Here is a 139,259-nt window from a genome sequence, read left to right on the forward strand (position 1 = left end):
GATGGTTATACAACAGTGTGAATGTACTTAATGCCACTTAACCGTACACTTTAAAATGGTTAAGATGGTTGCAGGGGACACGGGTTCGTGCCCCGGTCCGGGAAGATCCCACATGCCAACGGAGCGGCTAGGCCCATGAGCCATGGCCGCTGAGCCTATGCGTCTGGAGGCTGTGCTCCGCAACGGGAGAGGCCACAACAGTGACAGGCCCGCGTACCACACACACACACACAAATGGTTAAGAAGGTAAACTTTATATGTATTTACCACAATTTAAAAAAAAGAAATAGAAAACTGAATAGCCTTATATATATTAAATAAATAAATTAACTTTATACTTAAAACCCTTCCTGGGACTTGCCTGGTGGCACAGTGGTTAAGAATCTGCCTGCCAATGCAGGGGATATGGGTTTGAACCCTGGCCCAGGAAGATCCCACATTGCTGTGGAGTAACTAAGCCCGTGTGCCACAACTACTGAGTCTGTACTCTAGAGTCCATGAGCCACAACTACTGAAGCCTGCGTGCCTAGAGCCTGTGTTCTGCAACAACAGGAGCCACCGCAGTGAGAAGCTTGCGCACCGCAATGAAGAGTAGCCCCCGCTGGCCGCAACTAGAGAAAGCCCATGCAGCAACAAAGACCCAACACAGCCAAAAAATAAATAAATTTATAAAAAACAAAACAAAACAACAACAACAAAAAACTAAAAACCCTTCCTACAAAGAAGACTCCAGGCCCAAATGGTATCACTGGTGAATTCTTTTTTTTTAATTAAAAAAATTTTTCACTGGTGAATTCTATCATGCATTTAAGGAAGAAATAATATCAACTCTACATAAATTCTTGCAAAAATTTGAATATTTCCCAGCCCATTCTATGGGAGCAGCATTACTCTGATACCAAAACCAGATAGACATTACAAAAAAAGAAAACTAATATCCCTTATGAATACAGGTACAAAAATTCTAAACATAATTTTAGCAAATTGATTCCAACAATATATTATAAGGATAATACATCATGACCATGTGGAGTTTATCCCTAGAATGCAGGGTTGCTTTAACATTCAAAAAATCAATCAATGGGGCTTCCCTGGTGGCGCAGTGGTTGAGCATCTGCCTGCCGATGCAGGAGACACGGGTTTGTGCCCCGGTCCGGGAAGATCCCACATGCCGCAGAGCGGCTAGGCCTGTGAGCAGTGGCTGCTGAGCCTGCGCGTCTGGAGCCTGTGCTCCGCAACGGGAGAGGCCACAACAGTGAGAGGCCCGCATACCGCAAAAAAATAAAATAAGAACTGCTTTTTGAAAACAGTTTATTAATAGGATATGGCAAAGACAAAAGGGGTGGTATATCTCTAATTTTCATAAAGATTCTTAAAGCGCTTTTTAAAAAGAATCAGCTTTATTTTTTTAGAGCAGTTTTAGATTCATAGCAAAACTGAGTAGAAAATACACCCCTGCCCCTACCTCCATGCACATCTTCCCCCACTATTGACATCTCGCAGCACGGTGCTACATTTATTACAATCAGTGAACCTACATTTATTGACAATAGTACATCATTGTCACCAAAAGTCCCTAGTTTACATTAGGGTTCACACTTTGTGTTGCACATTCTGTGGGTTTTCACAAATGTATGACACATATCGACCATTAGAGTAGCATACAAAGTAGTTTCATTGCTGTAAAATCCTCTGTGCTCTGCCTGTTCATCCCTCCCTTACTCTCTAACTCCTGGCAACCACTTTTTACTGTCTCCATAGTATTGACCTTTCCAGAATGTCATATTGTTGGAAACATTCAGTATGTAGCATTTTCAGATTGATTTCTTTCACTTAGTAATATGCATTTAAGTTTCCTTTCATGGCTATATAGCTCATTTCTTTTTAGCACTGAATGATATTCTATTGTCCGGATGTACCACAGTTCATTTATCCATTCACCTACTGAAGGACGATCGTGGTTACTTCCAAGTTTTGGCACTTATGAATAAAGCTGCTATAAGTATCCATGTGCACGTTTTTGTGTGGATATGTTTTCAGCTCCTTTGGGTAAATATCAAGGAGTGTGATTGCTGGATCATATGGTAAGAGTATGTTTAGTTTTTTTAAGAAATGGCCAGACAGTCTTGCAGAGTGGCTGTACCATTTTGCATTCCTACCAGTAATGAATGAAAATTCCTGTTATTCCACATCCTCACCAGTATTTGGTATTGTCAGTGTGTTGGATGTTTGCCATTCTCATAGGCGTGTAGTGGTAGCTCATTGTTGGTTTTTTTTTTTTTTCATTGTTGTTTTTAATTTGCAATTCCCCAAGGACTTAAAGCACTTTTGAAGACAAGGATGGGATGAGGTTATAAGGAAAATCAGTACTACCTAAAGATTAGTGAGCAATGTTGTGGCATTTAGTCCTCTTTTGAGATGCTGTGGAGAAACAGGATACATTTAGTGCCTCTCCTCTTTAGCTGGTGGTGTCTGTTTTCAGACAATAACTCTTCCAGAGAAGCGGTTAAAGATGGGGGTTGGGTGGGGTGTGGAAGTCAGGTGCTGAGGATTCCTCCGAGGCCTGGGAAGGAAGTTGCTTCCCAAGTTTGAGGCAATGCCTCAAAGTACCCCACTGGCACTGACAGAGAAGTAAGCCTTCCAGGAACTTCCAGCAGCCCCACTGGGCAGCCAGTGGGAGAGTCAGTTCCCGACAGTGGAAATCAGCCAGGCTGACCAAAGCACTTGACGGGCAGCTGTATTTAATGTGGCTGTAGGGGTGGGGGTGGCATCAACAGGCAGTCTCTGGCAGTGGCTGCATGGAGACTTATGATTGTCACCTCAGTGAGAACATTGCATGTGGCCCTCAAAGCGCCATAGTACCTCTCGGACCTGACCTCCTACGTCCCCTCTCCCTCATTTACTCCCCTGCAGCCACACTGGCCTCACTACTCCTCAAACACACCAGCAATGGTGCCACCACAGGGCCTTTGCACTTTCTGTTTCCTGACTCAGACCACTCTCCAGATAGCTGCATGAGTCTCCCTCACTTCTTCATATATTTGCTCAAATGTCACCTTTGTAGTTAAGCCTTCCCTGGCCATCCTATGAATACTGCCCACTCTGGATCCCCTTTACCCTGCTGTACTTTCTCCCTGCTCCCCCCCACCCCGCCCCGTGGCTGTTAGCATCTTCTAACATACTGGATAATTTACTTCTTATGCTTATTGCCTCAGCCCCACTGGAATGTCAGCTCCACAAGGGCAACGATCTTTGTTTTGTTCATGGTGTTTTTTAAATCTTCAGTAGCTAGAATCATGTCTGGTGTAGAATGGAGACTCAATACTTGTTGAATGAATGATTTACCCTTTACTGTATCCCTAGCATGCAGAATAGTATCTGGCATACAGTAGGGGTTCAACAGATGCCTGATGAATGAATTGGAGAAATAGGGGTAACCTGGTGAGGACGCAGCTTTCCAAGTTGTTGGATACTTTCTCTCTCTGCTTGATGCTACAAACATGGAGATTAAGAGGCCCCAGTGCGGGAGTGGAGGGGAGCATCCCCGGGCTGAGGAAGCAACGTCAGAAACGAAGGGCCTACCTGTATATTTCTGCCACCAAGCTCAGCCCCACGCAGTAGTCCCAATCACCCAAATAATTCACTTCTCTCTCAAAAGGCAGAGAAGCTGCTTCTTGAGTCTGCTGCCACACATTCCTGGTTCAGTGTCTGGACAGTCTTTTTAACAGAGGTTGCACCCTGCCAGGGAAACTTCTGGAGACTTGGCAGAAGAGGCAGATGCTTTTTCACCCACATCTTGCTCAGACCCTGTGATGTGGAAGAAGCCAGTCTGGACAAATTGTACGGGTCACGGTCCCCAGCTTGTGAGTGGTCTGTGGAGAGTTCATGGGCTCACAGAAGCTGTCGTTGCAGTAACCACTGCCTAAGGGGCAACACTGGCAGCAAGCACAGCAGCCGAGAAAACCGCACAGACTCAAAGGGTATTTGTACACAATGAACAAGGGGCAGATTGGGAAAGCTTCCTGATATTGTCTACGCTTCCCAGAATGTAAGCAGCCCTGTCCTCAAACTGAGGGATCAGGAGGGATCCTCTCAGGGGAAGCATGTAAAGCCCCGATGATCTGCCCCGGGGGGGACCAGGCGCTCTGCCGAGGGCTAGGCTTTCTGGACACAGGGCCGTATTCAAGAACTTCAGGCCCCATTTCCAAAGGCAGGCTCGGGAGAAACATTAACTCCAGGAAATCAGATCTGATGAAAGATCTGTTTTAAGTGTCATGGCGCACAGAGGAGATGGAGGGATTTGTCTGAAACTGCCAGGTTATGCCACGTTGCAGGGCAGACACATGGGACCAGGGCCATTCCCCGAGGAGCTTTCTGTCCTTCTCAAGGGCATTACCAAGATGGATTTATTATGATTTGGAGAAAGGAGGCGGCCTTCTCGACTGGGTGAAGCACATAACAGCACAGGAAACTGATTTCTGGGCGTGCCAAATTGCGAACCTCTAGAACTCCCAAACCTTCCCAAGAATTTTTAAAAATATTTATTTATTTATTTTTGGCTCGCGCCAGGTCTTTAGTTGCAGCACGTGGGATCTTTTTAAATAAAGTTATTTATTTATTTTAATTTTTGGCCACGTTCTTTGTTGCTGCGTGCGGGCTTTTCTCCAGTTGCAGCGAGCGGGGGCTACTCTTCGTTGCAGTGTGTGGGCTTCTCATTGGGTGGCTTCTCTTGTTGCAGACCACGGGCTCTAGGCGCGCAGGCTTCAGTAGTTGTGGCACGCGGGCTTCAGTAGTTGTGGCTCACGGGCTCTAGAGCGCGGGCTCAGTAGTTGTGGTGCACGGGCTTAGTTGCTCCGCAGCATGTGGGATCTTCCCGGAGCAGGGCTTGAACCCGTGTCCCCTGCATTGGCAAGCGGATTCTTAACCACTACACTACCAGGGAAGCCCCACGTGGGATCTTTTAGTTGTGGCATGCGGGCTTCTTAGTTGCGGCACTCACGTGGGATCTAGTTCCCCGACCAGGGATCCAACGCGGGCCCCCTACACTGGGAGCGTGGAGTCCTACCCACTGGACCACCAGGGAAGTCCCCTAACCCTTCCCAATATTAAAAATACAACTCAGCCTGGAATTCCAGGGCAGCGTGTGCAATCACGATGACGACTCAAGAACGAGCAACTGGGGGTGGGGGTTTGTTCTCTGGTATCTGCCTTAACAACCCTGTCTGGCTAATCTTGAAAACAGAGTTCTGGAATTAAGCAGGGACGATTAAAAAAAAAAGTAAATCGGTCTAAGTGTCCCTCATATTGGGGTTACTATACTGGAAGGTTTTCTAATCATCCCTTGCCTTACTGGGCACACTGATCTGGCCAACTCACTGTCTTTCTATACCTGCTCATTTTGGCTCAAAAGGGTAGTCTGCCTCTACTTGGCAAGGACAGAAGCTCACCTTTATGATCGTGCTTGAGGGGGAAGTGTTTAAGTTCTCCACAGCTGTGCCGTGTTCTGAAACATCCGGAGTTTATACCAGAAGCCTAGATCTAACTCAAATACCATTAGTTACATCAATGACTTAGTGACTGGGGATGATTTAGAAAGACTTGTGCCTGAAGTTCTGACTTCCCCTGATTTTTTTTTTCTTCCCTTGTTGATTTTGTATCTTAGGCCATTAAACAGGAAAAAGGATTCTCTGGAACCCTTTAATGGAAAAAGGATAACCTTTCTGAGAACCCAGTTATGTGGAGCAACCAGAGAAATTCTACTCGAGATAGACAAAACTTTTTCACCTTCAAAGTTTTGGGACTAAAACGTGGGCCCCGAGATTAACTGGCTCCTGTGGAAAGTAGTGCTAACACGTCCCATTGGTGGGGAGAAGCCTCCCTTCCACTTGACTCCTGTCACAGGCTCAAGATATCCTCTGGGCATCTACTCTGGACCAAAAGTAAAAGCAGAGCCTGCTAGATTCTTGCTCAGAAAGTTGTCCAGAGATGTGGTGTTCCAGAATCCCTAGTCTCTGCTCGGGGACAGTGTTCATAGCTTCTGGACTCCGATAGTGAGCTCGGGAGCGGATGGATCCTTCCACTTGGTGAGCAGCCCAAGCTGGGCAGTGGGGCTGAAAAAAGGACTGGTTCCCACCTCAATCAGTGCAGCTCCCATCTCCACTCACAGCTCAGCACACCATTTTTTAAAATTATTATTAGTTTCTGCTTTATAACAAAGTGAATCAGTCATACATATACATCTGTTCCCACATCCCTTCCCTCTTGCGTCTCCCTCCCTCCCACCCTCCCTATCCCACCCCTCCAGGCGGTCACAAAGCACCGAGCTGATCTCCCTGTGCTATGTGGCTGCTTCCCACTATCTATCTACCTTACGTTTGGTACTGTATATGTGTCCATGCCTCTCTCTCGCTTTGTCACAGCTTACCCTTCCCCCTCCCCATATCCTCAAGTCCATTCTCAAGTAGGTCTGTGTCTTTATTCCTGTTTTACCCCTAGGTTCTTCATGGCATTTTTTTTCTTAAATTCCATATATATGTGTTAGCATACGGTATTTGTCTTTCTCTTTCTGACTTACTTCACTCTGTATGACAGACTCTAGGTCTATCCACCTTATTACAAATAGTTTCGTTTCTTTTTATGGCTGAGTAATATTCCATTGTATATATGTGCTACATCTTCTTTATCCATTCATCCGATGATGGACACTTAGGTTGTTTCCATCTCCGGGCTATTGTGAATAGAGCTGCTATGAACATTTTGGTACATGACTCTTTTTTTTTTTTTTTTTTTTTTTTTTTGCGGTATGTGGGCCTCTCACTGTTGTGGCCTCTCCCGTTGCGGAGCACAGGCTCCGGACACGCAGGCTCAATGGCCATGGCTCATGGGCCAAGCCGCTCCGCGGCATGTGGGATCCTCCCAGACCGGGGCACGAACCCGTGTCCCCTGCATCGGCAGGCGGACTCTCAACCACTGCGCCACCAGGGAAGCCCCCCATGACTCTTTTTGAATTATGGTTTTCTCAGGGTATATGCCTAGTAGTGGGATTGCTGGGTCATATGGTAGTTCTATTTGTAGTTTTTTAAGGAACCTCCATACTGTTCTCCATAGTGGCTGTACCAATTCACATTCCCACCAGCAGCGCAAGAGTGTTCCCTTTTCTCCACACCCTCTCCAGCATTTATTGTTTCTAGATTTTTTGATGATGGCCATTCTGACTGGTGTCAGCACACCATTTATGATCTCTTCGTGTTACAAAGCATTTGAACTGGTTTTTATTATATACTAAGTTCTGGTAAATACTGGGTTTGTTTCTAGCCTCCCTTCTGGTCCATCCTGTCCCAGGGCTGCACTGCAAGTGGAGGGCGGAACCATGAGCCCCCCACCTTCGTGAAGGCAGGCTTTTCACACTGTATGGGATTGGTAACAACCTGGGGGATGGGAGTGTGTCCACAGGTCAGTCCTCCGAGTCGCTGGGGCCCACGTACTGGCAGATGGCATCATAGTGAAGCTCCACCACCTGATTCTCTCTCTGCAGCTGCACAAGAGCCCGGCTCTGCTCTCTGTCCCGGTCCAGCAGACGGCCCACCTAGAGTAGGGACGGGTGGAGTCAGCAAGGCCAACCCAGACTCAGGGACATTCCCTGAGTGCTCCCGCGCCCATTCCCAGGTCTTGGACTCACCGTTCCAGCCCATGGCCCCAGCACCACCATCACCCGGTTGCCCTGGACCTTGGGGACCAGGGTCTCCAGCATGTCTTCCCTCAGGCCTGTGGACAAGGAGAGGGGAGTGAGGCCCGCAGCAAGGGTCAGCCCAGTCAGGGTCCTGTCAGAAGGGCCTTTCCTGTATTCCCTGGTGCCACTCTGTGCCTGTTGACAGATGCGAGGCCCCCACATCCATTTCACAGGGAGGAAACCTAAGGAGCGGTTCCTGGCAATAGTTGTAATAAAGGGAGCATTTATGTATGATGATGATGGGTGGGGGTGATAACAGACACCATTTACTGTGGGCACGTTGTATGCCCTGCCCTGCACGGGGAGCTTACACACATCCCTACAAGGCACCAGTTATAAGAGGGAGAAATCGGTTATCTCCATGCTAATTTTGCAGAAGAGGAAAGTGGGGCTCAGATATTCACCATCATGGAAGCGTCTAATGATCTGTTAGAGGATGCTGGGCCTTGCAAAAAACCTAACTCTGTCCAACCTCCCGCCTTTGCCTGGGCCAGGCTCTTGGCCCAAGACAGCCCTCTCAATCAGCCTCCAGGATGATAACGACCCAATGGCCATCCCTCAGACTCACCTTCCAGGACCTGGCCTTCATCTGTCCGACACACACAGGTATCTGGGCTCAGGACATCTTCGATTGTCATCTGGGGAAAGGGCCAGGGGATATGAGAACGTTAGAGAGCTAAGAGGGCCCAGTCCCTGGGGAGAAAGCGGACCCAGGTGCGGGGCTCCCACCTTGTTGTTGTAGTACTGGCCACCCTTGTGCAGCTTGTCCACAAACCGCACACGCAGGTCCCTGTGCAGCCAGTGCTGACTCCTGGGAGCTGCTTTCTCACTCTTGGCAGCAGGCTCATCCTGTCTGTGGAGCGGGGCCAACACCAGGCTTAGTTCTTTATCAGGGGCACATTCTGGTCATCCCACCTTTGCCGATGTCTTAAAACCCACTCATAATGCCATTCCTAGTTCCTTCTAGGCACATGCCTTGCCCTAGAAGCCTTCTCTGACTGCTGGAGCCTCCCCACAGCCCTGTCCCCTACCTCCATCTGAGATGCTCAGGGTCCCACTGGTCTGGATGGTGTTTCCGCTTCCTCGCTGAGTCCTCCTGCCGGACGTGGAGGTCCTGATCCTGAAGGGCCTTCCATGACGAGGTTGTTCCATTCTGTTGCCTTGGGGAAGTTTTGCTCACCTGGCCTGTTCAAGGGGGTGTGGGGAGAACCAGGAAACAACCTCAATGTCTCCCTCTCTTCCCTTCCAGGCCACACCTCAGCCTCAGGCCACCTCCCATCTGCCAAAGTGCCCGTCTCACCATCAAGCCTCTGTCTGGGCTATTAGAATGCTCTCCCCTTCCTTTCAACTGCCTCGGCCTCCTTCAGGAAGCCTTGCTCAACCACCTTAGCCCGTCCTGTCAGTGCTTACTTGAGTCAGCGGCCTAGGGCGGGCTAGGGACTCCTGGAGGGCTGTCGGCTTCCACCGCCTACGTGCCAAATGGATCCATCCTCTGACATGCCTAGAATGCCTTTCTCCCCATCATGCCCTAGTCCTAGCTACTGTCAGTCCCTAGCAAAAGAGAGGTTCACCACCCCAAAGAGACAAAGACATCCCAAGGGTAGGAACTGGTTTCCACACTCGTTCCTTCTTCCTCAGAAAGAGGCTAAAGACCCAAGGGTACTAGATCAACCTCTCTTCAATCAAACTGAATAAACCACTATGTTCATTCTCACCTCTTAACTCTGACCAGAAGTCACTCTTGCCAGGCAGACCACTGTCCTGCCCTTCTGCAGATTTAACCTCCCGCACCAGGAATACTTCCCCAACTCCCCCAGCTAGGTTAAGAGGCTCACTCACTCAGATCCAAGGAGTTCTTGTCAAACTGCTGCTGGGAGACAGGCCGCAGGCAGTACTCACTAACAGTCACCATGCGGCTCCCCACAGCCAGACGGACCATGGCCCGAGCATTGTCAGGGTCGAGGCCTTCCACCTAAAGTGTTGGGGGGAAGAAGTGAGTGGACCTGACCCACGTTCCTAGGACCACGCTGTCCACCCTTACCTCTAACAGGCCCGACCCCTGTGCCTCTCCCAGCAGACTGTGGGGCTTGGATACACTTTAAGTATGTAATCCTCAGGGACTTGTGCCATATGGCATTCTCTCCCTTTTAGTTGAAAACTGAGGCTCAGAAAGGCCCAGCAAGTAGTCCTGAGTTATTGAATGAGGCAGCAGGCCAGGCAGTCCTGAAAGACAAGGACTTCCAGCCTTTATACCCCAAACCCAATTCTGCCTCCCTCTGACCCTCATGTCAGTTTTCCCTGCTGCCTGTCTTGGGCTCCAGGCACATCTTGGTTCCTTACCTTCCCATAGAGGCCTCGGTGAGGGCCAGAAAGAACCACCACAGCTCCTCCAGGCACCAGTCCTTGAGGCTGGTCTTCCTTATCCTTCTCTTGCTCCTCATCTGGCCTCAGCAGGTGGTGGGGGCCGTTGGGGGCCAGGGCCTGGACCTCAGTCAGGTTGGCGCCCAGCCCTAACCCCCTGGGCCTCAGTGAGTTGACACGGGGCTTCACCACTCTGCAGGGAACACAGAATATGGGCTTGTTCGGGGGATGCATTGGTCTTCAGTGCTCCGTTCCCCACCCCTACCCCCAACCACCACCCAAATCCCAACCTATCAATATGTTTGAGAGTATCCTTCCCAATCTCATATTAGGGACTATTTCTGACCTGCAGAAATGGCAATTTTATTTGGTTCAACCTAATAACCTACGGTGTATAACATCTATGACACAGTATTTACAGTGGGATATGAGGCAGATCCCAATAACCAAATATACTAATTTTTCTACAGGGGAAACCATGACTATTCACACCAAGCAAGAGAAACAGATTGTAAAAAGCTCAATGTCAATTCAGTTCACATTTGGCTGCCAAATAGTTTATGAAAAAAAAAAATGTTTGGTTTTCAGAATTCTTTACGAGCTTGGAACTGTGGAGAACGGATTGTAATCTGTATGATCATGATAATAGCAAGTGTTTAGCCTATGCTTATCTGGGGCCAGGGCCTACTGTAAGTGCTTTATGTGTATCATTTCACTTAACTCTCACAACAGCCCTGGGAAGTCAGTACTGTTATTATCCCCATTTTTCAGATGAGGAAGCTGATGCCCAGAGAGGCAATCTTTACATAACAGGATCTCTTAATGGAGTTTCAAAGGGCAAATAGGAGGCTTGAAGAGTAGTGGAAGGGGCTACTGAAATACATAGGGTGGTAATGTACCCTTCTCCCTGCCTGGATGGTTCTAGGTGGGCGGTAACCATGGGGGTCTGTTCCCTGGCCCGTCTGCTGTCCCCCACCCCTACCCTAGAAACTCACTGATTGAAGGTACGGCCGATGCCCTCGCCAGGTTTCCAGCCCATGCCCCGCAGCATGGCCAGCCCATAGGCCTCTACAGGGACTGCCTCATAATCAGCCTCCTCCGGCACCTATGGGTTTAGGCAGAAGAAGGATGGTCAGGCTTGGCTTACAGTGGGCCCTCTGAAGTGTACTTGCTATCACCCACTGGGTGACCCTCGAGACTTCTTTTCCAGTCAGCTCAAGGGTGAATTTTTATTTCCTCTTGCCATCCCTCACTTTCTTCCTCCATGTTCAGTCCTTGGACAAATCTTTATAAAGCACCTATTCTGTGCCAGCTATTGTTCTAGGTGCTGGGGATAAAACAGTGAACAAAATAGACAAAAACTCCTGCCCTTTGGGTGGCTTACATTCTAGTTGTGGAGACAGAATAAATAAAATTCATAAAACATGATAGGCCAGGTAGTGATAAGTCATATGAAGAAAAATAAGGCAGGTTAAGGGGATGCACAGGGCTGAAGAAAGGAGTGTCAGTGAGTTGATATTTGAGCAGAGACCAGGAGAGACAGAGGGAACCCTGAAGATAAGAGTCCTCCAGAGAGAAAAGTAAGAGCAAAGGCCCTGAGGCAGGACAAGATCTGCTATGTGTGGAGAGCACTGTGAAAGTCAATCTGACTGAAACAGATGTGGAGGCAAAGAGGGGTGGTAAGGGATTAATCAGGAGAGCTGGGCAGGAGCCACGATAGGGTGGCAGCCACAAGGGGACCAGTGAGGAAGTTACTGCAATAGTCCAGATGAGAAATGCTGGTGGCTCAGACCAGAGAAGTGGTAGTGGTGATGGTGAGAAGTGGTCAGATTCTGGATGTATTTTGAAGAGGAAGGATGGATGGAACTGTGATCAACTGAGATGCGGAAGGCTCTGAGAGGAGGGAAAATTAGAGAAAGGAGGCCAAAGCTGAAACAGGATGGAGAGTGAAGTGAAGGTCTTTTTAAGATGAAAGATACCAGAGGATGTCTGAAGGCTGATGAGAACAGTTCAGTCGAAAGAGTCTCTCTGCTTTGGGGCTATAGGAGAACTAGGACCCAAACAAGCATTGCCAAAAAATTGTGAATGAAGAGGTGAAAAGTAGGGTCCATGGGTATGAAAGACAGACTTGGTTACTTCTGTGGACACACCCCTCACCTCTCCTGTTATCACCTCCCATCATCACTCCCTCAATTCTTTATATTCGCTCTAGACACACCACAGATTGTCACGGATGGACACACACCACACCGATTTTCTGCCACCATGCCATTGTCTGGGTGGTTGCTGCCATCAGGAGCACTCACCCTCCTCTTCCCTCTCACTAAACCCTACTTGTCTTCCCGGCCTCACTCCTACCACTCTGATCTGAGTCACCATCACCTCTAGCCTGGACTGCTGCTCTCCTTGCCTCCAGCTCTGCTTACTAGTCTGTTCTGCTCGTAGCAGCCAGAGAGAGCCTGTCAAATCATAAGCCTTGTCCCTTCTCTGCTCAGAGCCCTCCCATGGCTCTCATCCCACTCAGAGTAAAAGCCAAAGTCCTCACCACGGCCCACTCCTGACCTCACCTACTACCCTTCCCTGTCACTCATTCCACTCCAGCTACGTTGGTCTCCTTGATGTTCCTCAAACACTCCAGGCAGAGTCTACCCTCAGGATCTTTACAGTTCCTGTTCCCTTTGCTCATCTCCTTCAGATAATCCCAGAATCCAAGTATCTTTTCACACTTCAATATCTGGATTCATTTGTTAATGCTTCCAAAAAGGATGGAAGGAGGCAGGGCGAGGCAGCAGGCCTTTAGTACACACACAGATTTTGCCTGCTTTGTGCAGGGACGCAAGTCCTGGCAGACAGGGCAGTGAGAGACTGGGGAAGGAGGGAGGCCAGGGGCCAGCTCACTGTCTCAGCCCGGGGTTCGCTGTCTGCCCCTTCCCCGTTGGGGGTGCATCCTTTCTGGATCATGGGGATAGCGAGCGTGGGGTCGACACCCGCATTCTCTCTCTCCTCCAGAGACTTCGTGGATTCTAAAGAAGAATGGGAGGGAGCAATGAGGTTCCACCCTATCCTTCCATTTTGCTCCCCTTCTTCCTTCACTAGGACAAGGCAAAGGAGGGATCACTCACCCTCAATGAGCTCCTTCACAGCCTGGGACAGCATCCCATCCACCAAGACCTCAGTATGTGTGGATGGCCCAGGGGCCTGGGTCGGTGGCTGCCTGAGAGGGCCGCTCTGGATCAAAGGGATGACAAGTTCCTTGGGGGCTTCTGAGGGCTGCACACTGATGTGGACACACAGGAGTGAAGTTGGGAGAGTAGCACAATCAGTGAGTTCTGAGCCACAACCCTTCATTCAGAAGGAACACAAGAGCCAAACACACCCCCAGCCCCATTGACTACACCCTCCCTTCTCCTGTCTGGCTCTCCTGTTATATCTCTGGTGGTGCTTTCTTTGGATTCTCTCCCCCACCCCCAACTCTTAAATGTCAGTGCCTTCAAGGAATCAGTCCTCAGTTCTGGACCCTCTGTTCATCCCAAGACCCACTTCCGTGGTTTCCACTATGACAGAAAAATCACCATCTTCAGCCCAGACTCTCTCCCCAGCTCCAGGCTCCACACCAGCCTCCTGGATTGTTGATTCTCTTCTGGAAGTCCCTCCCTCAGACTGTCCTTTCCGAATTAAGCTGACGATCACCTCCCCCAACCTGAATCTGCCACTCCATCCTGCTCCCCGTATGGGAGAAGCCCCAACGCTTCACCTGGGACACTAGGAGTCCTGTCATTCTCCCCTCCTTTCCTTCTTTCAGAACGCACGCTCCTCAGGGTCCCCAAGTCCTAAAGACACTCCCTCTCAGGAATACATCCTCTCCTCTCAATCCCCTCGGCCAACAGGTCCAATTTCCCCACCTCCCCTACTAACTCCCGCCTTCTGACCTCCACAGATTTTCTCCGGCTGGGCTTCACACTTCCCAGGCCACTGTCACCAAGAAAATCAACTCAAGATTCCACCCTCCCGCGGGCACCCACCGCACCGCTTTCCAAGGGATGAAACGCCCAGCGCTTTACCTCTGCAGCTCCCTCCGTTTCTCGGTCTTCAAGAAATCCTTCTCCGGAGCCGCGTCTCCCGTCAGCCATCTCCGGGCGGACGTGCGACTGAAGCTGAATGAAATTGGGGCACTGGAGGCTCCCGCAGGCCTCAAAACACCATCTTTGGCGTCCGCCATCTTCCCCTCTTCCCAGGCCGGCGCGCTGCTTGCTGGGAAGTTTAGTTTGCGCTTGCTTTGCTGGGGCTTGACCGCCAGCGCTACAACTACCTTTCCCAGGAAACACTGCGGCACCGCCAGGCGAAGGCGGATAGGGGCAGTAGGAAGTAACTGCCGCTCTTTTTACTTCACAAGAGCGCGTGGCGCCAAGCGTACAGGGAAATGTAGTTCTTGGGGAAGGTAGGCGTGGTAGAAGGTGGCTTCCTTCTTGCTAAGTCGTCACTTCTTCGTGTAGGCGTTTATTGGTCGCCTACTGTGTGCACGTTACTGTGCCCTACTGGTGTGGGAAATGTAGGTAAAATAAATCATTAAGAAAAAAACCTGGGCTTCCCTGGTGGCACAGTGGTTAAGAATCCGCCTGCTAACGCAAGAGACACGGGTTCGAGCCCTGGTCTGGGAAGATTCCACATGCTGCGGAGCAACTAAGCCTGTGCGCCACAGCTACTGAGCCTGCGCTCCTGTGCTCTAGAGCCTGCGAGACACAACTACTGAGCCCGCTCACCTAGAGCCCATGCTCCCAACAAGAGAAGCCACCGTAATGAGAAGCACGCACACTGCAACGAAGAGTAGCCCCCACTGGCCGCAACTAGAGAAAGCCCGTGCACAGCAACGAAGATCCAACACAGCCAAAAAAGTTATATAGAGATTTTAGACTGTGCTGGGTCGGTGCCCCTAATGCCTACATTGTTCAAGGGTCAACTGTATTAATAAAATAGTCTGGCCTCCTCTCTAGAGGCTCCAAGTCTAGTGGGGAACAATGACACTCAAAACGGATTTTTTAAAAAATAGTTCCTACCAACTTTAAATATGTTGTGAGAGCCAGGTCCTAAGCCCTCAGAAGATTAATGAGACACACGCCTCTGAGTAGGATACCTTAAGAGTTTGTGAAGTAGAAGAGTGATACTTAAACAAATAGTCACAAGAAAGAATACTACAAATCTGCTAAAAATTCAACCCAAGGAAATCATCCAAGATGTGCAAAAGTATTTTTATATGAGATTCATCAGAGTATTATTTATTGTAACAAAAGCTTGAAGACCACTTAAATGAACAACAAAAGGGGATGGGCTAAATGAATTATAGCACATGGTTTGGGTGATATGAATATACTAGAGCCTTTAAATGTGAAGCTATACATATAATTAAATGAAATTCAATTATATATATATATATATATATATATACACACATATAATTAAATGAAATAGGGACATAGTCACAATGTTTGGAAAGTAGAATAGTATGGTGGGTCAGAGGTTGCTCTTGAAAACAGGAAGCCCAATATTCAATCAATTTCGTGGCCATGTTTTGAGGCTTACAAGCCGTGGGCACCTTGGGATGGGCCCTGGTATCTCAAGGGAGAAGCCATTTTGGTTTTCAAAATATACAACAACAAAAAAAAACTTTAAATTTTTATTTTGAAATACTTTTAGACTAAAAGAAATGTTGAAAAAATAGTACAGAGAGTCCCTGTATATCTAGATCCCCCCTAAACATTTTATATAACAATAGTATAATTATCATAATCAGGAAATTATCATTGATGCAATACAATTAACTAAATGATAATTTTCTGTTCCAGGATTCAATCTGGGATCATACTTTGCATATAATGGTAATGCCTTTTTTAAAAAAAATTATTTTATTTTATTTTATTTATTTTTGGCTGCGTTGGGTCTTTGTTGCTACGCATGGGCTTTTCTCTGGTTGTGGGGAGTGGGGGCTACTCTTCATTGAGGTGTGCAGGCTTCTCTTGTTGTGGAGCACGGGCTCTTGGCGTGTGGGCTTCAGTAGTTGTGGCACGCGGGCTCAGTAGTTGTGGCTCGCGGGCTCTGGAACGCAGGCTCAGTAGTTGTGGCACACGGGCTTAGTTGCTCCATGGCATGTGGGATCTTCCCGGGCCAGGGATCAAACTCGTGTCCCCTGCATTGGCAGGAGGACTCTTAACCACTGCACCACCAGGGAAGCCCTGGTAATGCCTTTTTAAGTCTCCTCCAATCTGTGAAAATTCCTGTTCTTTCCTTGTCTTTCAAGACCTTAACATTTTTGAAAAGTACAGTTCAGTTATTTTGTAGAATGTCCCTCAGTTTGGGCTTCTCTGATGAGTTCTCACAATTAGGCTGAGGTTATGGGTTCCTGGCAAGAATGACACAAAGGTGATGTGCCCTTCTCATTACATCATATCAGAGGGTTCACAATATTATATCTTATTACTAATGATGTGAACATTGCCTGGGAGGTGAACTGTCCATGGCTGAAGTGATACCCATTTCCTGAAGCAGCCATCTGAGATAGTGTGCACAATACAGGCTTACACAGGCTAGGGCCAGAGGTCCCTGAGGGTCTTGCCTTCTGGGTTGGTTCACACCTGGTCTCTGACTCACCCCTGACATGTGCCACAGAGCTCATGCCAAGTCCTGATGCAAAACTTCGTGGTGAAAATGTAATGGGAGAAAAGACACTTTTTTCCTATCTTTCCTTTATTCTGAAAACAAAATCAGGAATTTTTTTCTATACAAGCATTGAGAAAAGTATTTGCTTGCCATGCAATGAAGGAAGAATATGAAAGTTTTGCAAATTCAACCATTTATTCTTTTGTTCATTGAATAAACATTAATTGAGCACCTACTCTGTTACATGCCCTTCCTTCAAGGTACTCATATGGGATTATGGGAAAAACCCATGGTTACAAGTGTGGTTATGGCTGCAGACAAACAGGGCTGTGGGAAGGGGTGGCTGAGAAGACAGAAGGGGATTAGTTGTACATGATACCACTTCTAAGAGGGGCTGGAGATTTAAAAAGCTTTCTAAAAGATGGCAGGAAGTGAAGCTGGAGTGATGTGCAGTGGCGTGGTCATGGGTAGCAAGGAATTCGAGGCTTAGGACTTACTGCTGCATGTGATGAGAGAGTCATGAGAAGGTTATGTGACATGACAAAATTTGTGTTTTAAAAAAGGAATGTAGGTGGACTTTCCTGGTGGCACAGTGGTTAAGAATCCGCCTGCCAGTGCAGGGGACACGGGTTCGAGCCCTGGTTTGGGAAGATCCCACATGCCGCGGAGCAACTAAGCCCGTGCACCACAACTACTGATCCTGTGCTCTAGAGCACGCGAGACACAACTACTGAGCCCATGTGCCACAACTACTGAAGCCCGCGTGCCTAGAGCCCGTGCTCCACAACAAGAGAAGCCACTGCAGTGAGAAGCTCACGCACCGCAATGAAGAGTAGGCCCCACTCGCCACAACTAGAGAAAGCCCACGTGCAGCAATGAAGACCCAATACAGCTAAAATAAAATTTTAAAAAAAAGTAATATAGGGACTTCCCTGGTAGTCCAGTGGTTAAGACTCTGGCTTCCACAGCAGGGGGTGTGGGTTCGATCCTTGGTCGGGGAGATCCTGCATGCCATGCAGTGTGGCCAAAAATTTAAATAAATAAATAAAAATAAAAAAGTAATGTATATCAAAGGTATAGGGACAATGTACTCAATACACAAAGAACTCCTGTAGTTCAATAACTATAAAAGACAAGCAACCCCCAACTGAAAAATGGGCAGTGGACATAATTAGGTGGTTCATGAAATGGGAAATACAAATAGCCATGAAGCACATGTAAAGATTCCCAACCTCACTAATACTCAAAGCAATGCAAATAAATAAATAATAAAATGTTGTTCTTCATTTAACTCATTGGTAAAGACCAAAAGTAAAAATGACAAATACTTCTGTGGTAAGTTCTCTATGCCAACTGCCCAACTAAGCACTCATTTAGTCCTCCAAAGGATTCTGTGAGGTAGGAACTATTTTAAAAATCCATTTTACATATAAGAGAACTGCAGCACAGAGAGGGTAACTGAGTTGGCCAAGATCACAAAATAGTAAGTACTATGGATGATGCCCAGAGTTACTAAAGATGGAAGAAAATGGGCACGTTCATACACTGCTGATAGGGGCACAAATTGATTCAACATTTATCAGGGGCAGTATAATAATATATATGCCTTCCCTGACCCAGTGACTCCATTTCTAAGACTAGATCTGAAGGAAAGAATGGAAAATTGGGGCAGGATGTTCTGTATGCGAATGAGTGAATGTATGTCATACTTTTACTAAAAAGGTTTAAAAATTCTTCATGGCTTGACAAGGAACAATAGCTACAATATTTCGTTAAATGGAAAAAGCAATTTGAGGAATATGTAGGGGATTTCTGGGAAATTAATAACATTCTCTTATTTAACCTGGTGAGAGTCACACAGGTACTGTACTGATTTTACAATTTGTCAAACTGTTCATGTATGTTGTATGCATGTTCTTCTCTATTAGGTATATTTCACTTTTTTAAAAAAATAGAGAAGCACTTCCAGAATAGTAGCACTAGGAGCTTGGTAGACCTTATCCTCAACAAAGCAACCCTAACTACTGAAAATTATTTTTTAAAACAACACTTTAAAGTCTCTTGGAATTGCGTAAGGGCATACAGGAATGGAGAAGCATTTGTTAAAGAAACTCCAATAAATCACTGTAAGAACACCAAGAGTCTGGCACTTGGGTCATGACTTGCTCCCTCCCTGCACCCCAGCTCAGTGTGACAAAAAGAAGCTCTACTCCAGGACAGTGTGGCCAAGAACATGGGGCTCTCTCTCCCTCCAGCTCCCAGTCTAGGGCAGTGGTTTCTCCTCATGAGGGGTAGGCTACCAGCATGTCTCATCTCCTCCAGCCCCATGTTACAGAAGCTCTATTCTGGGAACACATGACTAAGAGGTCTGGGGCTCTCTTCTACCACCCAGGCCCCATTCTTAGGGTGGAAGCTTTACCCCAGTGTGGCAGACCAAGCATACTGGGCCCCAATTGCCCACTCCACAGCTTACTGTTAGAGTGGAGGTTCCACACTGGGAAAGACAAGCAGATAATACCTCCCCAGCACCCTGCTCATAGAAGAGGAGTGTCAGTCACTCCAAGAGAAGTGGGCTTCTGATCCACCCCCAGCTCTTGAGGGGGAGTACAAAGAACAGAGTGTTTGATAGCTCTCCTTAAGGGGACTGATTTACTTGGACAGAAAGTCAAGAAGTTAAAGAATAAGGGCTTTTTGAGCAGTTAAGTGGCGGCTGGTATCTCCAAGATAGCAACAAGCAAAACAGAGAGAAACAGCTAAGAAGAATCCTTCTAGGGTCAGAGCAAGCCACAGAGACTGCTCTCAAAGACTACACCATACTTATACCTGAAACACTGTAAATCAACTATTCTTCAATTTAAAAAAAAGATTAAAAAAAAGACTACCCCATATTTTAATTGAATAAGGGTCCTGACTTTAATTGAATAAGACTTTAATTGGTTAACTGGAAAAAATTATGCACCAGGGTACTGTAAAAAATTAGTACCGGTTAAGCTAGGTGTGGTATCAATACAGGCAGACCAGCCAGAAATTAAACTAGGAGATCAGGGAAAGAAACAAAGAGAGCCTGGATAAAAGCAAGGTCATTCCAGGGTGAGTGTGCTCATGCCCAAGCCTGAACCCTTTGAAGAAGGACATCAGGTGGAAATAGATTTGACTAAATTAGTCCAATCAAGTCACTAAATAAATAAACAAGCAAATGAAAACAAAAATGGGCAGATCAGTATCCAGAGTTGCTATAATATATTATCTAAAATGTTCAGTGAAATATGCAAAAAAACAAGAAAATGTGACCCATACATGGCAGGAGCAGGCGGAACAGGAAACAGAAACTGTTAGAGGGCCCAAATGTAGGACCTAACAGATAAAGACTTCAAAGTGAAACAGGAAGGAAGGGGGCAGGGTAAAATCTTTAAAAGAATGACATACCAGTTGAAGATAAGATATACACTGGTTAGAACCAACTAGGTCCAAGATGGCAGAAGATTCAACTTCCAAGAGACCTTGAGCCTCATTATATGCTCATTTTAATATATTAGCATAAGCTAAATGACACACCCATAGGCACCATGACAGTTCCGAGGCTAAACATAGAAGGCCAAAAAGTAGGTGGTAGCCAAATCCTGGAAATCCTTGCCCCTTCTCCAAAATAGTTGGAATAATCCTCCCACTCATTAGTGTACAAAATTACCCAGCCCATAAAAACTAAACACCCTATATTTCAGGGCCTCTCGCCTTCTGAGCTGGTCCACACTCTGTCTGTGGAGTGTATTTCTCCCAGGGCCACTATCATCTTTTGAGAAAGACTGCATTCTGTCTATGGAATGTGTATCTCTCTAAATAAATCCACTTTTTACCTATCCCTTTGTCTCTCACTGAATTCTTTCTGCGATGAGACATAAAGAACCGGAGCTTCATTAAGTCCTGAGACCAGGTGTGTGATTTCAATTAAAAGACAGTGGGTTTAAGTCCCAATCTGGGTTTCAGCTGGACTTGAGTTCCAGTCTGAGGTGTATGGTTTCAAAAACAGCTATTATATTTGTTCAAAGAAGTAAGAAGTCATGTATAAAGACGTAAGAGAGGAAAAAGTGATGTGATGACAGGAGCAAAGAGAAGAGATTGGAAGATGCTATGCTTCTGGCTTTAAAGATAGAAGAAGGGGCCACAAGCCAAGGCATATAAGTGGCCACTAGAAACCAGAAAAAGCAAGGAAACTGATTCTCCCCTAGAGCCTCCAGGAGGAATGTAGCCCTAACAACACCTCGAATTTAGGAACTCTGACCTCCAGAACTGAATCAAGATGGCAGAGTAGAAGGACGTGCTCTCACTCCCTCTGGCGAGAACACCAGAATCACAACTAGCTGCTGGACAGTCATCGACAGGAAGACACTGGAACTCACCAGAAAAGACACCCCACATCCAAAGACAAAGGAGAAGTCACAATGAGACGGTAGGAGGGGCACAATCACAGTAAAATCAAATCCCATAACTGCTGGGTGGGTGACTCACAGACTGGAGAACACTTATACCACAGAAGTCCACCCACTGGAGTGAAGGTTCTGAGCCCCACATCAGGTTCCCAACCTGGGGGTCTGGCAATGGGAGGAGGAATTCCTAGAGAATCAGACATTGAAGCCTAGTGGGAATTGACTGCAGGACTTCGACAGGACTGGGGGAAACAGAGACTCCACTCTTGGAGGGCACACACTAAGTAGTGTGCACATCGGGACCCAGGGGAAGGAGCAGTGACCCCAGGGGAGACTGAACCAGACCTACCTGCTAGTGTTGGAGGGTCTCCTGCAGAGGCTGGCAGTGGCTGTGGCTCACTGTGGGGACGGGGACACTGACAGCAGAAGTTCTGGGAAGTGCTCCTTGGGGTGAGCCCTCCCAGAGTCTGCCATTGGCCCCACCAAGGAGCCCAGGTGGGCTTCAGTGTTGGGTTGCCTCACGCCAAACAACCAACAGGGAGGGAACTCAGCCCCACCCATCAGAAGTCAGTGGATTAAAGTTTTACTGAGCTCTGCCCACCAAAGCAACAGTCAGCTCTACCCATTACCAGTCCCTCCCATCAGGAAACTTGCACAAGCCTCTTAGATAGCCTCATTCACCAGAGGGCAGACAGCAGAAGCAAGAAGAGTACAATCCTACAGCCTGTGGAACAAAAACCACATTCACAGAAAGACAGACAACATGAAAAGGCAGAGGGCTATGTACCAGATGAAGGAACAAGATAAAACCCCAGAAAAACAACTAAATGAAGTGGAGATAGGCAAACTTCCAGAAAAAGAATTCAGAATAATGATAGTGAAGATGATACAGGACCTTGGAAAAAGAATGGAGGCAAAGATGGAGAAAAGGCAAGAAATGATTAACAAAGACCTAGACGAATTAAAGAACAAACAAACAGAGATGAACAATACAATAACTGAAATGAAAACTACACTAGAAGGAATCAATAGCAGAATAACTGAGGCAGAAGAACGGGTAAGTGACCTGGAAAACAGAATACTGGAATTCACTGCTGTGGAACAGAATAAAGAAACAAGAATGAAAAGAAATGAAGACGGCCTAGGACTGTCTTCCTTCCCAAGTCCAGGAAGCGCAGAGAGTCCCATACAGGATAAACCCAAAGACAAACACACTGAGACACATAGTAATCAAACTGGCAAAAATTAAAGACAAGGAAAAATTATTGAAAGCAGCAAGGGAAAAATGACAAATAATATACAAGGGAACTCCCATAAGGTTAACAGCTGATTTCTCAGCAGAAACTCTACAAGCCAGAAGGGAGTGGCAGGATATACTTAAAGTGATGAAAGGGAAGAACCTAAAACCAAGATTACTCTACCAGGCAAGGATCTCATTCAGATTCGATGGAGAAATCAATAGCTTAACAGACAAGCAAAAGCTAACAATTCAGCACCAGCAAACCGGCCCTACAACAAATGCTAAAGGAACTTCTCTAAGGGGGAAACACAAAAGAAGAAAAGGACGTACAAAAACAAACCCATAACAATTAAGAAAATGGTAATAGGAACATACATATCGATAATTACCTTAAACGTGAATGGATTAAAGGCTCCAAGCAAAAGACACAGGCTTGCTGAATGGATACAAAAACAAGACCCATCTATGTGCTGTCTATAAGAGACCCACTTCAGACCTAGGGACACATAGAGACTGAAAGTGAGGGGATGGAAAAAGATATTCCATGCAAATGGAAATCAAAAGAAAGCTGGAGTAGCAATGCTCATATCAGATTAAATAGACTTTAAAATAAAGAATGTTAAAAGAGACAAGGAAGGACGCTACATAATGACCAAGGGATCAATCCAAGAAGAAGATATAAAAATTATAAATATATATGCACCCAACATAGGAGCACCTCAATACATAAGGCAACTGCTAACAGCTATAAAAGAGGAAATCGACAGTAACACAATAATAGTGGGGGACTTTAACACCTCACTTACACCAATAGACAGATCATCCAAAATGAAAACAAATAAGGAAACAGAAGCTTTAAATGACACAATAGACCAGATACATTTAATTGACATTTTTAGGACATTCCATCTAAAAACAGCAGATTACAATTTCTTCTCAAGTGCACACGGAACATTCTCCAGGATAGATTACAACTTGGGTCACAAATAAAGCTGCAGTAAATTTAAGAAAATTGAAATCATATCAAGCATCTTTTCTGACCACAACGTTATGAGATTAGAAATGAATTACGGGGAAAAAAACGTAAAAAACACAAACACATGGAGGCTATACAATATGTTACTAAATAACCAAGAGATCACTGAAGAAATCAAAGAGGAAATCAAAAAATACCTAGAGACAAATGACAATGAAAACACGACGATCCAAAACCTATGGGATGCAGCAAAAGCAGTTCTAAGAGGGAAGTTTATAGCTATACTAAGCCTACCTCAAGAAACAAGAAAAATCTCAAAAAAACAATCTAACCTTACACCTAAAGGAACTGGAGAAAGAAGAACAAACAAAACCCAAAGTTAGCAGAAGGAAAGAAATCATAAAGATCAGAGCAGAAATAAATGAAATAGAACCAAAGAAAACAATAGCAAAGATCAATAAAACTAAAAGCTGGTTCTCTGAGAAGGTAAACTAAACTGATAAACCATTAGCCAGACTCATCAAGAAAAAGAGGGAGAGGACTCAAATCAATAAAATTAGAAATGAAAAAGGAGAAGTTACAACAGACACCGCAGAAATACAAAGCATCCTAAGAGACTACTACAAGCAACTCTACGCCAATAAAATGAACAACCTGGAAGAAATGGACAAATTCTTAGAAAGGTATAACCTTCCAAGTCTGAACCAGGAAGAAACAGAAAATATGAACAGACCAATCACAAGTAATGAAATTGAAACTGTGATTAAAAATCTTCCAACAAACAAAAGCCCAGGACCAGATGGCTTCACAGGTGAATTCTATCAAATATTTAGAGAAGAGCTAACACCCATCCTTCTCAAACTCTTCCAAAAAATTGCAGAGGAAGGAACACTCCCAAACTTATTCTACGACGCCACCATCACCCTGATACCAAAACCAGACAAAGATACTACAAGAAAAGAAAATTACAGACCAATATCACTGATGAATATAGATGCAAAAGTCCTCAACAAAATACTAGCAAACAGAATCCAACAACACATTAAAAGAATCATACACCATGATCCAGTGGGGTTTATCCCAGGGATGCAAGGATTCTTCAATATACGCAAATCAATCAACGTGATACACCGTATTAACAAACTGAAGAATAAAAACCATATGATCATCTCCATAGATGCAGAAAAAGCTTTTGACAAAATCCAACACCCATTTATGAGAAAAACTCTCCAGAAACTGGGCATAGAGGGAACCTACTTCAACATAATAAAGGCCATATACGACAAACTCACAGCAAACATCATTCTCAATGGTGAAAAACTGAAAGCATTTCCTCTAAGATCAGGAACAAGACAAGGATGTCCACTCTCACCAGTATTATTCAACATAGTTTTGGAAGTCCTAGCCATGGCAATCAGAGAAGAAAAAGAAATAAAAGGCATACAAATTGGAAAAGAAGAAGTAAAACTGTCACTGTTTGCAGATGACATGATACTATACATAGAGAATCCTAAAAATGCCATGAGAAAACTACTAGAGCTAATCAATGAATTTGGTAAAGTTGCAGGATACAAAATTAATGCACAGAAATCTCTTGCATTCCTATACACTAATGGTGAAAAATCTGAAAGAGAAATTAAGGAAATTCTCACATTTACCATTGCAACAAAAAGAATAAATTACCTAGGAATAAACCTACCTAGGGAGGCAAAAGACCTGCATGCAGAAAACTACAAGACACTGATGAAAGAAATTAAAGATGATACCAACAGATGGAGAGATATACCATGTTCTTGGATTGGAAGAATCAATATTGTGAAAATGACTCTACTACCCAAAGCAATCTACAGATTCAGTGCAATCCCTATGAAACTACCAATGGCGTCTTTTATGGAACTAGAACAAAAAATCTTAAAATTTGTATGGAGACACAAAAGACCCTGAATACCCAAAGCAGTCTTGAGCGAAAAAAACGGAGCTGGAGGAATCAGACTCCCTGACTTCAGACTATACTACAAAGCTACAGTAATCAAGACAATATGGTACTGGCACAAAAACAGAAACATAGATCAAGGGAGGAAGATAGAAAACCCAGAGGTAAACCCACGCACCTATGCTCAAGTAATCTATGACAAAGGAGGCAAGGATATACAATGGAAAAAAGACAGTCTCTTCAATAAGTGGGGCTGGGAAAACTGGACAGCTACATGTAAAAGAATGAAATTAGAACACTCCCTAACACCATACACAAAAATAAACTCAAAATGGATTAAAGACCTAAATGTAAGACAGGACACTATACAACTCTTAGAGGAAAACTTAGGAAGAACAGTCTTTGACATAAATCACAGCAAGATCTTTTTTGATCCACCTCCTAGAGTAATGGAAATAAAAACAAAAATAAACAAATGGGACCTAATGAAACTTAAAAGCTTTTGCACAGCAAAGGAAATCATAAACAAGAGGAAAAGACAACCCTCAGAATGGGAGAAAATATTTGCAAACGAATCAAGGGACAAAGGATTAATCTCCAAAATATATAAACAGCTCATGCAGCTCAATATTAAAGAATCAAACAACCCAGTCCAAAAATGGGCAGAAGACCTAAATAGACATTTCTCCAAATAAGACATATGGATGGCCAAGAAGCATATGGAAAGCTGCTCAACATCACTAATTATTAGAGAAATGCAAATCGAAACTACAATGAGGTATCACCTCACACCAGTTAGAATGGGCATCATCAGAAAATCTACAAACAACAAATGCTGGAGAGGGTGTGGAGAAAAGGGAACCCTCTTGCACTGTTGGTGGGAATGTAAACTGATACAGCCACTATGGAGAACAGTATGGAGGTTCCTTAAAAAACTAAAAATAGAATTACCATATGACCCAGCAATCCCACTATTGGGCATATACCCAGAGAAAACCATAATTCAAAAAGACACATGCACCCCAATGTTCATTGCAGCACTATTTACAGTAGCCAGGTCATGGAAGCAACCTAAATGCCCATCGACAAATGAATGATAAAGAAGATGTGGTACGTATATACAATGGTATATTACTCAGCCATAAAAAGGAACGAAATTGGGTCATTTGTTGAGACGTGGATGGATCTAGAGACTGTCATACAGAGTGAAGTAAGCCAGAAAGAGAAAAACAAATATCGTATATGAATGCATATATGTGGAACCTAGAAAAATGGTACAGATGAACTGGTTTGCAGGGCAGAAATAGAGACACAGATGTAGAGAACAAATGTCTGGACACCAAGGGGGGAAATTGCTGGGGTGGTGGTGGTGGTGTGATGATTTGGGTGATTGGGATTGACATGTATATACTGATGTGTATAAAATTGATGACTAATAAAGACCTCCTGTATAAAAAAATAAATAATATAAAGTTCAAAAAAGAATAGACGAAAGGAAAGTATGCTAAGAGTATCTCAAAAATAGAGGACATCCATAAAGAAGTAAAGTTACAAAACAACCAATTGGAAATCCAGGAGCTGAAGATAAATAAAATTCATATTTCATGGCAAGACAAGAAAAATTTAAACATAAATATTCTTCTCTGTCCTTTGGCCTCCTCTCTCCCTGCACTGTGCATTGTGTATGTGCGTTATACATTGACCAAACCTCCCCCAGCAGCAGGAATACCTGCTCAGCCATAAAGAGCAGCATTCTCCTAGCATTGAAACAGGAGGGAAGGGGGCAGGGCACAAACTTTAAAACGACAACAGGGACTTCCCTGGTGGCGCAGTTGTTGGGAATTCCCCTGTCAATGCTGGGGACACTGGTTCAATCCCTGGTCCGGGAAGATCCCACATGCCACGGAGCAACTTAGGCCTGGGTTCCTCAGCTGCTGAGGCTGCACTCTAGAGCCTGCGAGCCACAACTACTGAGCCTGCGTGCTGAGACTACTGTGGCCCACGTGCCTAGAGCCCGTGCTCCGCAACAAGAGAAACCACCACAATGAGAAGCCCGCATGCACCGCAATGAAGAGTAGCCCCCACTCAACTCAAGCAGAGAAAGCCCGCACGCAGCAACAAAGACCCAACACAACCAAAAAAAAAAAAAAAGAATGATATAGCCATTGTGGATAGGACAAAAAGTAGTTAGAACCAAGTAGGCCCAAGATGGCAGAAGATTTGACTTCCAGTAGACCTTGAGCCTCATTATATGCTCATTGTAATATATTAGCATGCTAAATGACACACCCACAGGCACCATGAGAGTTCTGAGGCTGACTATAAAAGGGCAAAAAGTGAGCGGTGGCCCAATTCCTGGAAAAGTCCACTCCTTCCCCAAAGAGTTGGAATAATCCTCCCACTTGTTAGCCTATGAAATTACCAAGCCCATTAAAACTAACCACCCCATGTTTTGGGACCACACTCTCTTTATGGAGTGTGTATCTATCTCCCTAAATAAAACTAATTTCCTTCTTGGGGCAGAGCCCTCTCGCCTGCACACTTGTATCCCTCACAAGAGTCCTATATTAATAAGTCTATTTCTTGCCTATTGCTTTGACTCTTGCTGAATTCCTTCTGTGCTGAGACATAAAGAACCTGAGCTTCAGTAAGTCTTGACACGAGGTGAGTGACTTTAATTAAAAGACAGTGGGTTTGAGTCCCAACCCATGGGTTCAAGTCTGAATCTGAGTTTTGGCTGGGTTTGAATCCCATCTGAGGTGCGATTGTGTTCTAATCTAATCAGACCAGGTGTGCAGGTTTCAGCATCAACAAGACAACTCCTTAAAAGATAATATTCCTTCTTGATCTTGTAACATGACCTACCATGATGATGCTTAGATATGGATTATGTAAACCGTCAATAATACACCATTTGATGTACAGCCCTCTTTCTCAAAAAACATATAACTGTGCCTTGACTTCTAAGGGGTGGAACAGTTCTCAGAGCTTTCTGAGATGCTCTTCCTGGGTTATAATCCTCAAATTTGGCTTGAATAAAAATTTCCATTTCTTTCTTAGATTGATTGATTAGTTTTTCATCCACAGTACAATAACCAAAAAGAAAAATTAACCAGAGGGGCTAAAAGTAGATATGGGCTAGCAGAAGAAAGAAGCAGTGAACTAGGAGAGAGGGCAATACAGATTATGCAAGTTGCAGAACAGACAGTAAAAGGAATCAAGAAAAAATGAACAGAGCATCAGACAAATATGGGACACCATTAGGTGCACCAACATATGTGTAATGGGGGTAGCAGAAGAAGTAGAGACAGAGAGAGGAGCAGAGAAAAAATCCAAGGAAGTAACAGCTAAAAACATTCTAAATTTCATGAAAAAACTTTAATCTACATGTCCAAGAAGCTTAACCGACTCCAAGCAGGATAAAATACAAAGAGATAGATACCTAGGCACATCATAGTCAAAAATGTTAAAACCCCAAGATAAAACTTGAAAGAACAAAGAGAAAAATGACTGATCATCTATTCTACAAGGTAACCCCAATAAGATTACAAGCAGGCTTCTTATCAGAAACAGTGGGTCCAGAAAACAGCTAAGATCCTATTTAATAGTGACAGTCTGTATACTCTGCACCCACGATCTGGAGAAAAACAATGTCTGCTCTTGCTACTTCTATTCATTATTGTACTTGAAGATCTAGCCAGGAAAAGTAGGCAAGAAAAAGAAATAAAAGGCGTCCAGATTGGAAAGTGTTAAGAAAGGACAAGGACGTTAAAAGAGTGAATTATTTCTGGCAAGGTCACCCTCACTTAGGGGGAAGACAGGGGAGGGTGTTTTAGGCAGATTACCTCACTAGTACAGACCAGGAAAAAAATCACAGACTGATTGGATTAAAATTCAAATGTAGGATAGCCTGAAACTACAGTTAGGTTAGTTATTAAGTATCAGTGGGGCTTAGCACAAGTCACTCCATTTTGGGCTGGTTGTTTTGTTTTGTTTTTGGTTTTTTTTGCGGTACGCGGGCCTCTCACTGCTGTGGCCTCTCCCGTTGCGGAGCACAGGCTCCGGACGCGCAGGCCCAGCGGCCATGGCTCACGGGCCCAGCCGCTCCGCGGCATGTGGGATATTCCCGGACCCAAGCACGAACCGGCGTCCCCTGCATCGGCAGGCGGACTCTCAACCACTGTGCCACCAGGGAAGCCCTGGTTGTTTCTTTTTAACGAAAGGAAGATGTAAAACCATCTCTATTTGCAAATTAATCCTAAGGAATCCACTAAAAAAACAATTAGAACTAATAAACAAGTTTGGCAAGGTTACAGGATATAAGATCAATATAAAAAAATAAATTGTATTTCTATAGACAAAAATGAAATTAAGGGGTTTCCCTGGTGGCGCAGTGGTTGAGAGTACGCCTGCCGATGCAAGGGACAGGGGTTCGTTCCCCGGTCCGGGAGGATCCCACATGCTGCGGAGCGGCTGGGCCCGTGAGCCATGGCCGCTGAGCCTGCGCGTCCGGAGCCTGTGCTCCGCAACGGGAGAGGCCACAACAGTGAGAGGCCCGAACACCGCAAAAAAAAAAAAAAAAGAAATTAAGAAAGTAATTCCATTTACAACAGCCTCGAAACAATAAAATACTTTGGAACAAATTTAACAAAAGAAGCGTAAAAACTGTACTCTGGAAACTACAAAACAATGTTGAAAGAAATTAAAGACGACCTAAATAAATGGAGAGACATACAATATTGACTCAAGGCTTGTGCTGGATTCTCAGCTGGCCGTGTCCATTGCTCTCCTGCAGCACCCATCCTTCTCTGCCACCCTCTCTCCCCATCCAGGAGCCCAAAATTCATTAAGGAAGTCTTGGAAGGATGGACTGTTCAACCTTCCCAAAAGTACACAAGGTTTTAAAACCTGACTTCATTTGCCATGCTAGGAACCCTGGCTGGGAGGCAAGGGGATGTTGGGACAAGTGACTATCCATGATGTTATTGTCCTTACATTCCAACACTGAAGGGCTGAAGGATGAAAGAGGCTAAGAAAACCGTTAATGACCCTCCAATGAAACAGCATAGGCCTATACCCCCTATATAAACATTCTAGCCTCATCTCCTTGAACTCATCCGGGCCTCGCTCCCCATTTACTACTTAGGCAGTGACCCTCAAGTAATCATTCAGGCTCCGGCCACCCGAATGACCATCGTGATCCCGCCTTCTTAGCTAATAACCCTGGGACCAGCTCTTTGAATAATCCTAAAGATCTTCCTACCTCCCTCTAATAACACGCAGATCCCGCCCCTCATATTAAACCCTTAGGCTCACCCTGCAGGGTGCTACTCCAGGAATCCGCTGCTGAAGATTCCAGGCCCCGTCCTCCAACCAGCCTATAAACTTCAATCTTTTCCCGACCTTTCGAGCCGCTACCCCAGTGCGCTTATAGACTCCACCTCCTTGACTAACATTCCAGGCCCGCCCCTTAGCCAAATGCCCGCCCCCAACCCTCTCCAGGCCCCGCCTCCTCAGAAATGCCACTCGAAACCCCGCTGACAAAACTAAAGATCAAGCTCCGCACCCACAACTAACCTTGCAACGTTCACCTACTGCAGTAACCCTCGCTGTGTCACCTCCTAGAGGAATAGTCTAGGCTAACCCCAGCACCCTCGAATCACCACCGAGGCCCGTCCTCCCAACTCACACCCACTGGCCCCACCCAGGGGAGTAACTAACACTCCTGGGCCCGCCCCCCACAGAACCCCGCTCCACTCCGACCGCGCCCCCTGGAGGCCCCGCCCCCATCACGCACCCTCCTTGGGGCGCAGGCGCAATGTGGCGCCGGCCCGGCGTACCAGCGCCGCCACGTCGGCCGCAGCTCGGGCCGCCAGGGGGCGTGCGTCCAGCCGCGCCAGGAACTGCCGGGCTCTGGGGCCCGCGGGCGGGGGAAGGCCACGGCCTGCGCGAGTGAAAAAAACAGATCAGGGCCCACCCTGAGTCTCAGCGACCCCCTACACCCCCCCCACGACCGAAGACCTAGAATGCCCCTCAAGATCCCGAGACCACTCCCACGATACTTCTGAAAGTCACCGACTGCCCCTCTCATCTCCCGCGACCCCCGACCATCGCGGGTATGCCCGTGGACCCCCAACTGCACCCACGATATCCCTGGACAGCTATTTAACCCCAATATTCCTGGACACCTCCGAACACCCTGTGAATAACTCTGGAGGTCTCTCACTGCCCCCCATAACTCCAGATTCCAGACTCTTTCCCCGAACATCGAGAAGGATCCCGATTCCCCCACATGTCCCAACAGAACACGGTCTGCCCCCTGTGGCCCAGGCACCCCCGATTCCCCTCCAGTCATCCTAGGCAGCCCTGCCGGCCCACATATCCCCAGAGCCCCCAGCCTAACCCCCCACAATTCACCAAAGACCCCGAGTGCCCAGGTGTCCCCAGTGACCCCGGGCAGAGCCCCTCCGGCACACCTCCCCGGAGACTCCGGAGAGACCCCCGGGCCTGGTGCGCCGCCCCGCAGCGCGGGTGTGTGTAGGGCGCCTCGAGCCCAGCCCGGGTCGCTGGGCCCCAGCCCTCCACCGCCGCCGCCCGCAGCCGCTAGGGCGCCAGGGCTGCTTTGTTTACCACCTGTCAGAAGGAAAAGGTGAGGAGAAGACAGGCGGGGCGAGGGCTGGCAAGGACGCGCCAACTACCCTCCCACCCCGCGCCCCGTACCTCCTCTGCTTCCCTTAGGGTCCGTGGCGCCCCCCGCGCGCGGCTCCATGACCCGTACTTGGCCTGGTGGACGCACTGCCGCCAGCGACGCGTTTGGAGCGCCCGGGAGCGCTCACCTGGCGGCCCGCCCGGGCTTGGACGCGGCTGAGGCCGGCCGGTCCCGTGCTTGGCGCCCCAACCAGCGCGGTGACCTACCTGGCGGCCGCCAAGGAGGCCTGGCCCTGGGAGCCAGCGCGAGCTCTTGGCCTCGCTCTGCCTCAGGCGCTGACTCTCTTTCCCAGCATCATGGGAAAACTCTTTCCGCCCTGGGGATGTTGTTATTCCACCTGTGAGAGGGGGAAGTCGAGGCCCAGAGAAGTTAAGGGCCCCACCCGAGCTCTGACGACTAAAAACGGGGTGCAGAACCGGAACCCAAGTTTACCAGGGTATTCTGCAGCCTCCACCAGAGCTCTTCACCTCGTAGGCACTCAGTAAATTTGCAGTGAATGTTTCCCTACTGGGGGACTGGAAGAGTACGGTGGGCTGGGGAGGAGGGTGCCCTTGGAGCCTTTGGGAGCTCCGGGAGGCTTCAGGGGCCTGAGGATGATCGGGTTGGGGGACTCAAAAAGTAGGGAAGGGCAGGTCTCCTGGAGAGTGGAGAGGCAGTAGGAGCCTGGACTTGAGGAGCCTTTGAAGGCACATGGTGGGGGAAGGGACACTAGCCAATGAGAGGGGAGAAATGAGGCCCTTCCTAGGTTTGAAAAGGGGTGGGGCGTGTCTGGAGACAAAGCCCCCAAGGGTGGAGCACTTGGGCAGAGGGCTACTGAAGTGGAAGGAGGAATGGGGAGCTGTGAGAGAAGGCCTGTGGCCACCACTTTGTGGAGAAAGAAACAGGCAAAAGATCTGAACACAAACTTTACCAAGGAACATATACACATGGCAAATAAGCGTGTAAACAATGCTTAATATTATTAGTCTTTTGGGTAATGCAAGTTAAAATCATGATGAAATACCACTACACACATTAGAATGGCTAAAGTTAATTAAAAATCTGACCATACCAACTGTTTGTGAACGTGTGGAGGAAATGGAACTCTCATATACTGTTTAGTTTTTTCTTTGGTCGTGCCGTGGGACTTGTGGGATCTTATTTCCCCAACGAGTGATTGAACCCAGGCCCCAGACAGTGAAAGCACCGAGTCCCTAACCAATGGACCCCCGGGGGAATTCCCTCATATACTGTGGATGGAAATGGAAAATGGTATATAGCATTTTAAAAAACAGTTTGGCAGTATCGGTTTTTTGTTTTTTGTTTTTTTTGGCTGCACCTCGCAGCATGCGGGATCTTAGTTACCAAACCAGGGATCAAACCCACATCTCCAGCATTGGAAGCACTGAGTCTTAACCGCTGGACCACCAGGGAAGTCCAGCAGTATCTTTGAAAAGTTAAACTTACATGTATGATCCAGCCATTCCACTCCTAGGTATTTACCTAAAAGAAATGAAAGCATATGTCTACACAAATATTTGTTAAATGAATGTTCATAGAAGCTTTATTTGTTGTCTTAGTCATCTCAGGCTGCCATAACAAAATACCATGTGACTTAACAGAAATTTATCTCTCACGGTTCTGGAGGCTGGAACATCAAAGACCAAGGTGCTAGCCAGTTTGGTTCCTGGTAAGGCTCTCTTCCCAGCTTGCAAATGGCCATCTTCACTCTGTATCCCCACATGGAAGAGAGAGAGAGAGAGAGAGATCTTCCTCTTCTTATCAGGCCACATCCTAACAGATTAGGACCCCACTCTTATGACATTTTTTAAAATTTTGGCCACGTCCTGTGGCTTGCAGTGTCTCAGTTCCTTGACCAGAAGTTGAACTCGGGCCACAGCAGTGAAAGCGCCAAATCCTAACCACTAGACCACCAGGGAACTTCTGTCTTATGACATCATTTAACCTTATTTTCCTCCTAAAGACTCTATCTCCAGATACAATCACATTGGGGGTTAGAGATTTAATACATGAATTTGGGGGAGACACAAGTCCATAGCATATGTTAATAGCCCCAAAATGAAAACAACCCAAATGTCCATCAACAGGTGAATGGATCAACAAACTGGAATTTTCATGCAATGGAATACTACACTGCAATAAAAATGGATGTAAAATTTGGATGGATCTCAAAATAATTATGTTAAGTGAAAGAAGCAAGACCTACCTCCCCACGCAAAGGGTACATTCTGTATGATTCTGTTTATATAAAAATCTAGTAAAATGCAAACTAATGTACAGTGAAAGAAAGTAGATTGGTGACGGCGGGGGGTGGGGGCAGCAGGCAGGAAAGAGGAATCACACAGGGGCAGGAGAAAACTTTTGGCAGTGAGGATTGTGTTCCCTATCTTGATTGTAGTGATAGTCTCACAGTTGTAAACAGTTTGAAACCATGCCCCACAGGGTTAGTGTTTCTGTTCAGGTGCCTGACACAAATTCTTGAGCTTGTCTTACAGAACAGCAGGTAAGGGAACAGCTTGTTAAAAACCCCTCTGCTTGTAACCTGCCTTCACTGACCAAACTCGCCTTAATTATTCTTGACTCCTTTACCACCCCCTACAGATAACACCTCTGACATATGGGTTGCTATAGTAATGGGGCTTACCACTGTTTTCCAGGAACTTGGAGTCATCTCTTGTCCCATTCGAGCCAGCTAAGACTGGTTGGGACCACCGAACCCAAAACTGGGCCTGCACAGGTGTTTGATGAATGACCTTTTGACATCAGAGGGCCGAAAACTCCACCCTCCGATCATGCTAAGCACCTCCATTTTTGAACATGCATTCCATGAAGAAGCATGTAACTCATATACACCTGTGCAGAACATCGATTGCCTCACTTTTTCCCTGCCTCCAAACACTTTACCCTGGGCCTAAGACCACCCTGCTTCTTTATCCCATAAGTATCTCAAGTCCTGTGCCTCTGGGGAGGTGGTGAATAAACCCTTTCTCTGCTGCAGACCTTGCTGTCTCAGCGTTTGGCTTGCTGAGTGTTGAACAAATGAATCTCGTTCAGTAACAAGTTCAAAACCTATCAAATTTTATGTCAATTAAACTCAATCCCTTTAAAAAGGATCTATTTCTTAAAAAGAAGAAATATTTGATTAAATTAATAAGAACTGGTGGGGTTGTGAGAGGGACTGACTTAAATCCATGAATTAGGTGACGCTAAAAGGGGCAAAAGGCTTATTTTCATGAATGGATAAGGCTAAGAATGCATTGGTTTAAACCCACAATGGTGCATGACTAAGAGGGGGTTTGGCCTGTCCAGCCTGATTGTAATCAATATTGATTAAAGATAAGCACCAGAGCTGCTACCACAGGTTGGCTGGGCACAAGGCAGGTGGTATGGAAGGTTTATTCCTAATCCTTTGGCAATTTTACCATGCACACTTCATTACCACCACTTCCCAGAGGGGTACACTGAGGGTCCAGACAAAGCAGTAGCTAGGGTTCCACATTCTGTAGCTAGGGTTTGCCTTTTGTCTGCCCCCCCAACCCTGCCAGCTGCCTTGGTGACCTGAGCATGGCTCCCTCAACCCCAATCCTTGCCCCTATCCCCAGATTTGTGGCCCTGCTGGTATCAGCTCTCAGAAAACTCTCACCCAGGGTCCCGTCCCTACCATTCATCCCTGAGGCCATCCTTGGACACCCCATTCCTTTTCAAACTCCCCTAAGATTGAGCATCTCCCAGTCTCAAACAATCCCCCATCTCCAAACCTTCGAGACCCCATCCAGTTGGTAAGCTCCTTGCCCCATTTCTGAAACATCCAGGCTGCCGGATACTTGGAAAACTCCCTTCACCATCCACCATCCTGAACTTTCGACAATGCTCCTCTGCAAGGCCCTCCCATCAAGCAATCTATAGAAGCTCAGGCACCCATTCCTCAATCTTTAAGCACCCCTCTATCACAATCACTGGTTCCCCAAGCCTCAAACCCCAGATTGGAAGCTGCCATCTCCATCTTCAGTGCTTGAAGTCTCAGTAAGAACAGGGCCAGACGACAGTAAGTTGCTTTCACTCTCTGGGCCTCCTTCTCCTAATTTATAAAACTGGGGTAATAATTGTGCCTTGTGTTGCCTTATTTCTCATTCCACAAGCCATACGTAAGAGGTTTACACAGCATTATACAAAGAAAGCATCTTGTCTTCTCTGAAGAGAAGGTGGGCAGATGTAGCCATCTTATGCTGGGGACTGCTGGGGACCCCTGGGAGTGCACACATCAGCTGGACTCCCGGGGGTGGCCAAGAGGGACAAAGCGGATCCCCATTCAGGCAGGCAGATGCCCAGAGAGGCCAGTGATCCTGGTGACCAGCACTGCCCTGCAGGATTGGGGAGGTCCCTGGGGGAGGGAAAGGGGACTGGGCCCTGGAGGAGAGAGTGGCAAGGCTTCCCAGTGGAGGAGAGGATATGGATGCCTAGGGCTCAGCCTTGGTTTTTCTCCTCAACCCAGTTGTCTTGGGAAGACTCAGGAAAAGAAAGCAGCTTGGACTCATCCCCACAGACAGAAGCACTTTGGTTTACAATTCTGCAGGGATAACCATCCATCGTCTGCATATAAATATGTGTTCTTTCTTTTCAGAAATGGAAGAATGCAGGGTTGAAGACTTTGAATTGGGCCTTGATAACATGAAGTCCCCTTCCAGGTGGACAAAAGGCTGGGAAAGGCCTCCTAGAGGGAATAGCATAGGCAAAAGCAGGGAGATGGGAATAACAGTGGGCATATTTAGGGAGCTGTGAAAGCCCCATTCGGTCATAACAAGAACAGGGCAGAGCAGTGAAGGAGGTCCAGTGTGTTCCACCACAGACAAGGTCAGGTCAGAGATGGGAGGGGCATGGGACTACAGGAGGAAGGAAAGCAGGGACCATTCAGCCCTTTCAACTACAACAAAACCAGGACCCTGAAAGGTGGATGAAAGAGGTTGCACAGCCTGGCAGAATGGACATCAGGAAACAGTGTGTTCACATCCCATAATGAAACAGTCATGGACCAGATGACTGCTGGGGGTAAGCTGCCTGAGACCCCAGCTGTTGTTGGCTGACTGTGCGACCCTGGGGCCCTCCCATCCTCAGTTTCTTCTTACACAAAGTGGTGGCCACAGGCCTTCTCTCACAGCTCCCCATTCCTCCTTCCACTTCAGTAGCCCTCTGCCCAAGTGCTCCACCCTTGGGGGCTTTGTCTCCAGACACGCCCCACCCCTTTTCAAACCTAGGAAGGGCCTCATTTCTCCCCTCTCATTGGCTAGTGTCCCTTCCCCCACCATGTGCCTTCAAAGGCTCCTCAAGTCCAGGCTCCTACTGCCTCTCCACTCTCCAGGAGACCTGCCCTTCCCTACTTTTTGAGTCCCCCAACCCGATCATCCTCAGGCCCCTGAAGCCTCCCGGAGCTCCCAAAGGCTCCAAGGGCACCCTCCTCCCCAGCCCACCGTACTCTTCCAGTCCCCCAGTAGGGAAACATTCACTGCAAATTTACTGAGTGCCTACGAGGTGAAGAGCTCTGGTGGAGGCTGCAGAATACCCTGGTAAACTTGGGTTCCGGTTCTGCACCCCGTTTTTAGTCGTCAGAGCTCGGGTGGGGCCCTTAACTTCTCTGGGCCTCGACTTCCCCCTCTCACAGGTGGAATAACAACATCCCCAGGGCGGAAAGAGTTTTCCCATGATGCTGGGAAAGAGAGTCAGCGCCTGAGGCAGAGCGAGGCCAAGAGCTCGCGCTGGCTCCCAGGGCCAGGCCTCCTTGGCGGCCGCCAGGTAGGTCACCGCGCTGGTTGGGGCGCCAAGCACGGGACCGGCCGGCCTCAGCCGCGTCCAAGCCCGGGCGGGCCGCCAGGTGAGCGCTCCCGGGCGCTCCAAACGCGTCGCTGGCGGCAGTGCGTCCACCAGGCCAAGTACGGGTCATGGAGCCGCGCGCGGGGGGCGCCACGGACCCTAAGGGAAGCAGAGGAGGTACGGGGCGCGGGGTGGGAGGGTAGTTGGCGCGTCCTTGCCAGCCCTCGCCCCGCCTGTCTTCTCCTCACCTTTTCCTTCTGACAGGTGGTAAACAAAGCAGCCCTGGCGCCCTAGCGGCTGCGGGCGGCGGCGGTGGAGGGCTGGGGCCCAGCGACCCGGGCTGGGCTCGAGGCGCCCTACACACACCCGCGCTGCGGGGCGGCGCACCAGGCCCGGGGGTCTCTCCGGAGTCTCCGGGGAGGTGTGCCGGAGGGGCTCTGCCCGGGGTCACTGGGGACACCTGGGCACTCGGGGTCTTTGGTGAATTGTGGGGGGTTAGGCTGGGGGCTCTGGGGATATGTGGGCCGGCAGGGCTGCCTAGGATGACTGGAGGGGAATCGGGGGTGCCTGGGCCACAGGGGGCAGACCGTGTTCTGTTGGGACATGTGGGGGAATCGGGATCCTTCTCGATGTTCGGGGAAAGAGTCTGGAATCTGGAGTTATGGGGGGCAGTGAGAGACCTCCAGAGTTATTCACAGGGTGTTCGGAGGTGTCCAGGAATATTGGGGTTAAATAGCTGTCCAGGGATATCGTGGGTGCAGTTGGGGGTCCACGGGCATACCCGCGATGGTCGGGGGTCGCGGGAGATGAGAGGGGCAGTCGGTGACTTTCAGAAGTATCGTGGGAGTGGTCTCGGGATCTTGAGGGGCATTCTAGGTCTTCGGTCGTGGGGGGGGTGTAGGGGGTCGCTGAGACTCAGGGTGGGCCCTGATCTGTTTTTTTCACTCGCGCAGGCCGTGGCCTTCCCCCGCCCGCGGGCCCCAGAGCCCGGCAGTTCCTGGCGCGGCTGGACGCACGCCCCCTGGCGGCCCGAGCTGCGGCCGACGTGGCGGCGCTGGTACGCCGGGCCGGCGCCACATTGCGCCTGCGCCCCAAGGAGGGTGCGTGATGGGGGCGGGGCCTCCAGGGGGCGCGGTCGGAGTGGAGCGGGGTTCTGTGGGGGGCGGGCCCAGGAGTGTTAGTTACTCCCCTGGGTGGGGCCAGTGGGTGTGAGTTGGGAGGACGGGCCTCGGTGGTGATTCGAGGGTGCTGGGGTTAGCCTAGACTATTCCTCTAGGAGGTGACACAGAGAGGGTTACTGCAGTAGGTGAACGTTGCAAGGTTAGCTGTGGGTGCGGAGCTTGATCTTTAGTTTTGTCAGCGGGGTTTCGAGTGGCATTTCTGAGGAGGCGGGGCCTGGAGAGGGTTGGGGGCGGGCATTTGGCTAAGGGGCGGGCCTGGAATGTTAGTCAAGGAGGTGGAGTCTATAAGCGCACTGGGGTAGCGGCTCGAAAGGTCGGGAAAAGATTGAAGTTTATAGGCTGGTTGGAGGACGGGGCCTGGAATCTTCAGCAGCGGATTCCTGGAGTAGCACCCTGCAGGGTGAGCCTAAGGGTTTAATATGAGGGGCGGGATCTGCGTGTTATTAGAGGGAGGTAGGAAGATCTTTAGGATTATTCAAAGAGCTGGTCCCAGGGTTATTAGCTAAGAAGGCGGGATCAGGATATTTATTTTGTGGGAGGAGCCTAGTTAAATGGATGAGCATGTCTGTCTCTGCATCCCAGAGGCAAGGGAATGAGATGAGGCTAGAAATATTAACTCAGTAGGCTGGTCCTAGATAGTTTCTTTATAGTACCCTTTCGTCTGCCTTTTTCATCCCCCAGCCATTAGCGTGCTGGATTCTGCGGACATAGAGGTCACAGACAGTCGCCTTCCTCATGCCGCTTTCGTGGAACACCGGCCCCAGGTACCACCTTGTCCTCCTTCGAGGCCACCTGCCTCGAGACCGGCAGTGTATGTATACTTGTGTCCTTACTCCAGCATCGTCGGTCAGAGACCTTGGTTACACGTACCGCGCCGCCCCAAGTGACCGAGGGTAAGGCACGTCGTGCTTCGAAGCCGCCCCAGGCCTCTGATCAGTTCTGTGTGGAACTCGTTCGCAGTTCCGTGGGCTTTGGCTTCACATTAAGTGGAGGCCGAGATGCAGGCGGGGACGCTCCGCTGGCAGTGCGCGGGCTGCTGAAGGACGGGCCGGCACAGCGCTGCGGTCGCTTGCAGGTGAAGCATAAGGCACCCTCCATTCGACGGTGCCAGCCCTGTCCTATCCTGTTGTCGATGTGCTCTCCATTTTGACCTTTCTACAACACCCCTTGCCTTGCACTCTTGCAGCCTGGCGACCTCGTGCTCCACATCAATGGAGAGTCAACTCAGGGCCTCACCCATGCCGAGGTCATGGATCGGATTCGCGCAGGCGGTCCCCGGCTCTGCCTTGTGCTAAGCAGGCCTCCTCCTGAGACCCACCCCGGCAAGCCTGAGGGGGTGGGAGGGCCCTGGAAAGAAGATGGTGGGTTTCTCAGAGGATTGGGGTCAGGGATCTGTGAGAGGAAGAGGGTCACAGAGTGGAGAGGCTGGGGACCTGGGTGAGAAGGGTTTGGTGGTCTCAATGGGGAGGATCAGGGCTTGGTGCTTGTGAGGGTCATGATATTTTCAAAAGTGGGGATGGGAAGACCGGGGTCCCAGGATAGGAATAAGGGTGGATTTCAGAGGGGAGGCTTTTGAGGTACTGGGAGGGAAGAGAAAAGAGGGGGTTGGGGCAAAAGTGGTTGTTCAGAAAGAAGGGTCGTGGTCCTCAGATGGGAAAGCAGAGTGGGTCTCAGTGGAGAGGGGATGGGATGGGGATCCAGAGGGTAGGGGGTCTGGTCCCAAAAGACGAGGGATCCATTAGGGAAAGGGTTGGGAGTTGAGGAAGGTGGGATGAGCAAGGGAGAGAGTCTGGGATCCTGTATCGGAGGGGTTTGACTTCCTTTGGGAGTTGTGGGAATTGATTCCTGAGGGAAGTGTTCTGCATCCAGGGAGGGAGGGGACTCGGGAAAGGAGGTGTCAGGTCTTGAGGAGTGGCTCCGGTTCCTGAAGGGCGTGTCCATTCATTGAGGGAGGTTTCTCTAAGTACTGGGGTCTCTGTCTCCCGCAGCCCTTCGAGTCTGCCGGCCACCCTCAGCCAAGGGGCCCCATCTCCGTTCCCCACCCTATCGCCCAATCTAATCTGCAGTCTTGCCATCCCCAGATCGCAGTGCAGATCCTGGGGGACCAGAGGTGACGAGGTCTCGCAGCTCCAGCACTTCCGCACTTCAGCACCCTCGACCCCGTACGACGCCCCAAACCCGGGGCAGCCCGGAGTCTAGCCCAGGAGTGGCGGACGACCCCGCGGTTCCTCCTCCTGAGGGCCGCACAGAGGACCCCAACGACCACATCCCGGATTCCCCTGGACCCTGGCTGGTGCCGAGCGAGGAACGGCTCTCGCGAGCCCTAGGGGTCCCGGGGGGTGCGCAGTTAGCCCTGGAGATGGCAGCCGGAAGGCGGAGGCACTGAGCCTGTAGCAGACGGGTCACTTGGTACTGCCCAACCTGGATCTGGCGTGCTCCGCCCGCCGCTCACTAGCATCATGGGGAGAGCTTCCTTGGTCTTCTCCCCCCTCCTGCTTCGCAGTCGACCAGCCCTCGCTCCCCTCGAGGCGTCAGTGGTACGGCCCTCCCGGACTGGCCAGCCCTGCGCTTCTTGCTTCGGGCGGGGGGAGGTAATAAAATGGTTCAATCCAGTCTTAACTTGCCAGGTGCTCTAGGCCGGGTGGGGCGCCAGAGACCAACCCGTAAAGCAGCGGGTGGGTCGACCTGGTTGCGAGGAGGGCCTCTTCTAGCAACCACTGGCGAGCTTACTTCCTGCTGTTTGTTTCATGCCTCTAGAGAGGTCTTCGCTTCTGCCGGCATAGCCCCACGCCGTTCCCCTTCGCCAACTCCTGCTTCTCTCCCCATTCATTTCACTTTTTTGGACGTGTGAAGGGCTCAAAGTTAATTATTGCGCGTGGCGTGGGGAATGGAGAGGTGGGCCTGTTGTGGCGGGGAGTGCACCAGTGTACCCACAACCCCGGCCAGGAATCGTCCAGACCCTCAGCTGGGCTGGATAGCAAGGCTAGAACCGGGGCGGCTTCCTTCGCCAAGAACCTGCGGTCTCTCACTTCCAGCCTGGTCTGCCAGCTTTGGCTGGCTGTAGACTGCCACCCTCACGGCACTAGCTGGGGCCCCGTAGCCCCCTTCGGGGCGGAGCCAGGAAGGTGTGAGTCAGCGGACCGCGCTAAAAAAGGCTTTTAGAACCCTGGGCCGCGCCCCCCTCTTCCATAGATGGTGACGAACTGCAGCTGTGCTTGTGTGCACACGCTACACGCTGGGCGTTCCCGGTCCTGGGAGAGGCCCGAGTTTCCTCCGTCCCGGGAACAGAGCCCCAAAGCCAGGGCTTATATGGCCAGCCGGATTCCGGTGTAGCCCCAGTGCGGGCGCTGACCGGGGCCAGAAATGTCCAGTCACCTCCGCTGTCACCACATCCTGAACACTTCGTCCCATCCCCCCAACGAAGGAAGCTGTGATCTGGAGGGAATGGGCAATTCTACTCCCTACGGGGAGGGGCTGGAGAGGTGAGGGAGGGAAAGGGCTCGAGTGTGAGTGTCCAAGGTGGCGCTGGGGAGGAGAGAGGGACTGTAAAGCTAGGCTGGGAGTTGGGGTATAAAGAGGTGAAGAGGTGAACCCTTGAATGATTAGCGCTGTAGGCATTGTGGGGGAGTGCACTGGGGCTTCTAGTTGACCCTAACTCAGAGCCTGGTAGAAGTGTGGCTCTAGGGAAGTCAGGAAAGGGCTCCAGAGCCCCAGTCCTATAAAAACAGTCACACCCAGGAGACTAATAATATCGATAGTACTGCCAGCCACCATTTACTTGGTCTTATCCTGGCTACCGGCTTTACTGGCACTATCTATTTCCATCTAGTTACACATCGACTCAACAATCCCGATGTGACCATTTCACAGAGGAGAGAAATGAGGCCCGGTGAGTATAAATAGCTTGAGGAAGTTGGGGATGGAGGCAATATTTAATATTGCCCGATTCGCAAGCCTGTCCTCTTAATCTCACCTGCATTTGACAAGTATTAATTAAGCCCCAACTGTTTACCTTGCACTGTGATAGACACTGGTGAGATGCTGGAGGAATGAAATATAAGGATTTCTAACCTTGTGTAGCTGAGGTAGTGGGGGCGGTGTAGACAGATGTCAGAAAAGACACAAGAAGATGAATAAATAAAAGATAATTTCAGAGAGAAGTGAGAGTTAGGAAGATAGCAAAAGGTTATGGTGGGGGAGGTAATGATGGTGGGCTGCTGGCCTCTTTGAAGACATAATATTTGATCTGGGACCTGAGTGACCAGAAGCTAGATATTTGTAGAACTGGGGGAAGGGCATTGACAGCAGTGAGAACAGCAAGTTCAAAGGCCCTGATACAGAGCAGAGTTTGTTCTGTTCTAGAAACTCTGGCATGGCCTCACAGAGTTGGAAAGCAAACACTCAGCCTTGGGAAAGGTATGCTTCATGCCTTCCACTATCCAATCCCTCTTTCAGCAACCTGGGCTGAAAGAGGGGAGCCCCTTACTTATTTTGTGGGACCCTAGGTTCAGGGGTGGGGGGGAAGCAGGCAGGCCCTTGGGTTGAACCATCCTGGCCTTCCAGCCATGGCTCTCCTCTCCTCAGATGAGATGAGAATGAAACCAACACTCACTCTGGAGAGAGTGTGCCCCTCAGCACATCTTGGGGGAGATCCTGATTCCGTGACCAGGTGCATGTCTCAGACGCAGAAATTGAGGCTGAGTCAGGAGAAATGACTCGCTCAGGATAACACACTCTTCAAATGTCATCAGCCTTTTCACCCAGTCTGGCACCCAGCAGCCTTCCTCTCATCTTGCCAAGCTCACGGCAATAAATAAAGCTGTGCTCCTTCCCCATTCTTCATCTAAGACTGGGCTGACAGCCCCTCTACTTAGAACCAGGAAATGGAAGCCCAACACTTGGGGCCAGGACCTCCCTAGAATTGCAGAACAGAGAAACAGACCCTGAGCTCTGACACTATTAATAACGTCCGGGGCTTCCCTGGTGGCGCAGTGGTTGAGAGTCCACCTGCCGATGCAGGGGACATGGGTTCGTGCCCCGGTCCGGGAGGATCCGCCATGGCCGCTGGACCTGCGCGTCCGGAGCCTGTGCTCCGCAACGGGAGAGGCCACAACAACAGTGAGAGGCCTGCATACCGCAAAAAAATAAAAAAATTAAAAAAAATAACGTCCACCCTTCATTTACCAAGCAGTTTGATGCTCAACAGCCTTTGTTTTCTCTCAGCCTGTGCACTGGCGACATCTCATTCCATCACTGCTAAGAGGTTTATTCCACGGCCCACGATATTTTATCCACAATTCCGAAATCCAAAAAGCTTTGGAAACCAACAGTTTTCCCACAAGTTGGTTACAAAACTTGACCTGACTTAACCAGGAAAAATTTTTGGGCCTGGCCTATCCCACTTACTGTGAATGTCCACACCATTCCTTGAGGAAATATTAACGTGTTTTTGTTTGTTTGTTTGTTTTTTTAACGGGGCAGTCTCAGACCCTGCCGAGAGTGTTAAATAATATACCTTATATGTATTGAGAAAACTTTCTAAAATCCAAGATATTCCGAATTCTGGAAACATACCTGAGTTTAACCCTGGCCTCGGCCGTTTTTACAGCTAAGGAAACTGAGGCATTCCCTTCCAAAGCCAAATCCCCATGGTTCTGAGTTGGGGCGGCCCTAGGCTGCTAAAAGCGTGAAGGGTCTCTCCACTGCAACACATGGTTCACAGAACTGCCAAGCCTCAGAGGCTGGCGCCCCCGTAGATGGGACGCCCTGGGGGCTGTGCGCCGGGCGGGGAGAATCCTTGGCGGGAGGGGCAAGGGGGCTTCCGGGGCGGCGGCCACCTGGCCCGGCCCGCTCCGGCCCCGCCCGCTTCTGCTCCGCGCGGTGATTCACTCCCTCCTTCTCCCCGGGGCCCCCTTCCCGGCCAGACGGCGGGCAAGACGGCTGGGTGTGCACCGTCCTCGAACCCACGAGCAAGCGAGCAGATCCTCCGCGCCTCTCGGGACTCCGGTCCACGCCATGGCGGATTCCGAGCGCCTCTCGGCCCCCGGTTGCTGGGCCGCCTGCACCAACTTCTCACGCACCCGAAAGGGAATTCTCCTGTTTGCTGAGATTGTGAGCGTCCCGGAACTGGCGGGTGGGCAAAGGCGGGGTGGGGTGGCTCGACTACGCGGAGCGGGGCAGCTCCGGGGGAGACAGGCGCGTGGCCCGGGCCTCTTGGCAGTGGAGCGAGGGGTGCGTGGGTTGGTGGCGCAGGCCCGAAACCAGGGGCGCACGCAGGACGAGTCAGTGAAGTTTGGAGAAGGTGGTCGGGAGCTGCTGGCTCACGGGGTCAGGCAAGAGGCCCATAGGGGCATATGGGGGGCCCCATGGAGAGAGACCCCATAGACTTATCGGTGGACTCATCGAACGGGTCCCCAGGGGCTGGGTGTTGGGGTGCATCCCGTGGCAGGGCGTGGCGCGGCCTGGGCACTGGCGGAAGGGTTGGCAGAGCGCGCAGGGGCGGGACCTGTTGGGGTGGGGCCCCCGCGCACTAGTCCCGCGGGGTAGGGTGACCAGCCCTCCCCCAGTTCTTCCTCGCCTCTCTGTGGTGGGGTGGGAGGTCCTCAGCTATTTGGGAGCCTCGGTTTCCCGTCCCTCTCAAAGTGGGCGCCTCCTCTGAGTCACTTGTAAAAGGGGTGCGGCGCCTTTAATGGAGCCCTGCCCCTCTGGTATCGCTCTCACCGTTTCCCAAAGAGGTTGCTGGGAGAACCGCATGTCCCGCCCTGTCAAAGCCCTGAAGCTGGCGCCGCGAGTGCTCACAAAAAAACACCTGGAGGCACCACTCCCGGCAGGCCATCCTAGAAGGGAAAAGAGGGGAAACTGAGGCACCTAAATCTACTCCTTACTAGCTGGGTGATCCTGGATAAGTCACTTCATGTCTCTGTGCCTCACTTTTCTCATCTATAAAATAAAGATACTAATGATAGTACCCGGCTCATTAGGGTGATGTGACGATTGAGTGAATTAATACTTGTACAGCTCTTAGAACAACATTTGCAACACAGTGTGCACACAGTAAGTGTTTAGCTATTATTATTTGTCATTTTCCCAGTCCTGGTACGCATCTGAGTTTGAGACCCCCAATTTAAACCAGTTCCCTCGGCCCTGGGAGTTGATCGAGGCCCCCTTTCACATATCCTTCCAGATATTGTGCCTGGTGATTCTGATCTGCTTCGGTGCCTCGACATCAGGATACTCCTTCTTGTCAGTGATAGAGATGGTCTTTGCTGCTATCTTCTTTGTCGTCTACATGTGTGACCTGCACACCAAGATACAGATCATCAACTGGCCTTGGAGTGTGAGAAAGGGGCCACAATGGCAAGGCTAGGGAGGGGCTCGGGAAGTTGGGATTGTGGGGGGAATTCTGGACACTGACTTCCCTCTTCTCCCTACACCTCACAGGATTTCTTCCGAACCCTTGTAGCGGTCATCCTCTACCTGATCACCTCCATTGTTGTGCTTGTTGAGAGAGGAAACCACTCCAAAATCGTTGCAGGGGTAAAGGCTATGGAGTCAGCTCCAAAGCACAGAGAGAGGGGTTTGAGGATCCTGGGGTCATTTCTGCCTCTGCTTCTGCCAGAAAGTGTGTCACCCACAGTAGGTCACACTTGTCCTCAGGGCCTGTAGGAAAGTCTGACCCAGGCCCTGGTTTTACTCCCCAAATCATTTGCTGTAAAGGGCCATCCCTTGTCTGACACAGGGACTTTTGTGGGAAGCACAGAGAGGTGGCCCCTTTGTCGATACACTAGACTATACCATCTGCTAGAGCTTTGTCTCAATGTACAGTATGAATGGCGTCCCCTATATGTGGGGCCACTGTGTGGCTGCACTGTGTAGAAAGGTACTAGGAAGAGGGAGGGTGGGTTAGAGTCCAGTCTCTGGCCTTTCCCTGGGGCTCTCTGGCTTGCCAACCTGGGGCTTTAGCTACCAATCATAGGGTAGTCACTGGAGGTGGTGGATACAAGGAGGTAGGAGGCCGAGTAGGCTGACCAGCCTAATCCACTCCCACCTCACTCCCATTCCCATCCCCAGGTGCTGGGCCTAATCGCTGCATGCCTCTTTGGCTATGATGCCTACATTACCTTCCCCTTGCGGCAGCAAAGACATACAGCAGCCCCTACTGGTAAGTGTGTGGGTGTGTTGGGGGGGTGTTGCTAAGGGGGTGAAAAGAAAATGGGTCTCCCAAGGGGCATGAATGCCAACTCTCTTATTGATACTTAAGGCTTTAGTGCCAATAAGTACCATAAACTTCAGTATTCTTCTTTTTTTTTTTTTTTCTGTACGCGGGCCTCCCACTGCTGTGGCCTCTCCCGTTGCGGAGCACAGGCTCCAGACGTGCAGGCCCAGCGGCCATGGCTCACGGGCCCAGCCGTTCCGCGGCATGTGGGATCCTCCCAGACTGGGGCACAAACCCACGTCCCCTGCATCGGCAGGCGGACTCTCAACCACTGCGCCACCAGGGAAGCCCAAGCTTCAGTATTCTTATCTGCAAAATGGACATATGGATCCAGCCAATGTGTTCTCTCTTTTCCTCTTGCAGACCCTGCAGATGGCCCGGTGTAGGTGAACTCCCTTCATCTCTCTCAGCAACCTGCAAATAACACCTCCATCGAAATAACTCCTCCCCGCCCCTACTACAACACTCCCAGTCAACTCCCAGCCCCCTACTGAGGTAAAAGTGCCTTTATCGCGAGAATTTGTCTTCCAGGCTGCCAATCAACTCCTCTGGGTATGGCCACCTTTATGGGTGTGCCTAGGTTCCCCTTCCTTCTGCAGTATCCAAACGGAGACACCAGTTCTGCCTGGACAGTGCCCCCACCTAAGCCACAAAATGACGGAAGAGGGTGCCTCAGATTTCAGACTCCAGGCCCCAGGTTGTAACCCACTCCTAATAACCTTCTCAGTGTGCATGTGTGTGTGGGAGGAGAGGGGTTCTGTGGAGGAATAAATAAATAATAAGCAGATTATTAGAACATATGATAGTGAGTAAATTAATCCTTTGATCAAATTTAGCTAAATCTCAAGCATCAGGAGGGGGAAAACTGGGGGGAGCTGGAGCAGCTGGAGCAAGGAGGTAAAGAAGCCAGGCCTGTTTTAAAACAAATATTAAATTACTTCAGGAATACAAACAGACGAAGGAGGGAGGAAGGCAGGGGATTTATGACTTAAGTTGCGGGGCTGGGTCATCATCTACACTGACTTGAGAATGCAGCCCTCCAGAACTGTCACTCCTTCAAGCCACGATGCAGTTCTTGTCTCTGGCCTGGCGAGGCATCCCTGGGCGAGAGTTCCCGGGGAGCTGTGGAGATGGGGAATTGAGGGTCTCAGTTGCAGTGCCCTGAGCAGGCATTGGCCTGCACAGGTGCGGGGGCAGTGGGATGCGTTCCCCTAGGAAGAAGCCGTCGTCCTCTGAGGATTCGGAACTGGGACTGGAAGGCGAGCTGGAGCAAGATCCCGAGTCCGACCCTGATCCCAAGTCACATTGATGGTGGCGACGTCTGCCAGAGCGGCGGCGGTGATGGTGGCGGTGGTGGTGGTGGTGATGGTGGCAGCGATGTGTGGGGCCCCTGGGCGGGGGGCTGCGTGGCCTGCGGCGCTGGGCTGGGGGCACACTCAGGGACCGCCGCGGGCCTCCCTCAGACACCAAAGGGTCGCGGAAGCTGACGCGTGGGGTGCTCTGGCGACCAAAGGCACCATCTTCTGGGCGCGGGTCCGGCTGGCCGGGAGGCCCTGAGGGTGGTTCGGGGACACTGCGGAGCCCCAGCTCGGGCATGGAGTGGCGGTGAGGGGCCCCTCTCAGAAAGCGGGCAGGCTCCTCGGGGCCTGCAGCTGGAAAGACAGAGATGGAGCGACTCCCTGTATCTCTCGCCCCACCCCTACCCCAGCCCAGGGGAGGCCTTTGGAAAGGGCCTTCTCTCTCCCCCATCAGGACTGGAAAAGTGGAGGCAGGCATGGGGCGGCGCAGCGAGGTGGGAAGTCCGGGAAATGTGAGGCCTGGGGCAGGTTCTGGGTGGAGGGAAGGTTGAAAGCAGGAGGAACAGGACCAGATGGATTGGTGTATGGGGTGTGGCCGGGGTGGGGGCGTGGCTCCTGGTGAAAGGGGAGTGGCATAGGCTGGAGCAGACAGGGTCTGGGATAGGATGGGGGCGGGGCCTGGGGGCGGAGGGTGAGGGGTAGAGGGTTTGGAGGAAAGGAGGAACTTGGGCTCAAGCTGGGACAAGTTGAGGTAGGGGAAGGGCCCTGTACAGAAGTGGGGTGGAACCAGGGTTCACGTTGGGGTGTAGTTGGGGATGGAGACTAGGCCTGGAATAGTTTGGGGACGGAGCCAGGGCTGTGATGGGGGCAGGGCCAGGGATGCCACAGGTGAAGGGCACAGGGATGGCACAGGGATGCCACAGGTGAAGGGCGAATCAAGGGGCGGGGACAGGGTTGAGGCGGGGGCACCGGAGTGGCTGGGAGTGGCTGGGTGTGGCTGGAAGGTTGGCTCACCAGGCGCTGGCTCGGTGCTGGTGCCTTTGGTGGAGGTCTCAGACGCCCCCTCCACAGCAGAGAAAGAGGCTGTAGAGGCTGTGAGAGGTGTGGAGACCGTGCCTGCGCTCCAGCTGCGGCGGCCGGGCCCCGGAGCCGTGAGCTCGGACCCCAGGCTGCAGGCTCGGGAGCAGAAGATGAGGCCACGGCGTGGCAGGAAGGGGCGGCCCAAGAGCGCTCGCCCACAGCGACTACAACAGAAGCAGCGGTCTGAGGCGTGCCAGTGCTGGCCCTCATAAGCCATCTGGCCCTGGTCCAGGCCTGCGGGGATGGACACGAGGAGGAAAACTGAGGCAGAGCCCCCAGGCATATTCCCAACCCTCCTGAATAGGGGCCCTTCTTGGGAAGAGGTAGGGAATCTGAGGCAGGGTACCCGGAGATGCCCTCTCCCCCCACCTCTCCAGAATGGGGCCCTTCCTCATCCTTCTCTCCTGGAAACTGGCTGATAAATGTCTCCTCTGCCTCCCTTTCTTTCCCAGGGTGGGGGTAGACATTGGACTCCAAGATGTGGATCAGGCTTAGACATTAAGAGGTGGCTTCAGGTGGAAGGAGAGTGAAGGTGGACCTGAAGAAGAGGCCTGGGTGGTGGCGGCAGGACATAGAAGGTAGGGCATGGCCTTGGTGGGAAGGGAGTGGGTCTTAGAGAGTAGGGTCTGGCTTAGAAGGTAGGGTTTACCTAGGCTGATGGAGGAGAGTCTTAGAGAATAGGGCATAGCTTGGAGTAGGGGCCAGGCTGAGAGGGTAGGAGGGTAGCTCTGGTGGGGGGCAGGGCTAGGAATTAGAGGGCACTCTGGAGGTGGACCTAAATGTGTAGTGGTGCCTAGTGTAGGTCGGGTTTAGAAAGTATGGCGTGATGGGGGGCATTGGTAATGGAATTGCAGGGAAGGGTATAGGGCTACAGTGCTGGAGCTAGACTTAAAGTATGGTGTATAACGGAAGATGGGGCCTGAAAGATGCCCCCAGGAGGAATCCTGGGGGTGGGGCTGTGACCCAGCTGTCCATCCATCCCCCATCCAGTCCCATGTTCACCCACCAATGTGCTCCCCACAGCCATCACAATACTCCGCGTGGCGGGCCTCGTAGCAGGCGCAGCAGTGGGGGCGGCTCTGACGCATGACATAGCGCTGCCCTCCCAGTGATGCTTCACACTCAAAGCAGCAGAAGTGACCCATGTGCCAGTGCCGGCCCTCGGCCTCTGTGCACTCAGGGGAGAAGATGATCTGGGGGGCAAAGGCCATCCATGGCCATCAGAAGGGCCTGCCCCTGCCCACCCCTCCGTTCACACCCCTGGGCAGAGAGACACGAACCTCGTCACAGGCTTGGCAGCGCGGGCGCAGGCGTTCAGCATGGTGGCGACCACAGTAGACCTTGCCAGCATGGTAGAAGTAGATGAGGTCCACCAGCAGCTCCCGGCACGTGGAGCACACAAAGCACTGTGGGTGCCAGCAGGCACCCAGGCCTGCACGGCTGGCAAACACGGCGATGTCCCCACCTCCAATCTGCTTCCCGCACTGCCAAATGACAGGTGGACGCCGTCACCATCATCAAGATGGTAGGATGGATGGTAGGCGTGTCACACGTGGGCCTTCCCCGTGGCCTTTGTGACCGGCCCCATCCAGGGGGTAACTTTGAGATAGGCCCTGGACGCTGCTCCTGGGGGAGACCACAGAGACAGGCTCTATTTCTCGTGGGTGGCCTTAAAGGCAAGTCTCCCCTTCAGGGAGTTGGGGAAACCATAGAGACAGGCCAGGCCCAGTTGGGGGATCTTAGCAACAGACCTCACCTAACAGTAAGATCTAAGGTTAGGCTCCACCCACCAGGGGGCGCTTAGAGACAAATCCCACCCATCACCCAGCTCTAGAGACAGGCCCTGCCACTGTGGGTTGGTTCTTAAAGACAAGTCTCAATCATAAGAGGACCAAAGAGATAGCCCACGCCCCATGTACACTGACTTCATGGAGGGGAGAAAACTCTTTCCAGAGCCTGGCAGATGGGCCCTGTACCCCAGGGCTTGGAGCAAAGGCACCATTACTCACTGGGGCCCTCCATGGCTCACCTCCTCACAGATGGCCCCAGTGATGGTCACAGGGAAGATGCGCACGGTGCCACGCCCCAGATTCTCCCGCTTCCGCTGCTGGCTGAAGGCTCTGAGCTCTTTCTTCTCTTCCTCTTCCAGTGCTGTGCAGTACTGTGCCTGGAGTAGTGGGGATCTTCCAGGCTCCTCCCCTGATGCCTGCCCCCAGCCTTCTTCCAAATTTCATCCATGCTCAAAAAATTTACTTCTAGGCCTTTATATAGATGGTGCTTCCTGCCTGAAATACCCACCCCTTACCTCTTCTCCCAAGGCACAGCTGTGGTTTTGCCTGTCCAGACCTGTCACCTCAGATCAGCTCACCTTTCCTCCTCTGACCCTGCCCACTTCTTTCCAGCTGCCTAGCATTTGTCCAGGCTGTGTCCCCTACCTGGCATGCCCTTCCTGTCTTCTGTCTCCTCACCTCACTGTCATGTGGGGGCAGCTGGTGCAGCAGCTGCTTGATCCTGTATTTCTCCCCGGGACTGTTGACGTAGGGGACCTTGTCCTCTGGAAGGCAGCTGAAAAATTGGTATACCTGGGAGGACATGGGGGATGGGAGAAAACAATTGAGACTAGGGGTGATGCAGTGGGATGGTGGGTCCCTACTTTTCTGAGAAAATTAAAGTCATCATGAGGGAACTTCTATTGACCCCCTCCTCCCTACAGGCCAGATCATTTCTGCCACTTCCTAAGCATACTGAGAGTTCCCTCATGTCTTGACCCCACTTTTCCCTCCATCTGCTGCTCCACTTTTCTCTCCCCTTTATAGCAAAATTACTTGAAGGAGTTGTGTGCATTTGCTGTCTCCACTTCCTCTCCTCCCATTCTCTCTAGACCCCAGCCCAGTCAGGCTTCCCCACCCCCTCTGTCCCTGCCTCTCCTCCAAAGCTATTCCTGTCATAGTCATTGATGATATCCACATCGCTGAACTCATTGTTCAGGTCTCAGTCTTCATCCAACTTGACCCATCAGTAGCACTGGACACAGCTGATCACTCCCTCTTCCTGGAAACACTCTGTTCCCTTAGCTTCCAGAACACCACACAGCCCTGGGTTTGTTTCCTCCTACCTTATTGGCTGCTCCTTCTCTGTCCCTGTTTTGGTTCCTCCTCAACTGGCCAACCCCTAAATGTGGGAGGGTCCTCAGGCTCAGTCCTTGGTCCTCTTGCCTCTGTCTACCTTCAGTCCCTTGGGAATCGAATCCACCCTCATGGCTATAAATACCATCTCATGGCTAATGCCTCACAAATGCATACCTCCAGCCCTGTGACCTCTCACTTGAGTTCCAGACAACGTGACCACTCAGATGTCCAACAGGCATCTCATACTCCAGATAGCCAAAACCAAACTTATGCCCTTAGCCCTCAAACTTGCTCCTGCCTTGGCCTGCCCCATATCAGTCAATCCATCCATCCTTGGGGTCATCTTTGACTCCTCTGTCACACCCACAAGCAAATCCTCTCAGCTCTACTTTCAAAATATAACTAGAATCTGGCCACCACTCACTACTTCCACTGCCAGCGCCATCATCAGTCACTTGGACCATTGCAGTAGCCTCCCCTTCACTGATCCCTCTGCTTCCATCCTCACTCTTACTGTCCATTCTACACTCAGCAGCCAGCGGGATTCTGTTAAGTCCTAAGACAAATCACATCCCTTCTCTGCTCACAAGCCTCTTGTGTCCTCTCCCTCATTCAGAGTGGAAGTCAGAGTTCTGTCCATGGCCTCCGCCATCTCTGACCTCACCTCCAACCACTCGCCCCATTGCTCACTGTGCTCCAGATACACTGGTCTCCTCGCTGTTTCTCATACACGCCAAGCACACTCCTGCCTCAAGGCCTTTGCATTAGCTGTTTCCCTTGCCTGGATTGCTCTAACCTCAGATATCTGCATGGCTCGTATCCTCACCTCCTTCAAGAAGCTCAAACATCATACTCTCACAGAGGTTGACCTGGGCACCCTACTTACAATTCTAACATCTCTCTCTCTCTCTCTCCCCCCCTCCCTCTCTTCCACTTCCCTGCTCTATTTGTTCCATAGCCCTTACACCACCTGACATATATTTACAGGTTTGCTTATTGGCTCTTGCTCCCTTTGGGAATACAGCCTCCATGTGGGCAGATGTATTTTTTTGTGTTTTGTTCATTGCTGTGTTCTCAGTGCCTAGAACATTGTCTGACATGCAGTAAGTGCTCAGTGACTGTTTGTTGAATGAATCAGTCAATGGAAATGTAGTGAATGAAGTGCTGGGATAAGACCTGAGGTAAGGGGAGGACAGGAGAGGGGTGAACAGGTCCTGAGGAACTGGCCCAGTGATCAATCAGGGTTCCCTGCTAGACCACAGGGGGGTCAGAAGGACATGCACAGTCTGACCACGCACCCTAGAGTTTCCCTGGAAATGGGTTCCCACTTGAGTGTGCATGTGTGTGTGCCCACTGGTGAGCAAGAGTGGGTGGTGGCGTTTGGTCACCTGCTCGGGCTTGAGACCAGGGGGCACCCAGGCATACTCCTCCGAGGCACAGCCGGAGTCATCGTCAGAGATGGAGTGGCGCTGGAAGTCTGAGATTAGCCGACACATGATGCGTTCCAGGTCCACAGGCACTGCGTGCACGGCGTGCTCCTCCCGTGGGCACTTGCAGTGCTGGCAGATCTTTCTGAGGGGACCAGGATGGGGGGTCAGTTCCTAAGGGATGGCCCACTTGGACCCCTTGGCAGCCCAAGGAAGTCCAACTGAGGGCCAGAGACATTCAGATTATCACCAGCAAAAGACTCCGAGCCAGACAGGGGCCTGGGGGCAGTGCTGAGCGGAGGTGGGGCTGTGAGCCAGACTACTGTGGGGAGTTGGCGGGGGCTGTGAGGGGCAGAGCGGCCAGCTGGGGGCAGGGCTGTGAGCTGGGAGTGGGGCTGTGGGGCCTGGGCCGAGGATGTGAAGTGGTGGTGGGGCTGTGGGAGGTCTCAAGGCCATCCCCTGACTTTCAGCACTGGGACTTGGGTCACACTCTCCCGGCAACGAGCCTGAGCAGGGGTGGGGCTCTGAGTCTGAGATTGGAGTTATAAATCTAGGGGTTTCCTCTCATGACTTTGGACGTGGTGGGGGAACTTTCCCTAGGGGCGGGCTCTAGCTTGTGCTGAGGCTCTGAGCCTGGGTGAGTAGGGCTCTGTCTGTGGTATTTTATGGGACGTTTTGGGTACAGGGCTCCACTAGGAGGATAGGACCTGGGTCTGGGAGAGGAGTTCTGAGCCCCAGAAGGGGGCTGGAGGTCAGTGGGCGGTGCTTAGAGCCTGGGACGGAGGATCTCCCTAGAGATGGGACTCAGAAACTTGGAGCACACTTCTTGGGGCGGGGCTGTGTAGTAGGCGGAGCTCTCCTGGGAACTGGACAATTGGGAATGAGTCAGGGGAGGGGCTCTGGACTTGAGCTTTCTCTAAGACCTGGCTCAAGCCTAGGGGCGTGGCCTAAGTCGGGGCGGGGTGGGGGGGCTTCCCCTAAGGGCAGGTTCCCATAAGGGCAGGACCCTGACGAAGACAAGGTCCTGGGATGGTCACCTACCTCCAGCCATGCAGCAGGAAGCCGGGGCACTGCTCCCTGCAGGAGTTGCAGGGCTGGCCGCGGTCTGGGTCCTCTGCCTCTTGAGGCTGTAGTGGGAGGGGGCAGACGCGGGACCCGGCGAGGTGCGCGCGGGCGGGGAGGGAGAGAGAAGTCAACGCCCGCCTCTCCACTCTGAGGCCGGCAACCACACGCCGGGGCCTGTCCCACCAGGGCAACGCCGGGCAGGCTGGGACAGAGCCCAGAGCGCGGGGGAGGGGGACACAACCGAGGGAGAGGCGGGGGAGCTGAGGCCACCTCCCTATCTGCCGCCCCTTTCAGGGAATTCCCCTCCCCGGGCCAGCATCGGACTCCCCTCACCCAGCCCCGACACCTCCCACCAGCCTCTGACTCCTCCAGGCCTCAAAACCCCTCCCCCTGAACTCAGAGTACTCTCCCCACCAGAGCAGAGCCCCTACTCTGGGTGTCTCCTCTCAGGGCTCATCTCGGCCCCTTCTCCACTCAGGAAGCCAGCAGCACTCCAGTTCCACAGGGTAGGAATCTGAGACCCCATCCTTACTTGGGATCCCCACGTGAGCCCTGCTCCTCTCTTCAGAAGCTCAAGAGCCCATCCCCCAAACCCTGGCTTCACCTTTTCACACCCAAGGAACTGAGACCCTCCTCCAGGATCGCAGGAGCCATTGAGCCTTGAGCCATTCAGAAACCCACACCCCAAGAAGCCTTGGCCCTTACCCCTCATATCCTAGGGCTATTCACTCTTCGGGACCACCAAACGCAGACCCCACCCAGACAGCCCCTCCAAAGGAAGAGAGGGACCCTCCCATCTAGGAAGTCAAAAGCTTCCTGGCTCAAGTGGAAGCCTGGAAGCCCTCTCCTCACAAATCCCAACCACTCGACTCTCAGTATTAGGGCACCCCAGGAGTGTAGGGCCTCACTCCTCAGTTCACCTTCCGCCAAGGTACAGGGGGAGGTCCCTTTTCTCATAAGCTCAGGAGGCCCCTGCTCAATCTAAGACTCCAGGACCCAATCTTTTGGCTCTCAGAATCCCCTCCCATAACTCACCCGAGAGGGGAGTGCACCAGGTCCCCGGGGTGCTGATAAAGGTGTGCGGAAAGGTGATTAGGGAGCAAGGGCCACCAGATCTCCACGTTCCTTCCTCCACATACTTCCAACAGCCCCAGGCCCTCCGGTTTGGGAACCCTGAGGATGGGGATTCCCAGATCCTCGGGGAGCGCCTCCTCGCTATCCCTATCCCCTGCTCCCTCTCCCGGGCCTCAGTTTACCCCGACCCCCACCGCTGCCCTGAGTCTCGCTCACCGCGCGCCCGGAGCGGCGCCTCCGGGACCCACGCGCGAACATGGCGCGCCCGGGCAGGGTCAAGCCGGGCCGGGTCAGGCGAATGGAATCCTTGTGGCCGTCTGGCCACCGCGCGTCCGGCAGGGGAGCTCTCGGTTCCGTAAACCTGACACCGGCGTAGGAGGAGCGCGCCCAGCGGGATCCGCCCCTGGGCCTGTTGTCTCTCCCGGGCCAAGGCGCCCCCTGCCTAGAGGTGAGGGGCGCGCAGCCCAGGAACGCCGTGCGCGAAAGCTTCCTTGCACTCCTGCCTGGGCGGGAGCTGGGCCTCAGAAAACACGGCCCCCAGAGCCCCCAGGGTTCCACGTGGTCTCTCACAGGACATTCTAGGGCTTGAGGGCTCTGTAGTGGAGGAGTGGGAACTTGGAAGTGGCGACCTGACTGCAAGGAGTGTGCGCTACAGTACTTGTATCGACGCTTCACGTGATTTATCTTGGATGTTTATTTGGGGGATGGGTTAAAGCCACCTCTTGGCCCCCTCCCCACTGGTGATGTTCTGAGCGTCTCTTTCCCCCGGATGAATGCTGCAAGAACGGTCCCCAGCCCCATCGCAGCCCCAGCTGGTGCTCCCTCACCCCATCACAGAGCTCGATCTTACGCCCCCGCCCCACGTCCCCGCTCTCATCCGTTTTCAGAGCCGGGGGCGGGGGGTGGTTAAAGTTACTGGCCAGGTTCCGAGGCCCCCTTCCTTGTTCGCTCCCCATCTTTACAGGCCCAGCTGCGATGTCCCCTAAGTCCTGAGAAATAGATTTTCAAGCCTTCCCTCCCCTGCTCCCACTTTTCTCTCTCCAGTGATTCTTTCCCTGAGCTCATTCCCTGAGCTAGGAGTCTCTCCGCGCTCTCAGGCTTCACTATGCCTCGGGGCTGGGAGGAGGGAGTCCCCGGCACACAGCCAGAACTCCGGTGCCCGGCCAGGGTCTCTAATTAGGCACCGCTGTGGCGGCGGTCAGCCAGGCCCTTCATTGTGGGCGCTGGGGACCTCACCTCCCATCCCCACCGCGCCCCATTACGCACATCCTGGTCACTTCCCGCCCCTCCCTGCCCCAGGGAGGAGCCTGAGACAGGTTATAGGGAGTGAATGAAAGAACTAACGAGTCACCTTGGCGCCCCGCCTCCCGGCCTTGCAGCCTAGTCGGTTTCCCGGTTCTCCAGCTGGAGCAGAGACAAGGAAATAGAGAGACATCGGGGTCTAAAGAATGCGAGGCGGACGGCTAGAGGGAATTCTCCCTTTGAACCGTTTGGGGATTCAAGGACAGGGCTCCACAGGGGCTGGGAAGGGGCATGGCTAAGGGACCAGAATTAGAACCGAACCCTAGAAAGACTGGGCATTCGGTGGCCAGTAGTGGGGCAGTTGGCAGGGCTACTCAGAGAGTGACTTAGAATGATCGGCAGGCGAGGCTTCACAGAGGATAGGGCTCGGCAAAACACTGTTGCAGGGGCCGAAAATGGTGGGGTGACTCGAACGGTGTCCAGCAGGTCGGAGGCGGAGCTTCCTCTCGCCTCCTCTTCCCCATCTTTCTCTCCCCCTTCCAAAAAGACACACTCAGAAGTAAGAGCCGTGTGAACTAGGTGGTTGAGGAGTTTATTTAGGGGAGAAGAATTCATCATATTTTTTCTTCCTCGGGGATGGAGTCTTCAAACAATACCGAAGGGCACGGGAAAGGGTGGGGGTCTGGAGGGGAGGGGGAGGGTCCACAGCCAGACAAAATGGCAACACACAAGCACAGGCACTACCGACGTCACAGACACAGCAGAGGGTGCAGGATAGGGGCTCCAGACCGGGCCTCCAACCACTCCGGGACGGGTGGGGGTGTGGAGGGAGGGAGGAGGCCGGGGGGGGGGCGGGGAGAAGGGTAGGTCGGCCCCACAGACCCTTTGGCTCTGTCCTCTGATTGCCTAGCTGTCCCATCTCGGGGTAGGCAAGGGTGTGGGGTTGCCTCTCTCTGGATCCCACCCCTTACCCTCCAATTCTTATCTCTCAGCTCTTCCCAGGCCACCTCAGTCCCCAGCCTTGGCCAAGGATATTCCCCGCTACCCCTAACAAAACCCATCCCTCAGCTCCTAACCAAGCCTCTCACCTCGCCCTCCCCACTGCCAAGCCCACCCACTTTAAAACATATTTTCTTCACTGTTCCTTTGCGGGGGCGGGGTTGCTCCTTCAGAAACCACCATGCACGCCCCACTCTAAGCCCCGAACTGTCTGGAACACGGACCACGACCTCACTCCAAGTTTGGCCCATTCCTGAACTCCACTTCTTGCCTTGCCCAAGGTCGGCCCCCTTTAGAATCAAACTCAGTCTCTCGGAGTGTTCAAAGCCACACCCCTTCCATAGACTCTGGTCCCAATCCAAGGCCCGCCCACTCTGGGGCCTCACCCACCGCCTGCTTCAAGCCGCACCCCTCTAGAACCACGCCTTTAGCGTTTTTCCAAACCCAGTGTCCAGGTCCCAAGTCACACTCCTTCCGTGGAACCCTGTCCTACTCCAACCCCTGCCCACTGTGGGCCCACCCGCTGCCTCACTCAAAGCTCCACCCCTTCAAGGACCACACCATCAGCTTCCTTCTAAGCCCCATTTTAGAATGCTGTAGGGCACCCTTCTTCCTCAGACTCCAGATCCAGTATGTCTGGAACCCAACCCCTCTGCCTACTAGCCCCGTGCACTCCAGAGGTCCTCTCCAAGACCACCTTGTGTCCCAAGCTCCCCCAGTCTCTGCCTTTCTCCTCTCTTCAGAGTTGAATTTTCCCTAATGGCCCCTGTTCAGGCATTGCTAGAGGAATCAAGGCCCGAGTTGGGAGGAGGGGAGGGAGAGAGGGGAGAGTCTGAACTCACACCCACCCTCCCCACCCAGCCTTCTGTCTCCTCCCTGTCCCCCTTACAGAGCCCCCCAACCTCAGGGCACAGGGCCAGGGAACAGAGAGGGGCCAAAGGATGAAGGGGAAGGGGTGGGGGTAAGAGAGGGGCCCATGCAAGATCGGGTCCCTAATGCATAAGGGGGGGTGGAGTGGGGGCAGGGCTCAGACAGATAAATAGATATTTATATATAATATATATATATATAAACAGCAAAGACAGTTAAGTGTCTCCTGGTTTGAGGGGTGGAGACCTGGGGTGTAGGGATGGGAACGGGGGGCAGTCCTTCTCCTGAGCTCTTGCCTACCAACGGGGTCCTCCCGGGCTGCACTGACCTGTGGAGACAAAAGATACAAAAGGTGAGGGGGTCCAGACACAGGTGGCGCCTTTAGGGAAGGGCTGGGCTGCTATGCCTCTGCCCTGGCTTCACCCTCTATCTGCCATGACCTTTCTTCCTTCCTTCTTCCTTCACTTATAGTCTTGGGGTCAGCTGCATCCCAGCTGCCCCTGCTGGGAAGATATACCTTGCCTTCACTAGATTAGGTACCAAAGAAATGACGGTTTCCCCTTCCCCCCAACCCAAAAAAGTCTGTTAACAGGTACTGTTCTCCTCATTGGTGGTAAACTATATTGAGCGGAGCAAAGATCCTTATCTTTGTGGAGCTTACACTGTAGCAGGGGAGAAAGACTTAAACATTTACCATGATGTATAAATAAGTTATCTAGTATGACATAAGGTGATAATAAGTGAAATGGAAAAACAAAAAGTAGACTGGGGTGAGGGGGATTACGAGTGACAGTAGGGGAAGAAAGGTTGCTGTAGTACTTAGGTAGTCAGAGAAGACCTCATTGAAGAAGTGACATTGGAATAAAGACTTAAGGAGGTGAGGGAATGAGCCAATGCAGATAACTGGAAAGAAGAGCATTCTGGGTAGGGAGCACAGCCAGTGCAAAGGCCCTGGGGTGGGACCACATCTAGTGTGTTTGAGGAACAGCAAGGAGATCAGTGGGGCTTCAGTGGAGTGAGCAAGTGAGAGTGGTAGGAGGTGATGTCTGAGAGGTAGGTAATGGGGTCACATAGGAGCTTGTAGACAAGGTTGGGAGGCCTTCAGCTTTGACTCTGGATAAGGTATAAATCAAGTGGAGATTTTAAGCAGAGAAGAAGAGTAAAATGATAGTAAAATGTCTCATGCTATGTTGTTTCTTTTATTTCCTCAATAAATGTTTCTTACCATTAGTAGTGCTCTAGGTGATGTGTCTATAGCATGAATTAGTCATGGTCACATCCACTAGTCTAGTAGAAGAGACAGTCAATAAACATATAAACTAATAATTACAGACTGTGATAAAGAAAAGCACAGGGAGAGGTAAGAAAAGGGACTTGTAAGGAGTTGGCCAGGTAAGGTTATCAGTGTGTGTGGGTGTGAAACTCCAGGGGGAAAGCAAGTACCAAGACTGTGAAGTTGGACTGTGCCTGGTACATCGAGGTGGCCAGTGTGGCTGGAACAGAGTGCGGGGGAGTGGTTGGAGGTGACAGGTCAGAGAAGTGAGGGGTGGGGCTAGATTGTGTTGGCCCTCGTGGGCCATAGCTTTGGCTTTGGCTTTTAACCTGAGTGAGATGGGAGCCCCGGCAGAGCTCTGAGCTCTGAGCACAGGAGGGTCGTGGCGTGATTTAGGATTTAACAGGATCGTTCCCCACGCCATGAGCAGAATGTAATGGGAATGGGGGTGGAAACCAGTGAAGAGGTCCAGGGGGACAGTGGGAGGATTATGGATATATTTTGAAGGTAGAGCCAACAGGAATTTTTAATGAATTAGATATGGGATGCCTGATAAACTCCTCCCTGCCCTTTCCATCCTGGCCAAGTGCCAGAAGCTACCTCCACCCATGTGTTGCCACCTCCTTGCCTTTCCCCTCTAACGCCATCAGCCTGCCTCTACTCCCCATCTTCCCCCCTCACATTTGAGGGAAATCTCGCTTCTCTTTTGAGGCCCAACAAGAAGGCCGGCAAGACTTTCCAATGCGCCCCCCCACCCCACCCCGCCCCGCTCCGCCCCGGCCCTTTCCTTCTTTGAAATTCCACACCACCTCCCTCGCCTCCAGGGTTTCGGAGAGGTGGCGGATCTGTCACCTCTTCCGGATTAGTGATCTTGTCTGACCTTCATGATCCAAGCCCGTTTACCCTCATCATCTATTGGCCTTATCATAACGTATTGGATAAGACCCACCTCTTCTTCCCTCCACGGCTCCTGCGCCCGGCAGATTTCCCGCTACGCAAGTCCTCCTGTTATTCCCTCCTTTCATTGGTTGCTCTGCCCACTTCTCTCTCCCCTCCCTTCCCTCAGAGCAGCACTTCTGCCTCTCTCCCATTGGCTCTTCATTCTGCCCATTTTCAAACACCACTCTTTTGCTCTCCACCATTGGCTAGTTTTTCACCCCTAGCACGTAGCTCTGCCTTCCTATTGGCTCCTTCAAATTCCCATCCTTACCTGTCCGGCCAGTGTCCTACTCCTATTGGCTCACTAACCCGCCCATGGAAGGATCATGAACCCTCCTTGGCCGCCCCGCCTGTCTGTCACTCACCAGACTACATCTGATTGGAGAAGGAGGTGGGTGCACCCTGAGGGCCATATCCTTGCTGCCCGTAGTCGCCCTGAGGCCCGTAGCCACCGCCACCGCCACCGGCGGGCTGCCCGTAGTCAGGCTGATAGCCGCCCTGGGGCCCGTAGGAGTCCTGGGGCCCGTACCCGCCGGGGCCCTGCCCGTAGCCTGCCTCGCCGTAGGCATCCCCGGGCGCCGGTTGCTTCTCGGGGGCGCCGGGAGGAGCGCGCAGGAATGGGGCGGCCCAGCCTGTCTCCTTGAACACGAACCACAGGTTGCCGACCCAGAGCACTAGGTTCAGGAAGCCAAACACCTGCGGGGAGACAAAGCTCGGCTGTCGTCCTGCGCCCATTGCCCTGGCGGCCCCGGGGAACATCGAGGCCGCTTGCGTTGGGCTTGGATTCGCGGGCGCCCGGAGGGTGGTGGTTTCTGAGACCCCGACCCTCCGAGTCCCAGCGCATGAATGTCAATGTGCACAAAAATCACCTTGGTGGGAAGGGGGGCGTGGGGCGTGTTAGAATTCAGATTCCCGGGGATGTTGAGATATATCAGTATTACATATATGTGTTTATGTATTTGAATATATACACGTTTATACATGTACAAAATATAGTAAACCTGATTTTGTAATATATAGTAAAATGTTAAGCATAAATTTTTATTAAATATGTAGATATACCGCTAATGGATGCATATATACACATACATATGTATATACAAACATGTATAAATACCCATGTATAAAGTATATAAATATATGCCTTTATATTAAAACAAATATATACATTTGTATAAATATATACAATGTAATTCAATTTGGGGACAGGAAGTAATATTTCCACTTTAGGGCCGAGGAAACTGAGGTGCAGAGAGGCTAAGTGGCTTAGACCTTAGATCTGTCCTAGGCAGCAACTGACAAAAGAAGAGTTAGAATCTGAGGATCTGTAACACTGGTATACGACTTACCATGTGCCAGGCCCTTTTCTAAGCACTTTGTATGTTATTAGTTCACTACTTAACTTTGGAGCAGGGCCTCTTATTTTCAATTTATATGCTCCAACTGAGGCCTGAGAGGCTGAGTAACTAGTTTCAGGTCCTAGAGCTTGCAAGTGGCAGAGCTCGGACTTGAGCTCAGTCTGACTCTGGCCAGTAGGGGGCGTCCATACGGGGAAACATTTCAAGTTATTCTTTCATTTTGCATATAAGGAAACAGGTCCCAAGAGGGTACTTACTGAGTTGCCAGAGATTCTACATGACTAGGCTGAGCCTGTGATCCAGGTCTCCCAAACCTAACTGGACAGAAGATCTCACGTTCCCCTTTTGGGGACAGTCTGTGGTGTCACAGTGGTTACAACTGCTATCTCATCCTACAAGGCTCTGTTGTTGGCATGCCTCCTCCAGGGAGCCCTCTTGGATTTCCTCTGAATTCTCCTCTCATTCTCTCTCTCCACCACTCCCCATGCCAGACTAAGTTTCCCAGCCACCCTCCCCAGCTGGCCCAGCCAGCTTCCCAGGGCTTACCACCGAGGTGTTGAGGCCAGAGGTCACAGGGTCCCTCAGCTCCTTGCATGTATTCCCCGTCTGGTGGCAGACAGGCATCCCCTTGATAATGTTCTCTGGGTCCGTGGCCATCTTCACATCTGACAGCCCCTTGGCCCAGGCCGACGAGCTAACCAGCCACATGAAGGCGAACACTGCTGTGGCCAGAAAGTCCTAGGCCGGGCGGGGGGGAGGGAGATGGCACTGTGAGTGGACTGCTTCATGCTGGGCTGTGGGGCCTCCTCAGATCACAGGCTTTCTTGGGAGGGGGGTCTCCCAGAAGAGCCTTGTCTCTCCCCTGCCTTTCCAGCTCTTGAAGCCCCCGACACTCACTTGAAGGTGGCCCTCCTAGCTTGGGCTTGTCTGTGCACGTGTGTGTATGTGACAGAGGGTGTGGGAGTGTGATTGTGGTATGTGGTGTGGGTGTGTGTGGGGGGGATTCTGTGAGATGGTTGCCAAATCTGTGGAAAGTAGTGTGTCTTTCCACTTTTATCTGAATGTGGGAATTTGTGTCATTTTGTGTCTGGGATGAGGTTGTACGAGTACAGCTGTGTAGGAATCAGTGCGTCTGTGTGGTGTGATGACAAGCATGACTGTCACAATGAACCTCTGTGTGCTTCTTTCTTTCATCTAGACTGTAGGGTTTTGTGAGAGGTGGCAAGTTTCCAGGTGTCTGGGATTCTGTGTGGGCTGTGGGTGTGTCCCTGTCACTCTGATTCGGTGTCTCCGATGCTCATAGCAGCAGCAGCAGTAATGTGTGTGGCTGTTATCAGGGCCGCTTGCATGTGGGCCTGTCTGGGATTTGACGTGGCCTCTGAACATGGCTGTGTCCCCAAGGCTCCACGTCCCCTGGCCCCTGTATGCATACGGATGGCTGTGGGAGCTCACCAGCATGGGCCCTTTGTTGTTCTCTCGGTACTTGTTCTGCAGGAAGATGTAGGTAGCCAGAGCCCCCATGGAGTAGAGAAAGGCAAATACGGCCACGGTGACAAAGAACTCAGCCGATGAGGAGTAGTCCCCCACGAGGAAGATATTTTTAGGGTCCCCTTGGCAGGTGGGTGCCTCAAAGTACACTTGGTACAGCCTGTGGAGAGAGGTGGGCAGGTGTGGCCCAGGCCCTAAGAACTCCCTCCCTTCCCCCCTGCCCAGTCATGGGTCTCCCCCAGATTCTGACAAGGTCCCAGGAAGAGGAGGAAATAACCATTCACGAGCACCTACTGTGTACCAGTCACATTTCATTGATTGCTGAGAGCATGCTGGTGAAATAGGTATTACTCAGCCCTCACTCCAACCTAGGTACTTTGGCCCCTTGGTTATTCATAGAACATACCAGACACCCTCCCACCCTAGGATTTTTGCACTGGAATGCTCTTCTCCTTCAAGCTTTGCTCCACTGGTCACCTTCTCAGTGAGGTCTTCCCTATCTATTTAATTAAATCTAACCATTCCCTCCCAGCACTCCTTAGCCCCCTTCTTTGCTCCATTTTCTCTGTAGCTGTGATACCCCATCTGACATACCATGTATTTTACTTTTTTCCTTGATTTTTGTTGTAACTACAAGAGGGCAGGGCTTTCTCCTTTGTTTTGTTCAGTGTTGTACCCTTAAGGCCTGGAACAGTGCTGCCACATAGTAGGTGCTCAATAAATGTTTATTAAATGAAGTATATGGAGGCAGAAACAGAGGCTCCGAGAAACGCATTAACTTGCCTAAAGTCACACAGCTGGTATAGGAATGACAGAGTTGGAATCTGAACCTTGTGTTTTTCCCCTACGTCATGTTGACTCTTCTCCCCACCTCACTTCAGGTCCCCAAGAGAAAAGCAAATGTGTACATAGAAGAGGAGAGCCCAGGGACTACAAAATAGGAGGAGACAGACAGAAAGACAGGAGGGTAGAAGGGATGCTCGAACAGGATTCGTGTATGTGAGGTGTGGGCGGGGGGGGAGTTGTAGACTGGGAAAGGCATGTGAGGCTAAGGCCTTTCCTATGGTGTGATGGAAGAGGGGTCATAAGGAGGAACGTGTGTGGAGAGAAAGAGCAGGGTGAAGCCCCAGAGCTCTGGCCTCAGGTTGGGGGGCAGGATCCAAATGGTGCCAGTGCCCTTGTATAGCAAAGGCCCTAAGGGAAGGGCTTACACTTATTGATCACCTCTAAGCATTTTACATAATTGCTTCACTTAATGAACCTCCCCCACAATTCTCTAAAGCAGGCATTATTATACCTGTTTTACAGATGAACAAACCGAAGCTCTGCAAGGCTAAGTTGCACAGGGCTGCATGGCTGCTAAATGATGAAGCTAGGAGTTGGATCTGGGTTTAAGTTTCTGGGTTTCTAGGGGGAATGAGGGGTCTTTGGGGGGGATTATTGGGGCAGTGGCAGGGTTGGTCAGGGGGACACAGGGCAAATATTTTTTCCCCTGGGAGGCTTGGGGGTGAAGGGCAGATCCTCAGGACCCGACGTCCTAGACATGGGAGGAGTCGGGGGGTCCACAGATTTTTCTGGTCTTCTAGATCCCCAAAGGGCCTGCTCTCAGCAGTATCCCATGCTCCAACTCCCACTCCTTCCCCAAACTCTCTTGGCTTCTGTGAACTGGTGGATCCCTGGTTGTCATTCCCCCCCTTCCCCAGCCTCTCAGACCACGCCCCCCTGGTGCCCCCTTTTCTTTTGATTATTGCTCAGGCCCTGCGCTGGGCTATCTTCTCTTCAGTCTTGCCTCTCACCCTGGGTGATCCCCTGAGCCTACATTTACCCTTAGAGCTCAAAAATCCCTAATTTCCAACTCAATCCCTGATCTCTTTCCTGAGTTCTTTTTTTTTTTTTTTTTTTTTTTTTTTTTTTTTTTTTTGTGGTACGCGGGCCTCTCACTGTTGTGGCCTCTCCCGTTGCGGAGCACAGGCTCCGGATGCGCAGGCTCAGCAGCCATGGCTCACGGGCCCAGCCGCTCCGCGGCATATGGGATCCTCCCAGACCGGGGCACGAACCCGTATCCCCTGCATCGGCAGGCGGACTCTCAACCACTGCGCCACCAGGGAGGCCCTCCTGAGTTCTTTAAACTTATTTATTTTCCTTATTTTAACAAACACTTATGGAGCGCTTATTGTGTGCCTGGCACTGTGCTAAGCATTTTACAAGTATTAATTCATTTAATATTTATCATAACCCTGTAAGGTGGGTATTATTATCCCCTTTTACAGATGAAGAAATGGAGACCCAGAGCAGTTATGTGATTTGTCCTAGTAGTGGAGGAGCCTCAGGAGCCTCTATTGAAATTGTGTCTGTGGGTCTCTGTCTTCCCATTCCTAGGAGGTAAGCCTCTCCATGAGGGCAGCAACCTTTCCTGCTTGTGCTCACTCTTGTGTACCTAGCACCCGGCACACGGTATGAGCTCAATAACTCTCAGAACTGTTTAATTGGGCTTAATCCTTCCCCACGGCTAAGCAGCACCCCCTCATTATTCTCTATCCTAAAACCCTGCATGAAGATGCCCTCCTTGGATTTCTCCCAATCTGCAATTATCCTCTTTATTCATTTGTTTATTTGTTATAATGTTGGCTCCATGAGGGTATGGAGCTTGGTCTGTTTTGTTCACTGTTATATCCCCAGCACTTTCAACAGCACATGACATACAGTAGGTTCTCAAAAACTGTGTATGGGATGAACGAATGGGAGTTAAATAATAATATTGGCTAACATTAATTGAGCACCTACTGCCTTAAGGATATATATATGTGTGCACATATATATATATATAAAATTTTGAATCTTGTTTATTGCCAGTCTCCTGCCCCTCGTCTTCACTAGAACACAGCCAGAGGGCAACAGCCTATGCCTGTCTTGCTCACCACGTGTCCTAGATGTCCAGAGGAGTGCCAGGCACAAGGTAGGTGCTCAGTGCATGCGCAGTGACCTGAGTGGGTGTGGTCTCCCGAGGTGGGGGCTGGGCAGGAGCCGATGGGGAGGAGGTGTTGGCCGGTCCCACCCCCCACCCCCATCCCAGGTCTGTCAGGATCCCAGGGGTGGGCTAGTGTGGGGGCACACCTGAAGGGGTACTCGAATTCGACCTCGATGTTGAGGTCACTCTTGGTCTTGTTGGCACAGTCCACACTCAGCTGGAGCTCCCCACTGTAGCTGCCGCATGTGGCAAAGGCGAAGATGGCAAAGACCTTGGGCAGCAGGGATGGGGATGGCCACGGTGAGCCTGTGTGCACGTGGGATGGGGCTGCCCTCCTCTGGACAGATGGGGCCCAGCATAGGCAGCAGCAGATGGACTGGTCCCCACCCCCACCCCCTAATCAGGGCTCAGCGAGGCCCAAGGACAAGCTGATTAGAGGGGTGTGGCTATCTCTTCCAGTCTTTCTCCCAGTGTCTCTCTTGGTTTCTACCTCTCAATAATGCTCTGATTCCCCTTATTCTGTCTCAGTCTATTTCTCTGTCTCTCTCTCTGTATTCTGCCTGTCTCTGTTGTTCTCTGTGTCTCTGTTTCCCTCGGTATCTCTCTGTCTCTGCTTCTCAATGTGTCTTTGTCTTTCTCAGATGTCTCTGTCTCTCTGTATCTCTGTTTCTCTCTCTGCCTCTCTAGTATCTACGTGTGTCTCTTTCTGCCTCTTCTCTCTCTCTCTCTCTCTGAATGTTTGTGTGTGTGTGTGTGTGTTTGTGTGTCTTTCTGTTTCTTGGTCTGTCTCTATCTCCCTGCTCTGTCTCTGACATTATCTCTGCGGTGCTCTCTCTGTCTCCCTCCTGCCTCTCTGTTTATCGGTTTCTCCTTTTCTCTTTTCCCCGGAGGGTCTCTTCTTCTCCCTCTGTCTCTTTCTCTCCCCCACCGCATTTCTCTTCCTCTCTTCCTGTGTGTCTGTTTCTCTTTGCATCTCTGTTCTCTGTGCATCTTTCTCTGTCTCCCTTTTCTTTGTCTCTTTCTGTTTGTTTCTGTCCCATCTCCATCACTTTTTTCCTGGTATTTCCATCTCTGTCTCCATCATTCCCGATCTCCCATTCTCTGTCTCCTTCACTGTCTCTGGGTTTCTCTGGCTTTTCGTCTCTCCCTGCAGCAACCAGCTTCAGTCTCCACCTCCCCTGCCCTTCTCTCACCTCAGGAGAGGAAGTAGGACATCGCAGTCTTCCACTTCAGAATGGGGGTACCCTTGGCCTTATGTGGCGTCACATCACAGCCCATCTGTTCTCTGGCCCCAACCCCCTGGGACTTCACCCAGGAGCCCAATTCCCCCACCCCCTTCTGCCACCCCCCACCCATCCATCCCTCCCTCCTTATCCCTACTCCATCCCTGCTCTTCCGGACCCCACTACCTCCCTCTTTCTCCCCACAGCCCAGACCACACTCACCCATTGCAGCACCTTCACAAAGCCGAGGGGCTCCTTGACCACCCGGAACTGACCCCCGGCCACCAGCTGAGGAGAGAAACGGTGGGGAGGGGTGGGGTTGTTGGGGATGGAGAGGGAGGTGGGAGACAAGGCCACCAGGCAATGACCCCTGGGGATAAGGCATGTGATCTCCGGGAGGGAGTGACGTTTGGAGAGGCGGTGAAAAGGAGAAAGTGACACTTTGGGGAAGATGTGAGCTCAGGGTCTCTGAGAAAAGGCCCCCGGGGTTCAGGGCTGGTGGGGACGTCTGGGGAGATGGTGAGATAGATGGCAGAGGGGGTCAGGGGTGAGCAAGATGGGGATGGGGTCAGGACTAGTTAGGGAAGGGGAGAAGGTCTGAAACGGTAAAGGTGAGTCAGATGGTGAAGGGGATCGGGCGGAGAGAGTGAGGAAGGAGTTGGGGTTCACTAGGGTGGGGGAAGGGGTCTTGGATGGTGAAGGTGAGTCATAACAGGGAGGGAGTCGGGTTTGCTAGGGTGGGGGAGGGGTCTGAAGCGGTAAAGGTGAGTCAGATGACGGTGGTGGGGTGTCTGAGGTGATGAGGATGGGGAGTGGTTAGTCCTGGTTAGAGATGGGCGAGGTTCTGAGGTGGTGAAGAAGAGTTCGATGGCAGAGAGGGTCCGGACTGATTTGACTAAGGTGGAGGAGGGCTAGGACGTGGCTTCACTGCATATGTGCTGGGGGAAGGGGGACTAGGGGTTTGGGAGAAGAGCAACTGATCGTCCCCCTTGGTCTGCTCTGGGGGAAGAGGTGGTCGTCTACCAGGGTACCATCCCTGTTTGGAAGGGGCAGGTGTCAGCCCTCCCCTTCACCCCCGCCCCCACGCCTTCTGTCGCTCTATTTCCTAGCTCATCTGCAGCACCCCCCATCTTCCTTCCACTCTCCCCTCTCCTCCCTCCTTGCCTATACCCTGGCTCCAAGACCCCTCTTCCTTCCCGGTCGCCCGTAAGGAATTGGCTTCTGGCGGCCCCCGCTGCGGCAGTCTGGACGGCCCTCGCTGCGGCAAAGGGCGCACTCCTTCTTTTCTCCACCTCCCCTTTCCTCCCCTCGCCTGCCGCAGACCCCAGCCCCAGCGCCGGGGACCGGGTGTCCGCTGCTAGGATTCTGGCCACCACCTCTTAGAGTCGGCGGATTCGCTGCGACCCCGGCGAGGAGGCCGGCCAGCGGCGGGCTCTGTCCGCGGTGCTGGAACGCGTACCTGATTCACCACGTCCATGTCGGCCAGCAGCAGCATCAGCAATGCGGGGGGCGGGAGGCGCCTGCTAGCAAGGGCGGGCGCGGGGCGCGGCGGGGGCGGTGCGCGATCGTCGGAACAGCCCAGGGGGCCGCAGCTCCGCCCCTCGCGCCCCCGCCTCGCTCGCCGCGCGCGCCTGCGCACAGCAGCCGTGTCAGAACCTCGCAGGCGGCCATTGCAGTCCGGAGGCTGGAACCCTGAAAATGCTCTCAGAAGATCGTTATCTCTGAAAACACAGCTAGAGATCTGGAGAGGTGGGCCGTTGGGTGCTACAGTAGGACAATTTGCCAGGCCATTTGCTGACTGTTGAATGTGTTCACTTATTTAAGCCTTAGAACCTCCCTACGTGGTAGGGACTATTGGCCCCATTTTTACCGGTGAGGAAAATTAGTCCCCAGAGAGGTTAAGCGACTTATACAAGGTCGCCCAGCTAGTTATTATATTGGCAGTGCCCAAAGTCCCTGCAATTTAAACATGGTTCAGGGTCTTGAGGGTTTCTTCTCATCTGCATTTTAAGCACTTAAAAATAAACAAAACCAAACCCTCCCCCTCCAACCATTTCCCCTATTTCGCTCTTCCTTAGTCAAAGTGTTGCCTACTCCAACTCTCAACTTTTTACATCCTGTTTATTCCTTAGTCCTCTCTTAATTGGACTACGCCTCCTTCATGCTACTAAAACTGGGCCCACCAAGGTCAATGGCAATTGCCATGTTGCAAAATCCAATGGATAAATACAGCTGGAATTTAAGATGCTCAACCTCACTCATACTAAACGAAATGCCTATAAAAGCTACTAAGACACTGTTTTTCATCTCTGAGGGTGGTGAATATAAAAAAGTTAGATAATGCTCAGTATTAGCAGTTGACCAGAAACAAGCATTCTCATAAATTGCCAGTGGAAGTTAAATTGGTATAACTTCTGTAGAGGGTAATTTGGCAAAATGTAGCAAACTAATAAGTCCATGTATGTGGCTCAGCATTTACACTTCTAGGAATTTGTCTTACAGAGAGATTCAAACATGTGCTAAAAGAGGTATGTATAAGATAATACACTGCAGCACTGTTTATAAAGTGTGGACACTCCCCAAATGCTCATTATTGGTGGCCTGTTTAAAGAAACTCAGGTAGAGCCGCAAAATGGAGTACTATGTAGCTGTCATTACTAATAATATGGAGCTGTGTAATGATAGCCAAGACACATAGTTAAGTAAGAAATGCAAGATGCCAAATTATGTGGGAGTTGTGTACAAAGAGAAGGGAAGCATTATATCAATTACAGAGAGAATAACTAACATTTTAAATTGTGGCTGTTCTGTGAGCTTCCCATATATCACTCATTTAAATCCTCACAACAGGGGCTTCCCTGGTGGCAGAGTGGTTAAGAATCCACCTGCCAAAGCAGGGGACACGGGTTCGATCCCTGGTCTGGGAAGATCCCACATGCCACGGAGCAGGTAAGCCCATGAACCACAACTACTGAGCCCATGTGCCACAACTACTGAAGCCCGTGCGCCTAGAGCCTGTGCTCCTCAACAAGAGAAGCCACCACAATGAAAAGCCTGCGCACTGCAATGAAGAGTAGCCCCCGCTCTCCACAACTAGAGAAAGCCTGTGTGCAGCAACGGAGACCCAATGCAGCCATCAATCAATCAATCAATCAATCCTCACAACAGCCCTATGAGTCAGGTACTACTACTATCCTCATTTTATAGCTGACTACACTAAGGTGCAGAGAGCTGAAGGAGTTTTCCTAAGGTCACACAGTTGGTAGGTGGTAGAACTAAGATTTGAACAGGTGGTAAGTGGTGGAACTAGGATTTGAACCCAGGAAGTTTGGCTCCAGCACCTGTTACTCTTAGCCACTGTGCTAACTTATCAGTACAGCATCCTATAACTATATAAAAGATATCTGATAACACGGGTTGCCTCCAGAGGGAAGGGAAACTTTCACTTTATACCCCTTTGTACTTTTGAACTTTGAACCATCTGAATGTATACCTATGTTTTTTTGTTTTTTAAACAAACACACTCACACTCAAATTCACACAAACGTGGAATATGTAATGGGTACTTCACAGTTATTGCCTTTTCGGGGGAAGAGCATGGGTTTTGGCATTCGACTGCTTGAATTTGAATCTCACCTCTGATATTTGTTCCTGTATGACTTTGGACAGGTAAAATAATTTAAAATGGTACTTAGAGGATTGTTGCACTGATTAAACAAGATAATCACTGTAATGCACTTAGCACAGGGCCCAATAAATGGTTCGTTTTACCTTCCACACATCTCTGGAATCTACTCACTTCTCACCATCTCCTCTGCCACCTCCCCTGGCTAAGGCGACCATAGTTCCTGCCAAATTTAGCATCTCCAGTCTCTTCCTCCTCCCATCTGTTTTCAGCACACCCGTCAGAGCATCTATTTAAAATGAAAAGTTAACTATGTCACTCCCCTGCTCAAATCCCTCCCATGGCTCCCCACTGCTTTCAGGAAAAATCCCAGGGGTTGGGGCCTGGCATTCAAGGGTCTGCATCATCTGCCCTCGGGTGGCTTATCCCACCTCCTCCCTCAGCAATCGCCCTTCACTCTCTTTACCCTGCCCATGACTTACTTTCCCACAATACACCGGCCCAACCACTCCAAGCCTTTGTTTCCAGACCTAGTGCAATTCTATATTCTGAGTCCTAGCCTCCAGTTTTGGCTTCCCTCACATTTCAGTCCTGGTTCCATTGACACAAATTAGACAAATGAGAAACCCCTGCTCTGAGAGCTGGGAGGAGACCCTAGGTCAGACCCTCCCCAGGGGTGGCCGCATCCGGTGTCACTTCTAACACCACCACCAATTCCTTTGGAGTGGGGATGACTACCACTTTGGACAACCGCCGTCACATGTCTAAGCCAGCTCAGTTTGTGCTGAGGGAAACCCAGAACAGTGCCTGGCACAAAATAAATGCCTGATAAACCTTCACTGAATGATTGAGACCCCAAAGGTTGGGCAATGACTAAAAGTAGGGCAAGAAACAGAGAGGAGCTCTGGGATCTGGGAGTGGGGTACTGTTAGCTGGTCTCAGGAGAGCCTTTGCTGTCACCCATGTCTTTTACAAATGAATTTCAATTTCCTTTTTCTCTTTATTTATTTATTTATTTATTTGGCCACACCTGGAGGCATGCGGGATCTTAGTTCCTGGACCAGGGATAGAACGGTGCCACCTGCAGTGGATGCATGGAGTCTTAACCACTGGACCACCAGGGAAGTCCTAGATTTCTTTTTTCACAAGCAGAAGGGGGGAGGTGGGGGTGATCCCAATTTAGCCTCCTTCCTGATGCTGTCAGAGGACCCCTCTGCCTAAGATACGTCACATGCCAAGCTAGTTCTAACCTCCAGGCCTTTCTACTGGCAGGACTCTCCTGGAGGTTTCCTTATCCTTTCCTTTCCGTCCATCTGTCCCGCCTCAGCTGATCTGCCTGACCCCTTGTGGAATCTCTGGCTTTCCCCCACCCCTCATCTGAGCCCTCACACATCCTCACTCTCTCCACTTTCCTCCATCTGTCCAGAAACCTCCCTTCCCCCACCACCTCCACTCTGTCTCCAGCTTTTTTTGGCTGCTGCCTCTTCCGCCTCCCCTCCTCCTCCTTCCTTCCCTGACGCTGAATAATCAGGCCCGGCTGTCCTGGTTTCTGGAAATACCCGCGTGTGGGCAGTGGCTCAGGGCTGAAACGGGATGGATAGATGAGGACCGCTGGGCAGCCCCAGGCCTCCAGTGCAAAGACACCAAAATCCAGGGGTGTGGTCCATGCCGGTCTCCTTCTGAGGAAGGGAGGGCAGGAGGTTTATTGAGCAGTGGGGGAGGGATGGGAATTCAGAGGGCATGGACACAGGCCATCTCGTCTCCCAGGTCCTCCTCATCAAAGCGGGAGAGGATGGACTCCTCGTCACTATAAAGTGAGCTGGTCCTCTGTGCCAGCAGGTCACTGGCAGCACTGTCCATCTCGTCCAGTGTCAGGCGACATGCGTCTGCAATCTCCCTCTTGGCCAGGGCCACGAAGCGTGGGTCTCGGGCAAACAGGCCCAGGCCCTCGGAGATGAGCACCTGGGGGCACAGATGGGATCAGTGTTGACAGAGGGCAGAGCATGGAGTCGAAGCAGTGTGCACAGAGGGGTTGGTGTGGATGAGTGATGAACCCATGAGGGCACGCAGGGAAGTCAGTGGGGGTCAGTGGGGGACATTGGGACACACATCTTGCTGAGCAGAAGTCACAGAGCAAAGGGATAGCTACATACACAACACGGAGACTGGGGACCCTCCTTCCCAAGCTCCCACCTTCTCCCCTTCTCTCCCATCCCTCCGGCCCCCTCCCCTTCTGGACTCACAGCCTCCACCAGGCTGTCAGCACTGCCCCTTTTGCCATGGCTGGGGTCTGAGTGGGTTCCAGGCACGTGCAGACAGGTGAAGGTGCGCAGTGGACTGCTGGAGTTGCCGAGGTATCCGTCCCCTGCTGCACCCTCCTCCACCAAAAACAGTGGGGCGTATAGGAGCCGGCCCCGCTGAGGAGGGGTTGCCCAGGAACCCTGGACCAGAATGAACATCAGGAGCATAGTGACTGATGGGGAGGGTATGAGGATCTAGGAATCACTCCTGTGCCTACCTCTTACCCCCCAAACACAACTGGAGTCAAAGTGAATGGGTATAAATCAGCCGTGGGTTTATTTCAGAGCATAGAAGGCCTGGATTTAAATCTCAGCTTTGCCACTTACTAGCTGTGCGATCTTGAGTAAGCCTCTCTGGGCCTCAGTTTCCTTATCTGTACACTGGGGCTAGTAACAGTACCCACCTCACAGGCACAGTGAGGACTGTGTGAATTCACACGTGCCCCCTTCTTCAGAAGGGTCCGACATGTAGTGTATTTGATACATTCAGCCTAGGCTGCCCCCCACCCCTCCGGGCCTCAGCCCCCTCCCCCACCTCACCTGTGCCCTGCTGGGCCCTGAGTTGCGCCCACGATGATAGGTGCCTGGGATGGGTAAATCTTCACAACTGCCCTGGCGCCGCAGACACTGGATGGTGAAGGAAGGCTTCCGGCCTGGGGGTGTGGGGGGAACCAGGGGCAAAGAGGAATGTCAGTGCCTCCCCAGCCCTCTGCCCTTATGGCCCAAGGGGCCCCCCCAGGACCCATGTCCACTCTCACCTGCAGGCGTTGGGGGCAGCAGACGGCGGCGTGGTGCTTGGTGGCCATCCACATATCTCTGGGGTCTGTGAGGTGGCAAAAGGATGGGGCGTGGGGGAGTCCCTGCCTGCTCATCTAGGTAGGAGAGCCTGTTTGGGAGGGAGGGCTGGGGTGAGCTCAGGCCTGGGCATGCGCGATGGGGTGCCATCCCTCTCGCACGTGGCTCATGGGCTCATCCTACGTGTCGTGGCCAGAGTGCTGGCTGGGGACTTCCTCTTGTTCATCCTGCTTCTCTTGCCCTTTGGTTGCCTTGGACTGAGAACTTCCTTCTTCTGGAATGGTGAAAATGAGAACCCCAGAGCTTCTCCTGAGGGAAAGTGAGGCAAGTTAGGCAGACCAGATCCCCTCAGTGTGGTCCTGGGCCCCTGGGCCCCTCTCATTTCATGTCCTACCTTCTACAGAAACACTAGACTTTTTTTAACTGGGAAAAATTCACATAACATAAAATTAACCTGTCATCATTTTTTTTTTTTTTTGTGGTACGCAGGCCTCTCACTGCTGTGGCCTCTCCCGCTGCGGAGCACAGGCTCCGGACGCGCAGGCTCAGCAGCCATGGCTCATGGGCCCAGCCGCTCTGCGGCATGTGAGATCTTCCTGGACCGGGGCAGAACCCGCGTCCCCTGCATCGGCAGGTGGACTCTCAACCACTGCGCCACCAGGGAAGCCCTAACCTGTCATCATTTTAAAGGAGACATGGGCTTTCTTTTAATAGACGTTTGTCTCACTGGAAACACCCTCTGCCCCCTGAAGTACCCCATAAAGTGGCTAGTCCCTGCCTTCCCTCACAGTCCTCCTGCAGACCTTTGGCCATACCTGTGGGCGTGGGACCCGGCCTGGGGCACACTGGACTGTCTGGAGTTGGGAGCACCCCCATCGTCATCACTGGGCCCAAGGGAAAGTGAATCTGGCGGTTTGTCCCAGGCAGGCAGAGACACAGAAATCACAGAGCTCCGGCGAGATGGGGGCTGGGAGCCCATTGGGGCCTGTGGAAATCACAGGACTGAGCATTGCATACAGGTTATAACTAAAAGTCACTTGGTCAAATAGTGTGTCTCCAATGAGCTCCCCAGGGGCCAAATCTGGGCCTTGCCCTCCAACAGTGGGTGGTAGGTACCAAATAAACATTTGTCTATTGCAGAGGGTCTTCTCTGGGGGGCTTCCTCCCAGACGCAGTATGGAAATCACTCAGGGGGTTGAGGGTGTATTTTACAATCAAGAGTTCCTGGGGGAGTGAAAGCTTATTGTCCTTACTTTGTACGTTTCCGGGTCCTTCTCATCTTCCTTCTCCTCTCCCTCCTGCCCCTCTTCCTCCTCCTCCTCATCTGTGTCACAGGTGAGGGCCTGCCGCATCTCAGGACCCAAGTCTTGCAGGCTCCTCAGACCAGCCTGTGGGGGTGGGAAAAGAGGGAAGCGGGTAGCTCAGGGTCTAAACTTCCCTGTCCCTGAGTAGGAGTGTGGGGTGGGGGAAGGAGCCCCACAGTCACCCCTGACCCTCTGTGCGTCCTGGGGTCTCAGTTTCCTCATCTGTGACATGGGTTCCATGAGATCAAGAAGGCAGTCAGCCTCAGCCACAGAGCTCCCACATACCCCCACCCAGCTCAGGCCCTGCTCCCAAGACCTGAAGGGCAGAGGAGGTGCTTGGGGGGGCCTCGGCCCCTAGTAGCCCCTTTTCTTTCCTCCGCCGGAATTTGCGGAAATAGTCCTGGATCAGAAATGTGGCGTAGAATTTGCCCACGGTAACTTCTTCCTCTGGGAGCAAGGGAGAGGAGGCAAGATCACACAGGAGTCCTCTGCTCCCCACACCCCCACATCAAAGCTTGGACTCTCCCCCTGCACCCCTCCCTCTCCAGCCAGTGATGGTTTGGTGGTGGTGAGCAATCGTTGACATTCAGAGGCAGGCTTAAGGAACTGCGGTGGAGCTAGCTCACCGTCAGCTGGGGGGATGACCTCATCTAGCAGCTTCTGCTTCATCCGCTTCCAGATCTTTTTGATGACAATCCGCAGCTCCTGATTGGCTTGCTCCAGGTTCCCTGCATGGGGAGAGGATGTGGGGCCTGAGCCAATAGGAAGAGCCTTTCACAGCCACTCCTTCACTGTTGGAGGGCGCGTCACAAACTTCTACCGCATCCAAACACCGCCCCCGTTGGACAGGTGGGAAAACAGGCCTGGAGAAGGCAGAGTCACCTATTTTGAGGTTCAGAGCTAAGAGTGGGGCCCATCCCTCAATTAGTTTGCTCCTTGCGCCTTCCCCGGGGACCCTCCCCCTCCTACCCCTCCCCTTCCTCCCCACACACCTTCTGTCTTGATCTTCAGGGATGTCCGAACGAGGGCAAAGAGTGTGGCATTGAATGTCACTGTCCCATCTGAGTTGAGAGGCATGTTCATCGCCACAAGTCTCTGTGCACACCAGGGACATGGAACCCATTTTGGGCAAATGCCAGGGATGCAGGCATGTGACGCCCAAGGGCAGAAACCTTTGAGGATGCCACCAAACACCCCCTCCCCACCCAAGGCAGGGTCCCTGCCCACCCCTGCTGTGTGGTGACAGTCCTCTCAGAGGCAGTGGTGGGCAGGTGCACAGACCTTGCAGGCCACTCGGTGTGGGCACAGCTTCCCGAATCCCAGGGGTGGCTGGATGCGTCTCAGCAGGGCAACCACATCCAGGTGCTTGATGCGGCCTCTGGGGAGGGTGGGGGTGGAAGAGAGGCACTACTGGGTTGGAGATACCACTTCTGGTCCTTACTCAAGGCCCTACCAGCTCATCACTCCCTCGCCCCACCAACACCCCATAGTTTTCCAGGGAAGAACTGGAGGGCAGTCAGTGGGGGAGGGGAAAAGGCAGAGAACAGGGGCAGTGGGAAACTTGGGGCATCTACTGCCTGGGTAATGGGAGGCATAGGTCAAAGGTTCCAGAGTTGGAGGACTGTGAGGCAGTGCACTGTCCTCTGGTATCCCGGGTATGGGGTCAGAGGGCATACTTGGCCCCAGGGTCATATTCAGACCAGATCCTCTTGAATTCATCGAGGTGATGGGGGCCCAGGATGGACCAGTCTCTGGTTAGATAATCAAAGTTGTCCATGATCACAGCCACAAAGAGATTTATGATCTGTGGGCCAGTGAGTAGGAGAGGTTAGGTGAAGGGCAGAGAAGAGTATGGGGGGCTTGGTGGGAGGCGGAGGTAAGCTTCTATGGTCACTGGGTCATGAGTCCCCGGGTTGATCTTGTCATCAGGCCAGCCCTTTTACCCGTTCTGAAGATCTGGGCTCCCCACCTCATCCCCATCAGGACCAGCCCCCGGGGCAGTAGTGGTGGTTGTGGGCATTGGTCCTTACCAGGAATGCACAGAGCATGAAGAAGCTGATAAAATAGGCTATGGCAAAATTGCTACCACAGCTAAACTCCTCACCAGGGCCGAAGTCAGACTCAGGGTCACACCGGCTCCCAGGAAGGCTGGCAAGCATTATCTCCTGCCATGCCTCACCAGTAGCACACCTGGGGGTCACACAGTGGTGCCATCTTGGGGGGGAGGCTATGAAGTCATGACAAGGGCCACTGTGGGGGCCAGAGGGGTGAGGAGATGACCTATTTCTTACCAGGGGCTACATCTGGTAAAAACAGCATTTCAATATTTTAAAAGCTGGTGTGGCCATGTTGATGACAATCATGTTTGCATTTTACAGAGGGGGTGCTGAGGCCTATGAAAGGTATACGTCTTGCAGCCAGAAAAAGGATGGCTGAGGCTAGAAGATTCTAAAAGATTCTTTAGAACACAGCCAGAAAAGGTCTCAGGCAATATGGAGCCCCATGCTGCCCTGTTACTTCCGTATCTCAGGCAGTCAGGGGCCCAGAGAGTATGTGTGGGTACCCAAAAGCATGCTGGAGATCAAAGCAGCAGGGGAGAGGGTGTGTGTGTGTGTCACCTGAACAAAAGCAGCACAGCCTGTGGAAAGGTCTGGAAGTTGTTGTTTCGGTTGATCTGTGTGCCATCCTGAAGAGCCACCTTGCCGAAAATCTGGGGGCATACAGGGGCTGTGTCAGAGGGGTGACTCCGTGCCCCTACAGGTTCCCATCCATTTCACAACACCTAATACCCAAAGGATCCTTACAACCCTGACAAGCAGGCACTGCTGATCCCATTTCACAGATGTATGGACTGACTCAGGGTGGTGCAGCTTGTCTGTCTTTCTACCCCCACTTTGGGCTCATTCCTATCTAACCCCCCTCAACAGAGGAGTGCCTGAGGGATGCTCCCCAGGTTTCTCACTTGCCTGCATCCCAATGACTGCGTAAATGAAGAATATCATTGCGATGAGAAGAGCCACATAGGGCAAGGCCTATGGGGGTGGAGAGGAGGATAGATACTCAGGTCCAGGCAGAGAACTGTTAAGCCCCAGAATGCACTCAAGCCGGGGCCTGCTGAGAGATGTGGTCCATCCCCAAAGTGCCCATGACTGCCAGGGTCTCCCAAATATGGACACAGTATTAAATACAATAGAGTAAGGTCAGTGAGGCCAAGACATGTTGGGAATTGAGAGCCCACAAAAGAGAGAAAACTGGAAATGGTAAGCTGCACATGGGTATGGCATGCTGGAAGGTGTAGTTCTGGGGGCGGTAAAAGGACAAGCTGAGGGTGTGAAGTGGGGATGAGGGGCGAACAAAGGAGTGGGGGAGTTACCTGGAAGGACTTGATGAATGTCCAGAGTAATGTGCGAATCCCTTCACCCTTACTGAGGAGCTTGACCAGCCGCATGACTCGGAAGAGGCGAAAGAAAGTGATCGAAATGCGGGAACTGTCCTCAGAGCTCTGGGGTTGGGCGTGTGGTGGGTATGCTCAGTCCACATTTGCCCCAGCCACCTCCCTGTCTCATGCTTTGGCCCTCCCAGCCTCCAAATCCCTCAGAACCCAGGCCCCAGGGTGGTCAGGGAGCATTTCTAAGGACTTTTGGGAAGAAAGGAAAGGAGGGTAGGTGAAGAGAGAGGCAGTCCCTGTTGTGAGGTGGGGGGGCTACCTCGCCAAGATGGCCACCATTCTGCACAGAGATATTGCCAAAATAGAGGTGATGGAGGAGATGATGAGGTCACAGGGCCAATGAACAAGGAGAGAAATGATGGAGCAGATACGGGGGATAATGGATGGTAGAGTTATTATCCAAGGGATGATAAGGAAGGTTATGTGGTAATGGATCAGGATGGTTGAAGGAAAAGTTGGTAATGAGGGTGAAAGGTAGAGGAGAGGGCACAGGAGATGGTGGAGGAGAGATATTGGAGCCAATCGAGGAAATGATGAAGCCGGTGGTTTCACGGAGATGAGAGAACCGATGGAGGATCCAATGGAGAAGCCAGTGATGGAGATATGGACCCAGAAGCATTGTCAATGGAGGACCATGTAGTACCCAGTGAAAGAGATGATGGAGCCAACCGTGCAGTCAGTGGTGATGACAGAACCGTGAAAGACCCAGTGTCAGAGACGATGGTGTCGGTGGAGGAAATGGAGCCAATGAAGGAGTCAGAGGAGATGATGGAGTCAAAGCAGGAGTTGGTGGAGATGATGGGACCAATGGAGGGGGATGTAGAAGCAATGAAGAAAATAATAGAAATAACAGGAGAGTCATTTTAGGAGATGCTGGAGCCAGAGGATAGCTTGCAAATGAACGAGCGGGAGCTGGTAGAAGGGGGCTTTGGCTGAACCCAATAGGGACTCAAGGGATAGAGCTAGAGGGAGGAGCTCTGAGTCGCCAGGAGTGGGGTGGATGTGAGTGGGAACCACCTCCCCATGTGAAAGAAAGCCCTGGGGTTGAGGTGAGGGAAGGTTGGTAGGGGGTGAGTGGGTTAGTGGAGAGCCAGTCCTCACGTTGACTTCAGTGACGGCAATGTCCACTACGCTGCCCACCACAATAAGAGCATCAAACGTGTTCCAGGCATCGGTAAAGTAATGCTGTAGACAGGAGGAAAGCAGTGCCCTGTCTTCTCAGAGCTAGCAAGCTAGGGTATGGGGCTAGTAGTGGTTGGGGGCATTGGGGAGGCAGGGTCTAGGTTGGATCACATGATAAGGCTGCATCTAGATCCCTCTTCCTCCCTAGTCTCATGACTCCCTGGTTGCTGCCTCCCTGAGAGCTATGCAGTGAGTTCCACCCTAAGGAATGGGTCTAGGCCTTGGGGGGTACCTTGGGTTTGAAGGCGATGATTTTGAGCACCATCTCAACAGTGAAGAGGCCAGTGAAAACCATGTTGAGGATGTCCATGACATAGTTGAAGGGAGCAGTCTGCTCATAGTGCTGGGGAGAAAATCAGACGTGGGGACATAGCCTGAGGCAGAGATTCCCCCCCACACCCCAACCAAATATTCTCTGTCTTGGACTGAGGTAAGTCTGGGGATGTGGTAGCACTATGGGTTGGCCAAACCTCTCACACTGTCCACCTCTCATTATGCATATTGGAAAGCCCAGCCCTTGATTTCCTAGCTTTCCTTGCAGCTAGTTCTGACTAATGAGACAGAAACGTAAGCTTGCTGCTGCTTGGGCAGCTTCTGTGAAAATTATTTTTGATTTCCAATAAAAGGGTCAAGTGAGGAGAGTCCCTTGGCGCAACCTTCCTTCCTTTTTCCTTCTTTGAATGTGGTTTTGATGCCTGGAACTGTGGCAGCCATCTTGTGACCATGAAGCAACAGTCATGAGAACAAAACCCAACTTACTAAGAATAGAGGAGCAGAAATATAGAGCCTGGGTCCCTGATGAGCAATGAGCAAACAGCCTACCTCTGCACTGCTTGCTATGTGAGGTAACTATCATAATTCATTGACTCCAGGATACACATCTTTTCACAGTTTAGAATCTCTGAAATTGGGGTGCATTTCACAGCCAATGACAACTTACATTTGCCATCTGCCATTTTTTCCACATTCTCACATCTCTGAAATCAGGATACAACTTATGATTATTGGCCTTTGATTTGAATATATGTGGCACATATCTTTAAAGCTTAAGTCTCTGTCAGTTGGGGGTTTTGTTACTTGCAGGCTAAAGCATTCCTGACGGTTCTTAAGGATTTGTGCAGACAGAATTGGGTCAGGTGTCTGGCGGGATCAGGGTGGGGCGCTCAGACCTGCATGGCTAGAGCAACCGTGTTGAGCAGGATGAGCAGGAACATGAGATACTCGAAGGCAGCAGAGTTCACAGTGGCCCACACCCGATACTGATGCGGGTTCTTGGGGATATAGCGGCGGAGTGGCTGGGCCTTGAGGGCATACTCCACACACTGGCGCTGCATATAGGTGCAAGGCATGAGTGAGCAGTGGGGTCCCGAGGCAAGGAGCTGGGGTGGGGGTGGGGGTTGGTGGATCAGGGGTCGGAGGTCACCTGGTTCTTGTCCAGCTCACAGTCTTGGTACTCCTGCTCGCCCTGGGCACGGAAGGTGATGATGACGAAGCCCACAAAGATGTTCATCATGAAGAATGCAATGATGATGATGTAGACAATGAAGAACACTGAGATCTCCACGTGGTAATTATAGATGGGGCCCTTGTTCTCTGCGTTTGCATCGATGGCCTTATATAGCAGCCTGGGGAGCCAGTGGGAGCAAGTGAAGGGATATCCCAGACCCCTCAGACCTGTCCCCAGACACCTTAGGCACCCCAGAATATCCCCAAAGATCCCCAAATCCCCTGACCTAACTATCTGAGACCTACACACCCGGCCCTCAAAGACTCCCAAAGCCCAGCCCTCCAGAGATCCAGAGATCCCCATCCAACCTTCCTGAGAATCCCCATCCAGGCCCTCCAAGACTCCCAAATCCCTTAAGTTCCCACAGACTCCCAGTTCTCCTCCAGCCATCTGAGGATCCCCATGCAGCTCCCCAGAACTCCCCAACAAGCCCCCAAAGATCTCTAAATCCCCTGTCCTATCAACTTGAATTCCTTGCTCCATCGCCCCCCACCTAGTACTCCCAAAGACTTGTGCAGCTATCTGGAAACCCCTGAATCTCCAGCTCCATCTCCTCCAAGACCTCCACCCAGTCCCCCCAGACCTCTACCTGGTACCCCCCTAAATCCCAAGCAGTCCTCTCTAGACTTCCACCTAGTGCCTCAGAGACCTCTCTACCCAATTCTTGGAGGTCCCCTCAACCAGGTCCCCAAAGCACCCCCCGCCAACTTCTGGGAGATCCCCACCTAGTCATCTGATACACCCACCAGTCCCCAGAAAACCCTATCCACTCTCCAGAGACCTTCTTCACATCCCAAGATACCCTTCCACCCATCCCCAGGATATCCAAAGCCAATCCCCTAAAGCCTCTTGCCCAGTCCCCTGCCCATCCCTGGGCCCCTGCCCCTCACGCAGGCCAGCCTTCGAAGGTGGAGACAGTGAACAGGGCCATCATGGCTGAAAGGACATTGTCAAAGTTGAAATCACTGTTGACCCAGAGCCGCTCCCGGACCAGGGGCCTTGACACATCTCCATCGGGGTAGACCAGGAAGGAGCCCCTGTGGATGTTGCAGACATGCTGGGTGGGTGAGGAGGGGTAGGGAGCTGTGGAATGGGGACTGGTGTCTGCAGCACGGAGGCAGCAGGGCATAGTGGTGGAGCTGGATAGCCTGGGTTCCAATCCTGCCCTTCCATTTACTGGCTGGGTGACCTTGGGCACTTAACCTCTGTGCTTCAGTTTTCCCCATTTATGACATAAGGATAATAACAGAATGTATTTCCTGTCTTGTTACAAGGATTAATTTTGTTAATCAATGAGAACAGTGTCTGGCACATTGTTGGGGCCGTATACATTAGCTATCATCAGCATTATTGTCACCATCGTTGCCATCCAGGAAAAAGCAATACGAATAACAGCCAACATTTATCAGCACTAAGTATATGCCAGGCACTGTGCTAGGCTTTACATGTACTAACTTTACATTGTAGTACACTCTCTGTGTAGTAACTCATTTGCTCCTCACAACAACCTTGTGAAATCCACACTCTTTTTATCCCCATTTTTCAGTTGAGGAAAATGGGACTCAGCAAGGTTACGAAATGTATCCAAGTCTCATAAGACGAATTTGAACCAGGAATGTCTAATTTCAGCGAACTATTACCCTCTGTAGGAGTCTCAAGACGGAAGCTGGGGACTTGGTGGTGGGGGTCGGGTGTTTGAGGACGGTTGGGATTCTGGAGTGGAATGTAGGTAACTCTGGGGAATGTGGAGAGGGGTTTTGGGCAGTTATTGGGGGGGCCTCTTAAGGACTGATGTCTGAGGGCTTTTGCCGTTCTTGGGAGAATTCTCGGGATGTATCTTGGGGCCTTGAGGATTTCTGGGGTCTTGGGGGCCTTGATAAAATCTGGAGGGGTCTCTGCAGGTCCTTGGAGGAAGATCTAGGGGTTTTAGAGGCCTGAGTGAGATCTAGGGGCCTCTTTGGACTTTGGGAGGGTCCTGGGCTCCATGGAGGGCAGGATTTCAGGCACTCACTTGCATTCTTGGGGTGTGTGTTTGGCCTCATCAGTGCAACTGTAGAATTTCCCCTGCAGAGAGGATATTTGTCAAGCAGATTCACCCTTCATCCCCCGGCCCCGTGCCTTGATTCATGCCTGGGCCTCCCTCCAGTGTTTCCTCCCACCTTGAAGAGCTGCACGCCAATGCAGGCGAACATGAATTGCAGGAGCGTGGTCACAATCATGATATTCCCGATGGTCCGGATGGCCACGAACACACACTGCACCACGTGCTGCAGACACCCACAAATATGGCTCATGGACACCGCAGGCCACGGTGGCCACAGGGCAAGGACTCTGGGCATGGATGGAGCTCAGGGACTTGGGTCAGGAACATGTGGTCTTGGGTGAAGGATGTGTGGGTACCAACGGGAAATGTGTTTGCCAGACAGGGGTATGTGGCCACATGTCAGGAACTTGGATCACAGAAATGTGGCCTTTGGTAAGGAATGGATGGTCACTTGTAAGGAACATGGATGAGGCCACATGGCCAGTGGTCAGGGCCGTGTGGTTACACATTGCGGCCAGGCTATGTGGTCATGCATCACTGCAAATGGTCAGTCGGATCAGTGATCCTGGCCCCAGGGGCGGGGCAGGGTCTGGGTCCCATGGATTTGGGTGGGATGGGATTACCTTGAGTCCTTTGGCCCTGTTGATGGCTCGGAGGGGCCGTAGTACTCGGAGTACTCGAAGAATCTTCACCACCGAGATGGCACTGGAGCTGAGGAGGGGGCAGTCCTCAGGCCATGGCCCGGGCCTGGCCTTGGCTCTTGGAGGAATGGGGTGGGCAGGTGTCACTCACTGGATGCCAAAGGAGATGAGGGACACGCTGACCACCAGCAGATCCAACAGATTGAACCAGCTACGGCAGAAGGAGCCACGGTGCAGGAAAGCCCCAAACACCGTCATCTGGGGAGTAGGGGGACATCAGGCTAGTTAGACCCCAGATCCGGGGATAGAGAAGGGAGTTGGGGATGGAAACAGGAGAGGTGGGCTGCAGGGGTGGGTGGGGAGTAGGTTGGGGTAACTGGGGGTATGATGGGCGGTCCATTAGTCACCTTTAGTAGAATCTCCACAGTGAAAATGGAGGTGAAGGCATAATCGAAGTACCCCAGAATCTGGGGGGCAAGAAAGAGGGGGAGCCACCGAGTCATGGCTGAGGGGGATCCTAGCTGTGTGTATCTCTCAGTAAGTTTTGCTGTCCTTCCCTCCCTCTCTCCTTCCCTCCCTCTATCTCTCTCTCTCCCATCATCATCATCATCATCAGGACTTTTCTACAAGGCAAAAGCCTTGGCCACCAGAAAGACAAGGGTTCAGATTTGGGTTCCTCTGCCTCTACTCAGCTACATGGGCGCCCTTGGTCTGCTCAACCTCTGAGCACAGCTTCCTCCTCTGCCAAACACTGATCACCTCCCCGGTGCTTCCCCAAATGTGTTGCACTCATAATAAAGGCTGGCACTGCTGCAGCTGCCATTATTGCTCCTCTCTCTCTGCCCAACTAGGGGTCTTCTCCCTGCCTCCACCCTGGCCCCAGCTTGTGCCCAGTAGGACACCCTTGGGGGTGTCTCCTGAGTCCCCAGCCCAAGGCTCACGTGGTTGCGGAAGGAGTGGGCTCGGATGGGGTCCTCAGCTGCCAGGGACACACTGCTGAGGATGATGAACACCAGGATAAGATTGGTGAAGACGTGATGGTGGATGAGGGTGTGGCAGGCCTTCCTCAGCCTGGGGAGTGCGGAATGGTCCATAGTCAGAACACAGGACCACAGAGTTGATTGGGGGAGCCCGAGAGATACAGCATGGGCCCTGTTGCATAAGGCCGTGCACCCCACCCGAGCCTTGGCTGCTCCCTGGTCCTCCCCCTGCCCCAGCCCCTCCTGCCCCAACTCCCTGTACATTCTCAACACTCACGGGTTGGTTTGGCTGAGGCAGAAGAAGGCGCTGCCCTCAGGGATGGGTACCACCTTCTCCTTAGGTACAACTTCCTGCAGGAGTTCCACATGTCCTGCACCCCCTTCCTCCTCCTCCTCTTCCTCCTCCTCCTCCTCCTCTTCCTCCATGCCTGGCAGCAGCAGCAGATCAAAGGAGAGAGAATGAATTGAGAAAATGTATGTAAAGCACCTAGAACAGTGCTTGTCATGTGGTAAATTCTCATCTCCCTGCTAGAATGTCAGCTCCTCAGAGAAGGGATTTCAGACTGTTTTGTTCACTGTTGTGTCCTCAGCACTTAGAACAGTGCATGGGACACAGGAGGGGCTCAGTAAATGTGTGTTGAATACACATTGCCATCTTCAGTCGTATACATACTATTTTATAATAAAGGCTCTGAGAAGTTCTGCAGTGAAACAAAATGTCTGTTTCTCTTCTTTAATCTCAGCGTCTCAAATGTTCCTGGCCACACACCAAGCCCATTATTTTTAAGATGTTGTCGGAGAAGGCTGCTCTCCAGAGAGGAGGGTCTCAGGGGTCACGAGCTCCACCTGGGTGCTGTCCCCAAGGTCCCATACCTCTATCACCTGGCCTTGCCCACTTGCCTGCTCCTTCATTTTTTGCACCTTCCTCTTCCTCATTCTCCCCACCAGGCACCTGGGGACAGGAAGATGGGGGTCATCATTGATGGGGTAGACACCAGGGGATGGACACAGGGGAGGCATGGGAGGGACACAATAAAGAAGGAATGAATAGACAGAGGATGCGGGATAAAGACACACACGCATAGACAGATATTGGTGGTAGTGGGAGGTATAGACAGTGCCCAGGCCTCTAACTCACCAGTGCTCCATTCTCCTGTGGAGTTCCCTCAGTGTCCTTCTCCCTGTGCGAGGAAGTTGGGGAGGAGGTGACTGTTAAGGATGGAAGCAGATAGGCAAGGCCAAGGGAGGGGGTCATTGCAATCAGAACAGACCTTTCTCAGGTCCCATACAACCTCCCTGCTTCCTCCCTCATCCCCTTAGTCTATTCTCTCAGCAGCAGGAGGGATGCTGTTAAATTCTATGTCTGATACATTCCTCCTCTGCTCACACCCCTCCCATGGCTCCCCACCACTCAGAGCAAAACCCAAAGTTCTCACCATGGCCCAGAATGCCCTTCATCTGGCGTTTTTATTCCCCCCATTTGAGCTCACCTCCTACCACTCTCCTTGTCCCCAGACCAGGTATCGAACCCGGGGCCCCGGGTGAAAGCAGCGAAAGAGCCGAGTCCTAACCACTAGACTGCCAGGGAATTCCCTCCATGGTGTTTTTTGAATGTGCTAAGAATATTATCACCTCAAGACCTTTGCACTTGCTGTCCCCTTGCCTTGAACACTCTTTCCCCAGATATTTGCATGGCTCACTCCCCCACTTCATTCAGGCCTCTCTTTAACTGTCACCTTCTCATAGAGGCCTTCCTTGATTACCCTAACCAAAATAGCAATCTTCATTTCTCTCTATTCTCTTATTCTGCTTTCTTTTTCTTCATTACATATTAACATATATTTAATTAAATTATATTATTATATATTCATTTGTTTGTTTTGCTTGCCTTCCCCAACTAGAATGTCAGCTCCATGAAAGCAAGGACTCTGTCTTCTTTGACCCCTGCTGTCTCTTTAGCATCTAGAACAGGGCCTGGCAAAAAGTAGGTGCTCAATAAATGCACGTGCAGTGAATGAGGACTGGAAGGTTGGATCTGCAGATGGGGATTGCCAGGGTGACCAAGGCATCTCTGGTGGTGTGGGATGTGTGTGGGAGGGTCCCAGTCAGGGATCCCAGGGAGAGACTGTCTTGGAGGCAGAGCAAGACCTCACCTGCCCTTGTCCTTGTCAGTGCCTGCATCTCCACTGGCCAGGTTGTCCACAGCAATGGCAAGAAACACGTTCAACAGGATGTCTGGGGTGAGCTCAGGCTACAAGGATGGAGAAGCAGCCTGCCTATGGAGTGCCCATGTCCCCATTATCCTCCCCTAGCCCTGCCACGATCCAGCCTCCCAAGGCTCTGAGGATACAGTTGCCGCAGATGAAGAGGATGATGAAGTACACGCATACCAGCATCCCTGGGAAGAAGGGGCCTCCATAGGCCATGATACCATCATACATGACCACATTCCAGTCCTCACCTGTCAAGATCTGGGGGTGGGAGGTCACCGTGAAGCTCTTGGGACCCTCTCCCCAATCTTGGGTGCCCCCGCCTTGCCCACCCATCCCATGATCTCCAGGTCTCACCTGAAAGACAGTGAGGAGGGCCTGGGGAAAGGTGTCAAAGGTGCTTCGCTTGGTGTGGGTCTGGTCAAAGTTGAACTTGCCCCCAAACAGCTGCATGCCAAGCAGGGAGAAGATGATGATAAAGAGGAAGAGGAGAAGCAGCAAGGATGCAATGGATTTCATTGAATTGAGCAGGGACGCCACTAAATTGCTCAGAGATGCCCAGTGCCTGCAGCAGAGATGGAGGGGGAAGGGTTGACATGTCCAGTGGTGAGTCAGGAGCCGGAGCAGGGCTCCAGCTTGGGATGCACTGGGGCGGACTGGGTTAAGATGAGCTTTTGTGTCATTGTTGGAATTGATTTTGGAGGTGGGGTGAGGTGAGAATAAGAAGTAAGGGGAGGGTTGTATTCGGGGTTGGGGTTGGCATTAGGGGAGATGAGGTTAGTATGGAGGGTATATGGAAGTTGGTGAAGCTAAAATTGGGTTTTAGGTTGGGCCTGGGGTTAGGGATTATAGCTGGGGATGGGGTTGGGGAATATTTGGAGTTGTAGATGACGGAGTCGGGGATAAGTCTGTGGCTGAGGGTTGGGATAGAGGAGAGGATGGATGGGGATGAGATTGGGGCTGGGACTGGGGATGGGTTTGCGTTTGGAGATAGGCTGATGGTTATGAGTTTGGGATGTGGGGGTTGTGGCTAGTGATGGGGATGAGGCTGGGAGCTAGGAATGAGGCTGGAGGTGGGCTTGGGCTTGGGCTTGGGTTATGGGGCTGTAAATGAGCTTGTGGATGATGAGTGGTTTGTGGTTGGGGTTAGAGATGGTGTTATGGTTGGGGGTGGGGGATGGGGCTTGGGTTGGGGATGAGTATGGAGTTGAGTTTGGAGATGGGGTTGGGAATAATGTTCTAGCTGAAGTTGAGGCTGAGGAAAGGGATGGAAATGGAATAGAAGACACCCTCCCCAGCAGACTTTAATCTCCAGGAAGGCAGGAACTTGTGTCTGCTTTGATTCCTGGTGTTTCCCTAGGGCCTGGAAGGGTGCCTTGTATGCAGTAGGCACTCAATGGATATTTGATAAATGAATGGTGATGAGGATATAGTCATCATTGGAGCTGGGGTGGTGGCTGTTGGGGCTGTGTTTGGGGCCCCCGTCCTCTCCCCCGACACACACACACACACACACATACACACACACCTGGTGACCTTAAAGATCCTGAGGAGGCGCACACAGCGGAGCACCGAGATGCCCAGGGGCTGCATGATGCCCACCTCCACCAGGGTGGTCTCCAGGATGCCCCCACAAACCACGAAGCAGTCAAAGCGGTTGAAGAAGGAGGAGACGTAGACAGAGGGCCCCAGACTATATAACTTGAGAAGCATCTCCACCGTGAACAGACAGAGCAACACTTTGTTGGCATACTCTGTGGGGAGAGGGGCAGGGGTGACTGGGCTAGTCAGTTTTTGTGGTGAAATGTGGGGAGGTAGGGGCCATGGGGCGATCTGGGGTAGTTGGTATCCGTCCAGGCACAGGCTGGTGGCGTGGTTAGGACTAGGGATCGGGTGAGTTTGTAGGTCACAGTGGGCAAGCTTTTGAGGGGCTTGGAGCTGGGGCAAGGGGCAGAGCTGGGGTGTGGGTCTCGGTCAGCCTCTATGAATACAGAAAAACTCCAGTTCAAGGGTAGAGTTAGAATCTGGGGTTTAGTTGGGACTGGGGCTGGTTTGAGGGTTGGGATTAGAAGTGTACTCAGTATTCAGGTTGGGGGCTGAGATTAAGATGAATAATACTAAGAGCTAACACTTGTAAAGTGTTAGCTTTATGTGGGCCAGGCAATGTTCTAAGCATTTTTCACTTTAACTCATTTAATCCTCCCCACCACCCCCTGAAGTGGATACTACTACTATTCCCATTTTGTAGATGGGGAAATTGAGGCACAGAGGGCTTAACTTGTCCAGACAGTGTGGTATTAAGAGCCTGGACTTTGGAGCCAGGCTGCCTGGGTTTGCCACTCACTAGCTGAGTCCTGGGATTAGTCACTTAATGCACCTTAGTACTTAATTCACCTAAAGTTGCAGTGAAGAGAAATTGAGTGAGTACAGGTAAAGTGTTGAGAACAGAGCTTGACACACACAGCAAGTGCTATACAAGTGTAAGCTACAAGGTAGGATGGAACAGGCTAAAGTTTCTGCATTTACTTGGGTAGGAGGTCAGTATCTGGGGGTGTGGGGCACCCGAGAGATCCTGGATTGGAGCTTCTGGGGTGGAAGGAATTGGGGTCTGGGGGAGAGGGCTGGCAGGCTGGGGGGTGCACCCTGGATCTGGGTGAGCCAGATGGGCTGCCCGTGGTGCTCCGAGGCGATGGTCAGCGTGTTGAGGAAGACGAGCAGCAGCACGGCCCAGTAGCAGGCATTGGACTTCACAGCCCGCCGGCAGCGCGCCCGAAGGCCCCGGTTGGCTCGGCGGAGGCAGCGGCTGTGGGGATGGGGAACCCACCGGCTGAGATCACCTACCTAAGCCTGCCCTGGGGGGCTCAGGTGGGGGAGCCCGGCGGTCATGGGGGGCTTGGAGGGCTTGGAGGTGGGGCTCACAAAGTCATGGGGTCCAGCAGTCACACAACTTTTCCAACTCACCAGACACTGGTTTTCATGATCTTGTTTCTGGAAAAGAGGGGGATGGGAGGTAGGCATCGTCAGGGGCTGAGCGGCAGTCAGTAGCGAGGGTTGGAGGTCAGGGGCTGAGGTCAAGGTTGGAGGCTAAAGTAAGGATTGGGGTCAGGGTCTGTTCTGGGTTCTGGCTGGGTCAGGGGTCAAGGGCTGGGGGCCCTCACAGGCAGCGTGTACAGCTGGCTAGAGCCCCCTCTTCCTCTTCCTCATCGCCTGGGGTCTCTGCCATCGAACCGGTGTCACTGGCTGGGAGGCTGGCTGTGGGCAGGGTGGAAGAAGAGGTTGGCACATGAAGATCCCAGGGTTCTGACTTTGGCTTTCTCCTCTGCCTACCCATCCCTCCCCCTTGTCAACCTTGCTGGACCCCCACCGTGGCTGCTGGTGGAGTGTGTGGAGTGGGTGGAGTGACTGAACCAGTGCAGACGTCCTCGTCTCCTATTGGTCAGCTCTGCCAGTTGTGGCCCTGTGGGGACATGGAGGACAGTGGTGGAGCATGGCCTGGGGCGGGGTTAGGGCCCTGTGTGTGTGTGTGTGTGGGGGGGGGTGGTTTGTTATTTGGAGTCTTTGTTCTGGGTGCAGTCTGGGAAGGGTATCTGAGTCTGGGTTCTGTGTCCTAACCGGAGGCTGGGCCTAGAGTTTTTTTTTTTTGTTTTTGTTATTTTTTGGCCGCGCAGCATGGCATGTGGGATCTTAGTTCCCCGATCAGGGATCGAACCCGTGCTCCCTGCAGTGGAAGCGCGGAGTCTTAACCACTGGACCTCCAGGGAAGACCCAGGGGCCTAGAGTTGCTGCGGGCTGGGGCTGGATCTCAGGAGGGCAGCCCACATCTGAGGATGCATGGAGCAGGGAGTGGGCCAGGTTGGGATTGCCTACGGTGGCTGGCCTGGCCCTCTTGAGCCACAGAACCAAAGTTGCCATCAGCTGAGGGGTCCTCCATGTCCAGCTCCTCCGCCTGTGTGATCCAGTCCAGGTAGCCCCGCAGGTCCTCCTCCAGCTGCTGCTTCTCTCGAAGCTTCTGGAAGTCCCCTCGCGCTTTTGCCTTCTCCCTCTCCTTGGAGAACTCTCTGAGGGAGGAGAATAGAGGGTTAGGTGGGGGAACAACCCTGGCCCCCTTGCCGTCACCTCCCAGCCACACTGACCTCCTTGTTGTTCTTTGAATATGCTAAGCACATTTTAGCTTTGGAGCCTTTGCACTGGCTGTTCCCTTTGCTTGGAACAATCTTTCCTCAGATACCCACATGGCTCAATCTCTTTCACACTTTCACTGAGATAACACCATCTCAGGGAGGCCTGTCCTGATTGTCCTTATTTGTAATTACAAGATCTCAGCATTCCTATCTTAACTCTTCCTTTCTTTCCATAGCACATATTCCATATAAGACACTACACATATGTGTGTGTATGTATGTACAAACACACATTTATTGTGTATGTTGCTATTGTCTGTCTCTCCCCACCAGAATGTAATAGCCAGGAAGGCAGAGATTTTTGTCTCTTGTTCCATTCCTGAAACAGTGCCTCACACACAGTAGATGCTCAATGTTGACTGAATGAATGAAGGGGTATTTTAAATGGGTTTTGAAGGATGCCTAGCAGTTTGCCAGGAACAAAGTAAAGGGACAGGGGCTGCGGGGCAGGAAGGAAGGCCTGGGTAGGTGTCTAGATTCCTCACCCACTCAGGACACCAAGTACAAGGTTGAGGACGAAGAAGGATCCAAAGATGACAAGACTCACGAAATACACCCAGGGCAGTTCATACCCCATGGCATCCTGCATCTAGGGAGAGAGAAGGGGCATGCATCCCTCAGGGTAGGCGGACACTCCCACCCGAGCTCGGTGAGGAAAGGCAGGTGCAGCTTCTGCACTGTGTGCCCGCCGTCCACCTCACCCAGTAGAGCACGTCAGTCCAGCCTTCCATGGTGATGCACTGGAAGACTGTCAGCATGGCGAAGAAGAAATTGTCGAAGTTGGTGATGCCTCCGTTGGGACCTGCCCAGCGTCCGCGGCACTCGGTCTGGTTCAGCGTACAAGCACGCCCCGATCCTGATGACGCACAGGGCGATGGGTCCTCCTCCGCCTCTACGTCTGTGGGAAGACTGGAGCTCTGGAACCTGAAGCACGCCCACCCACAGTCTTTGCCACCTTGGAGGCCCGCCTACCTGGGAAGTTCGCCTCAGGGTTCTAGATTTTTGTAAATCAAAGACAACCCGTAGCCTCTGACTGTGCTGGGTCAGGATTATGAACCCCTGGGAAGCTGTGAAACCCAACCACAGGGACCTGAGGAGTGGGACTGTAAACCTTGGGGCAGAATCTTGTGAATAACAGTGAGGCGTGAGCCTAGGAGCAGTCTTGTGAGTTTGGGAGGGTCTCTTGAAAGAAGGGTGGGGCCAAGACGGGTTTGGGTGTGTATGAAAAAGGCCTATTTGGGACCAGTTCTGGAGAATGGAGTCTTCAGTGTGGGATAGGGCCTTAACCTGTGAGTGGAAACTTGTGATAGGGTGGAGCAATTAGCTAGGGGGGCGGTTGTAGTCTGGAATTGAGGGCGGAGTCTTGAATATGGGAGGGGCGGGGAAAGACTTGTTTATCTGGGGGCGGAGCCTGAACTTGGGGGCGGAGTGTTGTGAATTTGAGTGTGTCCCCTAGAGAACAGGGTGGGGCTTAGGAGCCAATGGAGGGGGCGTATCCTGTTCCGGGGTTGGGGTGGGCTTGCTGACCAGATCCCAGGAAGTAGCACGTTTTGTGCATGCGTCCGAGGAACAGCTCGAGTCCGATGATGGCGTAAATGATGATGACAAAGAGCACGAGAAGTGCGATATGCAGCAGCGGCACCAGCGCCTTCATGATGGAATTGAGCACTATGTGCAGGCCTGTGGGGAGCGAGGGGTGGGCAACGTAGGGGCGGGGTCAGCTCAGCCCCCCTCCCGCTCTCCCCTCCGCTACCTCCAAGCCCGGGGGACGAGCCACTCACTCGGGACCCCGGACACCAGCCTCAGTGGCCTCAGCACCCGAAACGCCCGCAACGCCTTCACATCGAAGCCCCCCGGCTTCCCTCCGGTATGCGGGGCGTCCCCCGGGCGTCCGGGCCCCTGCTCCAGCAGCACGCTGAACAGCCTGATGGGGGATCACAGGACAAGGAGGCGGGGGTCAGGCGTTCGGATCCCCCCTTCCCCCCACCCTTCAACTCGAAAAAGTACAAGTCCCTGTAACTGGAAATGCAAATAGGTTTAAAATATGTTAATATTCCTGATTCTGGCTACCGAATGGAGGCAGTCTGAAGCAGTCGCTTCCCCGAGCCCCGAATTTAGCGGGCCTGTGGTGGGAAGTTGAGCTAGGGTTGGGGGTATTCCTTGCAGAGGCGCACCCGACCACGACGATGATGAAGTCGAGCAGGTTCCAGCCATTGCGGATGTAGGCGCTGGGGTGGAGCACCAGCCCATAGGCCACGATCTTGAGCACGGTCTCCACAGTGAAAATCACCAAGAACACGTACTCCACCTGCTCCTGGGGGCGGAGCCGGGGGTGGGGGGCGAGAGATCGGGAAGTTATTTGGGAGTGGGGTTTGTTTGACAGGGCGAAGGGGAAGAGGAGAGTAGCGGGGACCGAGGGTGGGGCTGGGCAGGAGAGGGTCATCTGGGTCAGAGAGGGGCGGGGCCTGGCTGGAAGGCTTGAGGTGTGGCTCTACTGGGGCTGTATCTAGCTGGAGGCGGGGCGGGGCGGGGCGGGGCTAGCCTCACCAGGTTGTGGTTGGCAGTGTTGGAGTCATCCTCTGGGAAGGGGATGTAGACCCCAAGGGCCACGCAGTTGGCAAAGATGGTCAGCAGGATGAGGATGTCGAAGGGCCTCAGGTGGACACAGTTAAGGACCCAGGCAGAGTGGTCTCAGAGCCCCACATTCCCTTGGGGCCCTCCCCACCCAATGCTGACCCTTGACCCTAAGGTGACCAGCTCTGACATTCCCAGCCCCTGCCCCGACCAAGGCCTTGACTCTGACCCCCCTGGAAACCTTAGCCATCCTCAACTCTTGCTGAGATTTAGTCTTTGACTCTTGATCCCCCTGGTGACCTTCACCTTTCTCAACTCCCCCTTGAATCCAGTTCTTAATCCTTGATCCCTGGTGACCTCAGCCCTCTTCCATTCCAGCCCTGGCTTAATCCTTGACTCTTGGTACCCTGGTGACCTTCACCCCTGAGCCCTGCCCCTGGCCTTCCAGGATGCTTCCATTCCACGATGCTGATGCAGGACCGCCGCAGGGGGTTTGCCAGGGTGAGGCAGAAGAGTGCCCGGGGTGAGCGCTGGGCACTGGCCACTGCCACTGTCTTGTGCTTACTGTGCTGAGTCCTTCGCTTAGGGGTCCCCAGGCTGGATGCCTCGCCGATTTCACCACCTGATGCTGGGGGCCCAGGGCACAGCCCCCATTCGGGCCCAGGGCCTGTCCCGTTGGCTGGACTGGGCTCTGGGGTGGAGTCTGTGTGGAGAAACCGAGTGGGGGGGGACAGGGTATTGGGGCAATCACGGCTGCCTCCTACATGATCCTATCCCTCTGTCTGAGGGAAGGAGAGAAGAGTATGTAAAATTAGGGAAAGTTGAGGGTAACTGAGTTAAAGATTGGGGGATAAGAGTTGGGACTGGAGTTGATTGACGATAGAGTGAGAGTTTATAGGGGAGTGAGGGTGAGATTATGTTTCTAATTGAAGTAGGGTTTGGTGTTAGATTTGGGGGGTAGAGATTAAATTGGCATGGGGTAGGATTAAGTTTATAGCTGGAAGCAAATTTAGGATTAAATTTGAGTGGTAGGTTTTGGGTTGGGTTTAAATACCGTGGGAGTAAAGTGTTCTTGAGATATGATTTAGGGTTAGGACTGGATATTTGAATGAGCTGGAATTTGAATTAGGATCAAGGTTAGGGTTTAACTTGAGTTTGGGTGGGATCTGAGTTTTGCACTGGGGTTTTCAGCTAAAGCCATTCCCAAGTCCCATGGCCTTGTTTCAGCCTCCAAGGGACAGTGGGTTGGCCTGGTTAAGATACCCAGCTTTGGAGGAAACAAGCTATCTGAGTTTAAATCCTGACTCTACCACTTGGTAGGTGTGTGTGGCCTTGAGCAAATTATGTAACCTCTCTGAGCCTCAATTTCCTTACCTGTATAATGAGATGACAGTAAGAGTACCTACAATATAGGGTTGATGTGAGGATTAAATGAGTTCAGCATTCAGAAGAATGTCTGGCACATAGTATTATCCCCATTTTGCAGGTGGAGAAATTGATGCAAAAAGAGAGGTTAAGTGATTTGATGAAGTAGCTGAATTGGGAGCCAAATCCAGGCAGTCTCTGACTCTAAGCCTTCACAACTTACTACCACCATCAAGTGTGTATTCTCTCTCTCTTTCTCTCTCTCTCTCTCTCTCTCTCTCTCTCTCTGGTACTTAAAAATGGGTCTGCACTCTTTCTGGAAAGTCAGAGACCCACTCACTAACAGTGCTTATATCCAGGGGTTGGGGTTGAGTTTCGGTAACTTTAGAGCTCATGGTAAGGTCTGTATCCACGTTGGGGTTTGGACTCTAACGGGGGTTTGCCCTCTGGTTGGTAAAGTTTGTGTTAGGATTAAGCTTGGGGCTGGCACTGGAGTTGAAGTTGGGGTGGGCGTTAGGATAGAGATCAGGGCCAGGATTCGGTTGGGTTTCAGTTGGGATCTAAGGCTGTGTTTGGGGCTGGCTGGGATGGGAACAGGATGATGTGATTCTGGTCCCCTAAAGGCTCTCCAGGGGTGGGGTCCTGGTGGGCAGTGGGTGGGTCAGAGGGGCTGAGGATGGAGCAGAGTCCAGGCTTGCTCCAAGGGTCTGCAGGGGTGGAAGCCTGCTCTCACCTTTCCCGCCTTCAGATGCCGCCATCCTCCTTTCGAGGTTGAAGAGCCATCTGCACACAGCCCCCCTCTCTTCCCCCAGCTTTGGAGGGATTAAGGTCACAGGGCGGGGCCATAACAGGGTCGGATGGGAAGGTGAGGAGGGGTGAAGATGGGACCCTTTTGGGCCAGAGTCTGGCAACAGAAAAGGCACTGATTTAAAAAAAATATTTTTACAAAATATATACCAGCACCAGAGTCAGAAACTAAAATAAGAAAAAGGATAATTGTTTCTCAACAGTATCTGAAATTCTAAGTATGTAGGAATAGACCTAACATAACATATGTGCAAGATCTCCATGGAAAAAAATTATCAAATATTATCAAGTGATTAAAGGGAACCTAAATAAATGGAGAGATACATTAAATTTACTAATTGAAATAGTCAATATTGTGAAGATGTCAATTCTTCCCAGAGCGATCCAGAGATTCAATGCAGTCACAAACAAAAATCTCAGAAGGGACTTCCCTGGTGGCGCAGTGGTTAAGAATCCGCCCGCCAATGCAGGGGACATGAGCCCTGGTCCGGGAAGAGTCCACGTGCCGCGGAGCAACTAAGCTCGTGTGCCACAACTACTGAGCCTGCGCTCTAGAGTCCGCGAGCCACAGCTACTGAAACCCGCGCGCCTAGAGCCCGTGCTCCGCAACAAGAGAAGCCACTGCAGTGAGAAGCCCGCACACCGCAACAAAGAGTAGCCCCCGCTCGCCGCAACAAAGACCATGCGCAGCAACAAAGACCTAACACAGCCAAAAAAAAATTAATTAATTTAAAAAAAATCTCAAGAGATTTTTCCTTGAAATTTGACAAACTGATTCTAAAATGTATATTGATATACAAAAGACCTAGAAAAGCCAAAATCCTTTGAAAAATAACAAGATGGGAGGACTTGCCATATCAGGTATCAAGGCTTTTTATAAAGCAAGAGTAATTACGAACAGAATAGAGTTCAGAAACTGAGTCCCACATATAGGTACACGTGATTTATGACAAACGTGGCACTACTGAGCAGTGGAGGCAGGGTGGTCTTTTTCATGAATGGTGGTTATATGGATGTTTACTATGTAATTATTCTCTGGAGTGTACACACACACACACACACACACACACACACACATAACACATTAAAATAAAGCATTTATTGAATGCATGAATACTAGTGACTGTAACTTACATAGTGGTTTTTGTTTTTGTTTTTTACTGTATTATGTATCAGGCACACATTTCAACGCTGCTTTACCTGAGTTAATTCTGTTTAATCCTAGGAAGCAGGTACATTAACAGTTCCATCTTACAGATGAGGAAACTAAGACACAGGGAAGCTATGTAACCTGCCCACGGTTGCACATTTAGCAAGTTGCAGAGCTGAGACTCAAACCTAGTCGCTTTGTGCGAAAGCCCCTGCCTTAACTTGTACACTTTTACAATCTAGAAGATGAATGCTGCCTTAAATGAATGAGTATAGAAGCCTCTCTCCGTCCCGCTCCTTTCCCCCTTCCTTCCTGACATACACACACTTGCGCGTGCAGTGTAATCCTTTGCTCACTTGGAAGAGCGCACTGGGCTGCAGGAAAGAGAAAACAAACAAAACAAAACCTACAACTCCCAGCAGCCATTGCACGCTCAAGCCTGCGCGCGCCCATTCACAGCAGAACGACAGGCATCCGGCTTGCGCTGAACTAGGTCTCGGAACTACACTTCCCGGCTCTCCTCGCACACCCCGTGACACTCCTTGGACCGCGAGCAGGGAGCGGGCTTTCCACAGCTGCGCCTCTCTTGCTCGGACCCTGCCCTGGACTCAACCTCGGACTCCACCACGGCTCTACCATGGAGGAGGCGGACCGAATCCTCATCCATTCCCTGCGACAGGCCGGCACGTAAGGACACAGCCCCCGCCCACCCCGGAATGCCCACATCCGGGACTGCAAAACTCCGGACCTTGACATCTAGGGCTGCAACTTCAGGACCCTAAGACCCTCCCTCCTCCTTACACACACACACGCACGCACACACACACACACACACGGGGCCTCCCAAACCCTTTGACCTCTACACTTGGTAAACCCCAAACTCCAGGACCTAGACACCCCGAGACATTAAAACCTTGGAACCTCAAGACCCGGGATCCTGAAATCTGTGGATCTTGACAGCAATACCCTGGGACTCTGACATCTGGAGATTCTAAGCCACCTTTATCCTGTGAACCAGGGAACTTAAAACTCTGGGATCCTGGCACTCAGGGACTCCAAAATCCCCTGGGACTGGATATTTGGGAACCTTCAAACCTGGTTTCCCAATACCTGAGCCTTTAAAAACCCCAGGACTCTAAAATCTGGTGGCCTTAATGCTTGGTGACCCCGACGCACAAGGACTCCTGCATTCGAGGGTCCTAAAAACCCAAGATGACATCATCTAGGGAGCTTGATTTCTGGATTGCTTGAGACTGGGTGGTCCTGATACCCAGGGACTCTGACATTTGGAACTCCTGAAAACTCCAGCCTCCCAACATCTAGTCTCAAAATCCTAGCAGGTCAGTATCTAGGGGCCTCTGACATGCAGCAAACATGATATCTGGGGATGCAGAGACCCAGAGACTATTCCATCTGGGCTCCTAGGCCTTCCCAGACCCCAGAAATTTGGGGCTTTTAGGCATAGGGAAATTTGAGATTTTTTGAATTCGGATCCCTTCCATCCACCATTCTACACCAAGATCTTAGGACCTGAGGACTCCCCCCACTCTTAGTTTTCCAAATGGAAGTCAGCCAGCAACACCCAGGACCTGTCTGAACTGTGGCCACCCTCCCCACCCCATCCCAGTACTAGGGCTTCCAGAAGGCAGCACGGCCCAGCCTCATCCCTGTTTCCTGACTGCTTCCCCCCACCCCCCATCGAGCCTGCCTCCTTCTTCTTCAGGGCAGTTCCTCCAGATGTGCAGACCCTGCGAGCCTTCACCACTGAGCTGGTTGTAGAAGCTGTGGTCCGTTGCCTGCGTGTGATCAACCCTGCTGTGGGCTCCGGCCTTAGCCCCCTGCTGCCTCTTGCTATGTCTGCCCGGTTCCGTCTGGCCATGAGCCTGGCTCAGGCCTGTATGGTGAGTGTCTTCCTCCCAATTACACACAACCTCTTCCTTCCTCCTTCACAAAGTCACTAAGCTCCTTTGAGACTCTTGACTTTCCTCTCTGCCACCTCCCGTTGTGGCTTAGTGTTCATTAGTGGTTAAGGCTGCCGGCTCTGTGGTCAAACTGCCTGAGTAGTTCAGACCCTGGCTACAGCACTTGCTAACTGTGTGACCTTGCTAACTGATGCCCCATGTGGGCATCAGTTTCCTTATCTGTGAAATCGAGATGATAAAAGTAGGGTTGTCCTGAGGATTAAATGAGTTGATTCAGTTTGTGCCTGAGTTGCCCCTGGCTCCCATATTTTGAGCTTAGCACCAAGAACTTTTCCCCCTATAGTATCCATTTACCAGTTCCTGAAAAGACCCTGTTTTGATTCACATGCTCAGGCTGAAATTAACCACCACGTTCTCTGGTTGGGCCAGCTTGGATCACATGGTCATCCCTATAGGGCACTGTGATTGGCTGCTCCTTCAGGATCACTTGGAGTTGGGGGAGGGAGGGTTACCCAAAAGAAGATATGCTGCTTAACTAAAAGTGTCTGCACTAAAACTTTACTCTACCCTGTTGCAGCTTGCCTCTTGTGAGAATAATTTACATACTGTCTCTATTGTAAATAAAGTGCCTTCTGGTGAAGCACTCATGCCTCCCCAGTACAGACCTGTGTCCAGTTACTATATCCAAGGGCTCCAAGTAAATGTCATTTCTCCTGGCTCATTAGTTCTGGGATTTTAGGCTAGTCTCTTAACCTATTTGGGCTTAAGTTTTCTCATATGTAAAATGGGTAAGAATTGTACCTACCACATAGGGTTGCTATGAGGATTAAAAATGAGTTCAGGGCTTCCCTGGTGGCGCCCCGGTTGAGAGTCCTCCTGCCGATGCAGGGGACACAGGTTCGTGCCCCGGTCCGGGGAGATCCCACATGCCGCAGAGCGGCTGGGCCCGTGAGCCATGGCTGCTGAGCCTGCGCGTCCGGAGCCTGTGCTTCGCAACGGGAGAGGCCACAACAGTGAGAGGCCCGCGTACCACAAAAAATAAAAATATATGAATTCATACGTGAAAAGCTGGATATAGTAAGCTTTGTGCAAGTGGTATTACTATTATTGGATAGGCTTGATCTGGCTGCTTGTGTTCCAGCAACTTGTGGCTACGTAATGAATGTCAACATGCCCAGCATACTCAGTATATGGTGGTAGAGGGACAATAGAGTAACTACAGCGAAACCTTCCACTTAGCCCCAAGGGACTGGGTGGTCAGGTTTCTTGAATTTGTTCCCTGCTTGTGCAGTTTCTGTCTCTTAGAAATAGGCCTCAGAGCTCTACCCTTCCCTTGGCTCTCTGGTTCACCTAGCTCTCAGGAGTTCTCAGGTTCTTCTGTCAGGGGCTCTTGGTGGCCCTCGAGGCAGGCAGTCTGTCCCCTGGCCTGGGGCTGTCTTCTCAAGGATGGCACTTTATAAGGGGGAAGTTGTGTCCTGTTTGGCTAGGAGGGTGCACAGTGGGACGTGTTGAGGAGGTGCTGGGGATCAGGCTTCCCCCAGTTTTCTCTTCCTCCCTTCTCTCAGTGCTGTTTCCCACTGGATTTGGTGGTGACCTACTTTTCCTCACACTAACTTTAGCGTGAGTATGGCTTTTTCAGTGATTGAGAGGTTCACGTGATTGTCTGGCCCCAGAGCCTCGGTTTGCCCTGAGCAGGTAGAAGAGGTCTCTCTTAGCCCAGCTGGGTGCTGCTCATGGAGCCCACCTTGGCTCAGCACTGCCGCCTTCTGGTGTCTGCCTCTTCATGTGCCCTAGTCCTGGCACCACTTTTTGCGACTCAGCCACCTCCATACTTTGGTGTCTGTCATTTCACACACCCCACTCCTGGAGTGAGTTTCTGTATCAGTCACAGCCCTTTGATTGCAGGTGTCGGAAAAAACCCAAAGTAAAGTAGCTTAAAAGACAGTGGTTTTCACACTGTTTTGACTGTGATCCTCTGAAATAAATATATCTTACGTTGTGACCAAATACACGTATGTGTGTATAATAATGATGTTTTTTGAGTGTGTGCTCTGTGCTGGGCATTGTGGTAACCTGGTGTTAACTCACTGAATTCTCGTGACAACTTTCTGAAGTAGGCACTGTTGGTATTCCTTTTCTCAGGTGAGAAAAGTGAAGCTCAGGGAGCTTAAGTGATTTGCCTGCGGTTACCCAGTTGGTAAGAAGTAAAGCTTGGATTTGCATCCACGAAGTATGCTTTCAGAATCCATGCAACTCTGGCCCAGAACCTTGATGGGCCCTTTTATCCCTTAAAGCATCCACATCGGGAAAGTACTGTCAGCCCCATTTTACAGCTAGAAACTGAGCTTCTTGGATTGGTTGAATAACCGATCCAAGGCCTTATAGTCAGTTAAGTAGCACAGGCTGGATTTCAACCCCAATCTTTTTGACTCCAAAGCCCATAGTCTCTTTTAAAAACATTATTTACTATTTTGTGTGGGTCATTTTTATCAGTCAGGGTCCAGTCCAGAGACACAAACTCCAGCAGTAATTTGAATAGGGAAATTTCAATATAAAGAATTGTTAACTAGGTAAAAGATGGTTAACTACTGAAAGAGTCAAAGAAATCTCCAAGGTGTTAAAGAAGTAACACAATACCTTGAGAAGTCCCACTGGCACCCCAAACCGTTCACCTCGTTACCCTTACCCGTCTGCTGTAAGGGGGATTACTTTGATTAGTTTCTTGTGTGCCTTTCCAGTTTTTAAAAAATGAAGATATAAGCAAATATAAATATATATTCTTATTTCCCCCCTTTCTTACACAAAAGAGAGCATATACCTAGTTTCTTACCTTATTTTTTCCCCTTGCCACATATCCTGGAAATCATTTCATATCAGGCAATCATTTTTTTTTCCTTTTTGCAGCTGCAGAGTAGTTCATTGTATGTATGCACTGTAGTTTATTCAACCCCTCTCCTATGCTTGGACATTTAGGGAGTTCCCAATATTTTGCAAATAATGCTGTAATTAATAACCTTGCGCATATATATTCTTGAATTGTTGGAGGCCTGTCTTCAGGGTAAACTCCTAGAAGTAGGATTGCTAGGTGGAAGGGTAAATGCATACGCCATTTTGTTCGATTTTTCCCAGTCGCCTTCACTGGGATTGTTTAATTTCTGCCTTCCCAACAGCAGTGTATGAGAGGGTGCCTGTTTACCCACAGCCTCACCCACTGAGTGTATTGTCAGAGTTTTGCCCATTCAATAGGTGAGGAATAGTATCTCTGTATAGTTTTCCTCCTAGCTTTGTACTTTGAAAAACTTTCAAATTTAAGGAAAAATGAAAACAGAAAAATAACACCCTTCTCCTAGCTTTCTGTGTTGTTAACATTTTCCTCCAGTCTTTTCTCTCTGTCTGGGTACACACACACACACACACACACACACACACACACACACATTTTTTTTCTGAACCTTTTGAAGGCAGCAGACATCATGACACTTCATACCTAAAACTTTCAGTGCATCTCTCTGAAGTAAAAGGGCGTTCGCCAGTATAACCACAATATCATGATCTCACCCATGAATTGAATATTGATAGAGTAATAGTATCTAATACTTAGTGCATGGTCAAATTTCCTCAGTAGTTACAAAAATATACTTTACAGCTCTTTTTCTTTCCAACTAGAGAGTCCAATCTAGGATCATACATTTCATATCATTGTTACATTTCTAATCTTCTGTATCCAACAGTCCTCCTTAGTTTTTTGCAATGATACATGTTTTTTTTTTGTTTTTTCTTTTTTTTTTTTGGCGGTACACGGGCCTCTCACTGTTGTGGCCTCTCCCGTTGTGGAGCACAGGCTCCAGACGCCCAGGCTCAGCGGCCATGGCTCACCGGCCCAAGCTGCTCCGCGGCATGTGGGATCTTCCCGGACTGGGGCGCGAACCTGTGTCCCCTGCATTGGCAGGCGGACTCTCAACCACTGCGCCACCAGGGAAGCCCCGATACATGTTTTTGAAGAGTGCAGGCTGGTTGTTACCTGGAATGCCCCACAATCTGAATTGGTCTGATTGTTTGCTCATGACTAGATTCGGGTCTGGGGCAGGAACTCTGTGCAAGTGATAGTATCTCCCTGCCCGAGTGGACCTCAGGAGAACGTAACGTCAGGTTGTCCCAGATTGGCGATGCCCGTGTGGGGTCTCTCCGTGTGCTTTCAATTCAAGTCTCTCTTGTAAGCAAGGTTGGACATATTTGCATATGTTTAAGGGCCGTTTTTCATTCTATTTCTGGGAATTGTCTGCTCCTATCTTTTGCCTCTGTTATTGTTGCACTGTTGGTCTTTTTGCTTGTGTAGTTTTAGGCACTCTTTATATACTAGTGAAAAAGATTCACTCTTTGCCTATGATATGAACTCCAAATATTTTTTCCCAGCTTGTCATTATGCTTTTGACTTTGCTCACTGTAATTTTTCTTTAAATTTTTTTTTCATGTATTCAGAAATACCCATCTTCTCTTTCATGGCCTCTGGATTTTGAGTCATATTTAGAAAGGCCAGAGCTTTAATTTTATTTTATTAACAAATATTTATTTATTTATTTATTTTGGTTGTGCCGGGTCTTAGTTGCAGCACGTAAGACCTTCGCTGAGGCATGCGGACTCTCAGTTGTGGCACGCATGCCCCAACTAGTTCCCCGACCAGGGATCGAACCTGGGCCCCCTGCATTGGGAGCGTGGAGTCACACCCACTGAACCACCAGGGAAGTCCTCAGAGCTTTAATTTTTAAAGCTCTGAAGGCCTTGGTGAGCCAAAGGGAAGTTCAGAGGGTGGTGGTTGGTGAGAGAGTGGGAGCGTTTGTGGTCTCAGCCCTGGGCTCCCAGAACAGGAGGATCCTGCCTGCCCGACTGATAGCGGCCACCCTCCCCCACCCCCAGGACCTGGGATATCCCTTGGAGCTTGGCTATCAGAACTTCCTCTACCCCAGTGAGCCTGACCTCCGGGACCTGCTTCTCTTCTTGGCTGAACGTTTGCCCACTGATGCCTCTGAGGACGCAGACCAGCCTGCTGGTATGGGGTGCCTGGGGCGTGGTGGGGGTGAGGGAGAGGGTGTTGTGGGGGCTGAGAGAGGTGGAAGTGGTGAAAAGGTTGAGTGGTGGGGGTGGGGTATATGTCTTCAGGAGAACTAGGTGGGAGGACTGGGGCTGGGAGAGGGGATGCAGGGCAGGGGGAAGGGAACTTGGGCTTGGGCTGACCCAGGTGGGGAGTTGGTGCTGGAAGGGGCCTCTCTGCCTCACCTCCTGCCTTGCCCCCGCTTCACCCACTCCACTCTTAACCACACCAGGCCACTCCGGCCTCAGGGCCTTTGCATCTGCTGGCTTACTCACCCAGATAGCCTCATGGTTCACTCCCTTACCTCTTGGAGGTTCCTGTTCACATGTCACCTCAGGGAGGCCTTCCTTGGATTGCCTTGTTTAAAATTATATCTTCCTCTCAACGGTCCTTATCTTCCTTTCCTGATGACCACCTGACAGTGATCTGTATTGTACTTACAACCCTGGTCATGCTCTCCTCTACCTGCCTCTGTGGGAGGGCAGGAGGATATTTATCAGTTTGTTCTCTGAAGTAGCCCAAGGGTCTAGAATGGTGACTGGTACCAAGTAGGTGCTTAATAAGTGTTTGTTGAATGTCTGAGTTTGAGAATGATAGCTACATAGATATGTATCTCTGGGGGTGCAGTCTGGCTGCTTTCCCAGGGTATGCATTTTTGGAGTTGTGGCACCGTCACCTGATTGACACTCCCTCCCCACTTCCCTAGGTGACTCAGCTATCCTCCTCCGGGCCATCGGGAGCCAAATCCGCGACCAGCTAGCCCTGCCCTGGGTCCCACCCCTCCTTCGCACTCCTAAGCTGCAGCACCTCCAGGTGGGACCCCTCAACTCATGTCAATATTGCTTGTTGCTGCCTTGCCTGCCTTGTCCCCAATTGGGTGCTCAGGTTTTTGGCCCCCTCCCACTGGTGCCCCCGTCACGATTCATCCTAGAGGTCTGATTCTGCTCTCTCACCAGGGCTCGGCCCACCAGAAGCCTTTCCATGCCAGCAGGCTGTTCATGCCTGATTTGCTCTCCAGAGGAGGTGAGGATGAGCCTGTGGAGAGGGGCTGGGGGGAGGGGTAGAGGTGGGCCTAACTGCATGGTGAGGCAGGAGGCCTGGCTGACTCTGTTGCTGCCTCCAGAGCCCCGGGAGTTCCAGGCGAGTCCTCTGCTGCTACCAGCCCCCGCCCAGGTGCCCCAGCCTGCTGCGAGGGTGGCCTCGCTCCTTGAACGCCACGCCATCCAACTCTGCCAGCACACGGGCCGGGACCACCCCAGGGATGAGGACTGGGTCCACCGGGCATCCCGCCTCCCCGTCCAGGTACTGCCCGGTGCTTGGTCCCTGCTGACGAGGTCCCTGCTCACTGTGGCTCCCATTTTGTTTCCCGTTAGTCCTCTGCCCTTCTCCTTTCCCCACTTTGTCCCTCTCTTCCATCGTCTCCTCTCTGTGTGCAACTACCTGGCTCCCTGCCTGAAAGAACACTGGAGTCAGAAAGATTGTGGCCCCCGCACAAGTCAGTACGGCCCCTCGGAGCGTCGGCTTCCTGCTGTGAGACACGGGTGGCGATACCGCTCTCTTCTGAGGGCGATGTTCCACCGAAGGACGTGCACACGCAGCCAGAGCTGTCAGGATCTGCTCCCTTCCTCCCTGTTTCTACTACCTTCTTCCTGCCCCTGATTCGCTCCCTCTTTCTCTGTCTCTGCCGTCATCACTGATGTGTGGCTTCCAGATCTCTGCACCGTCTCTTCTCATCACTGGCTTTCTCGTTCTGTGGTTTTGCCGCCCCTCTTTCTCTCTCCCCACCGCTGTCTCCTCGTTTCTGTGTCTCTGCCTCTGTCTACCTCTCTATCCACCTCCATCTCCCCTCTGTCCACCTCAGTATCTGTCCCCATCCCCTCCCCACTTTGTCCACCTCTGGAACTGTCTCTTTCTGCCTCCTCCGCTGCCATTTGTTCTGTCTTTATCTTTTTCTCTCTTTTTTAAACTTACAGGCATTTCAAACACAGAAGTAGAGAGAATAGTCTCATAAACTCTATGTCCCTGCCATCCACCTTCAATTATAAGCCTTTTGTGGGAACTCCCTGGCGGTCCAGTGGTTAGGACTCAGCGCTTTCGCTGCTGAGGGTCCAGGTTCAATCCCTGGTCGGGGAACTAAGATCCCGCAAGCCGTGAGGCGCAACCAAAAAAAGAAAAAAAGAAGATATAAGCATTTTGCCAATCTTTCCTCATCCCTTCTCTAACTTTTTTTTCTGTAATGTTTTAAAGCAAGTCCCAGACATCATATCATTTTAACTCTAAATACTTAAGCAGACATCTCTTAACTCATAAGGGCATTCACTTTTTAACACAACCCCTGGGCCATTTTCACACCTAACAGAATTAACAGTGACCTCTTTTTCTTTTGTTTTTTTTAAAGCTTTATATATGCATTTTATCTTTTGAACCAGAACCTATTACATCTTTTTTTCCCGTAAATTTATTTATTTATTTATTTTTGGCTGCTTTGGGTTTTCGTTGCTGCGTGTGGGCTTTCTCTGGTTTTGGTGAGCGGGGGCTACTCTTCATTGCAGTGCACAGGCTTCTCATTGCGGTGGCTTCTCTTGTTGTGGAGCACGGGCTCTAGGCATGTGGGCTTCAGTAGTTGTGGCACGCGGGCTCAGTAGTTGTGGCTCGTGGGCTTCAGTAGTTGTGGCATGCGGGCTCAGTAGTTGTGGCTTGCGGGCTCTAGAGCACAGGCTCAGTAGTTGTGGTGCACGGGCTTAGTTGCTCCACGGCATGTGGGATCTTCCTGGACCTGGGCTCAAACCCGTGTCCCCTGTATTGGTAGCAGTGACCTCTTAATACCATCCAACACTGAGTTTGTAATCAGATTTCTCCAGTTGTCTCAAAACTGCCTCTGTTCTCATGTCTCTCTCTCTCTCTCTCTCTCAATTCCACTCCGCCTCTGCCGCCTTCTTTGCCCAGCACCCCTGACTCGGTTTCCGCTCTGTCCCCACATATCTTTTGAGTGTCGGTCTCTAATTTGGGGGCTGCAGGCTTACTTCTCTCCCTTCCCACAGCCTCCTCCAGTGCAGGGAGCCAGTGGGTAGAGAGAAGCAGGGCTGAAGAAGAGGAGGCCCCATCCTCAGGGAGCTCCCAGGCCTGTGGACCAGGAGAGTGGGTCCGGGCCCCCTTGTGGGAGATGCTGGATGGCTGGTGTGACTTGGGGGTAGCACCTTGTCAAGCGGCTCCCTGGTGGAGGCAGGGCCTTGGGTACCCAGCAGGCCTCCACACTCTTCCACTGTTTCTAGGAGGATACTCGGGCTCAGCGGCAGCGGCTGCAGAAGCACCTGGCCGAGCATCTGCGCCAGACCTGGGCCCGGCCAGGGCCCCCCCAACAAGCCCGAGATCTGGGAGAGCTGCTGCAGGCCTGGGATGCTGGCGCCAGGACTGGTGCTCCCAAGGGCTCCCGCTTCACACATTCAGAGAAGTTCACCTTCCATCTGGTGGGTGGGCCTGAGTGGGCCTGGGACATGCCGATGGGGCCAAGGTGGTATTGCTTTATGTACACACACCACATTTTATCCATACAGGGACACGTGTTCCCACCTGGCCTGCCCTCTCCCCACGGTGGTGGGCACCCAGAACAATCCCCTGGCTTCTTGGGAACTTCCGTGGAAAAAGTGTAGAGGGGTGGGAACTATGTAATCGTGTAGGGCTGCTCTTTGTGAACCCCAGCTTTTCCTGGGCAGTTTCCTCTGGACATATCTTCTCTCCTTGGATGGTCATCCAGAGGGGCCCTCATCCTTCTCATGGGAAGATGGGCAAGAGCTGTGTCGGGGTCAGGGAGGTTTCTTTATGAGGAAACACTCCAGTCTAAGGTCACAGAGAGCACATTGATCCTCACACACATTCTGACAGCCGTCAGTGGTACAGTGGTACTGTACCTGGGTATGGTGCTGGGAGGGTGCTTTTGGGGGGTGTTGAGGCTGGGCTGTGAGGGGCAGGGCTTTCCTCGACAGCCAGGATGCTCCTTTCTCGCTCCCCAGGAGCCCGAGGCCCAGGCAGCCCAGGTGTCAGATGTGCCGGCCACCTCCCGGCGGCCTGAACAGGTGAGCAGAGCAATGGTGGGGCGGGGGAGGTGTCTTGGGTCCTTGGCTGTCTACTGGGCCTGACACCCCCACCCCGACTGCCTGTGCCTCCCAGGACACGTGGGCAGCTCAGGAGCAGGAGCTGGAGTCTCTTCGGGAGCAGCTGGAGGGAGTGAATCGCAACATTGAAGAGGTTGAAGCCAACATGAAGACCCTGGGAATCAGCCTTGTGCAGGTGGGTGTGGGATAGGGGCTGCCCACTGGGGTCAGGTCACAAGTCCGGCCTAGACGGCTTAGAGGGACTTGAGGGGGTAGTCTGTAGAGGTCTGCACTTGTCAGAAGGGTTCGTGGGAGACACTGGGGACCTGTGGGCCTCTTGAGGGTTCAGGAGAATCAGTGGGAATGAGAGGGTGATGTAGAGGTGGGGGTGGGGGTGGTGTTGGACCTGCAGGGGTTAGAGGTGCCTTGGTGTCTGTGAGAATCGGGAGGGGTGTGAGTGTCCGTGGGCCTCTGTAGGGGCTTGTGGGGCTCATCAGGGGTCCTGGAGGTGGAGGGGTCAGAGGGGCCTGTGGGTGCCTGTCACTGCTTATAGGTCTCCGTTGCTATCAGGAGGGGTCCAAGGGGCCCATAGGGCCCCTAGAGGGATGTGTTGTCATCTGAGGGCCTTGGGCTAGGCCAGAGCTCTCCAGGCTCAGTGGGGGCTGGGAGGTTGTGGTGTGCGTGGGGCTCCCCCACTGACTGGGAGTGGGAATCCTGGGTGCCAGGTGGAGACCGAGTGTCGGCAGAGCAAGCTCAGCACAGCGGAGCATGAGCAGGCCCTGCGCCTGAAGAGCCGGGCGGTGGAGCTGCTGCCCGACGGGGCTGCCAACCTTGCCAAGCTGCAGGTGGGGCTGGCGCTGAGGCTGGGCTGGGAGGGTCGGAGTTGGATGGGCCCAGCCTGTGTGACATGTAGCCCCCCTGCCACCACCCCCAGCTCGTGGTAGAGAGCAGTGCCCAGCGGGTCATCCACTTGGCAGGTCAGTGGGAAAAGCACCGTGTTCCGCTCCTTGCTGAGTACCGCCACCTCCGAAAGCTCCAGGACTGCAGAGAGGTAGGTGGTGGGGTCTGGGGCCGTGGGTGGGGCGGGTTCGGTCCCTCCCTAGGGGGCTAGCCCTGCACTCTGCCTCACTGCCCTCTATCCGTGGGGTCCTGGCAGCTGGAATCTTCTCGACGGCTGGCAGAGATCCAGGAACTGCACCAGAGTGTTCGGGCAGCTGCTGAAGAGGCCCGCCGGAAGGCGGACGTCTATAAGCAGCTGGTAAGGCCTGTGTGGGGGCCCTGGGCCACTCAGAGCCGGGGAGGTGTGGGTACTAAGGGAGCACCTGCTGTATCTGTCTAGATGTCAGAGCTCGAGACCCTGCCCAGAGACGTGTCTCGGCTGGCCTATACCCAGCGCATCCTGGAGATCGTGGGCAACATCCGGAAGCAGAAGGAAGAGATCACTAAGGTACGCCATCGTGGCCGGGAGGGTAGGTCATATGGGTAGATATGCCGAAGGGGCGGATGTGTGTTGTAGGGCTACACGGGGACCTCACACCCTCTGAAAGTCAGAGCTATCTGGCCATACCAAGACACAGGAGAGCCCCACACAGTCCACTTCAGCCACCCCTGACCCTGTCTGGATGGGACAGCATAAACGTGAATGCCCTCAGCTGGCTGGCTGCCCGCCCCAGACGGGCTCACGGCTACCCTGGTCTCTGCCAGATCTTGTCTGACACGAAGGAGCTTCAGAAGGAAATCAACTCCCTGTCTGGGAAGCTGGACCGGACGTTTGCGGTGACCGATGAGCTTGTGTTCAAGGTGTGGGGCAGGCCGGGCTGGGTGTGGGTGTGGGGTGGGCTTGGGCCCTGTGTGAGCCTCGTAGGTACACTGATGCTCGGGCCTGGCTTTGCCCTGGGGAAGATGAAGTCAGGGAGTGGGAGAGGGTGGCCTTGTGGGGGCCTGGAGGTGGGGGGTGGGGTAGGGGCGGGGTGAGGCGGGAACAGCCCACCGACACCTTCAGGATCTCCTCTGTCTGATCAGGATGCCAAAAAGGACGATGCTGTTCGGAAGGCCTACAAGTATCTAGCTGCCTTGCATGAGGTGAGGGGAGAAGCGTGCCTGGGGGCTGGCTGGGGTGGGGCCAAGTTGGGGTGCAAGCCTTCTGCTCCTGCTGTCCCCAGAACTGCAGCCAGCTCATCCAGACCATCGAGGACACGGGCACAATCATGCGGGAGGTTCGAGACCTCGAGGAGCAGGTGAGGCCTGGGGCTGGGAGGGCTAACCAAGGCAGGCCCGGGGACAGCTCCTCGGTTTATGCCAAGAGAGGCTGTGGAACCAGACACAGCCTGTGGCTGGAGTCTCAGCCCTGCCCCTTAGGCGCTGTGTGTGTAACCTAGAACAGCCCAGTGGCCTGCTCTGACCCCCTCCTTCCCCCTGAGGGTCCTCACGCCTGCCTCCCGGGGCCGTTGGCAGAGGCTTCAGCTCGAGTATGTGCTGGGCGATCCTGCCGCATAGCAAAGGATGCTTTAGGTGGACGGATGACATGTGCAAAGGCCTGGCGGTGGGACAGAGCAGGCTGCTATTGGAGGGGGTGGGAGGAGCATGGGAGGGGCCCTGGGTGGCCGTGATGGGGTGGGGCTGGTGAGCAGGAGCTGGGAAAGCGGCCCTGCGCGCTGAAGGGCTGCGGTTCGCATTGCCTTAGATTGAGACGGAGATGGGCAAGAAGACCCTCAGCAACCTGGAGAAGATCCGTGAGGACTACCGAGCCCTTCGCCAGGAGAACGCTGGCCTCCTGGGCCGGGTCCGTGAGGCCTGAGCAGCCCCCAGCAGAGGTCTCCCCCGGGCCTCAGGCAGGGATTTGGGGTGCTGGGGGCACTGGCCAAGCACTGGCCCGGGCCATGCCCTCTGCTTGCGGTCCAGTTCCTCCTGCTGTAGCCTTGGCCCCAGACCCTTGCCCACCTGACCCCAACCCTTATCTGGGGCGATCATCCAGAGTGTGGGAGCTCAGCTGCAGTTTATTGCGGAGGGCACTGGGGGTTGGGGCCTTGGATCTCAAATAAATGAGGGGCTCTGTCTGCAGTCTAAGCTGAGGCATGGATGGGGGCACAGGGCACAGGGCTCGGGATGGGGGAGGGGGCGGGTGGCAGGTGAGACACTGGGTACATTTGGTGAGTCGGTGTGCATGGCCCTGGGTGTCTGCGTGGGACTCAGGAGGCCCACTGGGGTGCTTTGTGGGTGCGCATGCGTGAGACATGCAGGTGAGTTCAGAGAGTCTGTGTGACCGAGCGTCTATGTCGGGAGCTGTGTGATACCGTGTGTGACCAGCATGTGTCTGTGTGGCTTTCTGGGACCTGAGATCCGGAAGGTACCGAGGCTGCTTCTGTGCGGGTGTCTGGGCACGCCCCGTGTGACACTGCACCTGTGGGCCTGGAAGCTGGCTACGGGTGTGTGCTTTGGGGCATGTGGGTTGACAGGACTGTGCTCGGGTGTGACTGTTTGTGTGACTGCGGATTTGAGGTGGTGTGAGTGTACTGAGGCAGGCTCTTCGTGTTTTGGGGTTAGTATTGAGTCCAAGGGACAGGACTGCGACTCTGTGTCCTTTCCAGCCCTAAGGTCATCTGTGAGAGCGACTGAGGCAGGCTGTGTGTGTGGTCGGTTGTGAAGGCTCAGTATGGCTGGAGAGCCGGTCGCAGGGGGCTGGGGCGGGGGTGTGGGGTTGGGGCCGGGGTCCCTCTGAGCAGCCTTGGTGCAGAACATGTGATCCAGGAGGGCGGTCAGCTGGGGAGCAGGGTCCCTGGCCAGCAAGATGGTGCACACCTTACTCCTTGGTCCCTGCAGGCACGTCCAGGGCCGGTCACCCCTGCCTCCAGCCACTTCTACTCCCCCGTTTTGGCCCCTGTCCTTCCTTCTTTCCTTGGCTTTGAGGTCAGGAGCCGGGTGTGGGGTTGGAACACCTGCTGGGCCTCTGGCTCCTCTTCTTGCGGAACTCAAACTCATCCACGGTCCACACGGCCCCCTTCTCGCTCTCCACACGCACGAAGCACTTGTGCAGGCTCAGGTTGTGGCGGATGGCGTTCTGCGGAAAGAGGACCAGCCAGCCGGGCCGGGGACATTGGGGAGGGGAGCAGGCAGGCAGTCATCCTCTGAGGCCAGCAGTCCCCACCAAACATCGACCTCCTGCCCTTTCTCAACATGCCTACAAGCCCAGTCCCAGGCCCACCCGTTCCTGAACTTGACCCAGCACCGCAGTGGCATTTGAGGCCCTCCCAGCCACTGCCACCTCCGGAGGTGCTCACCTTCCAGGTGGCAGGGTGGTTTCTGAAGAAGGCGAACATGCGTGTGAACCAGTGATAGATCTCGTTGAGTGTCCGCTGCTTCTCGGGAGCCTCCAGGATGGCCTGGAGGTTAGGGGGTGTGGGGGTAAGGGAAGCCGCTCCCCCAAATTCGGACTGAGAGGGGCACTGGCCCGCCTTGGGCCTTCTGACCTGGGTGGAACTGTGGGGACGGGGGAAGGAAGGGAGATGGTGTGGGGTGACCGGTCAGAGACGGGGTTAGAAGTGGGGTGAGGGTACGGCTGGGATGGGGTTAGAGGATCAGGGCTGAGGTTGGAGTGAGGTCTGCTTCGGGGTTAGGGCTAGAGTTAAGTTAAATTTCTGGGGTAGAGTTGGAGTTCTCTGTGAGAGTGAGGTTTCAGGGTTTGGGAAGGGTAAGGGCCAGAGAGTGGGGTCCAGTTAAGGATTTGGAAGGGGTAAAGGACCAGGCAGAGTTAAAGGTCAGGGAAGTGGCTGGTTAAAGGTCAGGCTGGGGATGAACTGGGGTGAGTCGAGGGGCGAGCGGTGGGATGACGCGTGGCATTAGGTCAGGAGTCAGAGGTGGGCCTAGCTACGTAGTTATTTTATGTGTCAGGGATGTGGTTAGTTTCAGGGTCAAGAATGAGGTTGATTGTGTGTGGTTGTTAAGGGTCAGGGCTGGGATTAGGTGTGGAGTGAGGCTGAGGGTCCGGGAATTTGATCTGCTTGGATTTAGGAATGGAATTGAGTCAAGGGTCGGTGATCATGGCTGCGGTGAGGCTCCGGGTTGGGATGGGGCTAGGTAGGTGAACGGGTGGCATTGTGTAGGGTTAGGTGTGGGCCTAGGATAAAGGTCCGGGCGGGTTCTGGTGAAGCCTCTGGGAAGGCATTAGGGGGATGAGGATGAAGGGGTTGGGACGGGTCAGGTGTTACAAGGAAGGGGTTAGAGATGGGGTCTAGGGGGGAATGTGTTGGAAGACTGGGGTACGTCTGGGCTGGTGAAGGAGTTAGGGTGTACCTGGGGTGGGTGTAGGGCAACGGGAAGAATTCAGACTAGTTTGGGGGCTATTTATAGGCCCAGGAGGCAGTTAGGTTTGGAGTTCATGTGGCCATCAGGAAGGGGGTGTGTTGAAGGCCAGCTTTTAGCTTGCACTGGATTGAATGGCAGTTTAGGTGTTGGTTTGGGGGCAGGTCTGGGGTGAAGATGGGGGATCACATCTGAGGCGTGGGTTTGTTCAGGCAGGAGCCCGCCTGGGGGGTGCTCAGACAGAGGCAGGTCCTCCACCCCACCCTCTCTATTCCTTCTCCTCAGCCCGGCACTCTGCTTACCCAGCGGATGAGGGTGGCATAGGTGAAAGGGGGCCGCATGTTGTGGAACTTGAAGTAGTCCATGTTGTGGAAGAACTCTGTCAGAGGTACGGAGGGATCAGGCCCCGTCTGGGAACTCCTCGCTCCCTCTCCCACCCTCTGCTCTCGACCGACCGGCTGTCGGAGTCTGCCTGCCTGAAATCCCACCGTGAACACCGCTTTCCAGGATCACAGTCACTGTTTGCTAAGCACTTGACATAAAAGATATCATTTCCCCTTTGCACCGCTCCCACCAAAATGGGGCTTATTCTCCCCAAGGTTTAAAAGAAGTGAAGTAACTTCCACACGAAATGGATGTAACTGGTTAAATGGCGGAGTCAGGATGGCACTCAAAGGCCCTAATCGCTGTTAAGCCCACAGCCCAGACCTTGCGGGTAGTAGGGGATTGGTGAGCTTGGGCGAGTCACCCTGCTTTTCCTTGGTGGGGAGAGGGAGAGTCCCTGGGAATTACTAATCTAGCTCCCTCCCTTCTGATGACCAAATGGAGTAGCTGAAGCGCAGAGTGAGTGAGCCCTAATCCCCAGGGGAGACAGGGCTAGGACTAGACATCTGAGACCACAATGGGGGCTTGGAGGCCATGGAAATCCAGAGAGGAGGCTTTTACGAGCAGTTGCCAGTTTTCAAAGGCTGGGTGGCAGTGGTGGGGAAGAGCAGTCCCCCGCCCAGTACCAGTCAGGGAGATGAGGGGCTCAGAGGGCACCACGTAGGGCACATACCATCCTTACCTGGGATCGTGCTGTTTGCATGGCTGCCCCAGAGGTGCCTCCGCACAGCAAACAGGCCTTCAGGGGCCTCTTGGGGACCCGGCCAGGCCGGGACAGTGGTGCCCGGGGTGCCAGTGGCTACGATACAGCAGGAGCCCTTGTCGGATGATGCCTGGGGGAAGAGGGAGAGGCTGGTGACCCAGAGGCTTAAACTTGCCACTTTAGGTTTTTTTTTTTTTTTTTTTTTTTTTTTTTTTTTTTTTTTGCGGTACGCAGGCCTCTCACTGTTGTGGCCTCTCCTGTTGCAGAGCACAGGCTCCGGACGTGCAGGCTCAGCGGCCATGGCTCACGGGCCCAGCCGCTCCGCGGCATGTGGGATCTTCCCGGACTGGGGCACGAACCTGTGTCCCCTGCATCGGCAGGCGGACTCTCAACCACTGCGCCACCAGGGAAGCCCTGCCACTTTACTTTTAAATAAGTGTTTTTAAAAGTAAGGGCACCCTCTTCTCAATTCCACTCTGATGTAGAATCCCACAAAGCAGCACGAGCCATATTTATTAAAGTGCGGGTGTGGACACTAGTGTGTGTAGCACACCAGTGCCAGGGCCACGAGTTACGGTTGAATTGGGCTCCTCTGCTACCCAACTGCGACCTTGGGAAAGTCACCTAAGCCTCCCTGGCCTCAATTTTCCTCATCTGTGAATTGGGGATGATAGTAATACCTACCTCACAATGCATCATGGGGATTAAATAAGTTAACATCACCAAAGTGCTCACAAACAGTGCCTGAGACCCAGGGCCAGCTTCTGTGTGATCTCTGAAGGTCCTGGGGCCCTGCACTTTGTTTAATGCTCTGCGGTCATCATTTTGAAATCTGAGCCCTGCGATTTCATTTTGCACTGGGCTCTGTGAGTTATATAGCTGGTCTTGCCAGCGGCACACAGTCTGCATTCAGTGTTTGGCAATTTGCTGTTGCTTTGCAAACTCAAGATCATGATTTGGGATCTTGAGGTCAGAGGGTCTGTAGGTAGAAAGGGAGAGATTCCTAGGTCTGGGCATGTTTGGAGCTGGGGACAGGGGCCCAGAGATCCCAGGGCCTGGGTGCAAGGATAGGAACCCTCCCCTGCTCCCCAGCAGTCTGTGCAACCTGTGGGCCTGGGGTGGCTCACCGTGGATGGAGCCTTGGTTGGGGCCATCTTCCCAGCCAGGTGGGCTTGCATAGCACCCAGCTTCTCCTTCTCCAGCACCAGCTGTGAGGACAGGCACAGAGTGAGGCCTCAACCTGATCTTTCTCCGCCACATCTTCCCTGGGAGTGCCCTGCCCCCTTCCTTCCTTCATGCCAGCCCCCATCCTGGGTGAGCTTGGCTCCTGGCACAGGGTGGACGTACGGTTCACCCACCGTCCCCCTGCCTCCGCCCCGCCATGTCACCTGTTGCTCCAGAGACTGCACCACCTCCCTCTGGAGGAGACACTGCGCCCTGCCCTTCTCATCCAGGAGATGGTCTGCCTGGCAGTGCCTGGGTAGCGGAAAGAGTCCATGCGGGTGACCATAGCGAGCCTGGCTTCTCGGCTCAACATTCCTAGTGGGGAGGGCTCAGACCCTCTGGGAGGAAGGTCTCTCCTCAGAGCCTCAGCCTCCCTCCCCTCTTTCTACCTCAGTCTTCCTTTCACACCTGTCATTCCTTCAACTCATGCTATTTGGCATCTACTGTATGGCCAGGGTGCTGGAGATGATGACGGAAGGGTGGTGAGCTGAGAGTGGGAAAGGCATTCCAGGTGGAGAGTACAGCTTGTGCGAAGGCCTGCTTGTGAAGAGGGCGGGATGCACTGAATTGCCACTGATAGTTGGGTATGGTTGGAAAAGGTATGTGTGTGTGTGTGTGTGTGTGTGTGAGAGAGAGAGAGAGAGAGAGAGAGGGGCGGGGGGGAGAGAGAGAGAGAGTGTGTGTGATGGGGCTGAGCGGAGGCAGCAATAGCCATTGTGAGGATATGGGACTTTGGGGATCAATAAAATCAATAAAAGGCTGGTGTGTTGGCATGAGGGGGTGTAGCAGGGCAAAGCAGTTAGGAGTGTGGATTCCGGAGGCTGGCTGTCACTCAGGAACTGGGTGATCTTGATCAAGACACTTAAGCTCTTTGGCCTCAGTTTCTTTGTCTGTAAAATGGAGGTAAATCATAGCACACACCTCTGTTATGATGCCCCCATTATACAGATGAGGAAACGGAGGCTCCGAGAAACTAAGTAACTTGCCCAAGGTCACAGAGCCAGTGAGTGATGGAGCCAGGATCTGAACCCGCAGTCTCAGCTTTTGCCTCTTTCATGTTACCCCCTATCGGGATGAGGCCTGAGCTGAGACCTGCACCCCAGACCTCCTCCCACAAACTGGGGCCCCCCTGGACTGGAACGGGCCTGACCCACTCACTTGAGGAAGTCCTCTGGCTCCTCGAAGACCTTCTCACATCCGGGCCACTTGCAGACACCATTTGCTAGCAGTGAGTAGTTGCCCTGGGGCATGGTTGAAAGGGTGCTGGGGGGACAAAGTGTGTCAGAGGAGGGGATGGCAGGGCAAGGGTCCTTCCCAGCCCTGCACACTGACCTGTCCTTCCTGGGCACACCGGGGCTTGGGAAGGTGCAGAGCAGTGCTGGCTCCCTGGACACCCATTCCAGGCTGGCCACGTTGATCCCTGCAGGTGGGGACAGGGCACCTCTGGGGGCTGGGGGCCAGGCTCTGGAGCTCGGCCCACAAAGCCTCTCATTTTGAGCTTCCCACCCTCCTGAGCTTTGCAGGCCCAGACTCCCAGGGGGCTCTGTGGTCCCTAATCTCCAAGGCTACTGGTGGAGCAGCTCAAAGACTGCGCTGACATTTCGACTAACTTTGCAAAGATCTGTGGTTCCGTGATTTTGACATTCTGTGTCTTTAAGGCTCTGAGCCTGACATTTTTTAGAGGTTGGAGTTTCCAAGATGATAAGACCTGACACCTCTGGCCTCCTGAGGGCCGCAAGTCAGCAGCCCACACCACTTATGTTCAAGGATTGGGGGCTCTGGGCTTCTGTGGAGCTGTGGGGTACAGTGTTACCAGGTGGCAGGCCGGGCCGGGCCTTGAGGGAGAAGACCCCCGTAGCAGCAGTGGGTGGCGGGAGGCTGATCATAGCTGGGCTGTCCAGTGGGCGCACCTGCAGCACAGGGGTCCGGGCATGGGCATCCACCGTTGAGAGCTAGGGGCACATGGTGTCCATTTCAGCCAGGTCCTCTCCCCAGTTCTCCCGCCTGCTCCCTCCTCCCTGCCTGTTCTGGGTTGGTACCTGGTGCACAAAGTGTGGCCTGTCCTGGAGGAGTGCCTGCAAGTGGGGCGAGGGACCCAGCCGTGCTCCAGAGGGTGCCACCATGACGAGGGGCACTGTGGGCAGCTGGGGGAAGGCAGGCGGGTGAGATGCCATCCTCATGTTCACTGTTCTACACGTCTAACCCATATACTCCTCACCACAACCCCACGTACTAGGCAGAATGACCAACCCCATTTTACATATGTGGAAACTGAGGTTCACGGAGATTGGGTGACTTTTTCAAGATCAAACAGCTAATAAGTGGCAGAGCTGGCCTCCATCCTGTCACCTCACCTCCCTGGGCCCCAAGCCCTCTGTCACAGGGGGATGGAGACACACATGGCTATGCCTGTGGGACCATGATAGGGTCTCCTATCCTGAGACAGGGATTGGGAGGTTGCGGAGAGCCTCGAATCTCTGAGACCTGCTAAGTGGGGACTTTCTTGGCCCCGTGACATCTGCATAAGTCACAGACGTGCCTGGGACCCAGAAAACCACTTCCTGTGCCCCAGCTGGGCCCCCCGCCCAGTGCCACAGTAAAGGTCGGCACCTATAGGCCCAGGTACCCCACCCTGCCTGCCCCATCCTGGGCCCTAGGCCTCACCTGCAGCTGCGATGGTGGCATGGGGTTCAAGGAGGAAGAGGAGGCGTGAGCCCCACCTCGGAGGTCCCGGCCCTGGAAGGTTGTCCCCGGGCCCTTGGCTCCCAGCTGGTCTGAGGCCTTGGGTGCAGCCCTCCAGCTGGGCGAGGCTCCTGGGGATGGGCTGAGTACCAAGGAAGGGGCCAAGGGCTTGGCTGGCCTGGGGTTGGGCATTGGGTCCTTTTCCGAGGGCAGGCTGCGGGGACACAAGGGGAGGGAGTTACAAATGTGCTGGGGTGTGTGTGAAATGTTCAACCATCTGAACCACGTGGACACCCACTCTGGTCAGAGCAGGCGTTGGCTGGGGTGTGTCCCAAAGGGGCCCCAGCTCTGGTCACGTGTGTGCGCATGTGCACACACATACTCGGTGTCAGGAGCACTGGCGTGCCTGTGTCTCCAAGCACACCCCATGTGCAGATGTACATGGACCCAGCGCACAGTGTGCCTGTACACGCTGGCACAGGCCTGGTGGGGAGGCGTCCTCCCTGAGGGTGGTGGGGAATTTGGGGTGGTTTGTGGGGCCTCAGCCAGGATAGGTCTCAGCACCTGAGCGGTGCTCTTTAAGCCTCAGCCCTCCTGTCCTCCCTGACCCCAGTATAGGCCACACAACCTTTGCTGATCCCATGGGGGCTGCTTTCTGATTTTCTCCTGGGAGCATTATGTTACCCCAGTGACGGGCATATCTGGGAGTGCAAGGGGGGCATATGGACTCCAAAGATCCCTCTGGCTGCTGTGAGGAGGCTACTGCAATAGTCCAGGCAAGCAACAGCCCAGACCAGGATGAAGGCAGTGGAGATGGTGAGAAGTGGGTGGGTTCGGAGTTAATGTTTCGAAGGTGGAGTCAGGAGAATTTGCTGGCAGCTTGGATGTGGAGGGTGAGAGAGGGAGGGTCAAGGTGACTTCTGGGTATTAGCTGAGCAGCTGGAAGGACAGAGCTGACATGACCTGAGATGGGGGAGATGGGGGAGCAGGGTTGGGGGTGGTGATCCAGGTGTGGAGGGACACGACGACTCTGGTGTTAGACATGCAAGTGGCAAGGCCAAGTGGAAGCTGAGTACAGGGGTCTGGAGCTCTCCATCTGAGATCATCTCTGGGCTCCCGCCCTGCATGGAGCTGGCAGGGCAGGTGCCAGAGAGGAAGAGAGACAGGTTCTCTTGAGCCGGGGCCTGTGCGAGCTCCTCGACTCGGCTCCCACCAGAGTTCATCCCAATCTCTGCTCTTCAGGCCTGCCTCCAAGCCTTTGCTCATGCTATTCGACCTGCCTGGAATGCCCGCTCCTCCTCTCTTCCCCTCCCCAAGCCCTATCCAGAAAGTCCTCCAGAATAGCTCCAGAACCTTACACTCCCCGATGGGCAGGGCCTTGGTTTCTCAGAATCCTAGAGTCCCAATCTGAGAGGAAGCCAGAGCTGGAAGGGACTGCCAAGCCCAACATCCATTTTACTGAAGGGGACAACCAGGTACAGTGTCCCACAGCCCCATGGTGACTTGAGATCTCTACTTCTTTCTCCGGAAAGTGTGTGCGTGTATGTGTGTGTCTCCCCACCCCGCCCCATAGCACTGGGTTGGGCACACAGCTGCCGAGAGCAGCCCTGGGGAGCGGAAGAAGGGCTCTGAGGGGGCAGTTGCTCCTTTCTTTCTTTGCTGTCAGCTCATGGGGGTTGCCAGAGTTATGGTGCTGACGGAGGTGGGGGTGTGAATCCAGGTATTTAAACCCTTAGTCTCTCGGGGCCCTAGAACATTACTGGGTGAGAATCAGGAGCCTGGGTCTATGGAGGCTCAGAACAAGGGCCAGAGAGAGTGTCGATGACCCCGAAGAGGTGAGTGAATGAATGAGTGCATGAAGGCAGGCGGAGATCAGAGTGTTGCTTGTATAAGCCAAGGAATGTCAGAGTGCCAGCAAACCATCCGAAGCTAGGAGAGAGAACAGATTTCTCCCTCGTAGCCCTACAAGGAACCAACACTGCTGACACCTTGATCTTGGACTTCTGGCCTCCAGAACTGTGAGACAAAACATTTCTGTTGTTTAAGCCACCTAGTTTGTGGTACTTTGTCACAGAAGACCTCAGCGAACCAATATTGATTTTGGTGAATGAGTGGATGTTTTCCACCACTCTGGCCTGGCCCACACGGCTAGCCTGTGGTCACTTCCCAAGCTGCCTGGACCCTTGGCCAGAGCCTATAAGAAATCACCTCCTCAGACACATCTGGAACAACCTGACTCAGGGCAGCATAGATACATTCTCAGAAAGGGGCCGTGGATATGGTCTGTCTCGTGGTGGGGTACCTGGAGGGCCAGGTTGGGCAGCCGGCTTCCTGCACTGTCTGTTGGGGCATCCTTTTCTGACTATTTCTCAGAAGCCACATGGAGGATGTTTCTGGGACACAGTTTGTGTTTTCGTATCGGGGTCTGCATCTGGGCCCTGTTGTCACAGCCCCCGACTTCCCCAGATATTTCCGCCATTGACGTCATGGCGGCCGGATGCGCTGGGCTTCATCGCACCAAGGAGGAAGAGAAGGGGGCAGGTACCCTACCCCACGGGTTTCGTTCCGAGAATTGGCCGTCCCGTCCTGCAGCTGGCCTGGCCCAGGTGGGGTGATGTGGGTGCTGGCGGATGTGGTGAGTGACGTCCGTCTGGCCACCATGACAAGCCCTGGGCCCTGTAGACCCAGCCCTTTTTGGGCCATGGAGAGGCCCAAGGTTTGATGCTTGGGGAGCGCCATGCAGACCCCACAGAGACTGGGACCCTCAGGGCCTTCAAATGGTACTATGCTAGAACCTCAGAATCGTAGAACATCATTTCTTAGATTCAAAGGATCCCAGAATCTCAAACCCACAGACTCTGTGGGGTCCATGGGTCTAACTTCTCAGTAGGTGAAGGCCTATGTCCCTGGTGTCCAAAATCACTGGAACTTCCCGAAGTTCATAGTGCCTCCCGCCTGCCAGGCCTGGAATTGCAGCAAGCCTCCCCTCAGCCTCCCTCCTAAGTTCTGTGAAGGTCGGAGGGTCAGAATCGTCCCCTCTGCTTCCCCCAGCCTGGAGCCAGGCTCTGACACTAACTAGCTGTAACTCTCCTCGGGCTCATATGTAAAACGGGACAATAATTGTACCCATCTTCCAAAGTTAACTCACATGAAATGCTTAACAAAATGTTGGTGATCAGTACATGGACCCCTGCAGGGCCACCATCTCCCTGTCCATTCTGGGACAGTGCTCCCAGACTCACAGCCATTCTGCCAGAGATGGGGAGGGAAGGAAGGGGACATTGAGGCTGGCAGACCTTCAGCTAGGACCTCATGGTGGGAGCAGTCAGAGCCCTGGCCTTTGCCGGTAGAGTCTACCACCAGGCTCTCTGGAGGAGCCGTGGGATAGAGGATCCCAGGGACCTGTGCCAACTCTGGGGACACGGCTGAGCTCTGTCCACAGCCAGACCCACAGATAGGCCGACTGACTTATGTCCCTCTGGTATCACCACCCTCTGGCCATGAGGCCTCCCGACCCATGGGGCCCTGGGACCCCACCCAGCCTAGCTCTCGTGAGGCTAGCCCCACACTGTGACCATGAGGGTCCAACCTGTGAGAGGGCAGAAGGGGGAACGGCAGCAGCTGGGAGACAGCCCAGGGTCCCCCTGCCCCTGTCATGGGTGCTGAGGGGTAAACTGAGGCCCATGGTGGGGGAGAGACACAGAGCCCCACAGGGCCCCACTGAGAGTCCTGAGATCTGAGCTTGGGTCTCAACTCTACCACTGCATCTCTGTGAGGCCTTCAGAGAGGCCCTCCCGCCCATCTCCCAGCCTCAATTTGCCCCTCTGTACGCTGGGAAGGGGAGAGGTGTGGAGCGGATGAGGGCCAGGGGCCTTGTGCTCTGTGTCTGAGTGAGCTGTTAGGTGTCTGCAGGGCTTTGATTCGATAACTGCCGTTCTACCCAGGGGACTGGCTGAGAGACAGAAACAGAGATAGACAAACAGACATAGGCAAACAGAGAGACACAGAGAAGAAGAGCTACAGAGAGAGATGGGAGAGATATGAGGTGGGACAGAGATAGACACACAGAGAGAGAAACAAAGAGAACAAGAGAGATAGTGAGAGACACCGAGAGAAGGAGAGACAGTGAGGAGGGGGAAGGAACCCATAGGAGCAGAAAGTCAAAGAGAGAGAGAACAAGAGAGACAGAAACAACGCAGGGAGATGGGGAGAGACAAAGAGACAGAGAGAGACACAGAGAGAGACAGAGACAGAGAAAGAGATGCTCCAAATAAGAACAGTTGTTGGTCTCTGGCTGGAGGAGCTGATCCTTCGTTATTCCAAAATAACGAGGAATAACAAAGGGCAAGATGCCAGGGCCTTCGGCCGGGTGCTATATTGTATTGCGGAGCAACAATCAGCAAAGCGCTGTGGCCCTGGCACCAGAACAGACACCGAGGAACAGAACAGAAAGGAAAAGCTCAAATACAGACCACTGTCTAGAGGGAATGGAGTTTGTGATGAACATGGCATTTCAAACCAGGGGATGCTGGAGAATAGATTGTTTAACAAATGGTTCTGGGATAATTAAGGGGAAAATAAAGCTAATGACTAATCAGTCCATTTTTCCACCAACCCCTTCCTGCCCAGTTTGAAATGTCACCCTCATCATGTACCCTAAAATAAATTCCAGATCCATTAAAGAGATAAATAATAATCTTATATGGACCTTGGGTTTATTGTATGCCAGGCCCTAGGCTAAGCATCTAACAAGGTTGAGAGAGTTAATCCTTACAACCACCCTTTGAGGTCGGTACTATTATAACCATCACAGTACCTATGAGGAAATGGAGGTATCGAGAAGTTAAATGCCTGGCTAAAAGTCACACGAACTGCTTGAGCTGAGGCTGGGTTTGTCCCAGACAGTCTGGCTCCAGTACCCACACTCTTAACCTCTACAGTAAGTGGAAAAAATGAAGCCATAAAAGAGAATAAAAGCCAACACAGGTGAACATTTATCTCATTTTCAAGTGGGAAAGGACTTTCTAAGCACAAAACCAGAGACAGTAACCACAGAAGAAAAAACTAACCTCGTTGACAATATAAAAACATCATAAGCATCACAAAACAGCATAAACAAATAGAAAAACAACTTCAGTAAATGATGAATTGAGAGAAAATATTTGCTATATATGTATGGCTGATGGAAGGTTAATATCCTTTTATATAAAGAGCTGTGACAAATCAATAAATAAAAACGATGAACACCCTATTAGGACTAAGGACTTGACCAGACAACTGAAAAAAGAAAAAGCACATATGGTCAACAAACAGTATAAGTTATCGAAAGATGCAAATTTCAACAACATGGTGATATTTTTCTTACCTGTTATGTTGAGAAAGGATTAAAAAATGATAATACCCACCCACGGTTAGCTTGAGTAGAGGGAACCTAAAACAGGACAACCTTTTGGAAGAACAATTTGCAGAGGGTCAGAAACCTTAAAAATGCACAAACGCTTTGCCCTAGCCACTCGATTTGTAGGAATCCGAGGAACTAATCCGGGATGATTATGCGAAAAAACTAGAAACAACCCGAATGTCCAAAAATCAGCACTTGGTCGAACCAGTCGTGGTTCATACCAATGTGAGGACAGTCTGAACAGTTGTGAAAGATCAAACGTTGAAACATTTTTCAGTGACCTACCAAAATGCTCCTATTCACTGAATAAAGCAGAAACAAGAGCAATAGATAGCTAGATAGCATGATTCTAATTTGGTTAAAAAATACTAACAGTTAACACTCGGTGAGCACTTGCTAAGCCTGCAGAGACGAGGTCACCCCAGACCCGAATGGCCTGCTCTGTTCCTGGACATGGGTCCTGGCCCTCCCCCCACAACACCAGGTCCTGAGGGTAGAACCCCACAGCTAAACCATGGTTGAAAATGGCGTGAAGTGCCCCCCTGGAGGGTCTCCTCATGCGGTGCAAGCGCAAGTTCAAGTTAAGTGCTCAGCCCAACCCGACAGCCCACAATCCTCCTTCGATCGGGGCAAACTGAATTGATGCTCATTCTTGTAAAATGTAAATGTCCTCCTCGACATTATTCAACACACTGTTATTAAGCGCCAACCGTACAAAGCTCTGTGCTGGAGGCTGGGGGTAGCGGGGGAGAGGCAGGCAGGGGGAAGGCAAGATGAGTGAGCAGGAAAGGTGGTGGGAGAGACGGAGGAAAGGAGATAAATGGAGTGTGGTCAAGATGGAGGAGACAGCGACAGGGGAGATGGTCAGAACCAGAGAAAGACAGAGGGGTGGAGAGTCTGCGTGCCAGGGAAACAGAGAAAGAGAGGGGCAGAGAAACACGAAAAGAGTGAGACAGAGAGGGACAGGAGATATCGAGAGAGAAGAGCCAACTATGCCAGAGACGTCGCTGAAATTTCCAGTTACGCCTGGACAGTGTTTCAAGTTGTTCAAAGCTCTGAGATTCATAAAGACTGGCAGTTGATATATTTAAAAAATCCTACCCATCCACACATCAATCCATTTATTTATCTTTGCTTCTGCCTGAGCACTGATTAAGTACTTGATCTATCAGTCTTCTGGCGTTTGTTATTACTATTATTACTGTAAAAAATACCTTACCTGACCAGGACCACAGGAGCTGCTGCGTGTGTCTTGCTGGTCCCAGAGGGCCCCTGACTACCCTCCAACCCAGTGCCTACCTCACTGTCGTCTCTTCCGCTGGACCCGCATCTGGTGGGGGAGAGTGGGGACACTCACCTTGGTGAAGTGGACTGACAGAAAAGGATCAGTCTGGCTTGTGGGAAACTGTCACATATCAAAAACAACTTTGCTTTTATACCGAGAAGAAAAACCACGGTGTGGAAGCCACAGACCTCTCTCTTCTAATAATCCAATTTTTTTTTCGATGAGTGTGTACGCTGATAATCACGGGGTGGGGGGGGTTCTCATAGTTTTTTCTCTCGCTCTCTCTCTCACTCGCTCGCTCTGTTTCTCCTCTTCTTGATTATGAGACTTAAACGGAAATTTTGAAATTTTGGGTTTTTTCTTTGCCCTTTACGAGTCATCTGAAAATATGATTTCTTCCCCTCACTACAGAGGTGAGAGGTATCAATGAGATAACAGGGCTCATGAGAAACCACAGTTTTTAAAACAAAAGTGTGTAGAGTTAGAAAAAGAGGGAAAAGAACTCAAATCACAGGGACATCCCAGGCAGGGAGAGATGCCATTCTGTGAGTGAGGGGATATTTGAGGGTCTCTGGGGAAAGGAAGAAAGGAACTGAGATGCTACGTGTGGATGGGAGACATCAGGGAAAGAAATGGAATAGGGCTGCGTTTCCAGAGGCCTTGCTCTGGTCCAGGCCTCAGTTTCCCCTTAAGTGGAATTGATACGCTCATCACGGTCTTACTGCCCAGGGGTGGGGAGCTCTGGATACTCTTGCAACCCATCTTCTCACAGAGGGTGAGAGGCATGGAAGTTACTTCATGGAGGAAGAAACAGGGAGTCCCTCCCTACCCCCGGCAATTCACAGAATCCAAGAGTCTGAGAATCATTGGCTCCCAGAATCCACTGAACATAACTGAGTGAGGAAAGGGAGAAAAGTCTTGCCTCATTACATCTTAGGGCCTGAGAGCTCTGACCCAGAGGGAAGGTCCCAACCAGGCCCCAGTATTAATCAATCCATCCTCACAAAGCCTAGAGAGGCTCGTTCGGACCCCAACCTTCTCACGGTCAGGGACACCATGGCCTGATGCTTCTGAGGCCCTTAGCCTTTGCGATTTTCTACTTCGAAAAGTCCCAGTTTCCAAGGATTTAGGATTCTAAATATCCACCATCATCCCCGTAGCTGACAATTATCTCGGATTTCCCATGTGCCAGATGCAGCACCGAACACTTCTCACAATTATCGTGTTCAATCCTCACCACAGCCCTTGGAGATCCATCTTGTCATCATGGCCGTTATACAGATGGGGGAAACGGAGGCACGAAGTATTCGGGCAACTTGCCCAATATCACAGAGCTGGAGGATAGGGGCCCTGCGTTCCATTGGTGCTGGGCTTTGAAACCGCCAGGTTTCCTTGAGCCCAACGGTCTCAGGTTTTAAATTCTAGGCTGCAATGACAGGGAGGTCCTGAGATTTGGAGATTCTTCTGGGGGCTTGAAGGTTTCAGGTTGTCCAAGATTTGGCGGCTGCATTTCCTCACCTCAGCGGGCACCCCCTCCAACCAATGGTCAACAGGGGAGACCAGACTCCAGGGGCTTCTCCTGACAGGTCGTGGCTGAGACTCCCTGCCCTTGGCTCTCCAGTGCCCTGCATGACCCAGAGTTCTGTCATGCAATGTCCACTCCAACCCGTCTGCAAGACTGGCTTCAGGCCTGGGAAAGAGAAATTGGAAACAGATTTTTATTCACATGGTATAAACCTACTGGCCAAGACCCACCCCTTTACCCCCTTTGCTTCTTTTCCTCCCCCCATCTCCCAAATCCTCAAAAGAAGGAGAACCTCTTTCCTCAACTCAGACTCACCTTTCTGGAAAAGCCCAGAGGGGGGCTGGTGGCCTGGCTTTGTGAAGACAAGAAAAAAAAAAAAAGGTGAATAGAAAAAAAAAAAACACCTAAAAAAATCAGCCAACAACAACAACAAAAAAAAAAAAAAAAAAAAAAAAAAAAGAACCCAACCCTCCCTACCATTAGTTCAAAACAAAACTTTCACTGGTTGAGGCTTCTGAGTTGGTGGGACACATCTGAGACCCAAAGATGGCCTGTGTGTGCCGGGCAGGCAGGGGAGGCACCAAGTGGGGTGAGGTCTCAGGTTGAAGGCCTGCAGGGACCCTGCATACAGCAGGGGCTTAAAAGATACGGCATGTGGTTGGGAGCAAGAGAGGGGGTGAGGAGTGTGCTCATCAGGAGGGAGTCCAACTTTAGGGATGTCCCTGAGGTTAATTAATGACCCCTTGCTCCCTGTGGACTTGGTTCTGAACATTCCCTACATGTCCCATGTAACTATAAACCAGGTCAGTTCTAGAAGCCAAGGCCCCATTCCCTGCCTCAGGACCTGTTCCCTCCTGAGAGAGGGGGCTGGTTTTCTCTTTGAGGGTCCGAGGTGTGGGCTACATCCCCCACAAACCATCTCTCCCTTACTGTCACTTGCTCCATGAGAGGAGTGCCAGAAAAGAAGGAGGAAAGCTGAGTGACGGGTGATGCTGCTGCTGCTGAGAGCCAGGACCCTTGCAGAATGAGGGCCGAGGGGTCAGGTGGGCAGAGAGGGGCAGAGGTCCCCACCTCCTCTCTGCACTGGACTATATCCTCTCACATGGGAGGCTTCTGGGGGAGAGTGGATAGGATTAAATAGAGAGGTTGGTGAAAGTCCCCAGAGAAGTGGGCCTTTGACAAAGACTTGAAGGAGGCGAGGGAGGGAGCCATGTAGATATCTGAGTAATTCCAGAGGAAACAGCCAGCGCAAAGGTCCTGAGGTGGGAGTGTGTCCGATTTGCTCAAGGTCTACTAAGGAGGTAAGAGTGTGGTTAGAATGGTGTGAGTGAGAGGAAGAGGGGTAGGAGGTGAGGTAAGAGAGGGGACTAGGGGGGCCGTTAAACCATGCAGGACCTTGTAGCCCATGGTAAGGACTTTGGCTTTTACTCTGAGTGAGTAGGAGGCCATGGGAGGGTTGAGTAGAGGAGAGATGTGAACTGTCTTAGGACTTAACAGGATCCCTCTGGCTGCTGAGTGTAGAAAGGACTTTAGGAGTGAGGATGGAAGCAGAGGGATCAGTGAGAGGGAGGCTACTGCAATGGTCCAGGTGACAGATAATGGCGCTGGCAGTGGAGGGGGTGGGGGGAGGGTATAGTCGGGAAATATATCGAATGGAGAGCTGACAGGATTTGTTGAAGGATGAGAGTCTTGGGGCCAGACCGGGACACAGACAACACCCTAACTCTGTGGGCAGGAAGGAGTCCCTGGACTACTTAACAGCGTGAACTTTTAGGTGAGGAAAAAAAAGTTCTATCTTGTTTAAGCCCATATTATTTTGTGAGGTTTTCCCTGTTATTCGCAGCTAAACATACGGATTGGTTCCTGGCCCATAACCCCATCCTGGACACTGAGACCTGAGGAGGGGAGCCCGCCGGGGGAACTGCCTCCCTCCTAGGGATGCTGTGAGTCAGAACCTTGCATACGGTAGGTGTTCAGAAAATCCTCCCAGGATGGAGGGGGAATGTATGAATGGCCATGTTCAGTGGACACAAGCTACAATTCTGTTCCCACGGAAGGCGGGATCTCAAAGGAAGAGTGAAAGGGGAATGAAAGGAGTCCACTAGATGAGGAAGAATGAGCAGCACTCCTGGGAGAGGGAACAGTAGGAGCAGAGACCGGGGACAGAAAGAAGGGAGGTGAGGCCACTGTGGGGTGTGGAGCTTGAGTCCCGCAAGAAAGACAGGGCTTTGATTTGTGATTACGTTAGTCAATATCTGCCAACATGCCCGACCAACTCCTGGCTGCATAGTCACGCTCAGCGTTTTCTGAGCTGGAGTTAGAAAAAGCTAATCTTCCCCAAAAGCTCAATCTTTTATTTAGCCATTCATTCAACAATGGTGCCAAGTCCTGGAGAACACCGAGGGTGATAATCAGGGGCATTCTTGGCTGGTGGCACCGCTCAAGCAAAGGCTCGGAGCTGGGTTGGGCAGACCCACTAACTGCGACAGGAGAGTCCGTTTTGCTTTCTCAGATCTCACACTAGGATGCAGTCTAGGTCTTCAGGGGCTCTGGGCATTCATAGCCCTGGGGCAATAGGGAGTCACGGAGGGTTAAGGAGAAGGTAAATCCATCCATGAGAGGCATACTCTTTCTAAGGGCTGCCTGCACTCTACGGTTCAGAGGCCCGACCACTCTACAGATCAGACGGCCTACGACCCTTCCTCTCCTCTAGCCTCCTTATTGGCTGTTCATCCCCTCCTTCACACCAGCTACAACATCCCCGTTGGCTCTGCTCTTTCCCGTCCCACCTCCAGGTCTTTCTGTCCCGATACACTTTCTAGCTTCACCATTGGTTCATCCCGTTCTTGCACTGCCCCTTGAGGTCTCAACTGCCTTCACTCTGACTCCCCCATTGGCTATCTGCTACCTCTCTTCCTCGCTCTCGCCTTCATCACCCACCCCATTGACTCTTCCCCTCCAGTCCCGCCTCCGAGGCCACTCACATACCGCCTCTTGGTCACCTTTTGGTCTCTGTATTGGCTAGTTCCGCCCTGGCACCGCCCCTTGAAGGCGTCGTGCACACTCACAGGACTCTCCATTGGCTCGCTGCAGCCATTATCGTCATCCCTCCTCTCTACGTCACTGGTGCGCGGCTCCCCGTTGGCTGTTCGCTGTCTCTACCTTCCGTCCCACTACCTACGCAACCCACGGATCACCTAGTGTTCCGGCCTCTCCGTTCGCTCCCTGCTGCCCCCATCGCCTGTAGCCATTCCGTTTTCCCCGCCGCTCCCACGCCGCTCCCGCTCACACTTCCCCATTAGCTGTCCTACTTCTGCTCTCTTCATCCCGGACCCCGCACCCCCCCATTCACGCATCCCCATTGATCCCCGATCATCCCGCCTCCTACACCGCCCACTCTCAGGTATCCCCATTGGCTGCGTGCTCCCCCTGCACTCGCGTCACCGTCTACGTCACGCGTGCGCGGCTCCCCATTGGCTCTCCGCTATACCTGTCGTCTCGCCGCCTACGGCCCCCCCCCCGTGAGTCGTATCCCCCTCCCTCCGGCGCTGGCCTTCCCATTGGCTGCCCGCCCCTTCAGGCCCTGCCCCCGCCGGTCCCGCTGCCGGTGCCGTCGGTGCCGCCGCCGCCGGTGCCGCCGCCGATATGGCGCGCACGGCCCCTGTGGAGCCCCCGCTGCGGCATCCCGCGCCCCCCTCGCCGGCCGCGGGCGAGCCCCGCACCTCAGTCGAGGCAGCGGTGGCCCCGCGGAGGGTGCTGTTCGCCGACGAGGCCCTGGGGCTGCCGCTGGCGCAGCTGCGCCGCTACCGGCCGTGGGGCGGGCCCGGGGCGGGCAAGATGGCGGTGGCGGCCGGGCAAGATGGCGTCAGCGGCGGGGCTGACGAGGACGACGATGGCGAGGATGGGGATGAAGGGGAGGAGGAAGAGGAGGCTTGCCCCGAGCCCTCGCCGCTGTGCCCCGTTCCCGCTGGCGGGGGGTTTTACCTGGTGCCCACATTTTCGCTGCCGCCCGCGCCGGGCCGTCTGGAGCGCTTGGGGCGCGTCATGGTGGAGCTGGAGGCACTGCTGCCGCCTCCCGGAGCGGTCCCCGGGGGTGCCGGGGTGTGGGTGCCTGGGGGGCGCCCGCCGGTGCTGCGCGGGTTGGTCCGCGTGCTGAACCGCTCCTTTGAGAAGGCGGTGCACGTGCGGGCCTCACACGACGGCTGGGCTTCCTTCTGCGACCACCCAGCGCGCTACGTCCCGCGCAGCCCGCCGGGGGCAGGAGCGGGAGGACCAGGAGCAGGAGATCCCATCCTGGATCTGGGCCTTGGCTTGGGCCCTGGCCAGGCGCCCGCCTCCTCGCCCGACGACGGCGGCCGCACCGACCGCTTTGCCTTCCAGCTGCCCTTTGCTGAGGGTGCGGGCGATGGGGCGCGCCTGGACTTCGTGGTGCGCTATGAGACCCCCGAGGGCACTTTCTGGGCCAACAACCACGGCCGCAACTACACAGTCCTGCTCCGGATTGCACCCGCTCCCACACCCAGTGATGCCGAAGGGCTGCCCCAGCAGCAGCAGCTGCAGCAGCTGGAGCCACAGCCCGAGTGCCAGGGTCCCGTGGAGGCTGAGGCCAGGCAGCTGAAGAGCTGCATGAAGCCGGTGAGGCGCAGGTAATGTCTGCCAGCGCCACCTCCGCCAACGCAGGGCTGTGTTTAGGATGGAGGACAAGCATTCCGACCCCGGAGCCCCTGAGGCCTGCTCTCCAGCACAGGGAGGAGGGCGCATTCAGTCAGTCGGTCAAAGAGTAATGGAGACCAAACATGTGCTAGGCTGTGTTTTAATTACTGGGGTTTCATTCATTTATTGAATTGCACTGTAAAGCCCTGAATAAGACAGACATCTTACCTGCCCTCAAGGAGCATACAGGCTTTTATGAGAGACAGTTTGAAAAAACCAGCAGGTGGATAAGATACAGACGAATAAGTTTAGCTGCTGAGAGGAAAGTAAAATAGAGTAAGGGGACAGTTTGGGAGGGAGTAGCTGCTTTAGGTGGGGTGTTAGGGGAAGGCCTTTGAGAAAGTGAGTCCTGGATGCTGATAAGAGTTATGCACAGATATGGGGAGGGAGAGAGTTTGTAGAAAAGGGAACAAGGAGGACTTTCTGAGGAGGTACTGTGTAAACTGAGCCTTGAATGATAAAGAGGAATAGTTTTGCACACATAATGGGAGCAGAGGTGTTCTAGGGAGAGAGAACAGCAAGTGCAAAGGTCCTGAGGTGGGGCTGAATCTGGTGTGAACGAAGGGTAGTGTGCTGGAGCGGAGAGAACTGCAGTGATATGGTAGTGTGGACCAAGGTCCTTACCAGTGGGAGGCAGGGAATCTGATCCCCATTTGACGGAGCAGGAAGCCAGGGTTCTAGAGGGAGAAACTGGTTGAGGAAGTGATGGCTCTTGGCTTTTCCAGTTTGGCCATGTCTGACCTTGAAGCCTGTGCACTCTCTTTACTGTTTTGCTCTAATTTAGTCTGATATCTCCTGTGGAGTTGAGGGGCTGAGCCCCTGCTGTCACAGGAAGCAGTGGCTCTGGCAGAGGCAGAACCAGATGGGCCTGGACTGGAAGTTCTTTACCTTTGTTTTTGCTGTACCACCTGTGACCATTCAGGGCTTGGGAGAAGGAACCACTTAGCCCCAGAAGCCCCTGATACAAGATCCTCCTAGGTTTTCCCTATCAAGCCATGGGTTCTTCAAGAGTAGCAGCTAGGCCTGATTTTGGAGGCAATCACCTAAGTCTAACCTGGGATAAGTAGATTCTCCAAGCACATGTGGGAAATGCATACATTTCCCTGTTCTTGGGAGGACTGGAAATGGGAATGGGAAAATGCTGTTTGGACCTTGTATATGCTTGATCAGAAGCCTCTGGCTGCAGCAAGATGTTTGTGATCCTTGAAGGGCCTTAGGCTGTGAGTGGTTCAGAAAGGTCTAGCTTGGGGTTGGTGGGCAGATGTGCCTGGGTAAGTGAGCAAGCAGACAAGTACCTACTTACCAACCTGTGTTGGTAACAGTAACCTGAGACTATCTGAGCAGGGTAGGCAGCATGGCTTTCCTTACAGGCGTAAGAGTGTGGATTCTGACATCAGTGCCTGGGTTCAAATCCCAGTCCTGTCATCTGTTAGCCTTATGATCTTGGCCAGCTCATTTAACTGCACTGTGCCTCAGTACTCTCATCTGTAAAGCAGAGAGAATTATTGCAGCTACTTCACAGGAGATGACTGAGAGCACTCAGAACCAAGCCTGGCTCTTAGTAGTGCCATATAGGTGTCAGTATTAATGCTTAGGGAATCACAGATAGTTCCTTGGATTCCCCTCCCAAACTCTGCTCTGTCCATCACCAGCTGTGTAGCCTTGCCTCAGTTTCTTCATCTGCGAGCCTCTGTTTTCTCATCTGCTAAAGGGGAATGACAGTCAAGTTGTGTGCTTGGATTGGACGCAGCAAGCATGGGCAAGGTTAACTGAAGCATGGTGGTAGCTTTGAAAGATTAACAGTGGCCAACATTTACTGATCTCTGTGTTGACAGCTTCAAGTTTGTTCTCTCCTGAGTCCCGCTGTGCATGCTGTGTGGTGTAGGTGCTATGGTTATGCCCATTTAATAGAGGGGGAAACTGAGGTAGCTCAGAGAAGTGAGCCAGCTTGTTCAAGTACACTCAGCTAGTGAGTGATAGGACCAGCGAGGAGACGGTAGGGACGATTTTAAAAAACTACTGTTCCTCTTGAAGGCCTGATAGGTTTCAGGGCAAATTCTGCATTTCGCTCCAGGTGTTCCCATGTTCCTAGCATGTCTTGCTTTCCTTCTAGCTTTTTTTTTTCCTTTATTGATCTTCAATGTGAAGCTCAATAGATTTTTACATATGTATGCCCTTGTGAAACCATCACCCAGATCAAGATATCCAGCCATTCCAGTGCCCCTCGCCTTAATTTCTGTCACTTTCCCCGAGTCGTCATTCCAGCTGGCTGTCGTGGGAGCCTTGTCTGTAAGACGTGACAGTTTGGGTAACAGAGTTTGGTCATTTTAGAGTGCGAAAGGAAGGGAACAGAGAAATCAAAAGCTTGCAGGGCCAAGGTGGGTGGAGAGGGTGTTTTTCTTTTAAAATACATGGGTGGTTTTAAGGAGAAATTGAAGCAGCCCGTTCAGACAATTGTTTTGGTATCTGGCCCCAGGTCTGTGGTTCCTAACATGACTTGTGATATTATTTTAAGTGGGCAGATGGCTTTTTGATAGCTTCTTTATCTTGATCTCAGCTCTTGCAAAGGGGAGGTCGGTGCTCATTGCAAGATCAGCGATAAGATTTTCTTTGTAGGTCGGTGGCTTTCTTGGCGAGTACATTTCAACTTATTATTGTTTTAAAACCTGCGTGCTGCCGGTGACTTGGAGTGCTGTTGGAGAACAGCCGCTCCCTGCGACCCAGCCCTTGTGGGAGGTGGTAGAGGATCTTAGGGGATAACCTCAGCCTGCGGGAGCCCTGTTGTAGAGGGCTTCCCATTCAGGAGGTGTTGCCTGCAGGTCCACTGTGCACCAGCACAGCCACGTCACGTGGGGACACGGGAGAAGTCTGTGCTAGCCCTCGGGATACAGCTCAGAAACTGAAATGGCTGCATTCCTCGAGTTGCTGGCCCAGGCTTTTGATAACCCTTAGGCTTAGAGCTGATCCATCAACAAGCATTTATTGAGGGCCTACCATGTGCTGGGCACAGTGCTAGGTTCAAACAGGGCCAAAGGTGCAGACTGGCGCTAAGATGTCAACGGGCCGGTGGTGGAACCGGGTGGGAGGGGCAGGGATGGAGGAGGGTTTGTTGTACAAGACCTGGCAGAGACCCTGCGGAGTATTTGCGTGTACAGTCTCATCTAATCCTTTCAACATTCCCTGTGAGATAGATGGCTTCGATCCCTCTTTTCTGGATGAGCAAACTGAGGCTCCCAGAGTCCAAAATCCCAGGGCTGGTGTGGGGAGGAGAGCCCCTCCAGGTCTGCCTTGGCTTAACACCCTTGGGAGGTGTCCTATTCCTCTTAAAAATAAAGACCAAGAAAGCTGCAGCATGGCTTTTGAGCACCCCATGACCTCTCCCCCAGTCTGGCCTCCAGGGCAGCTAGTCTCACTTCATGCCATCCTCTGCCTTCTGAGCTTCTGTCACTGTGGTCTTTCCAAGGTGCTTTGCCCCTTCCTGCCTCAGGGCCTTTGTCCATGCTGTTTCCCTCATCAGGAATGTTGGTCCGGTGCCCAGTGCAGTGGGCAGTCTCATTTTGATCCTTCAGTTCTAAGAATGCTTCCTCCTGGAAGCCTGTCCATCACAACCACCTCAGGCCCGGGTCTTTTTATAGCAGCTGACCAGCCAAGCAGGCAAGCCCTGTTAGAGAATGTCATAGAGCAGAGGAGATGAGCATTGCCACAGATCCAGGGTCATTTTCCACCCTGCCTGGCAGTCCAACTGTTTTATTCTGATCCACTCTTGTCTCGTCCCTGAGGTGACTCTTTCAAATGTTCTTTACCTTCAGACTTCCTGCTTCAAAAAAACAAGTAGAAACCATAAGAATGGAACTCCCCGCAACTTGTAGCCCCCAAGCCTGCAAACTGATTGCCCTCCTTTGTGTTACAGGGGAGGAGGGGGGCCCTTTTCCTCCCTCAGGCCAGTCTCCCCATTTGTGCTCTGGGTTCCATTTTTCTGCCACTTGCTCCAAACCTGACATTATCAGTTACCCTTTCTCTCCTGGCAGCTTTTCACTGCCCTCCTCGCTTGAGCCTCTCTATTGGCCTTTATACATGCCAGTGTCTCTGCTGTCTTAGAAATCTGTCCTTTGACCCCACCTCTGTCCCCACTGCTCCTGGCCAGCACCCAATCACCCTTCTCCCCTTCACTGTCGACCCCCCTCTAAAGAGTTGCCTGCACTTGTCTTCTCCACTCACTTCTGCCCCCGCATCTGCCAGATTCCACAGGTGCGTTTTTGGTGTTCTTCTTGAAGTGGTTGGGCACTCCTATTTAAAACACTTTCTTCCCTTGCCTTGGGGCCACCCTCTGCTGCTTTTCCTCTGAACTCTCTGGTTCTTCTCTTTCTCCCTACTCTTTCCTTCAACCTCATACATACAAACTCAGTATCTCTACTTGGCTGATGTCCCAGAGATGCCTCAAAACTCCCCTTGTTCGAGATTGACTCCATCACCTCCTCCATAGAGTCCTCAGCAGCCCCTCACTCCCTGACCCCTCCATTGCTCATTTTCCTTCTAAGCATCTTAAGCCCTCCCTGACCCTGTAGTCTGGGCCAAGGCCCCTTGTTCTGGGGCATTCTTTCCTTTTCTGAAGGCCCTGACCTCAATTTGTAGTTAGACCTTCATTAGGGGATTATCGGATGACCCTCTCTGCCCTGCTAGACTGTAAGCTCCGTGAGGGGTAGGGACATGGTCTGCTTTTGTTCACCACTGTATTCCCACAGGGCCTGCCACGGTGCCTGGCACTTAACAGGTGCTCAATAAATGTTTGTTGAAAGAATGAGTGTGAGTATCTTTTTTTGATGTCTTCCTGCACGCCAAATTGTAAGCTTCCTAGTCGGGTTTGCTCACCATTGTGTCTCCAGAGTCTGTCCCTGGGCTGATGCACAGTAAGCCCTCAATGATTTTTAGGTGTACCTGTAGCCGAATGGATGGGGACCCAACTTGCTATCTGAGTTGGCAGTTGGGAAATCAGAACAATCAAAGTCGAAACAGGATGGGCCAGGGGTCATCTTAGTTGTCTGGAGTGAGGATTTTAGTGTGAAAGTGATCCTCTTTTATCCCACGGAAAACTGATAGGGCATCATGGTCGAGGATGTGGGCTTGAGGCCACGTGTTATGAAAGCAGCACAGCCAGAATCTGAGCTGGGTGCTCCTGCTCTGGTGCCCCACTTCTCAACTGCTGTGCCGGGCTGGGTGATGTGTCTTACCAGCTGGGCAATGCTGGGCAAGTTGCTTTCCTCTTCAGAGCCTCAGTTTCTCTCAGTGGGAATTTGGAGTGGAGTACTGTTTGTTAAGCACTTTAAAGGCGACTTTCAAATATTTCCTCAATCTGCCTAACAGCTCTCTGAGGTAAGTATTACTATTATACCCTCTTCACAGATGAGGAAACGGAGGCACAGAGAGGTTAAGTAACTTGCTCCAGGTCACACAGCTGGTAGGTGGCAGAGCTGGGGTTATTCAAAGCTACATGTCATGACCCTTTATTAAGATGTGAAATAAATTTACTGGATTCCAACAAACATTAAAAAAATAGCATAGAAAATAATGAGTGCATCACAACATGTAGTAAAGGTAAGTGTTGTCTCATTCAAAGAACAACTGGTTTTCAGAGATATGTATATATGGGTGTGTGCTGGGTTATGATGTAAAATGTATCTCTTACCGTGGGTCACGGCCAAATGAATGAAGTCATTGCTGTAGCAGAAGCTCATAGCACAACAAACTGCTCAGCTTCCTCCCTCCGCCCTACTGGATTGTCCGTAAGTCCCAGAACTGACACTGACACAGACTAGCTGGGGAAGACAGAGCAGTACCCCACATAACTTGGTGGCTTTCACAGCCTCCTTCAAAGCCTGTTGTTTTCAGAAAGCAGGTGGCTCAGGGTAACTGGGATTCCAAGTATCTCGGGCAGATTTCCGAAGCCACCTGTCCCCTCGGAGAGTCAGCGTTATCTTCAGGGTGACAGCATGGGAGCTGGGGTCTGCTGAGTTTCCCTTTGGGTTTCAGTGCATGACCCACTTTGGGCTGGCCAGGTTCTTTGAAAACACGAGTGTTGGGGGTGTTCTCAGAGGACTTGGGTGGTGGTGGCAGTGATGTGACTGCTCTGAAAGTCTGCTTTGCTCTTCTCCACAGAGGTTGTCAGCCCTCACTTG

At 52.2% G+C, this 139,259-nt stretch overlaps 9 protein-coding genes across 13 annotated transcripts in view; 4 read left to right on the forward strand and 5 right to left on the reverse strand.

The window, feature by feature from the left end:
• Positions 1-7,263: 7,263 nt before the first annotated feature.
• Positions 7,264-14,309, reverse strand: GPKOW (G-patch domain and KOW motifs; the record flags this gene model as incomplete). Of its 2 annotated transcripts, none has more annotated exons than XM_079727541.1 (11): positions 7,264-7,585; positions 7,679-7,764; positions 8,298-8,367; positions 8,459-8,582; positions 8,788-8,914; positions 9,569-9,701; positions 10,070-10,283; positions 11,086-11,195; positions 12,989-13,113; positions 13,213-13,367; positions 14,152-14,309. In XM_079727541.1, 11 exons carry the CDS (start codon positions 14,307-14,309, stop codon positions 7,454-7,456), a joined length of 1,434 nt encoding a protein of 477 aa, XP_079583667.1. In that variant the 3' UTR covers positions 7,264-7,453. The 2 variants fall into 2 exon arrangements, with proteins under 2 accessions (XP_079583667.1, XP_079583666.1); XM_079727540.1 differs by having other exon boundaries at positions 8,761-8,914.
• Positions 14,310-37,956: 23,647 nt separating this feature from the next.
• Positions 37,957-41,696, forward strand: MAGIX (MAGI family member, X-linked; the record flags this gene model as incomplete). 3 transcript variants are annotated; one of them, XM_079728195.1, is made up of 6 exons in its annotated part: positions 37,957-38,005; positions 38,782-38,928; positions 39,691-39,773; positions 39,848-40,084; positions 40,196-40,370; positions 41,076-41,696. In XM_079728195.1, 6 exons carry the CDS (start codon positions 37,957-37,959, stop codon positions 41,393-41,395), a joined length of 1,011 nt encoding a protein of 336 aa, XP_079584321.1. In that variant the 3' UTR covers positions 41,396-41,696. The 3 variants fall into 3 exon arrangements, with proteins under 3 accessions (XP_079584321.1, XP_079584322.1, XP_079584323.1); XM_079728196.1 differs by lacking the exon at positions 39,848-40,084; XM_079728197.1 differs by lacking the exon at positions 39,848-40,084 and having other exon boundaries at positions 41,091-41,696.
• A 3,244-nt stretch (positions 41,697-44,940) lies between these two features.
• On the forward strand, positions 44,941-48,024 carry PLP2 (proteolipid protein 2). The gene is made up of 5 exons (XM_079727801.1): positions 44,941-45,120; positions 46,193-46,345; positions 46,450-46,545; positions 47,080-47,170; positions 47,588-48,024. Exons 1-5 carry the CDS (start codon positions 45,025-45,027, stop codon positions 47,608-47,610), a joined length of 459 nt encoding a protein of 152 aa, XP_079583927.1. The 5' UTR covers positions 44,941-45,024; the 3' UTR covers positions 47,611-48,024.
• A 146-nt stretch (positions 48,025-48,170) lies between these two features.
• PRICKLE3 (prickle planar cell polarity protein 3) lies at positions 48,171-56,554 on the reverse strand (the record flags this gene model as incomplete). The annotated part of the gene is made up of 9 exons (XM_079727798.1): positions 48,171-48,876; positions 49,537-49,836; positions 50,609-50,795; positions 50,883-51,086; positions 51,632-51,769; positions 52,071-52,184; positions 54,119-54,302; positions 55,199-55,284; positions 56,513-56,554. 9 exons carry the CDS (start codon positions 56,552-56,554, stop codon positions 48,281-48,283), a joined length of 1,851 nt encoding a protein of 616 aa, XP_079583924.1. The 3' UTR covers positions 48,171-48,280.
• Positions 56,555-61,988: 5,434 nt separating this feature from the next.
• On the reverse strand, positions 61,989-70,151 carry SYP (synaptophysin; the record flags this gene model as incomplete). The annotated part of the gene is made up of 6 exons (XM_079727239.1): positions 61,989-62,315; positions 63,524-63,715; positions 64,430-64,625; positions 67,580-67,704; positions 68,879-68,944; positions 70,116-70,151. 6 exons carry the CDS (start codon positions 70,149-70,151, stop codon positions 61,989-61,991), a joined length of 942 nt encoding a protein of 313 aa, XP_079583365.1.
• Positions 70,152-74,012: 3,861 nt separating this feature from the next.
• Positions 74,013-97,570, reverse strand: CACNA1F (calcium voltage-gated channel subunit alpha1 F; the record flags this gene model as incomplete). The annotated part of the gene is made up of 46 exons (XM_079728002.1): positions 74,013-74,243; positions 74,525-74,722; positions 75,122-75,234; positions 75,340-75,467; positions 75,560-75,685; positions 76,192-76,361; positions 76,630-76,764; positions 76,997-77,127; positions 77,307-77,408; positions 77,673-77,775; positions 77,962-78,058; positions 78,357-78,484; positions 78,711-78,870; positions 79,299-79,390; positions 79,647-79,712; positions 80,054-80,182; positions 80,388-80,408; positions 81,230-81,313; positions 81,543-81,653; positions 82,480-82,638; positions 82,734-82,935; positions 83,708-83,854; positions 84,829-84,881; positions 84,977-85,084; positions 85,485-85,572; positions 85,654-85,760; positions 85,910-85,969; positions 86,444-86,573; positions 86,760-86,899; positions 87,320-87,434; positions 88,636-88,717; positions 88,833-88,953; positions 89,050-89,257; positions 90,221-90,446; positions 91,335-91,495; positions 91,654-91,680; positions 91,851-91,944; positions 92,057-92,149; positions 92,560-92,750; positions 93,359-93,462; positions 93,575-93,771; positions 94,401-94,553; positions 94,655-94,797; positions 95,048-95,187; positions 95,421-95,526; positions 97,491-97,570. 46 exons carry the CDS (start codon positions 97,568-97,570, stop codon positions 74,013-74,015), a joined length of 5,760 nt encoding a protein of 1,919 aa, XP_079584128.1.
• Positions 97,571-99,406: 1,836 nt separating this feature from the next.
• On the forward strand, positions 99,407-112,890 carry CCDC22 (CCC complex scaffolding subunit CCDC22; the record flags this gene model as incomplete). Its single annotated transcript, XM_079727139.1, has 17 exons — positions 99,407-99,456; positions 100,493-100,670; positions 105,606-105,738; positions 106,487-106,593; positions 106,737-106,803; positions 106,904-107,082; positions 109,053-109,247; positions 109,791-109,853; positions 109,948-110,067; positions 110,597-110,716; positions 110,806-110,922; positions 111,028-111,129; positions 111,211-111,318; positions 111,576-111,671; positions 111,894-111,953; positions 112,034-112,108; positions 112,555-112,890. 17 exons carry the CDS (start codon positions 99,407-99,409, stop codon positions 112,666-112,668), a joined length of 1,884 nt encoding a protein of 627 aa, XP_079583265.1. The 3' UTR covers positions 112,669-112,890.
• An 888-nt stretch (positions 112,891-113,778) lies between these two features.
• On the reverse strand, positions 113,779-120,447 carry FOXP3 (forkhead box P3; the record flags this gene model as incomplete). Its single annotated transcript, XM_079728003.1, has 10 exons — positions 120,145-120,447; positions 119,520-119,624; positions 119,294-119,432; positions 118,639-118,900; positions 117,645-117,732; positions 117,384-117,464; positions 116,236-116,386; positions 115,472-115,548; positions 114,149-114,250; positions 113,779-113,928 (listed from the first exon to the last, which is right to left on the reverse strand). Exons 1-10 carry the CDS (start codon positions 120,352-120,354, stop codon positions 113,779-113,781), a joined length of 1,365 nt encoding a protein of 454 aa, XP_079584129.1. The 5' UTR covers positions 120,355-120,447.
• An 11,571-nt stretch (positions 120,448-132,018) lies between these two features.
• The window catches only part of PPP1R3F (protein phosphatase 1 regulatory subunit 3F), a gene marked incomplete at both ends in the record, with an annotated part of 14,921 nt that continues 7,680 nt past the window's right edge, over positions 132,019-139,259 (forward strand). For both annotated transcript variants that reach the window (XM_079727175.1, XM_079727176.1), the window contains one exon: positions 132,019-133,019. In XM_079727175.1, coding sequence (XP_079583301.1) covers positions 132,019-133,019 — 1,001 coding nt within the window. The remainder of the gene's footprint in view (positions 133,020-139,259) is intronic.

This window comes from Hyperoodon ampullatus (genome assembly GCF_949752795.1).
Source record: "Hyperoodon ampullatus genome assembly, chromosome: X".
NCBI lineage: Eukaryota > Metazoa > Chordata > Mammalia > Artiodactyla > Ziphiidae > Hyperoodon > Hyperoodon ampullatus.

Excerpts from the sequence above, each read along its gene's own strand:
- PLP2 (XM_079727801.1), top strand. The coding sequence starts at position 45,025 with ATGGCGGATTCCGAGCGCCTCTCGGCCCCCGGTTGCTGGGCCGCCTGC. Across the intron at positions 46,346-46,449 it reads TCATCAACTGGCCTTGGAGT|GATTTCTTCCGAACCCTTGT; the intron begins GTGAGAAAGGGG and ends TACACCTCACAG. Across the intron at positions 46,546-47,079 it reads ACTCCAAAATCGTTGCAGGG|GTGCTGGGCCTAATCGCTGC; the intron begins GTAAAGGCTATG and ends TCCCATCCCCAG.